The sequence below is a fragment of the Argopecten irradians genome, unplaced genomic scaffold (assembly GCF_041381155.1).
Source record: "Argopecten irradians isolate NY unplaced genomic scaffold, Ai_NY scaffold_0024, whole genome shotgun sequence".
Lineage (NCBI taxonomy): Eukaryota > Metazoa > Mollusca > Bivalvia > Pectinida > Pectinidae > Argopecten > Argopecten irradians.
Genome location: NW_027187491.1, coordinates 79,632 through 183,750, shown reverse-complemented (window position 1 = coordinate 183,750; position 104,119 = coordinate 79,632). Strand labels below are relative to the sequence as shown.

Genomic DNA, 104,119 nt, shown 5'->3' with positions numbered 1-104,119 from the left:
CGCATATTCAGAGATTGTCTGTTGTCTTAGATAGGATTAGAGCCGCTGGATTAAAAAAATTCTCCAAAGAAGTGTGACCTATTCAAGAAGAAAGTATCGTTCTTGGGACACATAGTTTCTGATGAAGGTATTTCTACTGATCCCAAAAAGATTGAGGCGATCAAGAGCTGGCCTGTACCCAAAAATTTGCATGAAGTTCGCAGTTTTCTGGGAACATGTTCGTATTACCGAAAATTTATCAAAGGATTTGCTGGAATAGCTAGACCATTGCACAAGTTAACAGAAAAGCAAGAATCTTTTTCATGGACGAAAGAATGTCAGGAATCATTTGAGGAGCTTAGGCAACTCTTGGTTACATCCCCTATACTCAGCTATCCAAACTTAGAGAATGATTTCATTTTAGACACGGACGCAAGTGGTTTCGGTGTTGGTGCAGTATTATCGCAAATAGAAGACGGCAAAGAGAGAGTAATAGCTTATTACAGTAAACTTTTATCAAAAGCTGAAAGAAATTACTGCGTTACCAGACGTGAGCTTCTAGCAATTGTACTGTCGATCAAACATTTTCATCATTACCTGTATGGAAAGCATTTTACGGTCAGGACTGACCATGGAGCTCTGAATTGGCTTCTGCGATTCAAAAACCCAGAAGGACAGATGGCGCGATGGCTTGAAGTTTTAGGTACTTATCAGATGACCATCCAACATCGCCCAGGTAGACTCCATGGAAATGCCGATGGCTTATCGAGACGGCCTTGTCACCCATGTGACTATTGTTCCAGGCAAGAGGGAAAAGAAGAAACGGATGATTTAAAGCTCAGACAGATAACCATTGCTCAGAATACAAATCAAGCTAACACATTAGGAAAAGATTGGCTACAAAGCAAGTCCACAGATGTTCTTAGAAAGACACAGATGGAAGACAAAAGCATACAGCCTGTAATACATTGGAAGGAAAGCTACCAAGAACAGCCCGAATGGAATAAGATTTCCCACGAAAACATAACAAGTAAATCATACTGGGTACAATGGTATGTGCTACGGTTAATAAATGGTGTTCTTTATAGAATTTGGTTAGAAGACGACGAGGAACGACTTCAATTAGTTTTGCCTGAATCAATGCAACAAGAGATTTTAGAAATGTTACACAATGCGCCGGAATCAGGACACCTTGGGATTGCCAGAACCAAAGCGCGTGTTCGTCAGCGGTTCTACTGGACAGGATATTCTGCAACTGTGGAAGAATGCTGCAAGACCTGTTCTAAATGCCAACAACGGAAGGGACCACAAAAATGTCCTAGAGGGTGCATGGCACAATATATTGTGGGTGCTCCACTAGAAAGAGTAGCGTTGGATATACTTGCCCCTTTACCAGAGCCAACCGCTGGGAACAAGTACATACTTATTGTTACTGATTATTTCACGCGCTGGATTGAATGTTATCCCATGCCTGACCAAGAAGCGAAAACTGTTGCTACATTATTTGTATATCAATTCATCAGTCGTTACGGAGTACCATGACAAGTTCACTCCGACCAAGGTTCTCAGTTCGAATCCCAACTTTTCCAAAACATGTGTCAATTATTGCTCATCGACAAGACAAGAACCACACCGTATCATCCTCAAAGTGACGGACTCGTCGAAAGATTCAATCGCACAGTAGAGGATATATTAAGCAAATATGTGTCACAGAATCAGAGAGACTGGGATACTTGTCTGCCCTTGGCGACAATGGCTTATATATCATCCGTGCATGAAAGTACTGGATACAGTCCAAGCATGATGATGCTAGGGCGCAATATGGATTTACCAGTCGATCTATTGTATGGGAAACCTCCTGATGAAGAACATGCATTTGAACCTTCACAATATGTCAAGGAATTAAAGGAGAAACTATGGAATGTCCACAACATTGCACGTGAACAGATGATAGTAGCTAGTGGCAAACAAAAGAAGAAATATGATCACCGTGCCAATGTGTTTCATTACAATGTTGGTGAAGCTGTATGGATACGCTCAAAAGTAAGGAAGAAAGGCAAATCGCCGAAACTGGACGGACATTACATTGTTGTCGGTCGAGTATCTGATCTAGTGTATAAAGTTCAGAAGAGCTGTAATTCAAAAGTGAAAATTCTTCACCATGACCAATTAAAGATGTACCACGGAGACTATCAAAACTGGCTGAAACAGCCAGATGAAGAGGTTGAACAGATAGAACCCAAATCTCAAGATGATGAAGAGGATGAAGTTCCTAATGAAAATGTATGTAATGACCAGAAACCACGGAGAAGTGGACGGTCAAGAAGACAACCGCAGTGGATGACTGTATACACTGCTTGATATTTTATTTATTTGCACGTAATTTTTAAATGACAGTCGCAATTTGGTGGGTATATATAATAAACTTATAGACTTTAAGGAATAAAGACTGGAGGTCAGCTGCCAGAGACGGATCGTGCTCAATCCAATATTTGAATAGTATAGGTTTGGTTATAGATCCCTTGTAAATCACTCCAGTGTCCCCCTGCACTTAGATGGTGCTTGAGAAGCAAATGTCGCGGAACAAAGCTGAAAAAGGATTGTCTATTATGTATTTTTGCTCATAGCGAAAGGATCGGGTACCTGCCCTATGTTGATTCCAGGAAGACTGTTTGATATTGTCATACTTGGAAGGCAATTGAAGGTTGAGGTTGGAATCCTTTGTAATCACCCAGTGTACCTGCCCTGAGATGTTCCAAGATGATACCTCGAAGATCAGGAGAAATGGCAGTATTAGCCTTTCATAAGAAAAAGACGAATGGGGAGCAGACTCGAAGATTCTTCGGATCGTCAGACTTGGAGGGCAATTGAAGGTCGAGGTTGGAATCCTTTGTAATCACCCAGTGTACCTGCCCTGAGATGTTCCAAGATGATACCCAGAAGAGTCGCTGGTGGAGTACCTGATCAAAGTGGTTTTTAGTATACTTGTTGACTGGGACTGGTAAAAGATTGTCCAGATTGTCTCTGGCCCTGAGAAGTCTAATTACCTTATAAACATCAAAATACAGACGTTTATCATGTGAAGAGTGGACAAGTACGATGTTGTTGGTATACTGGCACTTTGAAAACATTAAATACAGACGTTTCATCAAACCATGTACGATGTAGTTACATTCAAACATAATAATATATAACGTGAAAACAGATATTTAATCGTTGGTGGTGACAATCGTCGAATGTAACACCGTATACACATCATATACAGGTGCTGGTGACAAGTGTGATATGTGGTGGTATACACTTACCTTATACCAAATACTGACGTTACAGCAAGTGACACGTAGACCCCGAAGAGTGGTGCCCCCTACGCCGGATGCGCATACACAATGCAAAATACAGACGTTATCGTGTGGTGACAAGTCGATGTGGTGGTATACACACCTTATACACATCAAATACAGACGTTATCGTGTGGTGACAAGTCGATGTGGTGGTATACACACCTTATAAACACCAAATACAGACGTTATCGTGTGGTGACAAGTCGATGTGGTGGTATACACACCTTATAGACATCAAATACAGACGTTATCGTGTGGTGACAAGTCGATGTGGTGGTATACACACCTTATACACATCAAATACAGACGTTATCATGTGGTGACAAGTCGATGTGGTGGTATACACACCTTATACACATCAAATACAGACGTTATCGTGTGGTGACAAGTCGATGTGGTGGTATACACACCTTATACACATCAAATACAGACGTTATCGTGTGGTGACAAGTCGATGTGGTGGTATACACACCTTATACACATCAAATACAGACGTTATCGTGTGGTGACAAGTCGATGTGGTGGTATACACACCTTATAGACATCAAATACAGACGTTATCGTGTGGTGACAAGTCGATGTGGTGGTATACACACCTTATACACATCAAATACAGACGTTATCGTGTGGTGACAAGTCGATGTGGTGGTATACACACCTTATACACATCAAATACAGACGTTATCGTGTGGTGACAAGTCGATGTGGTGGTATACACACCTTATACACATCAAATACAGACGTTATCGTGTGGTGACAAGTCGATGTGGTGGTATACACACCTTATACACATCAAATACAGACGTTATCGTGTGGTGACAAGTCGATGTGGTGGTATACACACCTTATAGACATCAAATACAGACGTTATCGTGTGGTGACAAGTCGATGTGGTGGTATACACACCTTATAGACATCAAATACAGACGTTATCGTGTGGTGACAAGTCGATGTGGTGGTATACACACCTTATACACATCAAATACAGACGTTATCGTGTGGTGACAAGTCGATGTGGTGGTATACACACCTTATACACATCAAATACAGACGTTATCGTGTGGTGACAAGTCGATGTGGTGGTATACACACCTTATACACATCAAATACAGACGTTATCGTGTGGTGACAAGTCGATACACACCTTATGTGGTGGTATACACACCTTATACACATCAAAAATACAGACGTTATCGTGTGGTGACAAGTCGATGTGGTGGTATATACACACCTTATATACACATCAAATACAGACGTTATCGTGTGGTGACAAGTCGATGTGGTGGTATACACACCTTATACACATCAAATACAGACGTTATCGTGTGGTGACAAGTCGATGTGGTGGTATACACACCTTATACACATCAAATACAGACGTTATCGTGTGGTGACAAGTCGATGTGGTGGTATACACACCTTTATACACATCAAATATACGATGTGACGTTATCAGACGTTATCGTGTGGTGACAAGTCGATGTGGTGGTATACACACCTTATATACACATCAAATACAGACGTTATCGTGTGGGTGACAAGTCGATGTGGTGGTATACACACCTTATACACATCAAATACAGACGTTATCGTGTGGTGACACAAGTCGATGTGGTGGTATACACACCTTATACACATCAAATACAGACGTTATCGTGTGGTGACAAGTCGATGTGGTGGTATACACATGCCTTATAAACACCAAATACAGACGTTATCGTGTGGTGACAAGTCGATGTGGTGGTATACACACCTTATACACATCAAATACAGACGTTATCGTTGGTGGTGACAAGTCGATGTGGTGGTATACACCTTACCAAAATACAGACGTTATCGTGTGGTGACAATCGATGTGGTGGTATACACACCTTATACAGAAATACGACGTTATCGTGTGGTGACAAGTCGATGTGGTGGTATACACACCTTATACACATCAAATACAGACGTTATCGTGTGGTGACAAGTCGATGTGGTGGTATACACACCTTATACACATCAAATACAGACGTTATCGTGTGGTGACAAGTCGATGTGGTGGTATACACACCTTATAAACACATCAAATACAGACGTTATCGTGTGGTGACAAGTCGATGTGGTGGTATACACACCTTATACACATCAAATACAGACGTTATCGTGTGGTGACAAGTCGATGTGGTGGTATACATGCCTTATAAACACCAAAATACAGACGTTATCGTGTGGTGACAAGTCGATGTGGTGGTATACACACCTTATACACATCAAATACAGACGTTATCGTGTGGTGACAAGTCGATGTGGTGGTATACACACCTTATACACATCAAATACAGACGTTATCGTGTGGTGACAAGTCGATGTGGTGGTATACACACCTTATACACATCAAATACAGACGTTATCGTGTGGTGACATGTCGATGTGGTGGTATACATACCTTATACACATCAAATACAGACGTTATCGTGTGTTGACAAGTCGATGTGGTGGTATACACACCTTATACACATCAAATACAGACGTTATCGTGTGGTGACAAGTCGATGTGGTGGTATACACACCTTATACACATCAAATACAGACGTTATCGTGTGGTGACAAGTCGATGTGGTGGTATACACACCTTATACACATCAAATACAGACGTTATCGTGTGGTGACAAGTCGATGTGGTGGTATACACACCTTATACACATCAAATACAGACGTTATCGTGTGGTGACAAGTCGATGTGGTGGTATACACACCTTATACACATCAAATACAGACGTTATCGTGTGGTGACAAGTCGATGTGGTGGTATACACACCTTATACACATCAAATACAGACGTTATCGTGTGGTGACAAGTCGATGTGGTGGTATACATGCCTTATACACATCAAATACAGACGTTATCGTGTGGTGACAAGTCGATGTGGTGGTATACATGCCTTATAAACACCAAAATACAGACGTTATCGTGTGGTGACAAGTCGATGTGGTGGTATACACACCTTATACACATCAAATACAGACGTTATCGTGTGGTGACAAGTCGATGTGGTGGTATACACACCTTATACACATCAAATACAGACGTTATCGTGTGGTGACAAGTCGATGTGGTGGTATACACACCTTATACACATCAAATACAGACGTTATCGTGTGGTGACAAGTCGATGTGGTGGTATACATGCCTTATAAACACCAAAATACAGACGTTATCGTGTGGTGACAATGTGGTGATCGATGATGTGGTGGTATACACACCTGCCTTACACATCAACATAAATACAGACGTTATCGTGTGGTGACAAGTCGATGTGGTGGTATACACACCTTATAGACATCAAATACAGACGTTATCGTGTGGTGACAAGTCGATGTGGTGGTATACACACCTTATACACATCAAATACAGACGTTATCGTGTGGTGACAAGTCGATGTGGTGGTATACACACCTTATACACATCAAATACAGACGTTATCATGTGGTGACAAGTCGATGTGGTGGTATACACACCTTATACACATCAAATACAGACGTTATCGTGTGGTGACAAGTCGATGTGGTGGTATACACACCTTATACACATCAAATACAGACGTTATCGTGTGGTGACAAGTCGATGTGGTGGTATACACACCTTATACACATCAAATACAGACGTTATCGTGTGGTGACAAGTCGATGTGGTGGTATACACACCTTATACACATCAAATACAGACGTTATCGTGTGGTGACAAGTCGATGTGGTGGTATACATGCCTTATAAACACCAAAATACAGACGTTATCGTGTGGTGACAAGTCGATGTGGTGGTATACACACCTTATACACATCAAATACAGACGTTATCGTGTGGTGACAAGTCGATGTGGTGGTATACACACCTTGTACACATCAAATACAGACGTTATCATCTGGTGACAAGTCGATGTGGTGGTATACACACCTTATAGACATCAAATACAGACGTTATCGTGTGGTGACAAGTCGATGTGGTGGTATACACACCTTATACACATCAAATACAGACGTTATCGTGTGGTGACAAGTCGATGTGGTGGTATACACACCTTATACACATCAAATACAGACGTTATCGTGTGGTGACAAGTCGATGTGGTGGTATACACACCTTATACACATCAAATACAGACGTTATCGTGTGGTGACAAGTCGATGTGGTGGTATACACACCTTATAAACACCAAATACAGACGTTATCGTGTGGTGACAAGTCGATGTGGTGGTATACACACCTTATACACATCAAATACAGACGTTATCGTGTGGTGACAAGTCGATGTGGTGGTATACACACCTTATACACATCAAATACAGACGTTATCGTGTGGTGACAAGTCGATGTGGTGGTATACACACCTTATACACATCAAATACAGACGTTATCGTGTGGTGACAAGTCGATGTGGTGGTATACACACCTTATACACATCAAATACAGACGTTATCGTGTGGTGACAAGTCGATGTGGTGGTATACACACCTTATACACATCAAATACAGACGTTATCGTGTGGTGACAAGTCGATGTGGTGGTATATACATGCCTTATACACACCAAAATACAGACGTTATATCGTGTGGTGACAAGTCGATGTGGTGGTATACATGCCTTATAAACACCAAAATACAGACGTTATCGTGTGGTGACAAGTCGATGTGGTGGTATACATGCCTTATAAACACCAAAATACAGACGTTATCGTGTGGTGACAAGTCGATGTGGTGGTATACACACCTTATACACATCAAATACAGACGTTATCGTGTGGTGACAAGTCGATGTGGTGGTATACACACCTTATACACATCAAATACAGACGTTATCGTGTGGTGACAAGTCGATGTGGTGGTATACACACCTTATACACATCAAATACAGACGTTATCGTGTGGTGACAAGTCGATGTGGTGGTATACACACCTTATACACATCAAATACAGACGTTATCGTGTGGTGACAAGTCGATGTGGTGGTATACACACCTTATACACATCAAATACAGACGTTATCGTGTGGTGACAAGTCGATGTGGTGGTATACACACCTTATACACATCAAATACAGACGTTATCGTGTGGTGACAAGTCGATGTGGTGGTATACACACCTTATACACATCAAATACAGACGTTATCGTGTGGTGACAAGTCGATGTGGTGGTATACACACACCTTATACACATCAAATACAGACGTTATCAAAGTCGATGTGGTGACGTTATTATACACATGTACAGACGTTATCGTGTCGATGTGGTGGTATACACACACCTTATACACATCAAATACAGACGTTATCGTGTGGTGATATGCCGATGTGGTGGTATACATACCTTATACACATCAAATACAGACGTTATCGTGTGGTGACAAGTCGATGTGGTGGTATACACACCTTATACACATCAAATACAGACGTTATCGTGTGGTGACAAGTCGATGTGGTGGTATACACACCTTATACACATCAAATACAGACGTTATCGTGTGGTGACAAGTCGATGTGGTGGTATACACACCTTATACACATCAAATACAGACGTTATCGTGTGGTGACAAGTCGATGTGGTGGTATACACACCTTATACACATCAAATACAGACGTTATCGTGTGGTGACAAGTCGATGTGGTGGTATACATGCCTTATAAACACCAAAATACAGACGTTATCGTGTGGTGACAAGTCGATGTGGTGGTATACATGCATTATAAACACCAAAATACAGACGTTATCGTGTGGTGACAAGTCAATGTGGTGGTATATACATGCCTTATATACACCATCAAATACAGACGTTATCGTGTGGTGACAAGTCGATGTGGTGGTATACACACCATATACACACGTTCAAATACACATTATCAAAATACAGACGATCGTGTGGTGACGTTACAGACGTTATCGTGTGGTGACAAGTCGATGTGGTGGTATACACACCTTATACACATCAAATACAGACGTTATCGTGTGGTGACAAGTCGATGTGGTGGTATACACACCTTATACACATCAAAATACAGACGTTATCGTGTGGTGACAAGTCGATGTGGTGGTATACACACCTTATACACATCAAATACAGACGTTATCGTGTGGTGACAAGTCGATGTGGTGGTATACACACCTTATACACATCAAATACAGACGTTATCGTGTGGTGACAAGTCGATGTGATGCTGTACACACCTTATACACATCAAATACAGACGTTATCGTGTGGTGACAAGTCGATGTGGTGGTCGATGTGGTGGTATACACACCTTATACACATCAAATACAGACGTTATCGTGTGGTGACAAGTCGATGTGGTGGTATACACACCTATATACACATCAAATACAGACGTTATCGTGTGGTGATAAGTCGATGTGGTGGTATACACACCTTATACACATCAAAATACAGACGTTATCGTGTGGTGACAAGTCGATGTGGTGGTATACACACCTTATACACATCAAATACAGACGTTATCGTGTGGTGACAAGTCGATGTGGTGGTATACACACCTTATACACATCAAATACAGACGTTATCGTGTGTGGTGACAAGTCGATGTGGTGGTATACAAGTCTTATATACACACCTTATACACATCAAATACAGACGTTATCGTGTGGTGACAAGTCGATGTGGTGGTATACACACACCTTATACACATCAAAAACAGACAGACGTTATCGTGTGGTGACAAGTCGATGTGGTGGTATACACACCTTATACACATCAAATACAGACGTTATCGTGTGGTGACAAGTCGATGTGGTGGTATACATGCCTTATAAACATCAAATACAGACGTTATCGTGTGGTGACAAGTCGATGTGGTGGTATACACACCTTATACACATCAAATACAGACGTTATCGTGTGGTGACAAGTCGATGTGGTGGTATACACACCTTATACACATCAAATACAGACGTTATCGTGTGGTGACAAGTCGATGTGGTGGTATACACACCTTATACACATCAAATACAGACGTTATCGTGTGGTGACAAGTCGATGTGGTGGTATACACACCTTATACACATCAAATACAGACGTTATCGTGTGGTGACAAGTCGATGTGGTGGTATACACACCTTATACACATCAAATACAGACGTTATCGTGTGGTGACAAGTCGATGTGGTGGTATACACACCTTATACACATCAAATACAGACGTTATCGTGTGGTGACAAATCGATGTGGTGGTATACACACCTTATACACATCAAATACAGACGTTATCGTGTGGTGACAAGTCGATGTGGTGGTATACACACCTTATAGACATCAAATACAGACGTTATCGTGTGGTGACAAGTCGATGTGGTGGTATACATGCCTTATAAACACCAAAATACAGACGTTATCGTGTGGTGACAAGTCGATGTGGTGGTATACACACCTTATACACATCAAATACAGACGTTATCGTGTGGTGACAAGTCGATGTGGTGGTATACACACCTTATACACATCAAATACAGACGTTATCGTGTGGTGACAAGTCGATGTGGTGGTATACACACCTTATACACATCAAATACAGACGTTATCGTGTGTGTGATGATGTGGTGGTATACACACCTTATACACATCAAATACAGACGTTATCGTGTGGTGACAAGTCGATGTGGTGGTGGTATACACACCTTATAGACATCAAATACAGACGTTATCGTGTGGTGACAAGTCGATGTGGTGGTATACACACCTTATACACATCAAATACAGACGTTATCGTGTGGTGACAAGTCGATGTGGTGGTATACACACCTTATACACATCAAATACAGACGTTATCGTGTGGTGACAAGTCGATGTAGTGGTATACATGCCTTATAAACACCAAAATACAGACGTTATCGTGTGGTGACAAGTCGATGTGGTGGTATACACACCTTATACACATCATATACAGACGTTATCGTGTGGTGACAAGTCAATGTGGTGTTATACATACCTTATACATAAATACAGACGTTATCGTGTGGTGACAAGTCGATGTGGTGGTATACACACCTTATACACATCAAATACAGACGTTATCGTGTGGTGACAAGTCGATGTGGTGGTATACACACCTTATAGACATCAAATACAGACGTTATCGTGTGGTGACAAGTCGATGTGGTGGTATACATACCTTATAAACACCAAAATACAGACGTTATCGTGTGGTGACAAGTCGATGTGGTGGTATACACACCTTATAGACATCAAATACAGACGTTATCGTGTGGTGACAAGTCGATGTGGTGGTATACATGCCTTATAAACACCAAAATACAGACGTTATCGTGTGGTGACAAGTCGATGTGGTGGTATACACACCTTATACACATCAAATACAGACGTTATCGTGTGGTGACAAGTCGATGTGGTGGTATACACACCTTATATACATCAAATACAGACGTTATCGTGTGGTGACAAGTCGATGTGGTGGTATACACACCTTATACACATCAAATACAGACGTTATCGTGTGGTGACAAGTCGATGTGGTGGTATACACACCTTATACACATCAAATACAGACGTTATCGTGTGGTGACAAGTCGATGTGGTGGTATACACACCTTATAAACATCAAATACAGACGTTATCGTGTGGTGATCGTGTGTGACAAGTCGATGTGTGGTGGTATACACATGCCTTATACACACATCAAATACAGACGTTATCGTGTGGTGACAAGTCGATGTGGTGGTATACACACCTTATACACATCAAATACAGACGTTATCGTGTGGTGACAAGTCGATGTGGTGGTATACACACCTTATACACATCAAATACAGACGTTATCGTGTGGTGACAAGTCGATGTGGTGGTATACACACCTTATACACATCAAATACAGACGTTATCGTGTGGTGACAAGTCGATGTGGTGGTATACATGCCTTATAAACACCAAAATACAGACGTTATCGTGTGGTGACAAGTCGATGTGGTGGTATACACACCTTATACACATCAAATACAGACGTTATCGTGTGGTGACAAGTCGATGTGGTGGTATACACACCTTATACACATCAAATACAGACGTTATCGTGTGGTGACAAGTCGATGTAGTGGTATACATGCATTATAAACACCAAAATACAGACGTTATCGTGTGGTGACAAGTCAATGTGGTGGTATATACATGCCTTATATACACCAAAATACAGACGTTATCGTGTGGTGACAAATCGATGTGGTGGTATACATACCTTATAAACACCAAAATACAGACGTTATCGTGTGGTGACAAGTCGATGTGGTGGTATACATGCCTTATAAACACCAAAATACAGACGTTATCGTGTGGTGACAAGTCGATGTGGTGGTATACATACCTTATAAACACCAAAATACAGACGTTATCGTGTGGTGACAAGTCGATGTGGTGGTATACACACCTTATACACATCAAATACAGACGTTATCGTGTGTGGTGACAAGTCGATGTGGTGGTATACACACACCTATATACACATCAAATACAGACGTTATCGTGTGTGGTGACAAGTCGATGTGGTGGTATACACACCTTATACACATCAAATACAGACGTTATCGTGTGGTGACAAGTCGATGTGGTGGTATACACACCTTATACACATCAAATACAGACGTTATCGTGTGGTGACAAGTCGATGTGGTGGTATACACACCTTATACACATCAAATACAGACGTTATCGTGTGGTGACAAGTCGATGTAGTGGTATACATGCATTATAAACACCAAAATACAGACGTTATCGTGTGGTGACAAGTCAATGTGGTGGTATATACATGCCTTATATACACCAAAATACAGACGTTATCGTGTGGTGACAAGTCGATGTGGTGGTATACATGCCTTATAAACACCAAAATACAGACGTTATCGTGTGGTGACAAGTCGATGTGGTGGTATACACACCTTATACACATCAAATACAGACGTTATCGTGTGGTGACAAGTCGATGTGGTGGTATACATGCCTTATAAACACCAAATACAGACGTTATCGTGTGGTGACAAGTCGATGTGGTGGTATACACACCTTATACACATCAAATACAGACGTTATCGTGTGGTGACAAGTCGATGTGGTGGTATACACACCTTATACACATCAAATACAGACGTTATCGTGTGGTGACAAGTCGATGTGGTGGTATACACACCTTATACACATCAAATACAGACGTTATCGTGTGGTGACAAGTCGATGTGGTGGTATACACACCTTATACACATCAAATACAGACGTTATCGTGTGGTGACAAGTCGATGTGGTGGTATACACACCTTATACACATCAAATACAGACGTTATCGTGTGGTGACAAGTCGATGTGGTGGTATACACACCTTATACACATCAAATACAGACGTTATCGTGTGGTGACAAGTCGATGTGGTGGTATACACGCCTTATAAACACCAAATACAGACGTTATCGTGTGGTGACAAGTCGATGTGGTGGTATACACACCTTATACACATCAAATACAGACGTTATCGTGTGGTGACAAGTCGATGTGGTGGTATACACACCTTATACACATCAAATACAGACGTTATCGTGTGGTGACAAGTCGATGTGGTGGTATACACACCTTATACACATCAAATACAGACGTTATCGTGTGGTGACAAGTCGATGTGGTGGTATACATGCCTTATAAACACCAAAATACAGACGTTATCGTGTGGTGACAAGTCGATGTGGTGGTATACACATGCCTTATATACACACATCAAATACAGACGTTATCGTGTGGTGACAAGTCGATGTGGTGGTATACACACCTTATACACATCAAATACAGACGTTATCGTGTGGTGACAAGTCGATGTGGTGGTATACACACCTTATACACATCAAATACAGACGTTATCGTGTGGTGGTGACAAGTCGATGTGGTGGTATACACACCTTATAAACACATCAAACAGACGTATCAGACGTTATGTGGTGGTATACACACCTTATATCACATCCTTAATACACACGTTTATCTGTGGTGACAAGTCGATGTGTGGTGGTATACACACCTTATACACATCAAATACAGACGTTATCGTGTGGTGACAAGTCGATGTGGTGGTATACACACCTTATACACATCAAATACAGACGTTATCGTGTGGTGACAAGTCGATGTGGTGGTATACACACCTTATAAACACCAAAAATACAGACGTTATCGTGTGGTGACAAGTCGATGTGGTGGTATACACACCTTATACACATCAAATACAGACGTTATCGTGTGGTGACAAGTCGATGTGGTGGTATACACACCTTATACACATCAAATACAGACGTTATCGTGTGGTGACAAGTCGATGTGGTGGTATACACACCTTATACACATTAAATACAGACGTTATCGTGTGGTGACAAGTCGATGTGGTGGTATACACATCTTATACACATCAAATACAGACGTTATCGTGTGGTGACAAGTCGATGTGGTGGTATACACACCTTATACACATCAAATACAGACGTTATCAAGTGTGTGTGACAAGTCGATGTAGTGGTATACATGCCTTATAAACACCAAAATACAGACGTTATCGTGTGGTGACAAGTCGATGTGGTGGTATACACACCTTATACACATCAAATACAGACGTTATCGTGTGGTGACAAGTCGATGTGGTGGTATACACACCTTATACACATCAAATACAGACGTTATCGTGTGGTGACAAGTCGATGTGGTGGTATACACACCTTATACACATCAAATACAGACGTTATCGTGTGGTGACAAGTCGATGTGGTGGTATACACACCTATATACACATCAAATACAGACGTTATCGTGTGGTGACAAGTCGATGTGGTGGTATACATACACTTATACACATCAAATACAGACGTTACGTTATCGTGTGGTGACAAGTCGATGTGGTGGTATACACACCTTATACACATCAAATACAGAGACGTTATCGTGTGGTGACAAGTCGATGTGGTGGTATACACACCTTATACACATCAAATACAGACGTTATCGTGTGGTGACAAGTCGATGTGGTGGTATACACACCTTATAAACACCAAAATACAGACGTTATCGTGTGGTGACAAGTCGATGTGGTGGTATACACACCTTATACACATCAAATACAGACGTTATCGTGTGGTGACAAGTCAATGTGGTGGTATACATGCCTTATAAACACCAAAATACAGACGTTATCGTGTGGTGACCAGTCGATGTGGTGGTATACACCTTATACACATCAAATACAGACGTTATCATGTGGTGACAAGTCGATGTGGTGGTATACATGCCTTATAAACACCAAAATACAGACGTTATCGTGTGGTGACAAGTCGATGTGGTGGTATACACACCTTATACACATCAAATACAGACGTTATCGTGTGGTGACAAGTCGATGTGGTGGTATACACACCTTATACACATCAAATACAGACGTTATCGTGTGGTGACAAGTCGATGTGGTGGTATACACACCTTATACACATCAAATACAGACGTTATCGTGTGGTGACAAGTCGATGTGGTGGTATACACACCTTATACACATCAAATACAGACGTTATCGTGTGGTGACAAGTCGATGTGGTGGTATACACACCTTATACACATCAAATACAGACGTTATCGTGTGGTGACAAGTCGATGTGGTGGTATACACACCTTATACACATCAAATACAGACGTTATCGTGTGGTGACAAGTCGATGTGGTGGTATACATGCCTTATAAACACCAAAATACAGACGTTATCGTGTGGTGACAAGTCGATGTGGTGGTATACACACCTTATACACATCAAATACAGACGTTATCATGTGGTGACAAGTCGATGTGGTGGTATACATGCCTTATACACATCAAATACAGACGTTATCGTGTGGTGACAAGTCGATGTGGTGGTATACACACCTTATACACATCAAATACAGACGTTATCGTGTGGTGACAAGTCGATGTGGTGGTATACACACCTTATACACATCAAATACAGACGTTATCGTGTGGTGACAAGTCGATGTGGTGGTATACACACCTTATACACATCAAATACAGACGTTATCGTGTGGTGACAAGTCGATGTAGTGGTATACATGCATTATAAACACCAAAATACAGACGTTATCGTGTGGTGACAAGTCGATGTGGTGGTATACACACCTTATACACATCAAATACAGACGTTATCGTGTGGTGACAAGTCGATGTGGTTGTATACACGCCTTATAAACACCATATACAGACGTTATCGTGTGGTGACAAGTCGATGTGGTGGTATACACACCTTATAGACATCAAATACAGACGTTATCGTGTGGTGACAAGTCGATGTGGTGGTATACACACCTTATACACATCAAATACAGACGTTATCATGTGGTGACAAGTCGATGTGGTGGTATACACACCTTATACACATCAAATACAGACGTTATCGTGTGGTGACAAGTCGATGTGGTGGTATACACACCTTATACACATCAAATACAGACGTTATCGTGTGGTGACAAGTCGATGTGGTGGTATACATGCCTTATAAACACCAAATACAGACGTTATCGTGTGGTGACAAGTCGATGTGGTGGTATACACACCTTATACACATCAAATACAGACGTTATCGTGTGGTGACAAGTCGATGTGGTGGTATACACACCTTATACACATCAAATACAGACGTTATCGTGTGGTGACAAGTCGATGTGGTGGTATACATGCCTTATACACATCAAATACAGACGTTATCGTGTGGTGACAAGTCGATGTGGTGGTATACACACCTTATACACATCAAATACAGACGTTATCGTGTGGTGACAAGTCGATGTGGTGGTATACACACCTTATAGACATCAAATACAGACGTTATCGTGTGGTGACAAGTCAATGTGGTGGTATACATACCTTATAAACACCAAAATACAGACGTTATCGTGTGGTGACAAGTCGATGTGGTGGTATACACACCTTATACACATCAAATACAGACGTTATCGTGTGGTGACAAGTCGATGTGGTGGTATACATGCCTTATAAACACCAAAATACAGACGTTATCGTGTGGTGACAAGTCGATGTGGTGGTATACACACCTTATACACATCAAATACAGACGTTATCGTGTGGTGACAAGTCGATGTAGTGGTATACATGCATTATAAACACCAAAATACAGACGTTATCGTGTGGTGACAAGTCAATGTGGTGGTATACATGCCTTATATACACCAAAATACAGACGTTATCGTGTGGTGACAAGTCGATGTGGTGGTATACACACCTTATACACATCAAAATACAGACGTTATCGTGTGGTGACAAGTCGATGTGGTGGTATACACACCTTATACACATCAAATACAGACGTTATCGTGTGGTGACAAGTCGATGTGGTGGTATACACACCTTATACACATCAAATACAGACGTTATCGTGTGGTGACAAGTCGATGTGGTGGTATACACACCTTATACACATCAAATACAGACGTTATCGTGTGGTGACAAGTCGATGTGGTGGTATACACACCTTATACACATCAAATACAGACGTTATCGTGTGGTGACAAGTCGATGTGGTGGTATACATGCATTATAAACACCAAAATACAGACGTTATCGTGTGGTGACAAGTCGATGTGGTGGTATACACACCTTATACACACCAAATACAGACGTTATCGTGTGGTGACAAGTCGATGTGGTGGTATACACACCTTATACACATCAAATACAGACGTTATCGTGTGGTGACAAGTCGATGTGGTGGTATACACACCTTATATACACATCAAATACAGACGTTATACACACCTGGTGACAAGTCGATGTGGTACAGACGTTATAACACATCAAATACACAGACGTGGTGGTGACAAGTCGATGTGGTGGTATACACACCTTATACACATCAAATACAGACGTTATCGTGTGGTGACAAGTCGATGTGGTGGTATACATGCCTTATATACACCAAAATACAGACGTTATCAAGTGGTGATACAAGTCGATGTGGTGGTATACACACCTTATACACATCAAATACAGACGTTATCGTGTGGTGACAAGTCGATGTGGTGGTATACATACCTTATAAACACCAAAATACAGACGTTATCGTGTGGTGACAAGTCGATGTGGTGGTATACACACCTTATACACATCAAATACAGACGTTATCGTGTGGTGACAAGTCGATGTGGTGGTATACACACCTTATACACATCAAATACAGACGTTATCGTGTGGTGACAAGTCGATGTGGTGGTATACACGCCTTATAAACACCAAATACAGACGTTATCGTGTGGTGACAAGTCGATGTGGTGGTATACACACCTTATATACACCAAAATACACACGTTATCGTGTGGTGACAAGTCAATGTGGTGGTATACACACCTTATACACATCAAATACAGACGTTATCAAATGGTGACATGTCAATGTGGTAGTATACACGCCTTATACACATCAAATACAGACGTTATCGTGTGGTGACAAGTCGATGTGGTGGTATACACACCTTATACACATCAAATACAGACGTTATCGTGTGGTGACAAGTCGATGTGGTGGTATACATGCCTTATAAACACCAAAATACAGACGTTATCGTGTGGTGACAAGTCGATGTGGTGGTATACACACCTTATACACATCAAATACAGACGTTATCGTGTGGTGACAAGTCGATGTGGTGGTATACACGCCTTATAAACACCAAATACAGACGTTATCGTGTGTCGTGACAAGTCAATGTGGTGGTATACACATGCCTTATAGACATCAAAAATACAGACGTTATCGTGTGGTGACAAGTCGATGTGGTGGTATACACACCTTATACACATCAAATACAGACGTTATCGTGTGGTGACAAGTCGATGTGGTGGTATACACACCTTATAGACATCAAATACAGACGTTATCGTTATCGTGTGGTGACAAGTCGATGTTATCGGGTGGTATACACCTTATATACACATCAAATACAGACGTTATCGTGTGGTGACAAGTCGATGTGGTGGTATACACACCTTATACACACAAAATACAGACGTTATCGTGTGGTGACAAGTCGATGTCGGTGTGGTGGTATACACATCCTTATACAGACGTTATCGTGTGGTGACACGATGTGGTGGTATACACAGACATTACAGACGTTATCGTGTGGTGACAAGTCGATGTGGTGGTATACACACCCTTATACACATCAAATACAGACGTTATCGTGTGGTGACAAGTCGATGTGTGGTGGTATACACACCTTATACACATCAAATACAGACGTTATCGTGTGTGGTGACAAGTCGATGTGGTGGTATACACACCTTATACACATCAAATACAGACGTTATATCGTGTGGTGACAAGTCGATGTGGTGGTATACACACCCTTATAAACACACATCAAATACAGACGTTATCGTGTGTGTGACAAGTCGATGTGGTGGTATACACACCTTATACACATCAAATACAGACGTTATCGTGTGGTGACAAGTCGATGTGGTGGTATACACACCTTATAAACATCAAATACAGACGTTACGTTATCGTGTGGTGACAAGTCGATGTGGTGGTATACACACCTTATACACATCAAATACAGACGTTATCGTGTGGTGACAAGTCGATGTGGTGGTATACATGCCTTATAAACACCAAAATACAGACGTTATCGTGTGGTGACAAGTCGATGTGGTGGTATACACACCTTATACACATCAAATACAGACGTTATCGTGTGGTGACAAGTCGATGTGGTGGTATACACGCCTTATAAACACCATATACAGACGTTATCGTGTGGTGACAAGTCGATGTGGTGGTATACACACCTTATATACACATCAAAATACAGACGTTATCGTGTGGTGACAAGTCGATGTGGTGGTATACACATGCTTATATAACATCAAAATACAGACGTTATCGTGTGGTGACAAGTCGATGTGGTGGTATATACACACCTTATAATACACATCAAATACAGACGTTACAGACGTTATCGTGTGGTGACAAGTCGATGTGGTGGTGGTATACACACCTTATACACATCAAAATACAGACGTTATCGTGTGGTGACAAGTCGATGTGGTGGTATACACACCTTATAAACATCAAATACAGACGTTATCGTGTGGTGACAAGTCGATGTGGTGGTATACACACCTTATACACATCAAATACAGACGTTATCGTGTGGTGACAAGTCGATGTGGTGGTATACATGCCTTATAAACACCAAAATACAGACGTTATCGTGTGGTGACAAGTCGATGTGGTGGTATACACACCTTATACACATCAAATACAGACGTTATCGTGTGGTGACAAGTCGATGTGGTGGTATACACACCTTATACACATCAAATACAGACGTTATCGTGTGGTGACAAGTCGATGTGGTGGTATACACACCTTATACACATCAAATACAGACGTTATCGTGTGGTGACAAGTCGATGTGGTGGTATACATGCCTTATAAACACCAAAATACAGACGTTATCGTGTGGTGACAAGTCGATGTGGTGGTATACACACCTTATACACATCAAATACAGACGTTATCGTGTGGTGACAAGTCGATGTGGTGGTATACACACCTTATACACATCAAATACAGACGTTATCGTGTGGTGACAAGTCGATGTGGTGGTATACACACCTTATACACATCAAATACAGACGTTATCGTGTGGTGACAAGTCGATGTGGTGGTATACACACCTTATAGACATCAAATACAGACGTTATCGTGTGGTGACAAGTCGATGTGGTGGTATACACACCTTATAGACATCAAATACAGACGTTATCGTGTGGTGACAAGTCGATGTGGTGGTATACATGCCTTATAAACACCAAAATACAGACGTTATCGTGTGGTGACAAGTCGATGTGGTGGTATACACACCTTATACACATCAAATACAGACGTTATCGTGTGGTGACAAGTCGATGTGGTGGTATACACACCTTATACACATCAAATACAGACGTTATCGTGTGGTGACAAGTCGATGTGGTGGTATACACACCTTATACACATCAAATACAGACGTTATCGTGTGGTGACAAGTCGATGTGGTGGTATACACACCTTATACACATCAAATACAGACGTTATCGTGTGGTGACAAGTCGATGTGGTGGTATACACACCTTATAGACATCAAATACAGACGTTATCGTGTGGTGATAAGTCGATGTGGTGGTATACACACCTTATACACATCAAATACAGACGTTATCGTGTGGTGACAAGTCGATGTGGTGGTATACACACCTTATACACATCAAATACAGACGTTATCGTGTGGTGACAAGTCAATGTGGTGGTATACATGCCTTATAAACACCAAAATACAGACGTTATCGTGTGGTGACAAGTCGATGTGGTGGTATACACACCTTATACACATCAAATACAGACGTTATCGTGTGGTGACAAGTCAATGTGGTGGTATACATACCTTATAAACACCAAAATACAGACGTTATCGTGTGGTGACAAGTCGATGTGGTGGTATACACACCTTATACACATCAAATACAGACGTTATCGTGTGGTGACAAGTCGATGCCCAGGTGGTATACAGGACCTTATAGTCACAAATCAAATTATCATGTGGTAACAACCTGAGTCCTTAATTGACGTGTAATTGGACGTTAAACTAATCAAAACAAACAAGTATTTGATCGTGTAATTACATCGAGTTATTATTAGTAACCACGATGTGGCCCCCTGTATTCCCAGTATTTACATGTAAAATAATCTAACAACTTTGCAAAGGAGACTTTTGGCCGAATACTGACGTATGCCCATCTGTCCTTCAAGTATAACATTTTATTAGAATGTGGCAGGGTAACGTTGTGAAAAGTAAATACATTAATATTTAGTTATCGTAAATAAACATATTTAATACCATCCTCTAACGAGTCGTACGTCCGATCACCAACATGTGCCCAAACATGAGTATTTAAAATTCCCATTAGATTCATTGCTTGAGTTTATTAAATTATTAAACCATTATGCGTTACTATGATATTATATGGTCGTGACTGCAACTATATTGATAATGCTGGCTAGTAATCAATGCTATTATTATATAATGCTTTGATTTTTCCACTAAATTGTCATTGGCTAATGGAGTGTTCGATCTGCAGTTAAAAACGTTGAGTTAAATATTACATAATTATGAACTATTGTGAATTTCACTGTCCAATTGTTGATGTCAACAGGTTTGTCTAGGCCATTGTTTTTCTTGTTAGAATTTTGCACCTGCTTCAAAACGATATTCTACTAGTGTATATCTATTGTAAAATTATGGACCTTTCGATTCGGTTAATATGGTGTGATAATATAAGTCCATACTTGTACATTGATTTATGCATTCATTTTTTTTCACTATTACAACATTTTAAAATTATTCATCGTTTTTTTCATTAATACATACTTATCCATGCATATCTCAGATTTCCAGTGGAATTCACCAGGGAATGGTGGCGTTTCCCATTTAGATTTAGAATCGGAATCGCGATTTCATAACTAAGTATATTTTCAAATAAAAGTAATTTCGATATCCCGAATACCTGAATATCGCTACAGCAGATCGGATTCATACTAGGAGGGGTTGCCCTTATTCGGCACGTAAAAAAAAAAAAAACATAATTATGTCATTGTATCCACTTGGCTTTTTCAACCCTGGCCTTACGCTCCCTGGAAGTTGAAATCGTGATTATTCCATGAATCAATGTGATAATTGAATTGGATGACACAGGACCAACAGACAGGAAGATAATAATATATTCACTAATTTTACCTAAAATTGCTATAAATGCCAAAGGAGAATAGATGACAGGAATGTCATCAAGCATCCTAAAAATCTCGAGGGGTTATTGATCATCACGTATACTGTCCTAGGATATTATAATGTTTGCAACGTCTGTTATTTTGACGTGCACTAGAGGCGTGATACCATATGCATCAACACTTATAACGTAATGTTCTGTTATTTAAACGTGCACAGGATAGCTGTGGTACTCCAACTTGCATAACACTTATTAAGCCTCAACTAGTACCTTGTATGGTGCTAGTTTTCTTTAGCCTAGTTACCCCCAGGACATATATGGTGGCTTGTGATCTAGGTACCCCAGACATGTATATGGAAGCTTGTGTTCTAAGTACCCAGACAATGTATTTATGGGCTATATGTTCTAGTAACACAGATCATGCATGGCGTTAGTGTTTTAGTAACCCAGTCATGTATGGTGCTGTGTGATCTAGTACAGCATGTATGTTGCTTGTCTTCTAGTACCCTGACATGTAATGGTGCTATGTATTTCTAGTACCCAGTGGGGGGGGGGGGGGGGGGGGGGGGGGGGGGGGGGGGGGGGGGGGGGGGTCATTGTATGGCGCTTGTGTTCTAGTTTACAGGACATGGTATGGAGCTTTGTGTTTCTAGTTACCGCTGCTATGTACATGTATTTGGGGCGCTTGTGTTCTAGTACCCAGACATGTATGGTGCTTGTGTTCCTAGTTACCCATGACATGTATGGGTGCTTGTGTGTCTAGTACCCAGACATGTATGGTGCTTGTGTTCTATTACCCCAGACATGTATGGTGCTTGTGTTCTAGTACCCAGCTATGTATGGTTGTTAGTGCGTTCTATTACCCAGGACATGTATGGATGCTTGTGTTCTATTACCCAGACATGTATGGTGCTTGGATGTGTTCTAGTACCCTGACTATGTATGGTGTTAGTGTTCTAGTACCAGATATGTATGGTGCTTTGCGATCAGTGTGTTCTAAATACCTAACATGTACCCAGCTATGTAAGGTGCTTATTGTGTTCCTAGTACCTAGATGATATGTATGTATGGTGTTGTGTTCTAGTACCTAGACATGTATGGGGCTAGTGTTCTAGTACCTAGATATGTATAATTTGTGCTTGTGTTCCAGTACCCAGATATGTATGGCGCTTGTGTTCTAGTACCCAGACTATGTATGGTGCTTGTGTTCTAGTACCCAGACATGTATGGTGCTTGTGTTCTAAATAGTACCCAGACATGTATGGTGCTAGTGTTCTAGTACCCAGCTATATATGGTACTTGTGTTCTAGTACCCAGACATATGTATGGTGGCTTGTGTTCTAGTACCGAGATATGTATGGTGTTAGTGTTCTAGTACCTAGATGTGTATAGTGCTTGTGTTCTAGGTACCCAGACATGTATGGTGCTTGTGTTCTAGTACGACTACATATATGTGTAGTGCTTGTGTTCTAGTACCTAGATATATGTATGGTGTTAGTGTAGTACCTAGATATGTATAGTGCTTGTGTTCTTAGTACCTAGAAATGTATGGGGCAAGTGTTCTAGTACCTAGATTTGTATATTTGGTGCTTGTGTTCCAGTTACCCAGATATGTATGGCGCTTGTGTTCTAGTACCCAGACATGTATGGTGCTTGTGTTCTAGTACCCAGACATGTATGGTGATGTCTTGTGTTTAGTACCCAGTCATGTATGGTGCTTGTGTTCTAGTTACCCAGCTATATATGGTACTTGTGTTTCTAGTTACCCAGACATGTATGTGGCTTGTGTTCTAGTACCCAGGACATGTATGGTGTTAGTGTTCTAGTAACCCAGAAATGTTCTAGTACCCAGACGGATGTAAGGTGCTTGTGTTCTAGTACCCAGACATTTGTATGGTGCTTGTGTTCTATTACCCCAGACATGTATGGTGCTTAGTGTTCTATTACCCAGACATGTATGGTGGCTTGTGTTCTATTACCCAGGACATGTATGGTGCTTGTGTTCTAGTACCCAGACACGTATGGTGCTTGTGTTCTAGTACCCAGACATGTAATGGTGTTAGTGTTCTAGTACCCAGTCATGTATGGTGCTTGTGTTCTAGTACCCAGCTATGTAATTGTGTTAGTGTTATAGAGTACCCAGACATGTTATGGTGCTTGTGTTCTAAATAGAACATGTACCCAGCTATGTATGGTGCTTGTGTTCTAGTACCACAGCTATGTAAAATGGTGTTTAGTGTTCTAGTACCGAGATATGTATGGTGTTAGTGTTAAAGTACCTAGATGTGTGTATAGTGCTAGTGTTCTAGTACCCCCAGACATGTATGGTGCTTGTGTTCTAGAGAACATACACATATATGTGTAGTGCTTGTGTTCTAGTACCTAGATATATGTATGGTGTTAGTGTCAGTGACCTAAGATATGTATAGTGTACCTGTGTTCTAGTACCTTGAAATGTATGGGGCTAGGTTTCTATGTACCTAGATATGTATATTTGGTGCTTGTGTTCCCAGTACCCAGAATATGTATGGTGTTAGAGTAGTACATATGGAAGGGAAAACAAAATCACTTGTTAGTTTATTGTGTTATTTACAAACGCTTCCGACTTGGGTCTGACACAAGGTTGTGTTACTTGTAATAATATTAAATGGTTAATTCAGGATATTTCTTGTTATGGTTGGAAAAATTATCTTATTTTGCGATAAACAAAAGTAATAACAATAATCCATTTTCTGAAATAGGTATGATTTTAGGGCTATGAGTCCTTCTTGGCTCACTACTTTGGTCATCTTCTGTTTGTTATCCTTTCTGAACAACTATTGTGAGCTTGATATCATCTACATGTATTTAATGCGGACGATAAATTAAATAAAATCCTCATCTTCATGCAGTGAAATTGAAATAGGTACTTTTTAGACAATTTAGATATGATTAAAACAGTGTGAGCAAAAGCATCGCTTGCATCTGTTTAATCCCAATAAGACTGAAGTTCATCTTATTTCAAACTTGAATTGGCATTGATGAAGATTTAGATTTGATTTTTTTGATGACATTTTTGACATTTGAAGGTTGACATGCCACATTTGTGGCGTTATTAACTATATAGTCTCAATTGAAGTAAATCTAGAGAATTTGTTTTTAACAAACTATACAGTACCAGATAACTTGAAAACAGTTTTAAAACAACTAAATCATTTACATTTATATGTTGTGAATAAATTCCATAAATATTTAACAACTTGAAAGATTTCACATGAGGAATGAATTTAAGTTATATTGATAAGAAAGCAATAGGTGCTTAAAAACAAGAAAAACACAAGGTTTAAAGCTTTAGATGTCAACCATATTCAGTAAACCAATCCGTTAATGACCCAGCACCAATAAAATCAATACCTACACTCTAGAAACTTAACTACATAAAACCCCCTAATTGCCTTACCATTATGTACCCATATTCTCAATAAAAACATAGCAACCTCCTTCATCTCCGAATTTCACAAAATGACACTCTGATCATAATCTCATATTACCTCTACTTTGTAAAAACATATTACAGCAATTATTATACAATGTATTTAAGTTACAAATGAACATCCCAGATGTCCACAAGGAAATTTCATATAAACATTAAACCTTTAATAGATAATAACAATAACTGAATGTCTCCATATGGGACAAAACATCTTCAATTTAATAGAATATTATTTTCTTTTATATTAAACATACATCTGACTAGCTGCAATTGTAACCTGATAATCACATATCTTCTTTTTTTCAAGAGAAAATATCAACTGTTTTGTTAAAACATTAAATTGACAAACTCAACTCAATAAATACTGTTCATGATCAAGTCACATAAGAACACATCACATATTGTTCCATAATGAACACATCACAGTACAAGCTAAGTTCAAGCACTAATTCTCCTCAATTCCATTTTTGGAAATCTGAAGATTGGTGACACATATTATGGTTCCCTTGTTGCTGTGTTTGCCAGCTTCAGGACCTTCCTGGACTCGGTTCTCTGTCTGAAGTTTGTGCACCATAAAATGTCCTTTCCCATTTTTAGCATTTTGCATTGGAAATGGTCAACATGGCTTCAGACAGAATGAACAGAACTGGAAATTGCTTTGTCACCTGTGATGTGATTACACATTTTTCCCATACTGGCCCATGAAGTTCAAAATCAGCTGTCACAGATTAATCAGTCAGTTCATCCTCTAGTTTGGTTGATTGATTGATTGATGGGGCTTAAACGCCTTAATGTCCTTGTTTCAGTTATAACCAAGCCTAGGACACTCTCTAGTTTGGGAAGGTCCTCCTGTGGAACAATCCCTGGGAACTTCCTGGCAATGGCCATCACATCTGTTGGTGTGCCATCAGACCGTGTAGCAGGGTTTAGGTAACCCAACTGCATCCTCAAATGGAAACTTCTTGATCATCTTGTCTACAACAGTGCGATAAAATTTTCCTGAAAGACCTGTTAGAATAAAAATGAAAATATTTAGTGTAAAGTTTTTTCTATGGCAAGTTATCACAAATGAAATTGAAATTAGTTTAAGTAATTAGTATTGATAATAAATCATAACAAACTTCTATTATTGTTATTATTCATCCTGGAAATACATTTAATTCAGATTAATGCAAAATTTTAAATATCCATGATTAATCATGTTGAAATGTTTTACAAGTTATTTTTCATACATATTCATGATTTATACACTTATTTTGTTTAAACTTACCCCAAAATTCTATTGTCAAGGATGGGGAAATGCTGTCCTCTTTGTCGACTATGTATGCATAGCAGAATGGTCCAATGTCCACAATGCTGTCTGGAATCTGTTGTTGATGTCGTCAAACTCAACCTTGGTCAAATGATCAGCTTCCCGGATGACTTTGGCCTTGACGAATCTGCCCAGGAATCTCCCCAGTAAAGACGTCTGACGTATACAAAGCCAGAATGGTCCAATGTCCACAATGCTGTCTGGAATCTGGTTGTTGATGTCGTCAAACTCAACCTTGGTCAAATGATCAGCTTCCCGGATGACTTTGGCCTTGACGAATCTGCCCAGGAATCTCCCCAGTAGACGTCTGATGTATAAACCAATCCTAAATTCATCAGCCTGAAGTATAATGGAATGTTATTAGAGAAATTCTAGCTTAATATGAATGTATAAATAGGTTAATCTAATAAACATTTTAAAATATTGAAGAATTATCAAAGATCAAAAAAGTGTTGTGTAAATAATCAAGAATTATCAAAGCTAGATTAAAGGGACAATTCACTTAAGCTAATTCTTTTACATAACCAAGAAGCAAAATATGACATAAATGTATTGTTCTACATTTCTTATGGAAACATTATAACAAATAAAAACATTGACAAATTCCACGACATTGTTTTAAGTATTTTAAATTAATATCGTTGAAATATCAAATCGGTTGATCAATACGATTTAGCAGGTACAATATGGACGCTGTATACCCATACCCGAGCCAAAGTCACGCACGTTAAACAAATAAACTACATAACAACTGAAAGGTGATAAAATGATTTTTAGACAAGACAATTCACCTAATAAGGTAAACATACTACTGTCAGAGCGATTTGAGCAGTTCTAGACAAAAGTTGCCTTACTCTACGAGCAAGGGACAGGGCTCGGCATACAAGAAGTTCGACCACAATGTGTAATGGCGGACAGCGATGCGAGTTTGAACATCTACACAAATGTCACCACCATGGGCTTTTCAGACATATCACAGTAAAACCGACTGATTTAATTTCCATTAAAACTGGATTTTTTCCTATATAATTACAAATTTTAATGTTCTCTTGGACTGAATTTGTCCCTTTAAGACATAGGTGTGTGATAATCATACACAAATATATATAGACTTTACATTGATAAGAACTACTAATCATACTCATAATCATATACAGATAAAATTATTCTGTCATATTTTTTTTTCAAAACAATTGCCATATCTTCTTGTCATATTAGAGTTTTAGTACATAACGTGACCTTTTCTCACGTTTTCATTGGTTCAGTCCCCAGGCACTATTTAGCCATCATAAGTCCGGGACAATGGTTTCCCGTGGGATACAATGGTTTCCCGTGGGCATTATGGCATGGTTTGGCATGCTTTTTGTTATGTACGTCGACATTGAAAAAAATGACGTCACTGTCGCTATTTGCGCTGTTCACTGGCAAACAAGCTATATGCAGACGACTTTTGCAAAACACTATGATGTCATGGTTTGAAAACTTAAATGCTGAGGAATTTACACAGGAACAAGAGGCCCAGAGGGCCTGTATCACTCACTCACCTGGTTTGTAATGCCAAGTAATGTTCTGAATACAGGTTCATTGTTTCTTTTCTGAAGGAATTTGAATATTTACATCAAATTTCCTTTTTGGGGCCCCACCCCTGCTGCCCCCAGAGATCGGAGCCAAATTTAATACAAGTTCTGTTCCCTTTCCTCCAAGGATGTTTGTGGCCAAATTTGGTTTCAATCCATGCAGAACTCTAGGACAAGTAGCGATTTATAGGATTTACCTCTAATTCCCCTATTGGGCCCCGCCCCTCCTGCCCCTGGGGGGTCAGAGCCAAAATTTATACAAACTCTGTTCCCCTTCCCCCTAAGGATGTTTGTGGCCAAATTTGGTTGCAATCCATGCAGATCTAACTCTAGGACAAGTAGTGATTTATAGGATTAACCTCTATTTCCCATATTGAGCCCGGCCTGTCCTACCCCCGAGGGTCAGAGCCAAAATTTATACAAGTTCTGTTCCCCTTCACCCAAGGATGAATGTGGCCAAATTTGGTTACAATCCATGCTGAACTCTAGGACAAGTAGCGATTTATAGGATTTACCTCTAATTCCCCTATTGGGCCCCGCCCCTCCTCCCCCTGGGGGTTCAGAGCCAAAATTTATACAAGTTCTGTTCCCCTTCACCCAAGGATGTTTGTGGCCAAATTTGGTTTTACAATCCATGCAGAACTCTATGACTAGTAGTGATTTAAAGGAAATGTTGACGGACGGTACAGACGACTCGTCGGCACGGGCGGCGGATGGACGGACGCCGCGCCCATGACATAAAATGCTCACACGGCCCTTCGTGCCAGGTGAGCTAAAAATAGAATGAAATCAAATGAATTTCAAAATCAAAATATATAAAAACATATTAATAAAGACTTTAACATTCAACCGATCACAGAAAATACATATGTTTTGTTTGACATTTTTCTTAATTAAAGTTCCTACATGAAAATTACAAAGAAAACAAAAGTCTTCAATAAAATGAGTTTTTATCCTTAATATACTCTTGTTTCTTATGTTGCACATACACTTATTTTGGTAAAACCATGCACATATGAGGGCAGCCTTTACCTCAGATCTGTGTTTAACATTCATTTAAAAACATTATTTTAAAGTACACAAAAAGGGTATATGATTAGTTTACTTTAAAACTCTTATGTCTATAAGCCTAAGATAGTAAGTCCAATTTGAATTATCATTAACAGAGATCATGTAGGTTGGACAGAAGAGTCACCAGCAGGCAACAGTTGACCTAGATGGGCTGTGTATTATAACACTCTGTGTATTCTATACACACTCTGTGTGTTCTACCAATCAGAAGGCAGTCTTCCCATGACTACTGATTGGTCCAAAGGAATATTATTCAATGAATAGGGAATTTATGAATGGATGTTTAGAATGAAATGGTTCAAGAGGTCACCACTAGATGTCATTTTTGGGCAAGTCCTACTCAGTCCTACACATCAATAGTAAACCGGATAGCATTAATACAAACGCTAGTCGCGTTGTATTAAAAACTGACGTATGGATTCAATATCTTTATCTCTTTCTAGAAATAAGAATGTCTGTAAAACATAAATCCTTTGTATGAAACCTGAACAGATTGCACAAGGATTAGAACAGAATGCACACGGACGAATGCACAGGACAGAATGCACAAGGGACAGATGCACCAGGACAGAATGCACAAGGACAGAATGCACCAGGACAGAATGCACAAGGAAAGAATGCACAAGGAAAGAATGCACAGGAAAGAATGCACCAGGACAGAATGCACAAGGAAAGAATGCACAAGGAAGAATGCACAGGACAGAATGCACAAGGACAGAATGCACAAGGACAGAATGCACCAGGACAGAATGCACAAGGAAAGAATGCACCAGGACAGAATGCACAAGGAAGAACATGAATGCACCAGGACAGAATGCACAAGGAATGCACCAGGACAGAATGCACAAGGACAGAATGCACCAGGACAGAATGCACCAGGACAGAATGCACAAGGACAGAATGCACCAGGACAGAATGCACAAGGACAGAATGCACAAGGACAGAATGCACAGGAAAGAATGCACAAGGAAAGAATGCACCAGGACAGAATGCACCAGGACAGAATGCACAAGGAAAGAATGCACAAGGAAAGAATGCACCAGGACAGAATGCACCAGGACAGAATGCACAAGGAAAGAATGCACCAGGACAGAATGCACAGGAAAGAATGCAAGGACAGAATGCACCAGGACAGAATGCACAAGGACAAGAATGCACAAGGACAGAATGCACCAGGACAGAATGCACCAGGACAGAATGCACAAGGAATGCAGGAATGCACCAGGACAGAATGCACAAGGAACAGAATGCACCCAGGACAGAATGCACAAGGACAGAATGCACAAGGACAGAATGCACCAGGACAGAATGCACAAGGACAGAATGCACCAGGACAGAATGCACCACCAGGACAGAATGCACCAGGACAGAATGCACCAGGACAGAATGCACCAGGGACAGAATGCACCAGGACAGAATGCACAAGGAAAGAATGCACCAGGACAGAATGCACCAGGACAAGGAAAGAATGCACAAGAATGCACCAGGACAGAATGCACAGGAACAGAATGCACCAGGACAGAATGCACACGGAAAGGAATGCACCAGGACAGAATGCACCAGGACAGAATGCACCAGGACAGAATGCACCAGGACAGAATGCACAAGGACAGAATGCACAAGGACAGAATGCACCAGGACAGAATGCACCAGGACAGAATGCACCAGGACAGAATGCACAAGGACAGAATGCACAAGGACAGAATGCACAGAATGCACCAGGACAGAATGCACCAGGACAGAATGGCACCAGGACAGAATGCACAAGGAAAGAATGCACAAGGAAAGAATGCACAGGACAGAATGACCAGGACAGAATGCACCAGGACAGAATGCACCAGGACAGAATGCACCAGGACAGAATGCACCAGGACGAAGAATGCACAGGACAGAATGGAAAGAATGCACAAGGAAAGAATGCACCAGGACAGAATGCACCAGGACAGAATGCACCAGGACAGAATGCACCAGGACAGAATGCACCAGGACAGAATGCACCAGGACAGAATGCACCAGGACAGAATGCACCAGGCAGAATGCACAGAATGCACCAGGAAAGAATGCACCAGGACAGAATGCACCAGGAAAGAATGCACCAGGACAGAATGCACCAGGACAGAATGCACAAGGAAGAATGCACAAGGAAGAATGCACCAGGACAGAATGCACCAGGACAGAATGCACCAGGACAGAATGCACCGGAAAGAATGCACCAGGACAGAATGCACCAGGACAGAATGCACCAGGAAAGAATGCACCAGGACAGAATGCACCAGGACAGAATGCACAAGGAAAGAATGCACAGAATGCACCAGGACAGAATGCACCAGGACAGAATGCACAGAATGCACCAGGACAGAATGCACAGAAAGAATGCACCAGGAAAGAATGCACCAGGACAGAATGCACCAGGACAGAATGCACAAGGAATGCACCAGGACAGAATGCACCAGGACAGAATGCACCAGGACAGAATGCACCAGGACAGAATGCACCAGGAAAGAATGCACCAGGACAGAATGCACCAGGACAGAATGCACAAGGAAAGAATGCACCAGGACAGAATGCACCAGGACAGAATGCACCCAGGACAGAATGCACCAGAATGCACCAGAAAGAATGCACCAGGAAGAATGCACCAGGACAGAATGCACCAGGAAAGAATGCACCAGGAAAGAATGCACCAGGACAGAATGCACAAGGAAAGAATGCACAAGGAAAGAATGCACCAGGACAGAATGCACACGGAAAGAATGCACCAGGACAGAATGCACCAGGACAGAATGCACCAGGACAGAATGCACAAGGAAAGAATGCACCAGGACAGAATGCACCAGAACTGAAGTAACACTTCATGATCCTCCTTTAATTTCATGACTGGATTATAATGACAAGGAAGACTCTATTTGTAATGTCTTACTGTAACACATCTTAATAAATATTGTATGAAAATTATTTAAGCAAATTTGGCAATCCAATTCAATTGTCAGACATTTTCATATCTCAATTAATATCCACATGAATCCTTACCTTACTTAAATTTAAGGTATTTCAGTTCAATTCTCTTTTCTGAGTTAACATCTACATGAACCCAAACCTTACTTATATTGAAGGAAATTTATTTCAATCCTCATATCCGAATTAACCTTTTACATGTACCCTAACCTTACTTATATTGAAGGAATTTTTATTTCAATCCTTATTCCTCAGAAGATAATTTCCCTTTTTTTATTGAAACAAAAACTTAATTGCAGCAAAAGAAAGATGGCTTACCGGCACTCCATGTATATCCTGACCTACCTGAATATCCTTGACCTTTTGTAATGTCATCAGTTTTGCTCCTATGGCCTCTACAGTGACCCCTATAAAGTTGAACACGGTCCATAGGAAGGCGTAGTACTCTGACCCGTGCCAATAGTACACAAACGAGAAACATAGGACTGACCCTAGGAACTGGCGCGTTATACCTCCGCGTGATCCTCCTAGTGGTACGTAGATATATCTGTAAGTGGAGGAGAAACCTTCTGTAAATCACAATCATATCATTTTATTTGAATACATTTAACGTAAACATTTTGTCATTTGGATAATTGAATACATTCTGAACATTCATTTATTCAGCTGTTGATTGATTTAGCATATTCACTTGTCATTTTAGGCAAGAGATTTGTAAATTCTGTCACAATATAGATACTTCAGTGGGGGAACCATCAGGTAGACCCTTTTTGTAAAATTTAAACTGGCATAAATATAACATGGCAACAATCACCTTTATCAATACATGTGTATAATCATAGAACCCAGTGACCTCATCAGATCTTAAGAATGACGTATATAATTAGGTAGGTTAAAACTGGCATTCTCCAATATATCCTGTCAGACTTTTACTGCAGGAAAAGTAAACTATTGAAGTGATGCATGATTTCAGTTCTTGTGCAAGACATTTATAAACCTAAGGTTTAACAAAACACTAATTTTGTTGATGACTTTTTTCTTTTTCTTGTACTAATGTTAAAAATAAGCTATTTCAATTTACCTTTTCATGAAATCATACATTCCACGGTCAAAATATCTGAAAGGAAAACCGATATATTAAAACCTTTTTTCCTAGAATGAAACTAATAAATGAATAGACAACAAAGATAACTTTTTAATCAATAAATCTACATCACCAGCACTACAGAGTTATATATGTATAACAACTTGATGTAAAACTGTCAGCCTAGATATATGATTATCCATTATCATACGATAAGGTATGATCAATCACATTAAATGTAGGTAACATTGTAGACGTGGTATGTATTGTCTATTTGTAGATCAGAATTAGATAACACCACCTTCATCAGGGAATCCAACAATTAATCAGACACATTCATCAATTTAATTCATACAATGATGATGATTACTTCAAATCCCAAATTAAGGGAACATTCAGCCAACAGCATTATTTAATTCTGATGTCATAGAGACCCATAGTAAAGCACAGTAACCTGTCTCCTAATACATATTTACAAACTTGCATTTACATTTGAAGTTGTTGACAAGAGATCCCAGAGGGATCTTGGCGCCCACCAAAGAATTATCTATATTTGACAAAGGAAAGATGGATCTTTTCTCTACTTTTTAAACTTTTTCAAACATACTACGGTACATATAAAATTTGAGACAGATCGCTTCGGTACCTTTTGAGAAATAGCGGTAACAAACTTCAACTATCAAAATCCAAGATGACTCCTTGGCGGCCATCTTGTTCATGGTCCAAAAAAGCAATATGCACAACAAGGGCCCTAGAGGAACCTACATATTAAATTTGAGAAAGATCCCTTCAGCACTTTTTGAGAAATAGGGATATCAAACCTAAACTATCAAAATCCAAGATGGCCGCCAGGCGGCCATCTTGTTTTTCCTATCAGCCTCAAAATCTGTATGGCACAAATAGGGACCAAGGGTAACCTCCATGTGAAGTTTGAACAAAATTCCCTCAGTAGTTCTCAAGAAATATCGATAAAAAACTTCAACTGCCAAAATCAAAGATGGCTGCCTGGCGGCCATCTTGTTTTTCCGATCAACCTCAAAATCTGTATGACACAACTAGGGACCAAGGGTACCCTCCATGTGAAGTTTGAACAAAATTCCCTCAGTAGTTCTTAAGAAATATCGATAACAAACTTCAACTGCCAAAATCAAAGATTGCTGCCTGGCGGCCATCTTGTTTTTCCAATCAGCCTCAAAATCTGTATGGCACAACTAGGGACCAAGGGTAACCTCCATTAGAAGTTTGAACAAAATCCCTTCGGTAGTTCTCAAGAAATATCGATAACAAACTTCAACTGCCAAAATCAAAGATGGCTGCCTGGCGGCCATCTTGTTTTTCTGATCAGCCTCAAAATCTGTATGGCACAAATATGAACCAAGGGGACCCTCCATGTGAAGTTTGAACAAAATCCCTGCAGCAGTTTTTAAGAAATAGTGATAACAAGCATTGTTTACGGACGGACGACAGACCACGGACGCAGGGCGATTTGAATAGCCCACCATCTGATGATGGTGGGCTAAAAACATAAAAATGCATGGTTCACAGGTTTAAATACAACATGGAAAATAATAAATATTAATATGTTTGACTTCATACAATGAATATGGATAGTCTCCCCTGCATGTGACACATTATGAGGTATTTAAAGACCACCACTCCTATTTGTGTGACTACTATATATGATAATTTTTGGGAGGCTGCCTTCCTTATAGTCTCATGACAGTGTGGAACCATCCATTAGAGTCTAATTGATACAAGTTATCTACAGAAACATCAAAAATATGTTTAATTAAGCCTCTTTCAATAAGGGTTTATTAGTTCAACATCCTATTAACAACCAGGTTCATTTAAGGAGGTATCAGGTTTGTTGGTGGAGGAAAGCCGGAGAACCTGGAGAAAAATCTCCGACCAGTGGTCAGTACCTGGCAACTGCCCCACTTGGGGTTCAAACTTGTGACCCAAAGGTGAAGGTTTGTAGGTAAAATGACTCTTTCAATAAATACATTAAGTTAAGCTAATATAGTTTGAGTTAATGTTCCTAAATTTTATCATTTTGGGGAAATTGTTCCAGCTCTTATAAATAATACATCCAAGCAATTTGTGAGAATATCAAAAATACCTATCTAGCCTTCACATCATTAATACAAAAGGCAGCAACAAAATGATTTATTTAGCATTTAATTATCATAAAACACCATCAAATTTGAGCTAAATTAAGAATTGATGAATAATAAAGTCAATGATGAACAATAAATCAATGAACAGCCAAAGAGATATAGAAGGCCGATAAGGCAATAGGATATATCAGTTGTCTGTTTATCACCCATTGTTATCATAAGATTTTATAACCAACATATATGCTCTACATTTCCATCTCGTTCAGTTATCCCCTCCCATATAAAACGCTCTGGTAATTTGTAATACCAGTTCATTTCTAATGAATACAATTACCCACCATGTATTAAAATCCACATATTCAATACCTTGGCTATCAGCAGTATGTTCAGTTACCTGATCTATAATATGTGCCTTGTACATAATGAAATATTAGTGTTTCCTTGGGTACGGCCCCACTGGGTATTGAATAAAACAAGATGAATAGAGATTATCTCTAGTCAAAGTTATGTAAGCTTAACCCTGCATAGATATTGATTACTGTCCTATTCATCAGAACTCAATTTTTCCCAAGTCTGAAATCTTTGGTCAGTGGTCGCTTTGCATGATTTGTCCGATGTCACTGACATACAAAGTTAATGAGGAAATAATTGGTGAGGCTGATGATCATTTATAATCTATTGTGTAATGTCAGATTGGCCATCTTATTGCCATTACTACCACTGTTCTACATTCATATGCTAATGAGCTTTTGGGATGGGTTATCATGTTTTCCACTTCACATTCATTTCCATGTATAAATGAAAAGGTAGAATGTACCTAAAATGAACATAAATTTCCTAGTACTACTTTATTTATCTACCAATATCTATCTTTTCTGGCTTTTTCCAGATAACAATATAATGCTTGGAACATTAAAATATCAGATGTACAACTGTGTAATGGCAGGGATATTTATTTAATCACACACTTCATGGAACATTGAAATATCAGGTGTATACCGTATAATGGCAGCGATATCTATTTCATCACATACTTCTTGGAACATTGAAATATCAAGCATACCACTGTACACTGGCAGTCTAGTTCACCACATTGTAGTTAAGGACCCTTGTTGAACTGTAAAAGAACCCAATCCATCTCATAAGACTAGAGGAAATCTTTTACAAAAAATATGCTCTTTAAACAAGGAAATGGTAGCAAGTTGATGGCACCAAGGAAACAGCCGAAATTTGTTACAGAAAATTCCATTAATTTTTTAATAATTCCAGAAAAAAAATCAGTTAATAAGACCCTGTATGTTCTTCAAGATTGATGAACCGAGGATAACGGTTTTATGGTAATAACAGTGTGATCCTTGTGAGGAAGTAGTAAATAGGATATTAAGTAATCTATCAAACCCAAGCCTCAGAACTATAAACATGGAGCTGTATCAGCTACATGTGCTTACATGGTAAGTAAAGTAATCAGTCACTGAATCAAAAATTATATATACAAATCATCTATTTTGTACCTGGGATTAGCATTTCAGTATTTCAGAAAGTCGATCATGGTAATAGTAATAAAATTCCCTAAGCAGTAAACATCAATCTTTGATGGCCAACATCTTAGAAGTAGGTCTTCAAGTTACATTTGATTTCTGGTACAGGTATATAATCTTTTTTCCCCAATTAAGTGAAGACATAACTCAAGTAAAATGTTTTGACATGTAGGACATTAAACCCTGACAAGTATTTTCTTTAATATAAGTCAAATGTCAAAGTACTGGTCAAACTGACCAAACTTTGGTCCATGAAGGATACACCACCTGATCACCTACTAGATGGATACACCACCTGATCACCCACTAGGTGGATACACCACCTGATCACCCACTAGGTGGATACACCACCTGATCACCCACTAGATGGATGCACCACCTGATTACCAACTAGGTGGATGTGTTACATGGGATCTGTGCATGCGGTGAATCTAAAAGATGAGGAGACGAGAATTAAGTCACATCAGTCTTTAATGGCTGAATCCGGGCACTCTCTTGCCAAAATTACAACATATTTGTAATTCAATCACAATAATAATAATGAATTGCAGTCTAATAACTATAGCAGACCATTAGACATTACCGTGCAGAGTCATAACAACAGTCTTATCAAGATAGTAAGTACAAATAGGTCAAATGTGACTAAGTGTGACATGTGACAACTCGGTGTTACATTCACACACATAGGTATTACATTTACCCTGATGCCTCACACTCTATATAAACCTAAACCGATATTTGTGACAACAATGTGACTAAAATGTGACTAAAATGTGACTAGAAATAACAAATGTGACAAACTGTGACTAGACTAGTAAAACACTCAACTGAACATATATCACTCGCTTTACCTCATATTTGCCTCCATTCAAGTATAATACCAAACTAGTATGTGACAAAATCAATACAAGTGACTAGAAGTGACAAGGTGACAAGTCACATGGCATGTGACCAATGTGTGACCAACCTAATTAGCCAACGCATCACAGCATACCGAGTACTTGAATATTCTAATTGACAATCAGAATATTTATCAAATTATGTAAATTATCATTCGCAACAATTGCAGAACAAATTGTAAAATACAAAACATGAAAATGTACAAAACTCTAGAATTACCATACATCCTAATTATAACATATGCATTCATAATTGGAATTCCTACTGCAACACCAAGATAACAATGTGGCATAATGTCAGTATTATCACCAAGCTTAATCCGAATTCCATTATACTTACAATGATACACAAAGAATTCAGACAATGTAATAAATCATGAATACAATTATACTTACTCAACCTTTCACTATACACTTAGTACCATAACTCATATACTTGCAAGTCAGCAAATTGGTAAAGCCCAAATCTTGGCTTATAATGATTATTATTTATAGTAACCAATACTTATCACACATGTGTATGTAATAAAGATCCAATACTCACAAATTATCAACACTAATCACATAATAAATCTAACCGTAAATAACTACACAAACACTGAGATGCTTTTGTGTAAACAATGTACACAGCATGTAAAGGGAAATAACTCGCAATGAAAACTAGTCGGTACAAACTGTACAAATGTTACCCTTACTCGATATTCTGAATATTAGCCATCAGACTGCACAATATATTTTTAAAACAATAGTAATATTGATTATTATTCATAAGAATAATGTCATGTCATACAGAAAATATATTTACAGGTTTTACAACACTACAATCCAATATCGAGTTGGGCCATGCTTTCCCTAAACCATGTGCTTTCTGACCGGCTGGCGCAATTGCCTCGATAAATGACAAAATACATGAAAATATCACCTATACGCAATCCTAATAGCACTCAAATGGAAAAAGGAATCCTTATTTACTACTTTACAACAATATTATCAAGGCTCGACTCTACTTACCTAAAAGATGAGGAGACGAGAATTAAGTCACATCAGTCTTTAATGGCTGAATCCGGGCACTCTATTTCCCGCGCAACAGATCACGTGAACTTGCTCCACTACCGTACTTACCAAATTACCGTATTTACTCTCCTGATACGAAATAAATTACCTAAAGTACAGCAGTTTATGAAATTAAGGCCCCCTAACCATTTTACTGAAATTTGTCCATCTTACACTTGCACCACATGATCACCCAATAGGTGGATGCACCACATGATCACCAAATAGGTGGATTCATCACCTGATCTCCCACTAGGTGGATACACCACCTGATACCTACTAGGTGGATACACCACCTGATCACCCACTATGTGGATGCACCACCTTATCACATACTAAATGGATACACCACCTTATCATCCACTAGATGGATACACCACCTGATCACCCACTAGGTGGATACACCACCTGATCACCCACTAGGTGGATACACCACCTGATCACCTACTTGGTGGATGCACCACCTGATCACCCACTAGGTGGATACACCACCTGATCTCCCACTAAGTGGATACACCACATGATCTCCCCCTAGGTGGATACACCACCTGATCTCCCACTAGGTGGATACACCACCTGATCTCCCCCTAGGTGGATACACCACCTGATCTCCCACTAGGTGGATACACCACCTTATCACCCATTAGGTGGACACACCACCTGATCACCCACTAGGTGGATACACCACCTGATCACCCACTAGGTGGATACACCACCTGATCACCCACTAGGTGGATGTACCACCTGATCTCCCACTAGGTGGATACACCACCTTATCACCCACTAGGTGGATACACCACCTTATCACCCACTAGGTGGATACACCACCTGATCACCCACTAGGTGGATACACCACCTTATCACCCACTAGGTGGATACACCACCTTATCACCCACTAGGTGGATACATCACCTGATCATCCACTAGGTGGATACACCACCTTATCACCCACTAGGTGGATACACCACCTGATCTCCCACTAGGTGGATACACCACCTTATCACCCACTAGGTGGATAACCACCTTATCACCCACTAGGTGGATACATCACCTGATCACCCACTAGGTGGATACACCACCTTATCATCCACTAGGTGAGCCTATAGCACAAGTAGGAAGTTCAATTAACCAGACTGAGATTTTACTAATTAAGTAAGCCAGGCTTTGGGTTTAGTTCCTGGACTGAGACATTTTATCTTGCTGGGTTATGCAGCATTTGATTTGTGGAACAACTGCTGGATATCAATATTTGAAGCAAACAGTATTATAGACAATAGGGAAGGGGGCTTATTGCTGGGCAGAGGTTTATTGCCAATAAAATACAGCTTGTGACCAAGTAGGTTGTGCTACTCAGTGACTTATCACAATCAACCAATCAGATAGAGACACACAACACAAACATACCACAGTCTCCCAAAACAGAAACTTAGCATTAAGAAACAACACAACAAGAGGCCCAGAGGGCCTGTATCGCTCACCTGGTTTGTAATGCCAAGTAATGTTCTGAATACAGGTTCATTGTTTCTTTTCTGAAGGAATTTAAATATTAACCTCTAAATCCCCTATTGGGCCCCACCCCTCCCGCCCCTAGGGGGTCAGAGCCAAAATTTATACAAGTTCTGTTCCCCTTCTTCCAAGGATGTTTATGGCCAAATTTGGTCACAATCCAAACAAAACTCTAGGACAAGAAGTGATTTATAGGATTTACCTCTATTTCCCCTATTGGGCCCCACCCGTCCTGCCCTCGGGGGACCAGAGTAAAAATTTATACGAGTTCTGTTCCCCTTCCCCCAAGGATGTTTGGGGCCAAATTTGGTTACAAATCATGCAGAACTCTATGACTAGTAGCGATTTAAAGGATTTACCTCTATTTCCCCTATTGGGCCCCACCCCTCCTGCCCCCGGGGGGTCAGAGCCAAAATTTATACAAGTTCTGTTCCCCTTCCCCAAAGGATGTCTGTGGCCAAATTTGGTTACATTCCTTTCAGAACTCTATGACTAGTAGCGATTTAAAGGATTTACCTCTATTACCCCTATTGGGCCCCGCCCCTCCTGCCCCCGGGGGACCAGAGCCAAAATTTATACAAGTTCTGTTCCCCTTCCCCAAAGGATGTTTGTGGCCAAATTTGGTTACATTCCATTCAGAACTCTATGACAAGTAGTGATTTAAAGGATTTACCTCTATTACCCCTATAGGGCCCCGCCCCTCCTGCCCCCGGGGGACCAGAGCCAAAATTTATACAAGTTCTGTTCCCCTTCCCCCAAGGATGTTTGTGGCCAAATTTGGTTACATTCCATTCAGAACTCTATGACTAGTAGCGATTTAAAGGATTTACCTCTATTTCCCCGATTGGGCCCCGTCCCTCCTGCCCCCAGGGGTCAGAGTCAAAATTTACACAAGTTCTGTTCCCCTTCCCCCAAGGATGTTTGTGGCCGAATTTGGTTACAATTCATGTAGAACTCTATTACAAGTAGCAATTTAAAGGATTTACCTCTATTTCCCCTATTGGGCCCTGCCCCTCCTGCCCCCGGGGGACCAGAGCCAAAATTTATACAAGTTCTGTTCCCCTTCCCCCAAGGATGTTTGTGGCCAAATTTGGTTACATTCCATTCAGAACTCTAGGACTAGTAGCGATTTAAAGGATTTACCTCTATTTCCCCTATTGGGCCCCGCCCCTCCTGCCCCCGGGGGACCAGAGCCAAAATTTATACAAGTTCTGTTCCCTTTCCCCCAAGGATGTTTGTGGCCAAATTTGGTTACATTCCATTCAGAACTCTATGACTAGTAGCGATTTAAAGGATTTACCTCTATTTCCCCTATTGGGCCCCGCCCCTCCTGCCCCCAGGGGAACCAGAGTCAAAATTTATACAAGTTCTGTTCCCCTTCCCCCAAGGATGTTTGTGGCCGAATTTGGTTACAATTCATGTAGAACTCTATGACTAGTAGCGATTTAAAGGATTTACCTCTATTTCCCCTATTGGGCTCCGCCCCTCCTGCCCCCGGGGGATCAGAGCCAAAATTTATACAAGTTCTGTTCCCCTTCCCCCAAGGATGTTTGTGGCTAATTTTGGTTACAATCCATGCAGAACTCTAGGACAAGTAGCGATTTAAAGGATTTACCTCTATTACCCCTATTGGGCCCCGCCCCTTCTGCCCCTGGGGGACCAGAGCCAAAATTTATACAAGTTCTGTTCCCCCTCCCCCAAGGATGTTTGTGGTCAAATTTGGTTACAATCCATGCAGAACTCTAGGACAAGTAGCGATTTATAGGATTTACCTCTATTTCCCCTATTGGGCCCCGCCCCTCCTGCCCCCAGGGGGTCAGAGCCAAAATTTATACAAGTTCTGTTCCCCTTCCCCCAAGGATGTTTGTGGCCAAATTTGGTTACAATCCATGCAGAACTCTATGACAAGTAGCGATTTAAAGGATTTACCTCTATTACCCCTATTGGGCCCCGCCCCTCCTGCCCCTGGGGGACCAGAGCCAAAATTTATACAAGTTCTGTTCCCCTTCCCCCAAGGATGTTTGTGGCCAAATTTGGTTACAATCCATGCAGAACTCTAGGACAAGTAGCGATTTATAGGATTTACCTCTATTTCCCCTATTGGGCCCCGCCCCTCCTGCCCCCGGGGGGACAGAGCCAAAATTTATACAAGTTCTGTTCCCCTTCCCCCAAGGATGTTTGTGGCCAAATTTGGTTACAATCCATGCAGAACTCTATCACTAGTAGCGATTAAAAGGAAATGTTGACGGACGGACGGACGGACGGACGACGGACGCCGCGCCATGACATAAGCTCACTGGCCCTTCGGGCCAGGTGAGCTAAAAAATGACTATCTTTTAAATGTTTCAAAGTTATCTTGATTCAGCATTTTAAACTGATTTCAAAGAAGTAGATTTATTATACTAGAGGGCCTGTATCGCTCACCTGGTTTGTAATGCCAAGTGATGTTCTGAATACAGGTTCATTATTTCTTTTCTGTAGGAATTTTAATATTTAACTCTAATTCCCCTATTGGGCCCCGCCACTCCTGCCCCCAGGGGTCAGAGCCAAAATTTATACAAGTTCTGTTGCTCTTCCCCCCAAGGATGTTTGTGGCCAAATTTGGTCACAATCCATGCAGAACTCTAGGACAAGTAGGGATTCATAGGATTTACCTCTATTTCCCCTATTGGGCCCCGTCCCTTTTGCCCCCGGGGGGTCAGAGCCAAAATTTATACAAGTTTTGTTCCCCTTCCTCCACTGACGTTTGTGACCAAATTTGGTTACAATTCATGCAGAACTCTAGGATAAGTAGCGATTTAAAGGATTTACCTCTATTTCCCCTATTGGGCCCCACCCCTCCTGCCCCCGGGGGGTCAGAGCCAAAACTTATACAAGTTCTATTCCCCTTCCCCCAAGGATGTTTGTAGCCAAATTTGGTTATAATCCAAGCAGAAATCTAGGACAAGCAACGATTTAAAGAATTAACCTCTATTTCCCCTATTGAGCCCCGCCCCTCCTGCCTCCGGGGGGTCAGAGCCAAAATTTATACAAGCTCTGTTCCCTTTCCTCCACTGATGTTTGTGGCCAAATTTGGTTTCAATCCATGTAGAACTCTATGACTAGTAGTGATTTAAAGGAGTTACCTCTATTTCCCCTATTGGGCCCCGCCCCTCCCGCCCCCGGGGGGCCAGAGCCAAAATTTATACAAGTTCTGTTCCCCTTCCCCCAAGGATGTTTGTGGCCAAATTTGGTTACAATCCATGTAGAACTCTATGACCAGTAGCGATTTAAAGGATTTACCTCTATTTCCCCTATTGGGCCCCGCCCCTCCTGCCCCCGGGGGACCAGAGCCAAAATTTATACAAGTTCTTTTCCCTTCCCCCAAGGATGTTTGTGGCTGATTTTGGTTACAATCCATGCAGAACTCTAGGACAAGTGGCGATTTAAAGGATTTACCTCTATTTCCCCTATTGGGCCCGCCCTTCCTGCCCCCGGGGGACCTGAGCCAAAATTTATACAAGTTCTGTTCCCCCTCCCCCAAGGATGTTTGTGGCCAAATTTGGTTACAATCCATGCAGAACTCTAGGACAAGAAGCGACTTATAGGATTTACCTCTATTTCCCCTATTGGGCCCCGCCCCTCCTGCCCCCAGGGGGTCAGAGCCAGAACTTATACAAGTTCTGTTCCCTTTCCCCCAAGGATGTTTGTGGCCAAATCTGGTTACAATCCATGCAGAACTCTAGGACAAGTAGCGATTTAAAGGATTTACCTCTATTTCCCCTATTGGGCCCCGCCCCTTCTGCCCCTGGGGGACCAGAGCCAAAATTTATACAAGTTCTGTTCCCCTTTCCCCAAGGATTTTTGTGGCTAAATTTGGTTGCATTCCATTCAGAACTCTATGACTAGTAGCGATTTAAAGGATTTACCTCTATTTCCCCTATTGGGCCCCGCCCCTCCTGCCCCCGGGGGACCAGAGCCAAAATTTATACAAGTTCTGTTCCCCTTCCCCCAAGGATGTTTGTGGCCAAATTTGGTTACATTCCATTCATAACTCTATGACTAGTAGCGATTTAAAGGATTTACCTCTGTTTCCCCTATTGGGCCCCGCCCCTCCTGCCCCCGGGGGACCAGAGCCAAAATTTATACAAGTTCTGTTCCCCTTCCCCCAAGGATGTTTGTGGCTAATTTTGGTTACAATCCATGCAGAACTCTAGGACAAGTAGCGATTTATAGGATTTACCTCTATTTCCCCTATTGGGCCCCGCCCCTCCTGCCCCCGGGGGGTCAGAGCCAAAATTTATACAAGTTCTGTTCCCCTTCCCCCAAGGATGTTTGTGGCCAAATTTGGTTACAATCCATGCAGAACTCTATGACTAGTAGCGATTGAAAGGAAATGTTGACGGACAGACGGACGACGGACGACGGACGACGGACGCCGCGCCATGACATAAGCTCACCGGCCCTTTGGGCCAGGTGAGCTAAAAAACGGCTCGGGTACTATGCCATACCTTGACAACACTATAAAACAATAGTGCCCTCAAAAGAAATAGTAATAGCTGAAATGTTATGTTGAACTCGTTGAATGACTCTAGGATGAAAGCCAGAAATAAGTAGTACATTCTCATCTATGAAGATGATAGTTGACCAGCAATCCTCTTGATGCGGACAGGCTTCTCCAAGTCATCACGAGAATTGAAGTAGCTCTGGAGGGCTGGCCAGTGATCTAGGAGGCACTTCACTTTACACACTTCTCAAGGCTCAACCAATGGGTAGAGCTATGTTTCAGTATCTTGGTTGGCTCCACATCACAAAACTTTGTAAATTCTATGTACTTCTCTTTCCTGTCTGAGCTGAAAATATATAATTTAACATATTTCTCAGTTAAATAATTAAAGATGTTCCAGGCCAGCCCTAATGAATTGTTTGTTTCCCCTTTAACAACCCATACCAGTGTTGGGTAGGTAGGTAGTTTTTTTTTTTTTTTTTTTATTAGACAACAAATACCTCAAGTTATTAGTTTTCTTTCTAAAACTGAAGTTATAAAAGCATAAAATGTATTATAAGAAAAGAAACAAAACAGAGAAAACAAAGAACAAGAGGCCCAGAGGGCCTGTATCGCTCACCTGGTTTGTAATGTCAAGTCATGTTCTGAATACAGGTTCATTGTTTCTTTTCTGAAGGAATTTGAATATTTACCTCTTATTTCCCTATTGGGCCCCGCCCCTCCTGCCCCCGGGGGGTCAGAGCCAAAATTTATACAAGTTCTGTTCCCCTTCCCCAAGGATATTTGTGGCCAAATTTGGTTACAATCCATGCAGAACTCTAGGACAAGTAGCGATTTATAGGATTTACCTCTATTTCCCCTATTGGGCCCCACCCTCCTGCCCCTGGGGGGTCAGAGCCAAAATTTATACAAGTTCTTTCCCCTTCCCCCAAGGATGTTTGTGGCCAAATTTGGTTACAATCCATGCAGAACTCTAGGACAAGTAGCGATTTATAGGATTTACCTCTATTTCCCCTATTGGGCCCCGCCACTCCTGCCCCCGGGGGGTCAGAGCTAAAATTTGTACAAGTTCTTTCCCCCTTCCCCCAAGGATGTTTGTGGCCAAATTTGGTTACAGTCCATGCAGAACTCTAGGACAAGTAGCGATTTATAGGATTTACCTCTATTTCCCCTATTGGGCCCCGCCCCTCCTGCCCCCAGGGGGTCAGAGCCAAAATTTATACAAGTTCATTCCCCCTTCCCCCAAGGATGTTTGTGGCCAAATTTGGTTACATTCCATGCAGAACTCTAGGACAAGTAGCGATTTATAGGATTTACCTCTGTTTCCCCTATTGGGCCCCGCCCCTCCTGCCCCCGGGGGGTCAGAGCCAAAATTTATACAAGTTCATTCCCCCTTCCCCCAAGGATGTTTGTGGCCAAATTTGGTTACAATCCATGCAGAACTCTAGGACAAGTAGCGTTTTATAGGATATACCTCTATTTCCCCTATTGGGCCCCGCCCCTCCTGCCCCCAGGGGGTCAGAGCCAAAAGTTATACAAGTTCTGTTCCCCTTCCCCCAAGGATGTTTGTGGCCAAATTTGGTTACAATCCATGCAGAACTCTAGGACAAGTAGCGTTTTATAGGATTTACCTTTATTTTCCCTATTGGGCCCCACCCCTCCTGCCCCTGGGGGGTCAGAGCCAAAATTTATACAAGTTCTGTTCCCCTTCCCCCAAGGATGTTTGTGGCCAAATTTGGTTACAATCCATGCAGAACTCTAGGACAAGTAGCGATTTATAGGATTTACCTCTATTTCCCCTATTGGGCCCCACCCTCCTGCCCCCGGGGGGTCAGAGCCAAAATTTATACAAGTTCTTTCCCCCTTCCCCCAAGGATGTTTGTGGCCAAATTTGGTTACAATCCATGCAGAACTCTAGGACAAGTAGCGATTTATAGGATTTACCTGTATTTCCCCTATTGGGCCCCGCCCTTTCTGCCCCTAGGGGGTCAGAGCCAAAATTTATACAAGTTCTGTTCCCCTTCCCCCAAGGATGTTTGTGGCCAAATTTGGTTACAATCCATGCAAAACTCTAGGACAAGTAGCGTTTTATAGGATTTACCTCTATTTCTGCTATTGGGCCCCGCCCCTCCTGCCCCCGGGGGGTCAGAGCCAAAATTTATACAAGTTCTGTTCCCCTTCCCCCAAGGATGTTTGTGGCCAAATTTGGTTACAATCCATGCAGAACTCTAGGACAAGTAGCGTTTTATAGGATTTACCTTTATTTTCCCTATTGGGCCCCGCCCCTCCTGCCCCTGGGGGGTCAGAGCCAAAATTTATACAAGTTCTGTTCCCCTTCCCCCAAGGATGTTTGTGGCCAAATTTGGTTACAATCCATGCAGAACTCTATGACTAGTAGCGATTTAAAGGAAATGTTGACGGACGGACGGACGGACGGACGGACGACGGACGACGGACGACGGACGACGGACGCCGCGCCATGACATAAGCTCACCGGCCCTTCGGGCCAGGTGAGCTAAAAATTAGAAATAAAAAAATATTTTTGGTATGGAAAATGCCAATAAAATATTTTTGGGTAGGGAGTGTTTTGGTGGGTAGGTCGGAAAGGGGAAACAAACAATATTTTATTTTAAGCCCCACCACTGACAGAGCATAAATGATTCTTATCATTTTAACAACGATTGGTATTTAATCATGTATATATATATGTCTGATTAACACAAAAAACAATATAATTTTGCTTTCGGTTGCACGCGCAATCAGTACCTCATTCCATATAGGACATAGTGCCATCGATTTTTTTCCGGACGCAAGTAATTATTGTTTAATATTGTTATCTTGAAGTAAAATTAGCGTAAAATTAGAAGCTGAAACTTTTCAATAGTGGTAATGGTGTACAGTAAGTAACTTTTGTAACTGAAGAAAAATACTAATTCGTCTGCTCATGTTTTTTATTGTAAAAAAAAATTCTATTTGTCAGAGGTGGAGCATCTTTAACATTCCCACAGTTTCAATCTATCATCTCAACAAACACCCACTGAAATATCTTCACTGAATGATAAATGTTATAAATACATGTTTTCAAGTGGGACTATATGATATTAACACACATTACATCATATGAGATCTTTGTCTTAAAAGTTTAAATCTTATAAAGAATTTGGGAACCAATTACCTCAAGCAATATATACAAATTATATGTACCTGTAATAGAAGGTGTCCACCAATAGATCCTCGATGGGCATAGGGAGGGTCTTGACAGCTGCCACAGTGCACAGGTTGCTCAGATGGCAGCTACATCCAATATCAAAAATATAAGGGTGTTTTCTCTTTGATGTAGGTCATCAGAGAGTTGTGTCTACCTTTCATAACAGAGTAGTTATCTGGGACAAAGGAAATAACATTCTGCAAAGGATTATCATGATTCCTGCAAAAAAAAAAAGAAAGAAAAAAGGAAAAAAAAAAAAAAAAAAGAATCAGTTACAAATCAAAATTACAATAGTCTTAACTAAATATCTATTAGCCAGTTAAGCACAGCAAAATTTATTGAATCTAAGAAATTTATTATTTGAAATCAAAAATAACATATCTGGATATTGATTTCTTATTTTTAATCATCTACGGTAGTTTTCTGCGTATTGCCAGCGGGCTATACAATTTTTTATATCAGAAGATGCCTAATGCAGGCTATCTGCCGATGCGGGCTATCTGTGAAAACTATTACCAAATTATAACAAGAGATCCCAGAGGGAGCTTGGTGCCCACCAAAGATTGATCTATGTCTGACAATTGTCAGATGGATCTTTTCTCTACTTTCCAAACTTCAACTATCAAAATCAAAGATGGCGGCCTGTCGGCCATCTTGTTGACCGATCGGTCCCAAAATGCACAACTAGGACCCGAGGAGAACCTACATATGGAATTTGAGAACAGATCCTTGCAGTACTTTCTGAAAAATAGTGGTAACAAACTTCAACAATCAAAATTCAAGATGGCGACTGGCATGGTCAGCCATCTTGTTGACCGATTGGTCCCAAATGTCAGTATGCACAACTAGGGCCCAAGAGGAACCTTCATGTGTTATTTGAGAATTATCCCTTTAGCACTTTCTGAGAAACAGTGGAAACAATTTTTTACTACCAAAATCCAAGATGGCTGCCTGATCCCTTTAGTACTTTATGAGAAATAGTGATAACAAACTTTAACTATCAAAATCCAAGACGGCTGCCTGGTGGCCATCTTGTTTACCGATTGATCCCAAAATGCAAAATGCATAACTAGCTATAGGGCCCTTGGAGAACCTACATATGAAATTTGAGAAAGATCCCTTCATCACTTTCTGAGAAATAGCGATAACAAGAATTGTTAACGGACGGACTACAGACGAAAAGCGATTTGAATAGCCCACCATCTGCTGATGGTGGGCTAAAAATATGCGGGCTATACATGTATGTTGGAAATAGTTCAGGTAACCCTCTCACTATTCTAAAATATTTTTGTATGAGCTATTATTCCTTGCATTTAAAACCTATTTCCAAAGAAAAAAATATGTTATTGATAGCTTTACATATCTTTGAATAAACCTATAGCCCTTTCGAAATGAAATGACTATAAAGCATATATATATGTGTATATATATAGACTCATGAACCATTATTAGTATATCATATACTACATATGTCCTGTCAAAAATCAACTGTATTTTCAAGGATTACATCAAAGTATAACCCGAAGGCAATCTGACTGTGTGGGTTATCTGTAATTTATTTTTCAAAATCATAGAGAATGCTTGATTTTGCTTTTTACATACAGGCTATAGCTTACTTCATTTATTTATTTTAGAACTTGATACCTTATGAAAGATATCCTTACAAGAACATTTGTTGAAGGTATATTTGCAGATGTTCTGAGAATTGCTGACTTTACAAATAGGCATGGCCAGGGACCGTGAGACAGTCCTGCTGTTTAAGAAATGAACCATTACTGCTAAGATCTCAGGTGCTGAACTACTTCCTGCTCTAACGTTGGGGCCAGGGCTTTCTTCACTAGCATGGTGGTCTTTGTTTGACTACAGTCAAACTTACAGGAAATCTTAAGCTTGATATCGGGAAACATTTTCTTGTAGATCTTTGTGAAATGATCAGCAACATATGCATTGTAGGGAAGATTGTGCTCTGCCAAGAAGTCACAAAATAGGGTCTATGCTGTGGTGACATCTACAATAAAAAAAATATGCATTATAAGGAGGCTAAGTCGATTTAAGTATTATTTATCTAGTATCTATTAATGTTTTAACACATTGAAACCAATAATACTTATATAGAATATGTAAAATGATCTGACTGTGAATCCTCGTTTTACCCGAAGGCATTGATCCTGACATTATCTTATGTATGCAACCAGTGTATCCAGTTATATTCCCTGCCTCTATAATACATGTTGATCGAGTTGAATGACATCAATGACCTGACAGTACTAGTGAAGGCATACATGATTGTGTCCATGAGTCAGATGTTGACAATACCGGTACTTATATATAATTTTAGGCAATAGTTATACAATATGTACATGTGTTTCTGAGATGGATTCCAAAAAATATAGATCTTTTTAAATTTGTTTCAATACTAAACTAATGGAATCAATATTGACAATAAATGAAAAAAAAGATATCAATGACAACCCTATATATTGCTAATTAATATACACATATCTAATGGACAACAAATTGCAAGCATATGAACAATATGTTCCTAAGATCTCTAAACATATATATAAATGCAATTCATAATTCTTTATGATTCTATATACTTATTTACAAGACAATTGTACAAGTGTATCTGTATATAATAATATTAGTATGAACGAAAATGTTCATGAGAGAAATCCAGTTCCTCAATTATTAAAAACCAACAGTCAGTGAATGATCATTGGAAATCCAATATTTGGGAAGTTCAGCCCTACCTGCAATGACATCACAACACTTAAAAAGTTATAGTGTCTATATATATCCTGGTGTTAGACTTGTAATGTGTACATACCCCTGGTTCTAGACTTATAGTGTCTACATAAACATGGTGTTATACCTATTTTTTCTGAGACCACAGGAAATTGGTGTATAATATATAAATCTACTTAATTAGTCTAGTATAAATTAATGTAACCCTGGTCAATACCAGCAGCAATATATTGCTTGGCTAGAGAGAACTTTTCTTTAGCTCCATCGGTTGAGTGTCAGACTAGTAATCATGAGGTTCTGAGTTCGAACCCTGGCATAGGCAGGTATTAAATTTATTGTAAATCCTGCACCCTGTTACATTGGCTCCCATGTAGGGACTCGGGAATGATACTTCACAATACCTGCGAAGGAATCGTTGTGACCCCTAGAAACTCGAGGACGAGTTGATACCTGGAGGGGGAGTATGTAACCCTGGTCAATACTAGCGCTCGGCTAGAGAGAACTTCTCTTTAGCTCAATCAGTTGGGCGTCAGACTAGTAATCATGAGGTTCTGTGTTCAAACCCTGGCAGAGGCAGGTATTAGATTTATTATAAATCCTGCACCCTGTTACATTGGCTCCCACGTAGGGACTCGGGAATGATACTTCACAATACCTGCAAAGGAATCGTTGTGACCCCTGGAAACTCGAGGACGAGTTGATACCTGGAGGGGGAATATGTAACCCTGGTCAATACTAGCGCTCGGCTAGAAAGAACTTCTCTTTAGCTCAATCGCTTGAGCGTCAGACTGGTAATCCAGAGCTGAGGTCCCGAGTTCGATGCCTGGCAGAGGCAGATATCAAATTTATTGTAAAATCCTGGTAATGTTGGGAATAGGTTGAAATTTCATGGTCGATCATCAGTTTTATTTAACCAATCAATGATCGATTAAAATCGATTACTTTATTCCTTGATGTATAAACAAATTTCATATAAAAAAAAATCCTTCAAAGGCTTATGATTGCGAGGCCTCTCGGTGCTGTCATTTTTTTATGTCGCCTGATTTTCTTCACTTTATACTTTGTTTTATCATGGTGTCCTAAAATTCTGATGAAACTCGATTACAGATTTCTTACTCGATTAATTGATCAAACACCTCGAACCAACGATACTCGACGAACTCGACTAATCGGAACGCCACTATAAGTTACATTATTAAAGCTGACAATGCAAGGTAAAAAATATTCAAATGATTAAAAATAAAGTATACATGTACTTGTATTTCAAGAATCGTTATGAGACATTCCCCTGTCAAGGACAGCCATTTTTGTTTTACATTCAGACACGCTTACCGACCCCTATATAAAGCGTGTGAAATTAATTGACACACCTGCGCTCAGTCTACACATATACATTTACTCCTAGCATTTGTCCACTGTGCATCACCTACTAATATGTAAACAAAGTCGTTACCTGTAATGCTGTATGGGGCTTAATTGTTTTAGCAAACAAGAGGCCTAAGGGCCTTAACGGTCATCTGACTACCTTGGCATTAATCATATAGGCAATTAATTAGATATAGTGTCATGGTAGCCATCTTCGATTTCGGATCAACCAGAGATGTAACAACACTTTGTCGGGACCATGTCAGGATCATTTCATGCAAGTTTCAGCCAAATCGCACCAGTAGAACTTGAGAAGAAGTTCAAAATGTGTTTTCAAGATGGCGGCTGTGGCGGCCATCTTGGATTTCGGATCGACCCGAAAAATAAGAACACTTTGTCGGGACCATGTCAGGATCATTTCAGGCAAGTTTCAGCCAAATCACACTGGTAGAACTTGAGTTCAAAATGTGAAAAGTTAATGCACGGCGGATGGCGCACGGCAGACGACAACGGACGAAATATGACGAATATAGGTCATCCTGACCTTTCGGGTCAGATGACCTAAAAAACACGTCAACTAAAGCTAGAATTCCAATATCGCCATATATGTACATCATCATACTCGATGCACTCAACTGGCCATGTGCACGTGACTACCTGTCCAGAACGAGTGACATGTGCGCATAAAACCTAAATGTATATTGAAAATTTATATTAGCTTGTATTGGACATAATGGCACTTATTCACATACCACGGATACCCGTTAATGTTTGTGCAGGACTATTGTTTCTATTGGTGATGGAATGACGTCAAAACACAATATCGTGTACGCATGCTAACGTCATTTCAGCGGGGAGATTACGAAGTTCGCTACTTTAAATAGGGGGTTGGCCAGTGAAGGTAACTAATTTAAGCAGAGCAGAAAGAAAAATGGCTGACACTTCCTTGGATACGACCAAGGATTTATAAGTGAGAAGGATTCGTGACTGTCTCTTTACACTACTAAACACCACGCGAGACGCCTATGAACCGGGAATAAAAACCGTTTTCTCAACAAATACTTGTCTTATCAAGTAAAACGAAACACCAATGTAAAGTTTATTAAATTTACAACGTTTATTACTTGCTTTAGGGACGGAAAATTTAGAAAACATGTCTTAAATTTTCGTTAAAAGTACGACAGCTCATGAAATGACGCCCGCTTCAGAAAGTAAGACGTAACCATCGCACCCGCAAGCTACATCAAAGGCGCGCCGGCAGATACAAAGGAAAACGGTCGTCGCCCAACTGGTCAGTGCACAAACACAAAAGCTCCTACGTTGGTATGACTCTCCTTTTATATACGTCTCACACTGACATAACTGAGGTATATCTCATCACAGGAGCTTGATATTCTGTCAATAATATTTAGTATAAATATATAAAAAAATACCCCTATATGTTTTTTTATACTATAGGGGTATTTTTTTTTATATATATATTTATACTAGACGAAGTAGATTTATAAGAGCCCAGCTCTCTGCGCGGCCGAAGGCCGCGTAGAGCGAAGCTCTACTAACCATAATACGTGTGTGATCATAAAGATTCCAATACATTCCAGTACCCCTTGGACTTTGAAATTGTGTCCCGCAGGAAAAGTCTCGCGCCTCCATGTAGGCAGCCATGTTTTAATTCTCGTTATCAGCACGACAAGATTTGAAATTTCTTTACTAGACGAAATGTGTTATCAGTATACGTTTTAAAATTACTGTACGTAGTTTTAATTTACACATATACAAGAACAACACAATAAATGTACTGGTCCAATATATACTGTGTATGTTCTAAAGAGCACGGAACCGTCAGCAGTGAGATCACAAAACCTGACGCCAAAGATGACGGCACAGATTCGCGCATATTTTTGATAGCATTTGCATCTGATAAAAACAAGATTGAAGTACATGTATATTGAACTATTCCATTTGGATTATTTTGAATTCTCTCTAACTATCGATAGTATGTGCATGTCAGTGAAATATTTTATTGTTAATCTCGTAGAAAAATATAGACAATATAAAGTTATGATGTTACGAGAAAACTAAATCCAACGCATTGAGGCAAGCCAAGCACTGAAGCATACCACGCCCACTGACATAAATTACCATAAACACGCCCACTAAATTAGCTGTATGAAGAGTTATCGTTCCTGTGTTCCGGTGTTACTCCATGTTGAGTGAGATGCTGTAAAATGCCTGTCACTCGGATATTTAAAACAGAACAGGAGTTGCAAGATGCGATAAAAACAGAGGAGCTGAATCATACTGTTCGCTTCGTAAAGCAACGGCGTCGGCAGATTGCATAGAATGAGGAAGGTTTGTATCACACTCTGTATCACAGTACAGGGGTTAGTTTCAATCATTAAACGGTGCACCAAAATAATGATATTTTGAAAAGAAGCATCGGAAAATTTACGGTGCACCAAAATAAATGATATTTCGAAAAGAAGCATCGGAAAATTTTGAAAATATTATGAGCTGAAAGTGTAGGCAATCGGTAATTTTTGAAAAAATATTATGAGCTGAAAGTGTAGACAATATTCTCTTTACCTATACAGTAGGGTAAGTATGCCAAATTTGGTGAAAATATATCAATAAATGAGATAAGGAAAATTCAAATGAAAAAAGTAAAAATACATATTGCGAAAAAACAAAACTGACGAATACTTACGTCCCACGATTGAAGGTTTATTGTTTTTATTTTTTTTTTGGTACTAGATCTATTTTTCTATTTTTTTTTTATATTATCTGCCATTAAGAGTGGATATAATATATGTTATATAAAGCAAATATTCAGGTAGCTCAAGGAAGAGCATGTTTTTGAAACAAGATATAGGTTCAAATCCTAGCCTGAATATCTTAACCAATATCACAAAGTTTTTTATATGTAGCACAGGTTCTTGTGGACATGAATTTGTTTATATTATTATTTTTAAAGAAAATGCTAACAAAGATAATTACAACATATGCTTCATATATAAAGACACATGTATCTCGGCCTTATAAATACTAATTCCAACACATGTAAATTACATAACAAATTTTCTTTAAAAATAATAATATAGACATATTCATGTCCACAAGTACCTGTGGTGATGACTTGCAGTTATCTCAATTTGACATATTGTATCGAGATTTATGTTAGCCCGAGATACTCTTGCCCTGATGGCTGACACCAGACTAAGACATTATGACAGATGATGACCTGCAGCTGGCCCGATACCAAACGATGTTGGCCATGGCTTATTCCACGTTTTGATATAGCAGTGCACTCTGGCCCTAAACCAGACATCTACATGTATCGACGTCTGTCATAATGTCTATAAGTCTGGTGTCAGGGCCAGAGTATATCGGGCTAGATTTATATATACGTATGTGTAAATATTGTGAACAACGTGTGTAGGATAGTAAAAACTAGCTAATTCTTTACTTGAATTGTTTTAAACAAAAGTTTCATGACACAAATCAGAAGACTTAAATGCTTCTTCAAAATTTGAATTGATACAGGTGTACCAGGTAATTGGTGGTTGGTTTTTTTTGTGTTACTATTTTTCAAAAAAAAAATTCATGTCATCTGCGATTAAGCGTGGATATAACAGATATTGTATGTTGGACCTTTTTATCTTGGCAAGCCAACTGTAGATATGAAGCAAATATTCAGGTAGCTCAAAGAAGAGCATGTTTTTGAAACAAGATCTAGGTTCAAGTCCTAGCCTGAATATCTTAACCAATATCACAAAGTTCCAACATGTGTTAAAAAAAAATTACTACAATATCTTGCAAGATCTAAGGTGCAGTATACAAAAAGAATGTTTATACATACATGTAAGTACATAAATTAAAAAGTCATCTTCTGTTGCATGCATTCATGCATAAATAATATCCCAAAGTATTTTTTTTATATAAACTCATTTATGACAATGTCTCTTAATACTTTGGACCATATCGTGTTACCACGTGCACACTGTGTTGTTTATAGCAGTTTTTGATTGTTTTGAGAAACATAGAAAAGATTATTTCAACTTTTAATAAATAAACTGTTGTATAATCAGCACATTTGGTCATTTTTATTTTATGCAGAGAAAATATTAACAGCGGTATGCTTTTACTGTATTTTATGCACTAATGACAGTTAATTTCATTGTTCCCAATATTGTAAACAAATGCGCTCAACTTCTATAACACAGAACGTGTGCAGCATTTTTAATGCAAAATACCCTTTGTGTTTATACTGCCAGGCCTGACCATACTAATTTAAATCAGATCTAAAAGAAGTACATGTACATGTATACAATTGCATTCAACAAAATAATTGATTATGCCAGGTTTGCCTTTGGAAAACGGATTGTAATTATCTAGTTGAGCTCTTTATAGGGCTCAGTTGTATAAATTACTGGCTGGTAACAGTTAATGGGTGAATTACCAATGGAAAGAAAAGTATATGACTTTTGTAAGTTTTCTTCTCAAACTATATAAGGACCTATCGGATTGTAAATATAGTATCTGTTGTGATGATATTTATGGAGTATTTTCAACAGGATTGTCCCTGGATGGAAAGAGGGTGCGATTTGAAGATGAAGGTCATCCATCTCCTGTAATAAATATTCCGTATGAGGGCACACCATTCATCATTCTGAACAATGAGGTGTATGAGTGTCAACACGGCCCCCAACGTATTAAAGGGGTAAGAAGCTAATAAATCTATATAGTAATTTATAATATATATATGTTGATGGAACTGTAGCCAAGCAGATGATACCATTGCAGTATGTTTTAAACTTGAAGTTTATGGTATCATCAGATGGTAGGCTATTCAAATTGCCTTTCGTCCATGGTCCGTGGGTGTTTGTCCATCGTCCATTGTCCAACCGTACACAATGCTTGTTACCGCTTTTTCTTAGAAAGTACTGAAGGGATCTGTCTAAAAATTTCATATGTAGCTTCCCCTAGGGCACACATAGTGTCATGCAGATTTTCAGACTGATCAGAAAAACAATATGGCTGCCAGGCACCCATCATGGATTTTGGAAGTTGATATTTGTTCCGCTATTACTCAGAAAGTAGTAAATGGATCTGTCTCAAATTTGATATGTAGGTTCCACTAGGGCCCTAGTAGTGTCATGCTGATTTTCACACTGATCAGAAAACCAATATGGCCGTCAGGCAGCCATCTTGGTTTTTGGAAGTTGATGTTTGTTACCACTATTTCTCAGAAAGTGCTGAATGGATCTGTCTCAAATTTCATATGTAGGTTTCCTTATGGCCAAAGGAATGTCTTGCTGGTTTTCAGAAAGATTGGTAAACAATATGGCCGCCAGACAGCCATCTTTGATTTTGAAAGTTGAGGTATGTCACTGCTATTTCTCAGAAAGTACTGAAGAGATCATTGCAAATTTCCCATGTATGTTCCCTTAAGGCCCTAGTTGCACATATTGCATTTTGTGACCAATCAGTTAACAAGATATAGCCACCAGGCAACCATTTTGATTTTGAAATTTGAAGTTTGTTACCGCTTTTTCTCAGAAAGTACTGAATGGATCGTTCTCAAATTTTCATTTAGGCTCATCTAGGGCCCTAGTTCTGCCTATTGCATTTTGGAACCGATCGGTAAACAAGATGGCTGCCAGGCAACCATCTTGGATTTTGTTAGTTAAAGTTTGTGACCGCTATTTCTCTGAAAGTACTGAAGGGATTGTTCTGAAATTTTCATATAGGTTGTTATAGGGCCCTAGTTCTGCCTATTGCATTTTGGGACCGATCGGTCAACAAGATGGCCGACCACCATCTTGGATTTTCAGAGTTTAAAGTTTGAAAAGCAGAGAAAATAAGTTTTAAGTTTGAAAAGGTGAAAAAAGAAGTTTAAGTTTGAAAAGCAGAAAAAAGAAAAGTTTGTAAAGCAGTGAAAAGATCCCTCTTTCATTTGTCAGACATAGATCAATCTTTGGTGGGCGCCAAGATCCCTCTGGGATCTCTTGTTAGTCTTGATTTAAAAATGTTGATTTGAAATTGTCTTTTATATGTTAAGTTGCAAATATTACGGAACTGTGTTCTATTAAAGAAAGAGTTACATAAGAGCTGTGAGATGTTGATGAAAGGCTATCATGATGTATTTTGTTTTAATAGCAAAAGAAGGATGTACTGACCAGCAAGACAACCAAAAAATTGAAGTGTCCTGCAATGATCAGGATAAGGAGAATCATGAGATTCCCGGAATACAAGGTATTATGATAATGAATGTTCATAAAGGCCTATGAACGCTTAGCAACATGTTAGGGTAATTGAAAATTTAATGAGTGTAGGGGATATTATAAATCACTGACAAAAAATTCTATAACAATTAAATGATACATACATCAATATATATTTTACACAAAATGGATTGTTTGTTTTTTCATCTTTGATACCTATCACTGTCGTTTTATCCACCTCCGGACTACTTGTATGTCGCAGTGAATCAGAAGACATTTCAGGAGGAAAAACTGACCAATCACAACCTTACAAAGACTTTATGTGAGGATTGTAAAGAGAATAACGCTCAACTTTAAAGTCATACACTGCATCATTATTTGATTCTGTGGATGGACATCAAGGAGCAAATATACCTGCACATATGCTGTCACACACAGAACCTCCAATTTAGCTATGATTTTCCAGGAGATTATATTACGACAGTGATAGTAATTTTTTTTTTAACACCTTGTAATATGTAGAATAAGTTATTTGTTACTCTGTCGATTGTCAAATTTTTGTGTGATATTAAAAGAAATCAGTAGATGCAAACAATCTATGCATATATCATTATAACACGCCTACAGGGTTAGGTACAAATTACTGTCAACAAATAACTACGCTGTTATGTTTACTAGTGTATGTAGCAGGTACAAATAGCATTTGTATAACTGGATTCAAGTTTAGAAAAGCATAAACCTCAAGTCCTTTTTTTAGCTCACCTGGCCCGAAGGGGCCGGTGAGCTATATGCCATGGCGCGGCGTCCGTCGTCCGTCGTCCGTCCGCCCGTCAACATTTCCTTTAAATCGCTACTTGTCATAAAGTACTGCATGGATTTTAACAAAATTTGGTCAGAAACTTCCTTAGGGGAAGGGGATCAGATTTTGCATTAATGGTGACCCTGACCCCCCTGGGGCAGGAGGGGCGGGGCCCAATAGGGGTAATAGAGGTAAATCCTATAAATCGCTACTTGTCCTAGAGTTCTGCATGGATTGCAACCAAATTTGGCCAGAAACTTCCTTAGGGGAAGGGGATCAGATTTTGCATAAATGGTGACCCTGACCCCCCTGGGGCAGGAGGGGCGGGGCGTAATAGGGGAAATAAAGGTAAATCCTATAAATCGCTACTTGTCCTAGAGTTCTGGATGGATTGTAACCAAATTTGGCCAGAAACATCCTTGGGGGAAGGGGAACAGAACTTGTATAAATTTTGGCTTTGACCCCACGGGGGCAGGAGGGGCGAGGCCCAATAGGGGAAATCGAAGTAAATCCTATAAATCGCTACTTGTCCTAGAGTTCTGGATGGATTGTAACCAAATTTGGCCAGAAACATCCTTGGGGGAAGAGAAACAAAACCTGTATAAATTTTGGCTCTGACCCCCCTGGGGGCAGGAGGGGCGGGGCCCAATAGGGGAAATAGAGGTAAATCCTAAAAATCACTACTTGTCCTAGAGTTCTGCATGGATTGTAACCAAATTTGGCCAGAAACATCCTTGAGGTTAACAGAATTTGTATAATTTTGGCTTTGACCCCCTGGAGCAGAAAGAGTGGGGCCCAATAGGGGAATTAGAGGTAAATATTCAAATTCCTTCAGAAAAAAACAATGAACTTATATTCAGAACATTACATGGCATTACAAACCAGGTGAGCGATACAGGCCCTCTGGGCCTCTTGTTACCTTATATCATAGAAATATGGTGAATAGGAAGAAGTCTGAATCAATATAAATACTCCTATTAGATATTTATAGTAACACTTATGATGATAGGAAGACAAGTTTTGAGAAAAAGTATTCAACCACAACATTTGGGACAAAATATGGGGATTTGTTGTAATACATGAAAAATTCTGAATAGAACATTACATGAAAAATTTTGAATAGAACATTTTTCAGACAGAATTCTCAATATTTTTCAAATGAATTGAATACAATTGGTGTCAATAATTAGCACGCCTCCATCAATTCCAAATTTGCTGGATATTATTTATAATCGCCTTATGATTATCAGTTTCAAAAAGCTGTTGTGAAGTTGAATCTAGTCAAACAAACATTCCATGTACCTGTTATGGACACTCTTTAAAGTGTTGGATTTTGGCAACATAGATGTATGTACAACAAAGCACAGTCTAAGATTAATTATGCCAAATCTTAACAGGTTTGCTTGAGTTGTGGTAATTACAAAACATGTTAATACTATTGATGTGCAATTATGTTATTCTGGATGATAAGATGTGCACGGTTTTAGTAGGACTTTCATGTACTATTAAGCAGTGATATGAGTTGTTGATTTTGAATTGTACAGATCAATGGCCCTTCAACAAAGAAGGCTAAGATGGCATTGTCCTCAACATTAAAGAGGAACTTCTCTGACACCACCATAAGGCAGTTGGTAATTTATGCCACCATTGCCTCCAATGAGGAGCATAAGAATCATGCTATTGGAGAGGTAAAGTAATATATGTATAATCTATCTTCATGCATTGACTTGATGTTGTATTTTCTGTATGTCTCTAGAGATTAAATTTTTTCCTCTGTTTCTTTATATTTTTTTAGTTACTGGGTATATGTGCCATAACAGGTTGGAAATACTGACAATTCAGTTTTTTCTTCCGTCAGTTATTAAAGACCACAAGGTCTGATGAATAAGCTGTGAAAATCATTCAAAGTAACAGACAAAAATGTAAGATGCTGTATAAGCATTTTCAACAACACAGAATAATATGCACTGAATATCACAGTACAAATGTGGATTGAAATGGTCAATCACAACCTTCTTCTTGGTTTGTCTCTGAGTACCCATGTCAGTGAAGTGTAGATGTAAATACTGTCAAAATCATTTTGAAGTTGTATTTGACTTTGTAACATTGAAACCTATGCATAGTAAGTATTATGATTGTCAAAATATTTATAACTTTTCAGGGTGAATAATATATTAAAAGTTTTTTTTGAATGATGAGTTTGAAAATTACGACTCATATAACTTTTAAAAATAACCAATAATAAGATATTTTATATGAATTTTGCCTACTGTAAAATTAACCAAAGCCCCAGATTGTCTAAATAGCCTATCTGGTCACCAGGCACTTGTGTCATAACAGACACTTAACTCTTCCTTCTTATGTACTTGATGAACACACAGTTGTATCATTCCTGTCTCATTCATTACTAGTTCTGCAATGAATCAAATATCCCAATACAGAATGATATACATGTAGATGAACCATTTAAAGTGTGAGCACTATCAAATGAGTAGTTTCCAAGAAGTTATTTATTTGAAAGTACCGTCAATAGATCCCTTGTGGAAAAATTTGGGTGTGGCAGCCAAAATATAATCTAGTGTTTTGGAATGCAACCCTATAGGGATTATAAGGGTAAGATACATGCTAGTTACCCAATTATCATTTCATTGTAATTAGTTGTTTATATGGAAACGGCCAAAGTCACCACTTTCAGTTACAAATATATATAGCAAATTAGAAATATACCGTAGTACCACGTGCAACAGTAGGACTAAGTAGCTATAGGTAATAATGTTATTCAACAGAATTTTATTTAAGAAATGCATTAGAAATTGAAATATATGAATTCGTTTTCTCTAGAGGCTTAACATTTTCAAAAGAAAATAAGAGAGCGAAGGTTCAGAGGTTATCCAGATATGTCTGAAAAACAGAAAAATTCAATCTTGAAGCGTTGGATATTTAAATATCAAACTATCTACCTATGGCATCTATGGTCTGTATGGATGCCATGGGAAGAAAAAAAGTAAATGTCTGCCATCTCCCTGCAATAACTCTAATAAATATTAACTGATTTTCTTCAAACTTTAACAAGGTCAAATGCTTAAGGGCTTGGCCAAGTTTGATTGCCACCGCATGTTTCAACCAAGGTTAAACCTAACCTCAATAATGTTTACCTAAAATATGTCCTGAAAGCGGGGGATGGAAATTCCACAAATTTGCTTGTTTGGATCTGATATTGAACTCAAGGTGATTTCTGTTCTCCAGATTGCATTTAAAACCTATATAGTATTATGGTTTTCATCTTAACATATCTATTGCAGAATGCTGGATACTGTCAACCATTAGATGGAGACATCATTAGAAAAATTAAAGAGTTGGCAGAGGAGGGTCATAGGAAAGTGACCAGTGTAAAGCTGTTGCTGGCCCAGTATGTGCAGGAACATTTGGCTCCTGGTATACCAGAAACAAACAGGAGGTTCTACCCAACATCCAAGGATATCAGGAACCATATTTATCACACTGTGGTTGGGGGAAGGTTGGTTATTAACTAATATGAGATACAATACCAATGTTTTAAGTGCCATATAATTGTAAAATAAATTATTTAATCGATGGTATGCAGTGCATTCATATAATTTCAACTCCTTCATATATGAAGATGAGAGGGGTGGTTGTAGGAGAGGGGTGGCTGTAGGATAGGAGGGGGTGAGGGGCTCTAATTAAGATGAATATAATATGATTCATGTGAGTTACCGGTATATGAAATGCTGTGCGAACTGTGCCTAGGTTGACCAAGGTTAACCTAGGTTTAAACATGGTTGATCAAGGTTAAAATAATATAGGTCAACCATGGTTAAACCAAGGTTTCAACATTTTTGGTACAAATGTCATGTAAATGGAACACCAAGGTTGACCAGGGTTTTGACCTAGGTTGACAAAGGTGAGTTTTAACAATGGTTGACCCATGTAGAATCAAGATTTGACCTAGGTGAATAAACCAACGTCAAACCTAGGTGAAGCCAACGTCAAACCTAGGTGTATGATGTTTAAACCTAGGTCAAACCAAGGTTAAAGCTAGTTAAAACCAAAGTTTTAGCTAGCTGAAACCATGGACAACCTAGATTGACCTTGGTCAACATGATGGAACAAAAACTCTCCATAGCAGGTTCAACCTTGCTTTAACCTTGGTTGACCTAGTTCAATGTCTGTTGACTATGGTTGGAGTTTGCAGGGGAGGTTCGCTCACAATATTCTAACGACAGAATTGATACCTTATGATCAAAGATGTAACTAAGAAATAGGCAAAGAAGGAGTTTGTATTGTTAGGCAACATAATTGTTAATATACATTTCATTGTTCTTATTATTAATAAAAAGTAGAGGATATTTACTTACTATAACAACATTTATTTAATAGTATGGAGTCTTCGGAAGAAGATCAGATGAATGTTGTGAAATTTGTGGAAGAATTGAAGAGCCTTCATCCACAAGACAGATATTTCTTTAGACCAGCGTGAGTATAATCATTGTTTTTTTTTTAATTTACTGTTGTTTAAAGAACCATTGTATAATAATAAGGTTCCCGCATAGGGTTACTGTCTGTTTATAAACAACTTATAGGAAATCACAGTAAAGATGTTATTTAACCAGCTTAGGCTTGCAGCTTTTTCAAACATTTTGTTTCTCAAGGGTAGATTATCCCTATTTATCAAAATCATATTTGAGAGAGTGTTTTAAGCTCAGCTGGCCCGAAGTACTGGTGTGATTATCTCATGGCACGGCATCCATCGTCTATCATTTGTCTTCTGTCCAACCAGAAGTATCCTTGGGGGAAGGGGAACAGGGTTTGTGTAAATTTTGGCTCTGACCTACTGGTCCAAGAGCCATGGGACCCAATAAGGGAAATAGAGGTAAATCCTTTGAACCTACTGATAGTTATAGATCTAGAGTTATTCATGGATTTTAACCTCCCTCATCCTCCGCCAAGTGCAGGGCATGAATTGTAACCAAATTTGGCCTGAATTTTTAAATCATTGATAATGATCTTGTACACAGCATATTACTTGACATAACAAACCAGGTGAGAGATACAGGACCTCCTAGCCTCTTGTTCTCTCATTCCTCGCCATTTTATTAGAATTATACAGTTATGATATTCCGAAATGAATAAAGAAAATTATACTTATTGTGACCTACTAGTTACCAATAACAGAACAAGATCTTAATTATTGGGTGGTAAATGCCCCAATTATCTTGCTAAAAATCAAGCAAAGTGTGGTTGATTGAATTTTTCCAAATAGATATTCTGAGTGAGAGCTCCCAATAAACTCATCCACAATTGGTTTATGAATGTTTAATATGAAAGCAATTGGGTTTATTAAAAAGTAGGCATGTATAATGTTCATAGAGGTTTGATTATTTAACAAGAACTCCAAAACATCTGCTTATGTGTCCTACATTGTTCAATATAAATCAAATACAATGAAATTGGTTATTCAGAGAACCTTATTCACACATACTATAACAGAAAGTAATATCATACCGGCCATGGCTCTTAAGTAATAGCAAATTGTCTCATTTTACTGTTTTATTGTTATTCCATAGCAGTCTGCAGGTATTGCAGAGTTTTAGTTACAGTAAATGTATTAAATACAAATGTATTAACATTTCAGATCCTCAAGTGATGACACTATTGAGCCCTTACTACTCGTTATACAAACAGAGTTTCAAAGGCAGATGTTGAGGCGGTACGGAGGTGAGATTGTGCTGATGGATGCAACGTATGGAACAACGCGGTACAGCTTGCCCATGTACAATTTGTGTGTTGCCTCCAATAGTGGATATTTGATAGTTGGAACGTTCTTCATCAGCCAGGACACAATGAGTTCTGTCCGAGAAGGGTTGGAAATGCTCAAGAGTTGGAATGCAAACTGGAATCCTCACTACTTCATGTGCGATTTCGATTTGAGGGAAGTAGGAGCTTTGGAGTCCACATTCAAAGGTAGAAGTTATTCGATGACTTGAAGTTAATGTTAATGTTTTTTCCTAAGTGTTTATGTTAAAAACATAGATTTCATCATATTCAGGGTAATACTAGTGTGGAATTCTTTTAAGCTTACTAGACATGACATGCCGGTGAGCTCATATCATATGGTGCGGCATCCATTGTGTGTCCAGTCGTCATTCATTCCATTGTCCGTCAAAGTTTCCTTTACATTGTGTTTTTAATAAGTCATAGCTATATGCATGAAGGAATATCATAAAATTTGGCAAAGAACATCCTTGTTTGCAAGGGGAGAAGAGTTTGTATAAGTTTTTAAAATTCTTGAGTAAATAACTCTTCATCTCTATGGTTATAACATTGCTTGACTGAACATACTAGGTGCGCAATGCAGGCCCTCAGTGATTTTTTTTTTCTTGTATACAGCAATGCTCATAAGTTTACAAGTGGAAATAATCAAGCTGTTGAAAATTATCAAATCTGTTAGTTTAATGTCAATAAAGAAGTTAAGTAGGGAATGTAATTTATAGCAAATGAAATATGATCGATAAAATGAAATGTGATCTCAGTATGATTTGGAAAAAGAAATTGATAATTACGTTATTGTGACAAATAAAGTTACATGTTAGGTATTTTACAGGTGCCCAAGTATTATTATGTAATTTTCATCGCGACCAAGCCTGGCAGCGTTGGTTGACAGCCAATAAAATAGCAGATAAGGAATCTGTAATGAAGCACTATGTCTCTTTTTCTGTGAAAATGATATATATCCATATACAAAAGTATTTAACGCATGAAGAAAAGTTACATAATTATATGACTGTTAAGTTCACATGTTACATAATTATATGACTGTTAATTTCACATGCTTTTCACAAAAATGGAACACTGAAAGGACAAAACAATTAAGTTCATTTCAGAATCCATATGGTGTTCTTTGTCTTATGATTATTGAGAAAAAGATTTAGCATATTTGTCCAAATAAATAATGACTGACAATGAACATCACTTGTTTTCACTTATTTGGTTGCCCTTTATTTCATCTTATTATAATACAGTCTCAACATAACGTGGTTGAGTTATACATGCTATTGGCAAGAAATTATTATAAAAAGTTAACATTCATGAGCTTCAATATGAGGTTAAAGTATATGCTAGCGATAGGAATTTATCTGTTTTAAAACTCCACATATTTTCCACAAAACCACCAATTTTTAAAAAATATTCACATGGATTGAATAATGTGGGCATGGGAAAGAGGTAACATAACAATTAAATAATATTCGCTATGTAACATTACCGAAACGTTACAAGATTCAGTCATACCTTAAAATGAGATGAAAGTAAGAATTGAAGTGAATAAGGTGCCAAAAAAAATATTTTTTTATTATTTTTCAATAATTAATATTTTTCAAGAAAGCTTTTATACATGTTGTAAAGTTATGCTTGTTTAATTTTAACATAATGAAATTAAAAATACAGTGTATATATACATAAATAAATATGAATAAGAAGAAACATAGGGAAAATGATACTATACATTTTATATTAAGTTTTATAATAAAATTTTGCAGCATTTCAACAAAAGTCACGAGTGCAACTTACGATTCAGTGCAGCTTTCATGCGGACAAAAACTGAAATTATTATAGGAATGTTTGAAAAATTCAGAAAGATTAAAAAATGTATTGATTCACACAAAGAAAGTCTTTAGATATTAGGTACTCTGGCCTGTTTGGCAAAGCAACATATATGGGTAAAGTCTAATTTTCTGAAAAATCACATCACAAAATGATGTATCAATCACCATAAGATGTGAATATAATAAAGAATTTATTGTATTTCATCCATTTGTTGTATCAAAATCGATGCAGTGAATGACATTAATCCAGCTCCATATGGGAAGTCAGTTATGCATTCATGAAGTATTGAAATTGCTTTTTATGTAGGAAAATTTGGTAAGAGTTAAAGGGAAAAGTTTCTTTATTTGTAGTAGTATTGTTCTGCTTCCAACAGATTGCGTGCTATTGCTCGTTCGACGGAGATTACCTCATACGAAGCATGTTTGGAAGAACTTCGAAACAGCAGTGTCTATAAGGACAATATAACTTTTCAAAGCTGGTTTGAAAAGAAGTGGATTGCCAATGCCAAGGTATATTCAATGTCAAGCTGAGTAATTAGTGATCATTAAATCTCATTGCAATAAAGTTACTACAAGTATACATCTTTGATATTAGTGATAGATAAAATACTTGTAACTTGAAATATGTAACTTTTGAAGTTGTGAAAATACACATATTATGGACATCTAGGTCCATATGTATGATTAGTTGATATGTACATGGAAGAGAATTAATTAGTGGCATAGATAGATTGATTTGTTTTAAGCATTTAGTGATACCTATGATTGTTTTGTTGCTTTTATATATATATGGTTTTTGAATGTGGGGACGTTGTTTTATAATATTGATTTTGTAGCCATCATTTTTATAGCCATTATGTTTTGTCTGTCGTCATCCGCTGTCCGTAAACATTTCACATTTTGAACTTCTTCTCAAGTTCCACCAGTGGGATTGAGCTGAAACTTGCCTGGAAGTTGATCCTTACATGGTCCTGGCCAATTAGTGTTGTTATATTTTGAGTCAATCTGAAATTCAAGATGGCTGTCACAGCTGCCATCTTGAAAACACATTTTAAACTTCTTCTCAAGTTTTACCAGTGCAATTTAGCTGAAACTTGCCTGAAATGATTCTGAAATGGGCCCCCCAAAGTGTGTCAATCCAATATCCAAGGTGGCCACGATATCTGTTATCATTTATTTACTATATGACTGTTGCCAAGATTGTCAGATGACCGTTAATGCCCTTGGGCCTCTTGTTTTAATTTGTGTCTCTAATTTTTTAGCGGTGGGTGTACGCATTCCGAAGGGACATGTCAGTCATTGTTACTACCACTAATGGCATTGAATCCCAGTACAAAAAACTCAAGCATCATTTCCTGAAGGAGTTTGGAACTGGAAAGTCACTGCAGAATGCAGTTGACATTCTCCTTCAGAAATTCTTCCCAGAAAATGAGAGAAGGTTGGTTTTCCTCACTGCATATTTAATACATAATAGCTACTCTCTATCATTACACCTAATCATATAACTAGATCCTATCCATTTCACCAGTTATAGTAATTATTTATGTTAAGTCTTGTATTACAATAACAGAAATGAGCATTTACTAATACTGGTAGCCCAGTCAATATAGGGTTTTAGCTCAAACTAATTAAATATTTTATTTTTGGTTTTTCATAAAGACTAAAGTATGTATTGATAGAAAAAAAAATAATCAAAAGTGTGGATTGTGCTTAATGGAACAACATAGAAGTCAAATATTACTTTCCTTTTAATGTAACACAAGTTTAAAGAAATTGATAGTGTTGCAAGAGCACTTTATGTTCAATACATATTTCCAAAAATTGTTCACATGGAACTATCCTGGAGAAGATTATGAAAGCTTTAGATTGAAACAAATGCTACTAATGTGCAAACCAATTCTGGCTTAAGAGGCTCGTTAAGGTATAATATTAGGATAATCAGCCTTTGATACTGAATGTGTTAAAGTATGTTAAATATGATTTGTTTATTAATTTATCTGATATTTGCTGTTGTAAAGTCAAAATTGCAACAGCTATGGATTAAGGCATAAAATATCTAAAAATTACCCATTATTGAATGCTATTGTATGCATTGGTGTATTGTCTATGTAGGTTGTTCTTAATGGAAAAAGATGTTTTAGTTAAGATATCTTCCAAGAATAATTAAATGATCATTAGCGCAAAATTATGAATTTGAGCAATTAAGTTATTCAATACTGGAAATATCTTCTTTTTTTTTAATTTTGAGCGCTGTGCATTATTTGGCACTTCAAAGACACTGCGGAAAACATTAAAATAAAACTACTGATGATTGAAATAACTAAGTTTAGAGTAAGCTTGTAGATCTACTGGCATATGGTAAATGCATCTTAGCATTGATTAATATACCGGTACATTAAAGAGACATGTTGACACAACCCTACATTACAGAATGTAAGTGCACCAGTTGAGTGTCATAACGGAAAGATTTGCATGTAGGTAAAATCCTTCATAAATACTTATATGATAAAATATTTGCAAGGAGAGAGAAGGCAAAAGTTATATTTAGTTATCTTCATGTAATAATGTTTCCAGTTACAAGAGATCAAATGTGATGGCAAGGGAGGATGTCAGATGCCATGCTGCAGGATTTCCAGAGTTCCTGCTTGGAAGGCCGAAAAACCTGATTGCTCACTGTATTGAAAGAATGCCACCTAATGTTACTTTATCAGACTCATCGGGAAAGGTTAGTGATGTTGATGGAATTCCAAGTTGTACATGCATGGACTTCATCAAAACAAAATGGCCATGTAAACACATTTTGCATTCTCATAGTAAAGGTGATGTTTCTTTAAAGAAATACCTGAGTCATCCCGTGTTTACGTTAGATGAGAGTGTATTTGATACCACTTGTCCCGTAGACATTGATGATACATCGACAGCTATGGAGCAAGACACTAATCTTAGTAATACACTTGTTACTGAGAAGTCCTGCAGGCGAGACTGCATAGAACAGATCAGATTGATAGAAAATGGTTTGTATCTGATCACAGATGTCAATCAAATGGAGGCTGTACTACTAATAGGTTACAGGAAGTTTCAGCCTTCATGGATCAGAAAGTGGTGAAGGTGTCAGGACTCACCATGGGTAGGAAAAGGAAATGGAAGAGGACATCCATTAGGCAGGGAATTAAAAAGAAAAGAGATGTCAAAAGAAAACAGTGGAAAGAACTGCTACTAAAGAAGAAACACATGTTCCTCATGTTGCAGCAGAGTCTGGAAACATAGAATATTCTTCTGAGGAAAAAGGTATTTGAAAATTGTTATCCAAAATACCTGATGCAGTGACACATTTTAACTAAAAAACACATATATGCATTAACTAAGTAGTCCTGTATGGTATATCCATGAGCATCTTTAAAGTTCAACTAAAGGATACATTTGTCAGATGGTGAGCCATCCAAATTGGCTTTTAGTGCAAAGTCCATCATCTGTCTGTCCTTCCATCTGTTAACAAATTTTGATACCTCTTTTTATCAAGTTTCATATCAGTCAACTAATCAGTCAACAAGATTTTGTAGTCATTTTGTATTTTCATAGTTAAAGTTTGTATCCGTTATTTCCTGAAAAGTATGGAAGGGATCTGTTCAAATTTCATGCATGGGTTCCTCTTTGTACCCAGTTATGTATATTGCATTTTGTGATCAATTGGATGGCTGACAGACTACCATCTTGGATATTGATCTTGAAGAAGTTACCCCTAACTCTCAGAAAGTACTAAAGGGATGCATCTCAATTTTAATATATTGGTTCCCTTTTGACCTTAGTAGTGCACATTGCAATTGTGGAACAATCAGACAACATAATGTGTGAAAAGTAGCCATCATGAATTATGATAGGAAAAGTTAGTTTAATTGCTATTTCTTAATAAAATGCTAATGAGGTATCTCTATAACTGTTAAGATTGATTTTCAAGTACATTTTGTACATAAGAAAGAAACAAATTGACGAATAAGCAGCCAACTTGTCACTTTTAAGAGGTGTAAGACTCCTCTGATTCAACTTGTAGGGTCCTCTTGGTCCTGAGTTTTACATATCCATTTTGAATTAAATCAAAGCACAACAATGGCGAACAGTGAACATATTAGATTTGACAATTGAAATATGTTTATGCTTAGTGCAATTAACATTTAAAAAGACAGGAGAAAAAAAAAGTAAAAGAGAAAAGCAGAGAAAAGATCCCTCTTTCAATCGTCAGACAGAAGTTGTGACAGAGTTTTTGATGCTAAAATTCCCAAAGCATAAAGATACGTATGTTAATTTAAAAAAAAAAAATGTATGAATGGTGTGTTGTATGTGGTCATCTATGTTTATCTCGAGTAAAGTTATTTTAAAGAAAAACAAAAATAAAACTAAACAAATATGTTGCAGTGCTTCAGGAGATATGGAAGAATGCCCCAGACGATGAACTCCTTGTCCAGATTGGTCCATACAACATAAGTCGTAGAAGCATTCATTTCCTAAAAACAACGCTATCTGATGAGGTGAGTGCTTAACGTGAAGTTGTAATTTTTAGAAAGCCAGTTAAAGTTTCTTTTGTCTAGGAATTGGAAGTGTTGAACATTTTTTGTGTGTTATAATAGCATGTATTAACATACAATTTATGATATACAAAGAAATTAGTAAGACACTCTAAATGGCTTATGGAGTATGGGGGGTGTACTGGTTGTGTTTTGTTTGGTATGAACTTATTTGTGCAATAGTTACTAAAAAAATTACAATTGAATCCATCAGCTTCATAATAACTTTGTATATTTATCTAGGTGAGATCACATATAAAGTTGGGTTTTGCTTTTCTTTCTTTAGTTTGTTTTTGCCCACCATCATCAAATGGTGGGCTTTTGAAATCACCTTTAGTCTGTGATCCGTCACGTCCGTCGTACGTCGTCCGTCCTCCGTCCGTAAACCATTCTTGTTGCCACTATTTTTCAAGAAGAACTTAACAGGCATTCTCAAATTTTACATGCATGGTCCCCTGGTCTCTCAAAGTGTCTGGCTGAAAAAATCAAGATGGCCACTAAGTAGCTATCTTGGATTTTGGCAGTTGATGATTGTTACCGCTATTTCTCAAGAAGTACTTGATGGATATTTCTCAAATTTTACATGCATAGTTCTCTTGGTCCCTCAGAGTGTCATGCTGATTTTGGGAATGATTGGAAAACATTATGGCCATCAGGCAGCCATCTTGGATTGCATCAGCTGAATTTTGATGTCGCTATTTTGGTTTTATTGAACACTGTAACTCTTGATTAATGCAGTTAATATCCAGGGTTCACATGCATTTATAAAATATAACGTGGACTGAGATTTCCAAAATCTTGAGATTTTGTTATACAAGTGAACCCTGGAGATTCTTATGCCAAGTTAATCTGATTGGGAAAAACATAGTTTACATGGCTCATCACAATCAGTAATATTCCTCAAAGTTCAAAAAACTTTATCATAGTCCCTTCTTATATCCAATTGTGGGACTGATAATAAAACAAAAAGACAGAAGGGAAAGAAGAGAAGAGAACAAAAAAAAATCCATCAATCATTTGATTGATGGTGATCATGCAATGGTTTGCGCCAAGACCCCTCTGGGATCTAATGGTTTTTTAAGCAAGTATATAAATATTCCATGACGGTTTAATACAGTTATCCATGTTCACAAACTCTCATGATGTTACTCCATATTCCTAGCCTTCAATACTTTTAATACTTATTTCTCTTTGCCAAATTCATTAATTCCAAATTGTGAATATAGGGCTTAATCAATCCTGGATAGGATGGAGCAACATTTGTATAAATAGTTGTTATAACCCGTTTACATATCAATGGCCTTGTATGTAGTTTTCAATTTATCTTTAGTATTTATTTCTTTTGTATTCACTCATTTATTATCTATTTCCATAACAGTAACAAACAGAGAATATTTGACCAAAAGACTATTATAAAGTTAAATCTCTAAGGAGTTACAAGCACACAGGTGACATATGAATAGAACTGATATAGAATACATTTACATATGACATATGAATGAACCGATATAGAATACATTTACATATGACATATGAATGAATGAACCGATATAGAATACATTTACATATGACATATGAATGAACCGATATAGAATACATTTACATATGACATATGAATGAACGATATAGAATACATTTACATATGACATATGAATGAACTGATTAGAATACATTTACATATGACATATGAATGAACCGATATAGAATACATTTACAATATGACATATGATAGAACTGATATAGAATACATTTACATATGACATATGAATGAACTGATATAGAATACATTTACATATGACATATGAATGAACGATATAGAATACATTTACATATGACATATGAATGAACCGATATAGAATACATTTACATATGACATATGAATGAACTGATATAGAATACATTTACATATGACTATGAATAGAAACTGATATAGAATACATTTACATATGACATATGAATAGAACTGATATAGAATACATTTACATATGACATATGAATGATTACCGATATAGAATACATTTACATATGACATATGAATGAACGATATAGAATACATTTACATATGACATATGAATGAAACCGATATAGAATACATTTAATGCAATTGCATTTAGGTGATAGATGCTTACTTGACTATCCTGACCGATGGCACCAATTACCTACATATTGACAGTGTGGTGGCTACTGCTCTATTTCAAGGCCGTGGACAGAGAAGCAGATTTTTGTCACTGGTATGCATTGATATTTATTTAATAAGGTTAGGAAAAATGTGAAATAATGTAAAGTATTTTGTTGAAAAATATAACATTGTAAAATATTTAGGCTGGCAATGTTAGTTTCATCCCGACATTGTCGATTGAAGAAGATCTAATTATATCATTATAATTTACGTCTATAATACAGTGAAATGAATCTATATGGTCTGACCATGTAGCAAACATGTTGGGCTACACTTTCATTTCACATTGTTTCAGTATTATTTGGTAATTTTAAAGTGATTTATGCATGTATGTTTTGATCCAAATGTGCATAAAACATGGAAACATTTAGTTTTACAGTGCAAAAAGTATGTGTTAGAACTAATGTTAATCAGGCATCATAGAAATTTGTCTGTGGTGATTTGAATGGGTTTTTTTTTACAGCGTACTGTAATTCATCAAATTATATAGTTTTCAATAAATTACTGAAGAAAAAAAAACATGTCAAAATTTTCGCCCAGTAAATTATGGTACGCATACCTTTAAATGAATTGCAGGACAATTTCCAAAAGTATGATGCCTGCATAGCTGCTGTAAATGAAGGAGGACATCATTGGGTTTTGATGGTATGTATGTTTTGTTATAAATCTCTCCTAGTTAAAAGTAGAAGCCTTTTAAGATGTCCTACTATGATGTTGCACTATGTGAGTGGTAGATTGTGTAGTTGGATGGAAAAAATGATTTTCATTAGCTAGAGAAGCAGAAAAAGAAGAACTGTAATAGAAAAAGTATGTATCTTCATTAAAGAGTATACAGTGTCTATTTATTAATAAATTATATTTTGATTTGCCCTTTCTAAAATTTAATGCCTGATTGTATATTACAAAATTAACTAGAATTGTTATTTGATGTATAGATAATAAAACCTCAGCAAAAGCAAAGTTGTTTATATCAACCCAATGGGAGAAATTGAAAATGTCTTTATACATTACCTTCAAGTTCTCGGTGGTTTGTAATAGAGTATATTTTAGTTGTTAATGTTTTTATTGGTTATTTAATCATGGTATTTTGATATAAGAAAAAACAAATGAATTAAAATTGAATTTCAAATGTGAAATTTATACTGTACATTTTGCGGACAATTTTAGTTAAACACTAGCATTTTCATGTCGTTTGATTGGAATGCATTTTACCAGTTGGCGGGAACATAATATTGAAGAACAAGTTAAATTTCCACTAAGTAGTCAATATATAAGCATTGTATAAACAATGTTTTTCTTTTTCTTTCAAGTTTGTTTTTGTGTTTAATTTTTGTGCATGATAATTTTTGAGTGAGGTTAATGGAGTGTGCGGGAGCGGGGATGGCCTTCTTGTTATTTCTCTGTGTTATTTGTGATTAATCAAGTCATCTAACTGTATAATGTTCACAGGGGTACGAACTGCATTTATGAGTTCCAGAAAATAGCTATCAATGAAGAGAGGGATTAAAAAATGAGAATTTAGGTCACAGATATTTTGGTTTCTTTTAATGATTTTCAAAAACGAAAATCGTAATATTAATCAAAACAGTTGCAGCTGTGGTTTGTCTTCATATTTTCCACCATGAAAAATTATTGGTTTTATTTTGAGCTATTACTGAAAACTCGTATAATGGGATCACATGACCACCAAGCACTTTATTTGAGTTTACAAAATCTAGGCTATTGATTATAAAAACAAAGATAATTTATGAAAGGATTCAGAACTGTTGATAAAAAATCAGATTTATGCAAGATGCCAATCAAGCTAAAATGACATGACGATAAGGGCTATTTAATACTCATGAAAGATATTGTATACGTATTGTACTTAAAGGCCAACAAACCCTTTCAACATGAAGTCAAAAATTAGTATTAACAGATAACAACAAGTCTGGTGCATAATTAAAAAAGTCATTTGCAATGCGAGTAGCTTTTTTATAACACAGATTATTTTTGTATACCCTTTTTTTACGACATTACAAATTGTGAGATAAGTTTTGAATTTAAAGTCCTATGATTCAATTATTGGACGAGAAAATCAATATGTTATCATTAAACTGCAGATGAATGATATCCACAATGATTACAAATCTTCAACATCATTTAGTGGGCGATTGAGTCGTTGATCTTTTGTTGCATTTTAGTACCATATATGCATGATACAATAAAATATTTAATGTCAATTTTCATTAATTAACATTGATGAAATGCTAACAACATGCCCTTGATCACACCACATAGGTCACTGCATCTCCTGTATCTGTGCTTGCTATTTCCAGAATTAACTAGTCTCATTCAACCCCTATGATATTGGGAAGACTTTTTGTTATTGTTCTATAGTCTTTGTTGTTATTTATATATTATAGTCATCCTGGCCTGAATCGGTTGTTTACACTCAACTGAGACTTAGGGAGACTTAGTGTTTTTCGTCTTAGTTGATACTGTTTCCCTATTATATAACTACTGATTGATTGATGAATGGTTAAATTACTGAATGCTTACATACATGCATAAAAATACAATAAACTCTGAATGGAATATCAATAATTGCAATCTAACTTAAATAGAATAGATCAAAAAGTTGGGAAGGGAGCTCGAGGATGGTGTTTTATATGCTATTCACTGTAGCATGTCAGTACTACTTCTAAACTTATTAAACAAGGGAGGGATTTCAATAACATTTGGTGGCAATAATCCTTCCACAGAGTTGATGTGCATTGTGTAAGAAACAGATATCTGAAACCTCAAACATGGTTTCCTCATGCCTTTTCCATTATTGTGTGCTGTCTGCTGTACGTTCCGTTCAAAAGACTCCTTCTAAATAACAGAAAAGTCGATGGTACTGATAAGGGCTACCAACTTTGTTCAAATGTTACATGGTTCAAATAGGAACTCTCTTTATCAATATTTTGACTGTTTTCATATCAAACTGCTTGAATATCATTACAAATACAAATTCTCACAAACTATAATTTGGCTGTTGACCGGCGAGGAACTTTAGCTGTCATAAACACCGGCATGCCAGACCCAAATATTCTTTTGACATGTCTTTCTCTGCACAAGCTATGATAAGTTTAAGATTTATAAGTTTTATAGGTAACAACATAGTTGTTAATAATGCGATACCATTCAACAGTCAAAACTCTTTCCCAGAGATGTTGGGACCATTTTACCTATAAAGTGTTTCCCTCGGTCTCTGGCCTCGGGAAACAGTTTATGAGGTTGATCCCAACACCTCTGAGAAAGAGTTTTGACTGTTGACTGATAAGGCTTGAACCAACTGTATAATGTTTAATTGACCTATTGTCTATAACTAAGAGCACTATAGATCTGATATTGGGCATGTAACATGCTGGGATGATTCGCTACCAAGTATATCCAATGCAAATTACCCTACCTTCATTTAAGGTCTCACAGATAAAATTGGATATAAGTCTTTAATGACTAATGCATACTTCATTGCTACTATTTGTTGTATTGTGCATTGTATTAATAATCATTTGACCGTTAAGGCCCATTGGGCCTTTTGTGAAGAGTTATGCCCCGTTGTTACAAAATAATAAAAGTGCTATTCCACCTACGGTAAATTAATGAAGGGATATCAATAGTACTTGTCTCAATAATACTTATACAGTATTAGATGTGCCTACTCTACATCTGAACAAGATACCTGCACCTGACTTTAAAAGGGATGTACCATTATTACAATATGGGTTATGGACCATAAAGTTGCATTGGATGCCCTAAAAATTTTCATTAAATTTTAATAGAAATTTTAACATGATAAGATATTATGCATTATCAATATTTTTGTTGAAATAAATGGCATCTTTGACCATGTATACTGAAGGCTCTTTTTATATACCAAGTGGTATTAATAGGAAAAAGTTATGAAGTTGTTTTTACTAAAATAATAACATGGAAAGTTAGAACTGGTAGTTGATTGATACTTTGTAATTAATGATTACCATAATAATCACATGAAATGCTGTCCATGACATCAACAAATTATGATAGATTCACAATGAGATTTAATGAATTTGATGATAATTAAGACTGATTTGCCTCTTCAGCAACTTCATAGACGCTGATATTCAGGAGTGGACACTCACGACTCTTCCCCACTCAAGACAATTTGACAGCGTGTCTTGTGGAATTTATGTCCTGAAGGTATCTAATAATACAGCTTGTAGTTAAAACAGTTAGTATTAAAGAAATGAATACAGTATTGTTTACTAGACATTCTCCCACTTCGTTTAGTTTAATCATCATGTTTTCATTAATTTGTTTTGTTTTCATATATGGGATAGTCAGAGACAATCCTGAGATGGAAAACAAATAGTTTAAATATGGTGACAGCCAGGTAATGAGCCAATTATGGGAAAAGAAGATATTTACTTTGAATTGTTAGATAAAGGTAACCATTGCTTTTGCTGATTCTTCTAGCCTCAAAAGGGGCATCCTTATATGGGAAATGAAGCTGTTACATTTTTCCACTTTAAAGGTGATAAAAACAGATTTTAAATATGCTATTTTTGTGTTGATATTTGTTTATTGTGGTGCACTTTATGATTTCCAACAAAAAATACAGGTTGTATTTGACGTAATTTCCATAAAATGTGCTTGAAACGAAGTCCACAACGACCCTTGTCTAGAACGATCGCATCGCTTATCGCCCCTGATATCACCAGGTGGCCGTAGATTCGTGACGTCATCTGAGACCAACAGCTGTGACAAGAGCCGGGAAACTCAATGGGGCAGTGTTGCGGTATTGGCGATTATAGATATTTAAAACAGTCGCGCTACGTGTAGTTGCTATATTGAATAGTGGAAATGAATCCGTTATATAATATATAATCTATAACATACAATGATATAATAAAAACGATAGCTTACTCATTCTTATCGTCATATTCTGGGCTATAAAATTGTTATGTTCAGTATGTTAAAGATGCTCCGCCGCTGACAAATGGTAAATTTTAACTATCAAAAACAGGAGCAGACGATTTAGTATTTTTCTTCAGTTACAAAAGTTACTTACTTTACACCATTACCACCATTGAACAGTTTGTGAGCTTCTAATTTTACTTCAAGTTAAAAACATGAAATATAATTAATTGCATCCCGAAAAAAATCCGTGTTACTATATCCTATATGGAATGAAGTACTGATTGCGCATGCACCAAAGGCGAAATAAATTATTCTATATTATTGTTTGTGTTAATTAGACATATATATACACGATTAAACACCAATTATTGTTCAAATGGTGAATATCATTTATGCTCTGTCGGCGGTGGGAGCATCTTTAAAAGCCATTTGACACCGTGTACGTGTGTGCAACTGACTCAGGTTCAAGGGGGTTGCGCTTGACTTTTGTCTGTAACTTAAAACTCAAAACATAGACTTTAAAGTTAAACCAACAAGAAGAAATATAACTTTACAAGAAAATGGACCCAAATTACAATGAGACTACATGCTACATGCACATACATGTACATATAATGCATATTTATAAAAAAAAAACCCGCCATCCCTCATACCCTATCCAAAACCCTATCATACCCGCGATAAACGTGCCCCTATCCCGCCTTATGTACGTACTGCACACCTCTATATTTCCTATTTGAAGCTTAATCTTTCAGAACACCGCACAGAAAGGGCTAGACTTATTTATTTTCTTAAAGTTCTATAATGAGTTTTACGGATGTGTACGAAATAGAATAACATGTACAGTAGTAACAATACACGCACGGCCGATAAAAAAAGACGGGACACAAAACACAGAAACTAGACACAATGACCTAATATGGATGACATGTTACTCGTGGACAAGATACACATGTAATAGTTCAACTAACACAGGACCATGAAACAACATTAATTTCTTATAAAACACAAATCATTTACAAGACCGCTTCATTATATTTTCTAACCGTGCGGAGTTTTGGAAATAAGAAACCTGTCGACCTTAGTAAATTTTAAAAGTATAACGCACAGACCACAGCACACTAGATAGCCTATTGACCATTATGAGACGATCTAGGGGTCTAAATAAAAAAAAAAAAAAAAACGGTAAAATTCGCATTCTACATATATATACGCAAGTGTACTATGTATAACAGGAAATTAATGAGTACTAAAATTGGCCAAATTTGCGAGCATTGTGGTGTTTTGGGGGTTCGGGGGAGACCCTGATAAAGATATTACAATTTAGAATGACTGAGATATGAGTTTCACGATGTATTTTGATGATTTTGCGAGGGCTTAAGGCGAGATATTTTGTTTTTTGGGGGTCCTAAGGTCTCCCCCGAGAAGGAAAAATATTACTAAATGTATTTATGATTGCTGAGATGAGTTATACGATGTATTTTGATGACTTTAGAGCGTTCTTAACATGGTAATTTTTCGAATTTAAATTCCTGCAATTAAATAATGATAACTGTGAATGTCGTCATATCATTATGCAACCCTGCTCGATCTGAACTAGTCCGCTAAACCTGCCTATATTATTAGGCTTTTTTTCCCCCTATATATTAGGCAAAAAAAAAATTTAAAAAAGCCTAATGATATGAGCAGGTTTAGCGGACTAGATCTGAACATACATGTTTCACACCACCGGCACATTGTTGTGTAACCCAAAATGAATATGAAAATCCCTAAAATGAAGTATGAAAAATGTGCAGAAGGACCTCTTTTATTTTTAATGCGCATTTTGAGAACATTTCAGTCGAGGAAAATGGGGGGCAAAAGGACACAACTTATAAATTATTGATTTTTTTCTTTTAATCTGCATGTATTTTTCATGTCTCCGTATGTTTGTAACAGATGATTTTCTATTAAAACGTAGGTCTAAAGAGGTGGGCCCCAATAATTGTCCATTTTCGCTACGATCTTATTTCGCTCATAAAATTACCAGTAGATTCTATGTATATCAAAACTCCTCGGTTAATTTTATGTGTAAACTATAAATTACATACATGCACAGTCGTATTACTCCAGGGTGGACTGAATAGGAAAGAACTACTTATTCATTCGTGGTTTAACCCCTGGCACACCATAAGCCACATGACATATGTACCCGCGACATTAATGACATCATTATTTACATGTAGTGACGTCATTTCATAGGTTATGACGTCAATAATGTGTCATTATGTAGGGGATAAATCACGCTACCCCAATAAGTCGAAATATAACATATTTTTCTCCGTGTGTATTTCCGTAAGTACTAAGACATGTGGCTAAAATGCACATGCATGTTGACAGTTCCGCGATCGGCACACCGGCTTCCGGTAGTTGATTGTCTCAGATGACGTCACAACTCATCGGAACTCAAGGGAGGTAAGTCATAGAAAAAAATATGTCGTCGAAAAGATGTGAAGATTGCTTTCATTAATTTTACTATTTAGAGACAAAATATAAGTACAATAAATATATCAGACTGGTATATGTTTAGATAGGCATTACAAATGTTTCTAGCGTATTATCTCATTTTCCATGTCCGTTCTGTTTTTATCACCTTTAAATCATTATCTTAAAAGACAACAATTTTATTTATTTCAAGATGAAATGAAATACAGGTTCAATATGGCATGAATTATTTTTAATATACTTTTTTATATACTTATATAATTATATAAGAATGTGTTTATACTTGAATTGTACAGTTTGCTGAAAACTTCATAAACAACTTAGGACTACTACTGACATGGTCAGCAGGCGATGTACTTCAGGAAAGAAAGAGAATTGCCTTGAAAATAATGAGTTGTGGATATGGTTAGTTATTTAATGTTAAAAAGTGTTAAATATAAAGATACACAACAGGGAAAGAAACATTATAATCATGTTTTTATTTCTAACAAAACAGCCTAGTAAAATTTTATTATTGGTTTTTCATTTTTTCCTACTGTAACATTGATGACAAATACTGTGATGACAACTGTGGTGATGAAATGGTTACAGACATTTAATCTTGAAGACCGATACATCAGTATATATGTTGACATAAAATTCTTCAAATCTCAATGACCATTAAAACTTCTTTAAAAATTAGACAATAACACTGTGAAATAATAATTTATGATAATATGTAGTACTATTACATATCTTGTAGATTCATGTGTCCAGATGATGTCTGCACCAGGTTCAGTGTCTCAGACACCACAAGTCTTGACCTCTGGAACCCAGTCTATCAACACACCATCTGGTAAGGACATATGTTTTATTTGTGAACTGTACTAAATTAATCATTCATGAAATTTTATCTTGTATTGTATGGTTGTTAACTTTAACATCGTTCTTGTGCAACTTAATTGGTATTAAATCGACCGCAATATAAGTACATTGGATTCAGAAACAAGATTTTACATATTTAAACCACAGTGAAAGTTGATGACCATAAACATGTTTTTTCTTTATCAGATGAGTGAACAATACTACAGTAATAATGAAATGCATTGATAACTATATATATGTTACAGATCCTCCTGTCCAAATAACAAATGTAACAAAGCCAGAGCTGAGAATTCGTCTCAGAAAGTTAAAAGTAAGAATGATGGTATACATGATCGTGTAATGTTCAGCACAAGCAACACATTTGGGTTGCAATTTTAAATCCCATCCATGTGGTGTAATTCCCAGGTACTGAGCAATGGTATTTAATGTCTATTTATAGATAATGCTTGACATTTATTATTTTCATTTCTGTGTGTGTATTCAATATTAGTAAGAACTGCATTCATGTACAAATTTGATTACTGCTTCACAGGAGACGAGTAAAGATACAGTTGCATCTTGGGAAGTGGCAGCTGATGAACATCATCAAACAACACCACAACAATCTGGACTGATTCAAGGGTCACAGCCATCAGATGTCTCTTCTAATCAAATAAGGAGACCAACGAGGAGAATTCGTCTAAGGAAGTTAAAAGTAAGAATGGTGGTATAAATGATTGTTTAATGCTCCAAATAACAATTGATGGAAAGAAGCTAGGGTGGAGAATTCGTCATAGGAATAGGCAACATAGATATAGATATATATGAAAACTGTCTAAATCTTGGTCCCTGTATTATACAACCAAACAATTTGGCTCCTGCTGATCATACTCTAATATTGCTTGAAGAAGGGTCCGCAATCTCGCCAATGTCAATGGAAGCTTAGAAGATGTGGAAAATATCATCTTACCATTTTATAAAATATGGATATTTCCTGTGTGTTGTAGGAAAAACGGAAATATTTTGTGTATCCCAAAATCAAAGGGAACAATAGAACTTTTTGTATTTGTATGGAAAAGAATGATGGCAGGTAAGAATATCTCTTTTGTAAAGTTATTAGTTGCTTCTGTTTAATAGCTTAGCAGTTGAGGATAATACAGCTTAATATTTCATAGTGTCATAACAATAAAATTGTGTGGGATTATAGTTGACAGAATATTATTCATTAGTTTTTTTAACTATATTAATGAATAAAAACCTATTTCTGAAAATGGTGTATATTAATGTGTAATAATTGTCGATATTGATTGCAGAACTGATGTTATCGAAATATCCTTTATGAATCTAGTATTATACACACTTATGTAACAATGTTTCCACTTCAAAATATAAAAGATATCAAAATTGACACAATTTACTGTATTAGGCCCTATAATATATATAGCTGTTTCTAAAATCTTTCTCATGTGTATTAATCAAATAACACTTCATTCCAATATTTTACAAATACAATAATAATACGATTTAAATTCCTTATTTCAGAAAGTACTGGCAATGTAATAGGTGTGAAGAATGGTACCACCCAGAGTGCCTGGGCTTGTCAGATGAACCGTCAGTTTTTATCTGCCATGAATGCCAGGTATTTAGTCTGATTTTATTACTCTAGAGTAACAACTACATATTCTCAAAAATCACTGCAATTTTGATAACATCATATTAAGGTCTAACTTGTTAAGGTATTGTGAATTGAAATGGCAATAAACATGTATTTATTAAAACATATAAACAAAAATACAGGATTTAGGGACTTAAGTGTTGACCTGTTGTAATTGACCCAGCTTTGTTTTATTCACTTTTTGATAATTTATATGGTATCAATTAAGAAAAGTTAATGCCATGAATGCCTTGTATATAATTTGCAGTTCCATTTGTTATCTTGTGTTATGATGTGTGATTTACCAAGATCCCTATCTTAAGAAAACAAAACTAATTAAGTCATTTTATTACAGCCTAAGAAAACGCCAACATCCAATGAAGAGGAAAATCCCAAACAACTAAGGCGTGAGTTTTTCTTTTTTGAATATCCAATGCAAAATGTAAAAACATATGAAAATCAAAAACTATATTCTTAATAAAAGAAATAAAGGGGCACTTTCCATAGCTATGTGTATTACAAACATTTTTTTTTTTTTTACATATTGAAATCTCATTGGAAATGGTCTACATGAATTATCAATTAATCAATATCTAATTTTGATAATGGAACTGTTACTATTCAAATCAAGTTATTTGACTTTTTGTAAATGAGACATTAACAGACATTGTCAATTTTTATAAAGTTTAAAATAATATTTAATGATATCAAACACACTAAATCATATATTTCTTTTTGTTACAATTACTACTTACATGTACAATGAAAAAAAGTAGGTTAGTGAAATGTTTTTTATTGTACACAACATAATTCTTCAAATTTGATTGCATATAATTACATGTATATCTATGTTGCTCCATTTCATATGTTACACCTTTTTTTCCCATGAATAATAGAAATTATTCATTGTTTTCGACAGCCAATGATGATTTCACAGACAATCCGTCACAACAGGTAAGACCACTTCATACAATGATTAACATTCATGTATATGTATAGGATATGGTAATATTGAAACCTCTACTGCAGATGTGAGAACACATTCAAACATAATACCAATTCTTTGTTGTAAGTTATTGTAGATATATAACATCACAAACTCATTGACATATGGCAAAGAAAAATAACTACGACACATTAGTTTGGTTGGAATATTCATCAGTTACTGTCATTTTTAACACCCATGCATCAAATTAAGTGTTGATTTTCACATTGTTTTCTTTGAATAGATAAAACTCATTAATTGGATAACATGCTTTTGCGAACCGAAGATTCATTAATTGAGAAAAGTCCCATATAAAATTTACGGATGGCCAGCTGTCACTCAAACCACATGTGACTTTAGATTTGTATTGTGTGTGCTACAATGTCTGCTCCGACAATGAATAGAAACATGTGCGTTTGCGAGCATGAGGCGTGGTTATATTACACCTGGCGATCAGTCAATTGAACTACTTGTACTATACTGATGACATTATTTTTGTACCGGACCGGCTACACCCATTGAACAATGGTAATAAGTGATTAAATAGCGAATGATAGAATAACTGACTGTATTTGTCCTGACATCTTGTTTACGACCCTGTGTTGAGCGTTGGTGCCTGTGAGGAAAGTTCTTCCATAAGCGGTAGAGATATTGTCAAAGGGAGTGGTCTAGGACTGATTTGCCTGTTGTCTGAAAAAAGTGAACCGGTTGGTGTGTATTGTCCTGTACCTATGGCCATATGCTTACATAAGAATATATATTATTACTAAAAGATCTACAACTGATTTCTGTATTACAATGCATTTACTATTTTCAAAGGCTGATGAAGAATGGGACAGGAAAATGTCTATTCCCATCATTAATTTGGAGACAACACCTCCTTTCACGATAGAGCAGGTAACACGTTTGTTGTTTTATCTTGTTATTTATCTTGAATAGTATTTCACCAGATATTTCATATATGTGACATGAATCATAATGTGTGTTCAAATCATCATAAGAAAGAAAATAAGAAACCATGAAAAAGCCATTGATCTAAATGAAGATACAGTAATATATGGAACTTCTTTGAATATTCCTGGCCGTCGTTGGGAGTAATTGCATGGTGTCCATTACCACTAATGTAAAACTATTTTTGCTGTTGTATTACTTTTAGTTATCAAATATAGAAAAATACACACTCTGAAAATATAACAATAAAATGGTCCTAGACAATTTAATAAATAATCTCGATTATTAAACCATTTCATAAACACTTGCGTAATGAATTAACACACTAAAATATCACAATTACATCAGACAAATAATGTTCATTGCAGGTGAAATGTTTTTATTCACCGCAGGTGAAATGTTTTTATTCCCCATATGAATTACGAGTATAATACCTTTTCCATTGACAGGATGCTGATATAAATGAGGAGGAGGAAGACCAAGGTGTACAATTGAAACGTATTCTAATGAAGACATTGAAAATGCTGTAAGTAACAATTGCATGACTAAATAATTTAATACAGACAAATGTCACATATTGCATAGTATAAGCATACATAGGTGCATTATAAATGCAAATGAATTTCAGGCAATTTCTTGAAATTGACAAAATGGCATGTTTTCACTTTTGACAGAATGTGGGCAATCTCCCCCTGACTTCATGCAGTAGATACATGTATTTAGAAAAATTGAACCAAGCTATTAAAAGACATAAATGTATAAATATATCAAACAATGTTGTTAGCATGGACAATATCTGTATGTTTGTATCTTCTTAATTTCAGCTTCATAACATATATGACTCCCTGGCTAAAATCCCATCGGGCATGGAGAAGAGGTATAAATTATTGTTTGTTGGTCCCCTTTTATAATTGCTACACCTAAACCACAAATTTAATGCACATATAAAATATACTTATTCATGTAAGTGTATTCTTCTGAAGGAGACACAAATGGACATGCACAGTTAAGTATATTACATCTTCAATGTATAAATGTAAATACAAGATCATTGATCATTAACTAAACTGAATTATAAACAGATACAATTGTATGATAAAAACATTTCCATTCCAATGTGGAAAAAACCATTCCATCTTCAGTCATCTTCAATCTAGTAAAGCATTATTCACAACCGTTATACTTAATAATTGTATCTTCAATTTTGTGTCATATAAATACATTATTTCCTAGTGTCTTTCATGCTGGATTTTTGCGGGGCCCAGGAAGACCAACAAGAGGATATGGTATACAGAAGTTTTCTGCAGAGGTATAATCAGTCAAACATTTACATGATTACTCTATTTAGTTGGATACAAACTTTATAATGTCATGATTTCTCAGTCATTAACAATATATGATGTAATACTTTCTTTGGCCATTTTTGAAATATCATGATATTTGCAAACATTTGTGATGCCACCAATTCATAACCAATAACCATATTGCTCATAAATGTTAGTAATAATTCTAATCTAAATGACTGGCTCAAGACAAAAGGTTAGATTTTGTTTTTCATTTCTTGGGTTTTATATAAAAATTCTACATATCACATAACTTGTTCTATTTTCTATGGAATATAGACAAGAGTAATATGTATGGTTCATACCATTTTTGTCCTCAAACATGTAAAATATTGAATTTGAGCTCAAGAAAGGGCCAAAACCACACATCGTCCTTTGCTGATCAAAATCTGTTCCTGGACCATTATTAATCAACACTCAAATGTAATGTTTCTGTCTATCATGACTGCAGAGTAATGTCTTATATTGATTGTGTTGCAATTACTACCAACGAAAACACAATTCTACATTTTTGTTTCGTTTAAAAAAATACAGATAATGTACAATAATTATTAAAATGTCTTCAAAACAAAAGGAAATGCAGACATATAAAACTTCTTATACGCATACACTTGCTCCATGTAATTCAAGCGTTGAAAACCTTTCTCATGTATTTATGCTATATCACAAAACACAAAAGATAATCACTGAAAGAGAAGAACAAACAAAATATAAATACCTGTCATTTTGTTTTTAACACCAAATTTATTGAAATACACATGAGCTAAACATTTCCAAGGTTTTGAAATCAATACCACATAACCATTGCAGGCATACATGGCCTTGGAGATCTGGATTAGACAGACATTCCTCAAAGAAATCAAAAAGAGGTAAATATTCCAAAATTATGATGAATTATAAATTTAAGTCCCTTAATGTGTGTTCATGTTCATTTGTGTATATGTTCACAAGAACATTGCATTTTATTTCATTTCTAAATACATGAATGTACCTCATTGTGATGAAGTAATTCCAGAAAATCAACTCAATGAAATTCATTTTAAATTTATTACATGTTCTTATTGATAACCTGCGTTCTGGTAAAACATATTGAACAGTTCCCTTAATTGCATTGCTTTTAATTTTTTGCAGCATGTTCAGTAAATGGTACACCATACGCGGTGCTGAAGACAGTCTCCTTAATCTTTTGAAGGATTCACCTGGGTATGTGTTGCCAATAGTTAATACTTGAATGTCTGTCTTGCACATACAGTCAAACCTCTATACTTAGTACAAGATTTTGCAATGTACTGAAGTTCAATGGGACCAGCAGAAAAACTTTGAAACATCAAGGTTTTGAATTATTCATGGTGGATATTAGACTCATCTTTATGACATGATTGGTCAAAAACAATGGCACGGGTATCGGCCTGGTCAGTATTAACCTCATAATCTATCATTGGTTCTCTTATCAATGTCTCTCAGCATTATATCCATATTTTGTCCATTAACAATAATCAATGCTTACTTGTGTTAACATTTCAGAAATGCTGAGCTCTACATACGACAGGTACTTTTCAAGGAGACTATAACCCGCATTGTAATGGGGTTGTCCTCCGTTCCAAGGAAAGAGGCAGTTTCTTTATGTAAATCAACTGAGTCAGAATCATGGAGGAAAGCCTCAAAACGTGCACTTAAAAAGTTGGAGTCTAATAGATCTATGTTGATTTAAGTAACTGCATTTACAGAGCATTATGTTTTCTGCCTTTCATACCAACTACATTTGAATTCATAAATAAAAACAAAAACGGTTATAGAGACATTTATGCACTTTTTGTAAGCAACGGGAGGAAACAAGATGGCCGACTGGCCACCATTTTAGATTTTGATTTTTAGATTTTGATAGTTAAAGTTTGAAAAGCAGAGAAAAGATTCTCTGTCATATTTCATAGATCATTCTTGGTGGGCGATAAGATCCCTCTGGGATCTCTAAAGTGTATTCATGAATAAACATAGAGGTTTCTCTGTTAGAATAGTTAAAAATGGGACATACAAGGTCCTTTTGTTCATTGCATAATGCAATCTTGATTAATATCATTAAATATTAATTAAGTAAATTTCTGTTGGTATAAGGTACTGCAGGGCATGGACAGATTTACTTCAAAATGTAATCAATTAATTGAATGAAAATACTGAAGTTACTATACTTTTAGTCAAAGCATCATATTTTTGTTTACATGCATGCAACAATCATGGAAATTGTTCATAAGAAATATTCTTTTACAAATATGTATATACATGTAACATATTTTGTATGTTTTTGGAACGTCTCAAGAGTTGTATTTCCTTTATTTGTGCATATGTAACCAAATGACAGCCGATTTTCGTAATGAGTCAAATGTGTAACACCACTTACGAATATCTGTCATTATTATATCATTGTGTTTTTTACTCGCTCCTGATTGGGTGAGACTATACTTTCCCACCCTGATACAATACAATATGAGTAAAGCTGAGGTAAATTGTCTTTTGAGGACAAAAATGTAAAAATAAAAGTTTAATCATTTTCAAATATATATAAATTCAAGGAACATGATTTTTGAGTTGCAATCAAACAGGTAAAGTGAAGTTTATACCTTAACTTATTCATGAAAAAATATTAAGTATTTCAAGGTATTTTATCATGTACTGATAAATTTGAATTTTGAAAACTTAAACTTAAAGCAAAAACATTAACATTGATTTTGTAGCTAGAGTAACTTGAATTCAATTGGAGATGAGTTCAAAGGCAATTAAGCATGCTTTTTTTTAATTCAAGATTTTCCGACGTGACAAAATGCATTTCTAATATGGAACATTATGTTTCCATTACAGGAAATTCTATTAATATTATCAGAAATAGTTGATTATTTCTTATATTGAAGATTAAAATTTTGATATTAAAAATTTTGATTTTGATATCCGATTTAGAATTTCTAATATCATGGGAAAAATAACATACTTTCCAATATCAGAATTACAATTTCCAATGTCAAAATTTATAACTTAATCCTGATATAGATAACAGAATTTGAGAAATCAGAATAAGAATTTCCAATAACTGAATAGGAAATTCAGATAATGGAAATTAATTTCCAATTTCAGAAATTTAATTCTTATACAGGAAATTCTTTTTCTAATACCCAACTAAATAGAATAAAAAGTAACTTGGCTTGCAATCATAAGAGTTTCACTAGTTTACTGCACTGATGATGATTTATTTTCTAACGGAAATAAATAAATATCTAGATACCATGATGTGATATCAAATACTTTTAAATAGAAGATATAAATGATATACAAAATTTTATGAACAATGTTTTACTATACTGCTGCATAATTTATGAGATAATTTGAATTTCTTCTATATTGTTCAAGTGTGCTATTTCCAAGGATACATGTCTGATGTAAAATTCATCTAAAACTTGCATCATAATTAAAAAAATAGACACACATATATGATGGCTTTACGTTTTCTGTATCTGGAAAATAATGACAACCTTGTATTAAATCATATCTATGGAATGATCTATCAAGACTGATAAACTATTAAGACGTCAGTCAATAGAGCAATGCTTTCGCTGATATCACATTTTTCTGGTTGCAATGAAGATTGTTTTACTATCCTATCAGTCAATGAAACGAACAACGTGATACATTATATGTGGTGCCTGTGGTGCTCCATCATTGGCATATGTGACGTCATTAAGGGTAACCCCCCCACCCCCCTGCATGAGGTGAACTGTGCCTCAGTGCTTGGGATTTGAAAAACATAAGTTTTTCTTGCAAAATTCAGACTTTTCTTGGTTAAATTGAAGACTGATTTACTCTGCCGGATATCTCTGACAAGAACAACGTGATATGTGGTGCCTGTGGTGCCCTATCATTGTCATATGTGACGTCATTAAGGGTACCCCCCGCATGAGGTGAACTGTGCCTCAGTGCTTGGGATTTGAAAAACATAAGTTTTTCTTGCAAAATTCAGACTTTTCTTGGTTAAATTGAAGACTGATTTACTCTGCCGGATATCTCTGACAATAACAACGTGATATGTGGTGCCTGTGGTGCCCCATCATTGTCATATGTGACGTCATTAAGGGTAACCCCCGCATGAGGTGAACTGTGCCTCAGTGCTTGGGATTTGAAAAACATAAGTTTTTCTTGCAAAATTCAGACTTTTCTTGGTTAAATTGAAGACTGATTTACTCTGCCGGATATCTCTGACAATAACAACGTGATATGTGGTGCCTGTGGTGCCCAATCATTGTCATATGTGACGTCATTAAGGGTAACCCCCGCATGAGTTGAACTGTGCCTCAGTGCTTGGGATTTGAAAAACATAAGTTTTTCTTGCAAAATTCAGACTTTTCTTGGTTATATTGAAAACTGATTTTACTCTGCCGGATATCTCTGACAATAACAACGTGATATGTGGTGCCTGTGGTGCCCCATCATTGTCATATGTGACGTCATTAAGGGTAACCCCCGCATGAGGTGAACTGTGCCTCAGTGCTTGGGATTTGAAAAACATAAGTTTTCTTGCAAAATTCAGACTTTTCTTGGTTAAATTGGAGACTGATTTACTCTGCCGGATATCTCTGACAATAACAACGTAATATGTGGTGCCTGTGGTGCCCCATCATTGGCATATATGACTTCATTAAGGGTAACCCCCGCATGAGGTGAACTGTGCCTCAGTGCTTGGGATTTGAAAAACATAAGTTTTTCTTGCAAAATTCAGACTTTTCTTGGTTAAATTGAAAACTGATTTACTCTGCCGGATATCTCTGACAATAACAACGTGATATGTGGTGCCTGTGGTGCCCCATCATTGTCATATGTGACGTCATTAAGGGTAACCCCCCGCATGAGGTGAACTGTGCCTCAGTGCTTGGGATTTGAAAAACATAAGTTTTTCTTGCAAAATTCAGACTTTTCTTGGTTAAATTGGAGACTGATTTACTCTGCCGGATATCTCTGACAATAACAACGTGATATGTGGTGCCTGTGGTGCCCCATCATTGGCATATGTGACGTCATTAAGGGTAACCCCCCACCCCACTGCATGAGGTGAACTGTGCCTCAGTGCTTGGGATTTGAAAAACATAAGTTTTTCTTGCAAAATTCAGACTTTTCTTGGTTAAATTGGAGACTGATTTACTCTGCCGGATATCTCTGACAATAACAACGTGATATGTGGTGCCTGTGGTGCCCCATCATTGTCATATGTGACGTCATTAAGGGTACCCCCCGCATGAGGTGAACTGTGCCTCAGTGCTTGGGATTTGAAAAAACATAAGTTTTCTTGCAAAATTCAGACTTTTCTTGGTTTAATTGAAGACTGATTTACTCTGCCGGATATCTCTGACAATAACAACGTGATATGTGGTGCCTGTGGTGCCCCATCATTGGCATATATGACTTCATTAAGGGTAACCCCCCGCATGAGGTGAACTGTGCCTCAGTGCTTGGGATTTGAAAAACATAAGTTTTTCTTGCAAAATTCAGACTTTTCTTGGTTAAATTGGAGACTGATTTACTCTGCCGGATATCTCTGACAATAACAACGTGATATGTGGTGCCTGTGGTGCCCCATCATTGGCATATGTGACGTCATTAAGGGTACCCCCGCATGAGGTGAAACTGTGCCTCAGTGCTTGGGATTTGAAAAACATAAGTTTTTTTTGCAAAATTCAGACTTTTCTTGGTTAAATTGGAGACTGATTTACTCTGCCGGATATCTCTGACAATAACAACGTGATATGTGGTGCCTGTGGTGCCCCATCATTGGCATATATGACTTCATTAAGGGTACCCCCCCGCCTGAGGTGAACTGTGCCTCAGTGCTTGGGATTTGAAAAACATAAGTTTTCTTGCAAAATTCAGACTTTTCTTGGTTAAATTGAAGACTGATTTACTCTGCCTGATATCTCTGACAATAACAACGTGATATGTGGTGCCTGTGGTGCCCCATCATTGTCATAAGTGACGTCATTAAGGGTAACCCCCGCATGAGGTGAACTGTGCCTCAGTGCTTGGGATTTGAAAAACATAAGTTTTTCTTGCAAAATTCAGACTTTTCTTGGTTAAATTGGAGACTGATTTACTCTGCCGGATATCTCTGACAATAACAACGTGATATGTGGTGCCTGTGGTGCCCCATCATTGTCATATGTGACGTCATTAAGGGTAACCCCCCGCATGAGGTGAACTGTGCCTCAGTGCTTGGGATTTGAAAAACATAAGTTTTTCTTGCAAAATTCAGACTTTTCTTGGTTAAATTGAAGACTGATTTACTCTGCCGGATATCTCTGACAATAACAACGTGATATGTGGTGCCTGTGGTGCCCCATCATTGTCATATGTGACGTCATTAAGGGTAACCCCCCGCATGAGGTGAACTGTGCCTCAGTGCTTGGGATTTGAAAAACATAAGTTTTTCTTGCAAAATTCAGACTTTTCTTGGTTAAATTGGAGACTGATTTACTCTGCCGGATATCTCTGACAATAACAACGTGATATGTGGTGCCTGTGGTGCCCCATCATTGTCATATATGACGTCATTAAGGGTACCCCCCGCCTGAGGTGAACTGTGCCTCAGTGCTTGGGATTTGAAAAACATAAGTTTTTCTTGCAAAATTCAGACTTTTCTTGGTTAAATTGGAGACTGATTTACTCTGCCGGATATCTCTGACAATAACAACGTGATATGTGGTGCCTGTGGTGCCCCATCATTGGCATATGTGACGTCATCAAGGGTACCCCCCGCATGAGGTGAACTGTGCCTCAGTGCTTGGGATTTGAAAAACATAAGTTTTTCTTGCAAAATTCAGACTTTTCTTGGTTAAATTGGAGACTGATTTACTCTGCCGGATATCTCTGACAAGAACAACGTGATATGTGGTGCCTGTGGTGCCCCATCATTGGCATATATGACGTCATTAAGGGTACCCCCCCTGCTGAGGTGAACTGTGCCTCAGTGCTTGGGATTTGAAAAACATAAGTTTTCTTGCAAAATTCAGACTTTTCTTGGTTAAATTGGAGACTGATTTACTCTGCCGGATATCTCTGACAATAACAACGTGATATGTGGTGCCTGTGGTGCCCCATCATTGTCATATGTGACGTCATTAAGGGTACCCCCCGCCTGAGGTGAACTGTGCCTCAGTGCTTGGGATTTGAAAAACATAAGTTTTTCTTGCAAAATTCAGACTTTTCTTGGTTAAATTGGAGACTGATTTACTCTGCCGGATATCTCTGACAATAACAACGTGATATGTGGTGCCTGTGGTGCCCCATCATTGTCATATGTGACGTCATTAAGGGTACCCCCCGCATGAGGTGAACTGTGCCTCAGTGCTTGGGATTTGAAAAACATAAGTTTTTCTTGCAAAATTCAGACTTTTCTTGGTTAAATTGAAGACTGATTTACTCTGCCGGATATCTCTGACAATAACAACGTGATATGTGGTGCCTGTGGTGCCCAATCATTGGCATATGTGACGTCATTAAGGGTAACCCCCCGCATGAGGTGAACTGTGCCTCAGTGCTTGGGATTTGAAAAACATAAGTTTTTCTTGCAAAATTCAGACTTTTCTTGGTTAAATTGGAGACTGATTTACTCTGCCGGATATCTCTGACAATAACAACGTGATATGTGGTGCCTGTGGTGCCCCATCATTGTCATATATGACGTCATTAAGGGTACCCCCGCATGAGGTGAACTGTGCCTCAGTGCTTGGGATTTGAAAAACATAAGTTTTTCTTGCAAAATTCAGACTTTTCTTGGTTAAATTGGAGACTGATTTACTCTGCCGGATATCTCTGACAATAACAACGTGATATGTGGTGCCTGTGGTGCCCCATCATTGGCATATATGACTTCATTAAGGGTAACCCCCCGCATGAGGTGAACTGTGCCTCAGTGCTTGGGATTTGAAAAACATAAGTTTTTCTTGCAAAATTCAGACTTTTCTTGGTTAAATTGAAGACTGATTTACTCTGCCGGATATCTCTGACAATAACAACGTGATATGTGGTGCCTGTGGTGCCCCATCATTGTCATATGTGACGTCATTAAGGGTACCCCCCGCATGAGGTGAACTGTGCCTCAGTGCTTGGGATTTGAAAAACATAAGTTTTTCTTGCAAAATTCAGACTTTTCTTGGTTAAATTGGAGACTGATTTACTCTGCCGGATATCTCTGACAATAACAACGTGATATGTGGTGCCTGTGGTGCCCCATCATTGTCATATGTGACGTCATCGAAGGGTACCCCCCGCATGAGGTGAACTGTGCCTCAGTGCTTGGGATTTGAAAAACATAAGTTTTTCTTGCAAAATTCAGACTTTTCTTGGTTAAATTGGAGACTGATTTACTCTGCCGGATATCTCTGACAATAACAACGTGATATGTGGTGCCTGTGGTGCCCCATCATTGGCATATGTGACGTCATTAAGGGTACCCCCGCATGAGGTGAACTGTGCCTCAGTGCTTGGGATTTGAAAAACATAAGTTTTCTTGCAAAATTCAGACTTTTCTTGGTTAAATTGGAGACTGATTTACTCTGCCGGATATCTCTGACAAGAACAACGTGATATGTGGTGCCTGTGGTGCCCCATCATTGGCATATATGACTTCATTAAGGGTACCCCCCGCATGAGGTGAACTGTGCCTCAGTGCTTGGGATTTGAAAAACATAAGTTTTCTTGCAAAATTCAGACTTTTCTTGGTTAAATTGAAGACTGATTTACTCTGCCGGATATCTCTGACAATAACAACGTGATATGTGGTGCCTGTGGTGCCCCATCATTGTCATATGTGACGTCATTAAGGGTAACCCCCGCATGAGGTGAACTGTGCCTCAGTGCTTGGGATTTGAAAAACATAAGTTTTTCTTGCAAAATTCAGACTTTTCTTGGTTAAATTGGAGACTGATTTACTCTGCCGGATATCTCTGACAATAACAACGTGATATGTGGTGCCTGTGGTGCCCCATCATTGTCATATGTGACGTCATTAAGGGTACCCCCCCGCATGAGGTGAACTGTGCCTCAGTGCTTGGGATTTGAAAAACATAAGTTTTTCTTGCAAAATTCAGACTTTTCTTGGTTAAATTGGAGACTGATTTACTCTGCCGGATATCTCTGACAATAACAACGTGATATGTGGTGCCTGTGGTGCCCCATCATTGTCATATGTGACGTCATCGAGGGTACCCCCTCCGCATGAGGTGAACTGTGCGTCAGTGCTTGGGATATGAAAAACATAAGTTTTCTTGCAAAATTCAGACTTTTCTTGGTTAAATTGAGACTGATTTACTCTGCCGGATATCTCTGACAAGAACAACGTGATATGTGGTGCCTGTGGTGCCCCATCATTGGCATATATGACTTCATTAAGGGTACCCCCCCGCCTGAGGTGAACTGTGCCTCAGTGCTTGGGATTTGAAAAACATAAGTTTTCTTGCAAAATTCAGACTTTTCTTGGTTAAATTGGAGACTGATTTACTCTGCCGGATATCTCTGACAATAACAACGTGATATGTGGTGCCTGTGGTGCCCCATCATTGTCATATGTGACGTCATTAAGGGTAACCCCCGCCTGAGGTGAACTGTGCCTCAGTGCTTGGGATTTGAAAAACATAAGTTTTTCTTGCAAAATTCAGACTTTTCTTGGTTAAATTGGAGACTGATTTACTCTGCCGGATATCTCTGACAATAACAACGTGATATGTGGTGCCTGTGGTGCCCCATCATTGTCATATGTGACGTCATTAAGGGTAACCCCCGCATGAGGTGAACTGTGCCTCAGTGCTTGGGATTTGAAAAACATAAGTTTTTCTTGCAAAATTCAGACTTTTCTTGGTTAAATTGAAGACTGATTTACTCTGCCGGATATCTCTGACAATAACAACGTGATATGTGGTGCCTGTGGTGCCCAATCATTGTCATATGTGACGTCATTAAGGGTACCCCCCGCATGAGGTGAACTGTGCCTCAGTGCTTGGGATTTGAAAAACATAAGTTTTTCTTGCAAAATTCAGACTTTTCTTGGTTAAATTGGAGACTGATTTACTCTGCCGGATATCTCTGACAATAACAACGTGATATGTGGTGCCTGTGGTGCCCCATCATTGGCATATGTGACTCATTAAGGGTACCCCCCGCATGAGGTGAACTGTGCCTCAGTGCTTGGGATTTGAAAAACATAAGTTTTTCTTGCAAAATTCAGACTTTTCTTGGTTAAAATTGGAGACTGATTTACTCTGCCGGATATCTCTGACAATAACAACGTGATATGTGGTGCCTGTGGTGCCCCATCATTGTCATATATGACTCATTAAGGGTAACCCCCGCATGAGGTGAACTGTGCCTCAGTGCTTGGGATTTGAAAAACATAAGTTTTTCTTGCAAAATTCAGACTTTTCTTGGTTAAATTGGAGACTGATTTACTCTGCCGGATATCTCTGACAATAACAACGTGATATGTGGTGCCTGTGGTGCCCCATCATTGTCATATGTGACGTCATTAAGGGTACCCCCCGCATGAGGTGAACTGTGCCTCAGTGCTTGGGATTTGAAAAACATAAGTTTTTCTTGCAAAATTCAGACTTTTCTTGGTTAAATTGGAGACTGATTTACTCTGCCGGATATCTCTGACAATAACAACGTGATATGTGGTGCCTGTGGTGCCCCATCATTGTCATATGTGACGTCATCGAGGGTACCCCCCGCATGAGGTGAACTGTGCCTCAGTGCTTGGGATTTGAAAAACATAAGTTTTTCTTGCAAAATTCAGACTTTTCTTGGTTAAATTGAGACTGATTTACTCTGCCGGATATCTCTGACAATAACAACGTGATATGTGGTGCCTGTGGTGCCCCATCATTGGCATATTGACGTCATTAAGGGTAACCCCCGCATGAGGTGAACTGTGCCTCAGTGCTTGGGATTTGAAAAACATAAGTTTTTCTTGCAAAATTCAGACTTTTCTTGGTTAAATTGGAGACTGATTTACTCTGCCGGATATCTCTGACAATAACAACGTGATATGTGGTGCCTGTGGTGCCCCATCATTGTATATAGACGTCATTAAGGGTACCCCCCGCCTGAGGTGAACTGTGCCTCAGTGCTTGGGATTTGAAAAACATAAGTTTTTCTTGCAAAATTCAGACTTTTCTTGGTTAAATTGGAAGACTGATTTACTCTGCCGGATATCTCTGACAATAACAACGTGATATGTGGTGCCTGTGGTGCCCCATCATTGTCATATGTGACGTCATTAAGGGTAAACCCCCGCATGAGGTGAACTGTGCCTCAGTGCTTGGGATTTGAAAAACATAAGTTTTTCTTGCAAAATTCAGACTTTTCTTGGTTAAATTGAAGACTGATTTACTCTGCCGATATCTCTGACAATAACAACGTGATATGTGGTGCCTGTGGTGCCCAATCATTGTCATATGTGACGTCATTAAGGGTAACCCCCGCATGAGGTGAACTGTGCCTCAGTGCTTGGGATTTGAAAAACATAAGTTTTTCTTGCAAAATTCAGACTTTTCTTGGTTAAATTGGAGACTGATTTACTCTGCCGGATATCTCTGACAATAACAACGTGATATGTGGTGCCTGTGTGCCCCATCATTGTCATATGTGACGTCATCGAAGGGTACCCCCGCATGAGGTGAACTGTGCCTCAGTGCTTGGGATTTGAAAAACATAAGTTTTTCCCTTGCAAAATTCAGACTTTTCTTGGTTAAATTGGAGACTGATTTACTCTGCCGGATATCTCTGACAATAACAACGTGATATGTGGTGCCTGTGGTGCCCCATCATTTGTCATATGTGACGTCATCGAGGGTACCCCCGCCTGAGGTGAACTGTGCCTCAGTGCTTGGATTTGAAAAACATAAGTTTTCTCTTGCAAAATTCAGACTTTTCCTTGGTTAAATTGGAGACTGATTTACTCTGCCGGATATCTCTGACAATAACAACGTGATATGTCGTGCCTGTGGTGCCCCATCATTGGCATATATGACTTCATTAAGGGTACCCCCCCGCCTAAGGTGAACTGTGCCTCAGTGCTTGGGATTGAAAAACATAAGTTTTCTTGCAAAATTCAGACCTATTCTTGGTTAAATTTAGAAGACTGATTTACTCTGTGCCGATATTCTCATGACAATAACAACGTGATATGTTGAGTGCCTGTGGTGCCCCATCATAGTCATATTGTGACGTCCATTAAGGGTAACCCCGCGCATGAGGTGAACTGTGAGCCTCAGTGCATGGATTTGAAAAAAATATAGAGTTTTATCCTTTCAAAATTCAGACTTTTTCTTGGTTAGAATTGGGAGACTGTATTTACTCTGCCGTATTTCTTTGACAATAACAACTGTGATATGTGGTGCCTGATGGTGCCCCCATGCATTGTCAAATATGTGACGTTCATTTAAGGGTAAAACCCCCGCATGAGGTGAACTGTTGCCCTCATTGCTTGGGATTTGAATGACCATAAAGTATTTCTTCGCAAAAGTTCAGTACTTTTCTTGGTTAAATTGAAGACTGATTTACTCTGCCGGATATCTCTGACAATAACAACGTGATATGTGGTGCCTGTGGTGCCCATCATTGTCATATGTGACGTCATTAAGGTAACCCCCGCATGAGGTGAACTGTGCCTCAGTGCTTGGGATTTGAAAAACATAAGTTTTTCTTGCAAAATTCAGACTTTTCTTGGTTAAATTGGAGACTGATTTACTCTGCCGGATATCTCTGACAATAACAACGTGATATGTGTGCCTGTGGTGCCCCATCATTGGCATATAGACTTCATTAAGGGTAACCCCCGCATGAGTGAACTGTGCCTCAGTGCTTGGGATTTGAAAAACATAAGTTTTTCTTGCAAAATTCAGACTTTTCTTGGTTAAATTGAAGACTGATTTACTCTGCCGGATATCTCTGACAAGAACAACGTGATATGTGGTGCCTGTGGTGCCCCATCATTGGTATATGTGACGTCATTAAGGGTACCCCCCCCCATGAGGTGAAACTGTGCCTCAGTGCTTGGGATTTGAAAAAACATAAGTTTTTCTTGCAAAATTCAGACTTTTCTTGGTTAAATTGAAGACTGATTTACTCTGCCGGATATCTCTGACAATAACAACGTAATATGTGGTGCCTGTGGTGCCCCATCATTGGTATATGTGACGTCATTAAGGGTACCCCCCTGCATGAGGTGAACTGTGCCTCAGTGCTTGGGATTTGAAAAACATAAGTTTTCTTGCAAAATTCAGACTTTTCTTGGTTAAATTGAAGACTGATTTACTCTGCCGGATATCTCTGACAATAACAACGTGATATGTGGTGCCTGTGGTGCCCCATCATTGGTATATAAGACGTCATTAAGGGTACCCCCCGCCTGAGGTGAACTGTGCCTCAGTGCTTGGGATTTGAAAAACATAAGTTTTTCTTGCAAAATTCAGACTTTTCTTGGTTAAATTGAAGACTGATTTACTCTGCCGGATATCTCTGACAATAACAACGTGATATGTGGTGCCTGTGGTGCCCCATCATTGGTATATGTGACGTCATTAAGGGTACCCCCCGCCTGAGGTGAACTGTGCCTCAGTGCTTGGGATTTGAAAAACATAAGTTTTTCTTGCAAAATTCAGACTTTTCTTGGTTAAATTGAAGACTGATTTACTCTGCCGGATATCTCTGACAATAACAACGTGATATGTGGTGCCTGTGGTGCCCCATCATTGGTATATGTGACGTCATTAAGGGTAACCCCCGCCTGAGGTGAACTGTGCCTCAGTGCTTGGGATTTGAAAAACATAAGTTTTTCTTGCAAAATTCAGACTTTTCTTGGTTAAATTGAAGACTGATTTACTCTGCCGGATATCTCTGACAATAACAACGTAATATGTGGTGCCTGTGGTGCCCCATCATTTGTATATGTGACGTCATTAAGGGTAACCCCCCCGCCTGAGGTGAACTGTGCCTCAGTGCTTGGGATTTGAAAAACATAAGTTTTTATCTTGCAAAATTCAGACTTTTCTTGGTTAAATTGAAGACTGATTTACTCTGCCGGATATCTCTGACAATAACAACGTGATATGTGGTGCCTGTGGTGCCCCATCATTGTCATATGTGACGTTCATTAAGGGTAACCCCCGCATGAGGTGAACTGTGCCTCAGTGCTCATGGGATTTGAAAAACATAAGTTTTTCTTGCAAAAATTCAGACTTTTTTCTTGGTTAAATTGAAGACTGATTTACTCTGCCCCCATGATATCTCTCTGACAATAACAACGTGATTTATGTGGATATCCTGTGGGGTAACCCCCTGCCTGAAATTATCTCTGACCCCCCATCATGGGATATTGTTACCTAAGTTTTCCAAAATGGGATTGAAAAACCCCTAAATGGTTAAATTGAACCCTGATTTACTCCCCGATATCTCAACCCTAACAACGTGATATATCCTGTGGTCCATCAACATTGCCATATATCATGACGTCATTAAGGGTACCCCCCGCTATGACTGTGCCCAGTGGTTGGGATATTGAAAAACATTACCAAATTCAAATCATTTTTACCCCCCCTATGCGTATAACTCTTACCCCCAAAATATCACCTACATTAAGGGTTTCCCGCCCCACCATGAGGTTAACTGTGCCTCATGCTTGGGATTAACCGCAATTGAAACCACATCCTTCACAAAACCCACCCCCCCACACTATCCATATTATCTGCCGGATACCCTCCAAAAATTAACCCAATTCCCATAACATCAAACCCCTACTCCAAACCCCCCCACCCCCTATCCCATATCATCTTATCCATATTCTCCCAGTTCAACCCCACACGCCCCGGGACCCCCCATCCTCCCCCCTCATCCAACATATCCCCCCCCCTACCTATCAAAAACACTCAAAATCCCAACCAACCATAAATCCCAATCCCCAACCACAAACACATCCCCTCTATCACACATCAATACCACATCCCCCACCCCCCCCCTATCACATATTATCATATTATCCCCCATAACCACCCAACCTACCACAATACATCCCTACCTATACTTTACCCCACTCCCCATCTTAAATCCCCATATAGTCAATCTCCCCAATACCAAAAACAAATCCCACCAACCCTATAACCCCCAAATCCACATAATACACCACAATTAATCCCATATCCCCCAAAAATACACATCTTCACAAAACAATCCCCATGGAACAATCTAACCCTTCCTACACACATATCATATCCCCCCTATCACATACAATTAACATATCTACACCTTTACCACCCCTATCTTATCCCCATACCAAATCCAACCACCCAACTCAAAAATACATCAAATCACATTTCAACAATCCCCCCCCTAAATAATATTAATCCCCACCAATACCAAACCTACCTACCCGAAAAATAAAACCATATTCACCCATCACTTTGGGGGGGAATCCCCCCCACAATCCCCACAATCTCGATAACATATTATTATCATAATAATCCCCACAATACCACATCCCCAATCCCACCCCCCTTTAACTATCTTATTCCCCAACTCACCTATCCAATTATACCACCAATACCCAACCTTCAAACCCATCCCCAAACCTCAAAAATTAACCCAATCCCCATCATAACCAATACCACACCCGCCTCCCACATTATACCCCAATTACACACATCTACATCTCACATATTATCCCAATCACCCCTCTCAATTTCAAATACCCCCCACCAAAAAATTCAACATTAACTACCCAACCTTTTCACACACATACCCCTCCCCCAGCCATCTTATCCCCACATAACCACATATCAATTTACACATTCCATCCCCCTATATCACAATAATTTCAATCCCCCACACCTAAAAAAAATCCCCAAAATCCCTCAAAAAATTAAAACCCAAATCCTCTAACCACCAATACTTACAAATCCCCCACCCCCTATCA

At 38.1% G+C, this 104,119-nt stretch overlaps 3 protein-coding genes and 2 long non-coding RNA genes across 9 annotated transcripts; 4 read left to right on the top strand and 1 right to left on the bottom strand.

Moving 5' to 3' along the window:
- Positions 1-31,136: 31,136 nt before the first annotated feature.
- Positions 31,137-33,442, top strand: LOC138311448 (ribosome-binding protein 1-like). The gene is made up of 3 exons (XM_069252799.1): positions 31,137-31,919; positions 32,298-32,969; positions 33,128-33,442. Exons 1-3 carry the CDS (start codon positions 31,137-31,139, stop codon positions 33,440-33,442), a joined length of 1,770 nt encoding a protein of 589 aa, XP_069108900.1.
- Positions 33,443-33,899: 457 nt separating this feature from the next.
- On the bottom strand, positions 33,900-55,326 carry LOC138311446 (uncharacterized). Of its 5 annotated transcripts, none has more exons than XR_011206666.1 (6): positions 55,114-55,326; positions 51,217-51,448; positions 49,437-49,659; positions 46,237-46,578; positions 34,631-34,666; positions 33,900-34,096 (listed from the first exon to the last, which is right to left on the bottom strand). It is a non-coding gene; the product is annotated as an uncharacterized lncRNA (long non-coding RNA). The 5 variants fall into 5 exon arrangements; XR_011206663.1 differs by having other exon boundaries at positions 51,317-51,448; positions 55,114-55,314; XR_011206664.1 differs by lacking the exon at positions 55,114-55,326 and adding an exon at positions 52,844-54,038 and having other exon boundaries at positions 51,317-51,448.
- Positions 55,327-58,004: 2,678 nt separating this feature from the next.
- LOC138311454 (uncharacterized) lies at positions 58,005-69,572 on the top strand. The gene is made up of 8 exons (XM_069252802.1): positions 58,005-58,273; positions 59,713-59,808; positions 62,121-62,264; positions 63,879-64,093; positions 64,975-65,070; positions 66,230-66,558; positions 68,573-68,708; positions 69,461-69,572. Exons 1-7 carry the CDS (start codon positions 58,031-58,033, stop codon positions 68,662-68,664), a joined length of 1,215 nt encoding a protein of 404 aa, XP_069108903.1. The 5' UTR covers positions 58,005-58,030; the 3' UTR covers positions 68,665-68,708; positions 69,461-69,572.
- A 1,774-nt stretch (positions 69,573-71,346) lies between these two features.
- LOC138311445 (uncharacterized) lies at positions 71,347-79,145 on the top strand. Its single transcript, XR_011206661.1, has 5 exons — positions 71,347-71,486; positions 72,609-72,721; positions 74,872-74,988; positions 75,513-75,581; positions 79,049-79,145. It is a non-coding gene; the product is annotated as an uncharacterized lncRNA (long non-coding RNA).
- A 5,047-nt stretch (positions 79,146-84,192) lies between these two features.
- LOC138311452 (uncharacterized) lies at positions 84,193-91,581 on the top strand. Its single transcript, XM_069252800.1, has 11 exons — positions 84,193-84,282; positions 84,735-84,831; positions 85,202-85,253; positions 85,766-85,800; positions 86,651-86,728; positions 87,232-87,308; positions 87,607-87,659; positions 88,016-88,091; positions 88,936-88,994; positions 89,257-89,328; positions 89,650-91,581. The coding sequence occupies exons 1-10, from the start codon at positions 84,263-84,265 to the stop codon at positions 89,313-89,315; spliced, it is 606 nt and encodes a 201-aa protein (XP_069108901.1). The 5' UTR covers positions 84,193-84,262; the 3' UTR covers positions 89,316-89,328; positions 89,650-91,581.
- Positions 91,582-104,119: the final 12,538 nt, after the last annotated feature.

Bases quoted from the DNA above. Each gene is read 5' to 3' on its own strand.
- LOC138311448 (XM_069252799.1), top strand. From the start codon at position 31,137: ATGCACAAGGGACAGATGCACCAGGACAGAATGCACAAGGACAGAATG. The intron at 31,920-32,297 runs GCACCAGGACAG...GCACAAGGACAG, and splicing joins AGAATGCACAAGGACAGAAT to AATGCACAGAATGCACCAGG. The intron at 32,970-33,127 runs GCACCAGGAAAG...GCACCAGGACAG, and splicing joins ACAGAATGCACAGAAAGAAT to AATGCACAAGGAAAGAATGC.
- LOC138311454 (XM_069252802.1), top strand. From the start codon at position 58,031: ATGACTTTTGTAAGTTTTCTTCTCAAACTATATAAGGACCTATCGGAT. The intron at 58,274-59,712 runs GTAAGAAGCTAA...TTGTTTTAATAG, and splicing joins GCCCCCAACGTATTAAAGGG to CAAAAGAAGGATGTACTGAC. The intron at 62,265-63,878 runs GTAAAGTAATAT...TATCTATTGCAG, and splicing joins AGAATCATGCTATTGGAGAG to AATGCTGGATACTGTCAACC.
- LOC138311452 (XM_069252800.1), top strand. From the start codon at position 84,263: ATGGAAAAGAATGATGGCAG. The intron at 86,729-87,231 runs GTAACACGTTTG...TTCCATTGACAG, and splicing joins CTCCTTTCACGATAGAGCAG to GATGCTGATATAAATGAGGA. The intron at 87,309-87,606 runs GTAAGTAACAAT...TCTTAATTTCAG, and splicing joins ATGAAGACATTGAAAATGCT to CTTCATAACATATATGACTC.